Source organism: Xyrauchen texanus, chromosome 12, assembly GCF_025860055.1.
Source record: "Xyrauchen texanus isolate HMW12.3.18 chromosome 12, RBS_HiC_50CHRs, whole genome shotgun sequence".
Classification (NCBI taxonomy): domain Eukaryota; kingdom Metazoa; phylum Chordata; class Actinopteri; order Cypriniformes; family Catostomidae; genus Xyrauchen; species Xyrauchen texanus.
The window spans coordinates 32,845,555-32,989,733 of NC_068287.1; the positions used below are offsets into that span (position 1 = coordinate 32,845,555).

Here is a 144,179-nt window from a genome sequence, read left to right on the forward strand (position 1 = left end):
CATGCATGCAATTTTGAGGAATATTAACCCACCTATATGCAGAAACAATGAGGCAGAAACTTTAGTTTGTGTTCAGCTCGACTGCAGTATTTATTCTGCAGCGTTTGCCTCCTAAGGGTTTTAAGTTCCTCCAGAACGCTATGCGCCACCTAGTGACATATTTAAGTATTGCCCCACCATAGTACTGTGTTGTTCACACTACAATGAAATTGGCATTTTAGTAACCATTTAAGACGCAATATTATAAAAAAATTATATGGGTGTCTATTTTTAAACACAGTTTATTTTAGCAATAAAACTTAATGAACTGTACTATTTCAATGAATTTTTTAACATCTCTTATTGCCTAACTGTAAACGCATTTTTCTTTAACCCTTTACATTAACATTAGGATTTTTTTCCCCTCCGTATGTCTATCAAGTTGAATTTTTGCATGAATATCAACAAATTTGGGTATTTGGATAACCAATGTAAAAAACGGGATTCTAAAACATCAAGCAAAAAGTTATTTTCGAGTCTGGTGTTACACAGAAAAAACGTATAGGCCTACCTGTTACAAAGCGGACCAAATGCGTACATAAGTGGACGTTCGCAACGTCCGGGGGACGTCCACTGTTTGCTGGGAGAAGAAGGTGCGTTGAGCTGCTGCCTAGTTTTCTACCAGGAAGGACATACTTTGATAATTAACCCCCTTGTATAATATTCTTTTGGTCTTTTTTATTTATCTATTTAGTTATTTTTTATTCTAATTTATTTTTGTTATCCCTTGGTCATTTACCTCTGTTTATTATGTGTAGCCTATTAGCTTTGACGTTATAGGGCCTATTAAATTTTATGTTTAGCCTACTGTGGTTTGTACTTTCATTCAAGCAATAAAAAAAAAAGTTTTCTACCAGGAAGCATTTCACTTTACTGGACGACAATTGAGTGGATGTGTTCGTTCTTTTGTAAGTATGATGTTTTTGTCATTGCAATTAGTGAACTTTACGTTGGATCGTATGCAACGTAGTATGTGGATTAAGTTTCCTCGTCCCCATAATATTTGTTTTTATGGGTAGTTTACAAATACCATGCACGTTAACTATTTTTTGTCAACATCAAGATTTTAGGTTAACATTTCTACGAATATATAAATGTATCACAATTTATTTTAGGCTCTCTATTTTAAATCACATTTTAGGTCATAAAAACGGCATGTATAATATTATACAAGAATAAGAAAAATTAATAATTTTACACGAATTACACTGCTGGTCCTCGAAATGTCATGTCAGCTTGCCTTTCTGTTTCTTTTTGCGATACTTTCCGGACTTGGTTCATAAACTGTAATTTTTTAAAAAGGTAACATTACAAAAGTTCACGATTCAATGCATATTTTCGTTAAGAGACAAGCGGAACAAGCGCACTACACATCCGCTGTTGTGTAAAATCTATATTAACTATCCTAACTGTACTCAAAACAATGTCAATCCCGATTTCATAGAGATATTTGTATAGCTTTGTGTTGTTGTACATGTTTTTATAAACAAATGACAGATTGTGATTTACACTGAAAAAAGTGGGACCTATATATTTTTATGTTTTTACTTGATCTAACACACAATTATTTTTTACAGTGTAGTTTTACACAATAAACTTCAGTGGTGTATTTATGCATCACTTCAGAAAAGCAACTTAGAGAAACCAATGTCTGTCTTATTACAGACAATTATCTGATCATTGTGTTGTTCTTGAATATTTTGTTTTCACTCAGTCCTGTCACTCAGGCAACACAGTCACATGCTGTACACACCTCTTTAAACAAAGTCAATTCAAAGCAGACACAATCTAAGGTTTGTTTGATTTATTTTTATATGGTGTAAAATCTTGTTATTCATTCTTTTCTAAAACTTTTCAAATACAACCTTTCATTTGCTTTGTGCAAAAGTTATGGATTGAGTGACATATTATTAAAGATAACAATAGGATAATACAATGGTGTAAACCAATACGAAATAAAAACATTATGTAAAAGTTATGAAACAGGCCAAACATTTGTAATGTACATTATTTGTATATGTCATTTTTTAGCATCAATGCAATGTATATATATATATACACACACACTAAGAGAAAGCAGTTCAAAATACAGCTTCTAAATGTAATGATTTTTAAAGTTGTTTCTTATTTATGCAACATTGCTTTCACAGTTAGACAAGAGCAAAACTAAGTGGTTACCTGATTTAAATCATCAATTGTTTAAACTGTACATGATTTTAAGCGGTGTAAAAGGACACAAACAGATAAGATTAAAATAAATTGTTCATTTTTCTTCATTTCAGCAGTGATGCACAAAAACTTTGAAACACACTCCTATACTCCACATAATGGGTGAGTCTGTCCATCCATCCATCCATCCATCCAATTTGCTATTATGAAAAGTGAAAATTTGTGCATAAATAGCACATTATTGATGCTCTCTTCCAAAACACAGTGAGCTGCCAACAAAGGCAGTATTTTTATTTAACCTAGGCACACACCTGACTCAAATTATGTTCCAAAAGGAAGGCATCTTAATTTTGCTACCCCCTTAGCTAAATTATGGTCAGCATCATTGGTAGAGAAACAATCAAACAAATATCAAGCAATCCCATGTATTGTGACATGCTCAGTGAAAATTAAATCTTAGATGTGTGGTAACATGTATTTGTATGTATGAGGTTTCATGAGTGAGGCAGACCACTAGCTTTTGGAGCAGAGCTTATTTGTCAACTAACAATGTTTTTTTCTAAGCTCTTTTAGTATAAATTGCCTGTACTATTCTTTTCTAGACTACAATGCCGTGTCATGTTCAGAATGGAATGAGTGCCATGTCAGCTCATGGTTACATGCCATTGGGATTAAACCAGAGTACATACAAAAACTTGAGAAAGAAGAAGTAACAGGACCTGTTCTTCTAACTGTTACAAAATCTTACTTACATGAAATTGGTTTGGGAGGTGGCCAAATACAGCTTTTGCTATGTAAAAGAAATGAACTTCTACCACCAGACAAGTCAAAAAAAAGTAAAAAGAAAGCCTTTGATGCAGAAGATGGAGATGAAGCAAAACATAAAGATGTGTCTTTCAATGATGTCACTAATCTGGAACAATCTTTTTCTACGAGAGATAATCTTGAAACATCTGTGTCTTTGACACAAAGTAGATATCGGAAATTTGACTGTAAAGATGAACACTTCAGCTACAAAAAACATGCCATACTCCCACCAGAGACAGGAATAGACAATCTAATCACTCCATGCCATGAGTATAAATCTCTAGAAACTGCTTATAAATTGGAACCAAGAAAGCTGAAAGTAAAATTTGCCAGTGAAGTCATCCGATTTGCTTGTGCATGCATGAATATGCGTGCAAATGGAACAATCCACTTTGGGGTCATGGACAAGATAAAAACATCCTACAAACATGGAGAGATAATCGGAATTCCCATTAAAGACAAAGAGGACTTTGAGGATGCCTTAGATTACATTGAAAATTGCTTTCCAACACAACACTCTGATGCCAGAAAGTGTATCAAGTCTCCAAAATTCATTCCAGTAATTGACAAAGATGATCAGGATCAAAACTGGATTGTGGAAGTTGATGTAGTTCCCATTGTGAATGTTGTGAGGGACAAGCTGTATAGTGCTCAAATTCCAAAGTTCAATGAGAAAACCAACAAAGTTCAGTATGAGCCAAAAGCTTACTATCATAGAGTAGGACCCAATACACCACGTATTACTGAGGATGAACTTGTCAGTTTCATTCAAGCACTCAAAGACCTTGATCAGAAAAGAGAATTGGAAGAAAACAACCAGAATCAGACACAGGCTCATTTCAAGGAGGACTTGGGAAGAAAACTAATTGTACTTCTGACACGTGGGAAGAAATACATGGATAAAGCCATGCGTTACATTATTGTGACAAACAGATTTGATCAAGAAAGCCTACAAAACATCAAATTCCTTGCCCACATGAATATCTTCTGCGTTTTTGACTTTGACCCTGACTCCAAATCATCTGGACTGTGTCATAATTACCAAAAGCACCATGCAGTAAACCTCCACTTCCTGCACGATTATGATCATAGGGAGAACACTGCTGACTTTGTTAAGAAGTTACAGCTATATGACAGGACGAGCTGGATTTTCTGCAATGGTCGAAGTGATTATATTGGAGGTGAAAGTCCATGTGATGAAAAAACATGGATCAAAAACAAGAAAAAATTGTTGAAAAAAGCTATATCTGTTATCTGCAATGAAATCCTCCCTAAAGGATCATTTGTGGTGCTTTTCATTCTCATGTCTGATGTTGAACAACCCTTTGTTGACACTTTTCATGAATTCTATGCAGAAATGAGTGGTCATGAGGACATAGTCATGATCTCGGAGTCAAGGGAGAATTACAAGAAATGGTCCAGTCTTGCTCAAGTGTCTTGCTCGCTGGATGTGCTTAAAGAAATCAGCATTGTTGGAATGCCAATGAGTCATGCAGATGCCAAAATTCAAAGTAGTCAGCTCACCAGTCTTCCGCTCAAAAGGCGTTTACCCGCATCAAACAATGGAGTATGCTTTTTAAAACCGGTGGATGAAGAGGACTGTATGTTCTCCTTAGAAGTAGTCAGTGTTGACCAGTGTGAAGAAACAAATCTAAATGTCATGGAGCAAGAACAAATGCACAAAATTGAGCAATACTTCTATCAAGGGGGGAAAATTGCCTGGATGAATATGTGGCTGGCTGATAAAAATCTATGTGACGAAGTCATCAAACGACATGCCTATGAGGAAATTAACAAAATGTTAGAAGACCTCGTGCTGAGTAACACATCAAAACGGTCCATTGAAAATATCAACATATATCATCATCCTGGCAGTGGGGGAAGCACTGTGGCTCGACAGATTCTCTGGAATTGGAGGAAAAACGTGCGATGTGCTGTTGTTAAACAATCAAAGAAAGCCACAACTGTCTGTGAACATGCTGTAAAGCTTTGGAATTATCTGGAGGTTGACAAGAATGCCTGTTTACCAGTGCTTTTGCTGCTGGAGGATTGTAATGCAGACTATCAAGATGACCTGAGGCGAGAATTAAGCACAGCAGTTACAACAATAAAGATTGATCCATCAACACTATGTTTTATCATTCTCTGTTGTAAGAGGTCTCTTGATCCAGAAAAGATGTGTAAAGCTCTGCCTTTACGCACAGTTGCAGTTACACACAAATTATCCCCAGAAGAAAAGAAACTCTTCTCAAAGAAAGCAGAGAATCTCAAGCTGAAGTTTGAACCAGAGTTCATACTCACTTTTGTACTCATGAGTAAAGAGTTTGAACAGCCTTACATCACAGACTGTGTTGGGAACCTGCTGAAGGGAATTGATCTTTCATGTCTTCAGACAAAGTTGATCTTATTTGTGGCACTACTAAACAGCCATATTGAGAATTCTTATCTGTCTATATCCCACTGTGAGGCATTCTTACATTTAGGAATCCAGTTGGATAAATTGGATAAAACGTCCAAATACCCAAAGTCAAAATGGATGGATGAAGTTCGACACCATACATTTGAAAATTCTTTAAAAGAGCAAGCAAGATTTTTCTTCATACAGCTAAAATCTAGTGAGACACACATCTCCTCTGTCAGGATAATTCATCATTTGGTAGCTAAGGAGATTCTGAAGCAGCTCTCTGACCATCAGCCCCAGAGTGCCATAGCATTGAGTCTCCTTCAGGACAAAGCACTGTTCGACAACAGATTCGGAAAGGATGACTTTCAGGAATTTGTCAGAGATTTGTTTATTAAGAGGGCCAAAAAAAGCAAGGGAGCTCCAAATGACAGTTGGTTTTCTCCTTTAATAGAGCATGTTTGGGAAGAAGAAGATCTGGAGAAAGCTATTGATCTTTTGAAGGTAGCTTACACACGTTTTGAAGAGGATGCCTTTGTTGCTCAACAACTTGCACGACTGCTTTATGAAAACAAAATATTTGAGGAAGCACAGACTTGGGCTGAAATGGCAAAGTCGCATCTCCCACAAAACACTTACATACTTGACACATTGGGACAAGTGTACAAGAAGTGGTTCTATGACAAACATGATGCCATGGGCAAGAAAGAGCCAATTAAACCTGAGGACGTTGTTGAAATTATTGATACTGCTCTAAAAGGAATAGACGCTTTTAGAGCCTCTGAAAAATGTTCACAGTCACAGGCAGTCTGCTTGAATAATTCTTATTTTGGAGAAGTTGATATTGGATGTCGATTGCTTGAACTTCTGCCATACGTAGATGTTTTTGCTACCAAAAAGGGGAAGTCTGAGTTGATGGATTACCTGCTTACTGACTACATACCGGAGGTAGTACAAAAACCTTGGCAAAAGTTTCATGGCCTTTTGAAAGGAATGAAAGACAGCATTAGAATTGCCCTGGAATGCATTTGTGAGGATTTAGCTCGCTTTCAGACTTACAGTTCTGAGAAAGTGGAGGAGCTGGATGAAGGAGAGCCTGAAAAGGTAAATAATCCAAGAAAATGGCTCATTAGGAAAAGCGAAGTGTATGCCAAGTTTTTCTGTGGTTCCATTCAAGAGGATGAGGAAGTTGATCATGACATAGTTTCCCCTTTCAAGAGACAAATGAAAATTTTCCAACTTGGAGGTGGCAATGTTACAACAATTCTTTACCTGCTCTATGACAACAATAAACAAAGAGCTGGAAAAAACCTTGAGAGAATAATCAGCCTTTTCCCAAGTGACCTGAAAAACGACCTTGACCAGACAGAGCTCATAAACTTCATCTTCTGTCAGATAGCTCTCTCTTGCGCTTCACCTGGCTCTGGGAAACTTCTTTCTATTAAAGAACTTCAAGATCTCAGCAAAAAGTTGTGCTGTGAAAGGAGAACTGCTGTACCAGAAACTGCATACTTTCTCCTTTCACTGCTATTTTGGCCAGAAGATTCTATGGATACAGATCCATCAAATAAAAGAAGTGTCACTGTCACAAATGCAATAAAAGCACTTCACAGATACACACCTGGCTCAAGAAAAGGTCGAATTTTAACTCACTTTCTCCTTGGAAAAGCACGGGGTCTCAATAAAATTGTCCACAAGACCACAATTGAAAAATTAATCAAGGGTACTTTCAGTGAGAGACGCCTTAAGTGGCAAGGTGGTGAAGTATGGACAAACCCAGATGTTGTTCGACTGCTTAGACGAGTTACTGGATACACCGAAAATGGAAATCTGTTCATTTGTGTATCTAATCTCAGCAATATCAGAGTCATTCCACTTTTTTCTGCCTCTTTGCCAAGTTCAAATGAAAATGTTACCTTCTACCTAGGGTTTTCTTTTCATGGAGTGGTAGCCTTTGACATCAAAATTTCAGAATGAATTTGCAAGGATTGAAAACAGATATGAGTTTACCAAAATGCACCACCATTGGAAAATGAATATGGCAGAAGTTTCACTATCTACATTTCCATCCAAGGATTTTTTTGGTAAAAAAAAGTTTATGCACATCAAAATTAATCTGAAGGAAACACAACTTATGTGTTGACATAATATTTGTCTGTTTTTCTCTAGCGCATAAACTTATGTTGATACTTCAGATTTTGCAAAAAACTGGTTTGGAAACGTTTTTTTGTCGAGAAAATTGACATTAACGCAAAAATTTAGTCACATGACAGAGTTTACACCAATCGTTAGCCTGTGTTAATCATGACGACAATATACATCCTTGAAAGTGAATTTATTGTACGTGATTATGGATTGATCTTAATGGCATATAGATGCAAACATGACACTTCCAGGAGTGCTAACACAAATATCTTGTATCATGCACATCGACAAGTGCACGGAGAACAAATGAATGGACATTCTTTCCAATTAATTTAATTGTGGTAGCCATCAGTTTATTTATTGAAGTTGATTTTACACACCATTCAAAATAATAGACAGTAGTCACAGAATTAGCCCACAATACAAAAAAACATATAATTTCTGTGCACGAAGATGTTTTAAATAAATAAATAAAAAATAAATACACAATACTAGGAGAAAAAAATCAGTGTGCTTTTTTGGAACATATAACTGTAAAGGGGTTAATGGAAAGGAGGAGGCAAGAACCGGCTTGACAATATAAATAATATTTTAAATATAAACTGAACCAAAAAGACAAACACACACGGAGGTGTCAGACAGCTGTCCATAAATCTCTCTCTCTGTTCCACTGCAGTCTCCAGTCGGCCTTTATCCCTCTCTGAGGCTTGATTAGCCTGATTAGGGGCCGGGTGTGTGGAATCACGACCCGGTCCCACCCTCCGCCCTGCCACAATAACCAAATTATATTAAATTATTTATTTATTATCTATTAAATAAAAATGCCAGCAAAATTCCTCTATGAAATTAAATAAATTACCAAGTTAAATTATTTAATTTTATTTAGACCTATATAGGCCTTTTCTTTACACAAACTTAAATTAGCCTTACCCTGTTCTATAGACAGAAAAGTCGGCTGAATGACATTCTCAGAATGTTCTACACTTTTTTTTTTAAGATAATAAACTTTCAGAACTATTTGTCCAATGCTGAGTTAGCTTTCAGAAAACCAAATTTTTTACATTTTAAAACGTTTAAATATTTTAAATCTAACCCTCTTTACGTCTGATCGCATTTGCTGAGCTTCATCAGAAAATGTAAATTGCATTATGGAACAAAAATGTATTTGAGGTGACAATCAAGTTCAGTTGGACGTTAAAAGTTGCTGGACAAATATGCAGGACATAATGCAGTTGTGATGGCGATGCTTTAGATGATTGTTCAAAATAGCCTATTGAATATCAGGAATGTATCATATGTAAACCCTGATATTACACATAATGTTTTCTTTAATAGCTGTGCGCACAGCATATACGCATGGTCCTTATACTGAGACTAAGTTCCCCCGCTACTTGGTGCAGGTTGCCAGCTTGAACAGGGCCATAGCGATTCACTTTCAGGTTGGAACCTGTGATAGGTGCAACATCAGGACCAATATTACTGTTAGAAGGACAACTGTAATAAACCCAAACTTATGTGACAAAGTGTTTTTTTTTAGGCATGACATCACCACGCACACCATTTTATCGATAAAGGGCCAATTGAATGGAAACAGGCAGAAATTAGTTTTATGTATTTTCACTTTGTTGATAACAAAATAGCTTAAAAAATGGATGGAAACTAGGCTATTGTAAAGGAGAGTCATGAAATGAGTATCTGCACAGTTTTGGAGTTGTACATTAGTTCATATTTTTATCAATTTGAACATTGTGAAAGTCCACATAATACTTGGATGCACACATAGATTTTTAAATGGTGAAGTGGACCAATCCCAATCACATTTCAAGAGCAAGTTTAATGTCTTCTGAAACTGTTCTGAAGGAATTTTATTAAACATAAATGAAAGATTTAGTATAGTTTAAGTGAATTGATAGGTATCTTATTTGTGCAATGCATGATTGCAAGGAATGACAAACTTGTGACTGTATTTGTGTTATACTGGAAATAATAGTGTTTTAAATGAATCATGCCTAATCACATATTTAACATTACAAATATATGGTTATATGAACAACTGTCAATAAAATTAAAAAACAAATCGGCTTCATATAAATGTGTTTATACTGTATATAAAGAGGTCATTTGTGAACTTAAACTTGTGGATTTTGAACATTCTCTAAATTTCACAAGGAACAAAATACAGTGAGACTCAATCCAGAGTTTATTTTCACACTGCTTTAATTCTTTCAAGTTCCGACAAAATGAAATGTTGCTGGCACAAATTACAGTACAGTCACGTCAAATCAAGAGAGAAATTTCAGGAGCCGCACAATTCTAATATAACTAAAATTAACACGTTTTACAACATGATCAATATATACACATACCGTTTTTTTAACTATATACAGAATTATACTTCATTTTTTTGTGTTAATATCATTTACATGTAATTTCTGTAATAAGTTTAATTTTATATTAACAAGATTAAAGATTTTAAGGTCTTGTCTATCTTTGGTAAGAAAGATTGAGATATATAAAAGGAATTAATTATGAATTCTCAAGAAAGACCCAAGTTATAGACCTAAATACAAAAGGCAAAAAGTATTCAAATATTGGCAAATTTAGCACATTGACACCCCCAGACCATAAAGATAAATGTAATTTCCACTGGAATCAGTTGTTTTTGACAGAATTGTGGCTTGTGATGAGCTTCAGGATTAAATGATTAGCTCCCTAACACTTGGTTTACCGTCACACATCTTCAAATGATGCTATGATACAGCTGAGACTACATGCTAGAAACAGGTGTTACATATAAACATTATAGTGTTAATAAATAAATAAATATATATATATATATATATATATATATATATATATATATATATATATATATATATATATATATATATATATATATATATATATATATATATACCAAGAAAAATTATTTAAATAAAGCTGAAGCATGTAGTATCTTCATTTGGTCCATTGAATTGAATATGTTTGGCTGATAATTATTGACATCTATTATCAGTTAAAGCACCCAAATCGACATAAAGCAGCAAATCACAGAAAATGTTTTTTTGATCTTTGACGTTGAACCTCAACAACACAAACAAAGATGAACTATGCTGGTCCTGCAGTGCAACCATTAACGCAAAGTTTTGCTCCAACCCTAATCATCAAACACCTGAATAAGCTGATCAAAATCTTCAGCATTACTTGAAAATTACAGCAAGTGTGTATGAGCAGGGCTGGAACTGATCTCTGGAACTTGCCCTCAAGGAACGGAATTGAAAAGCACTGGCTTTGATGGTTCTTGGACAGGTGAGTGTATGAAACCTTGTGGCACCCTGTGGACAGAGAGGTGTCAGTACTGTGTGCCCTGTGCCTGCTCAATGAGGAACTCTTACAGAACGTTAATGATTCCTCAGGCCTCTGGAAGGCTGCTGTGCTCAGCACCAGTGTTGGGGAGTAACTAGTTACATGTAACTTTAATCTGTTACAGTTACTTGTGTAATTAAATGAGTTACTTATGAAAATGTTAACGATTACAAAGGGGGATACATCTGAATATTTTCTGTAAAAAGCTTGGATATGTTGAATAATATTAATTTGAAATTTGTTTTATTTTTTAAGATTAACAGTTTTTTCCAAGGCATTGTTAGATGCCAATGTTTCCTGTCAAAGCTATGCAAAGATTTGATTTCAAAAACAGTATCATAGCTATTAAACTATTTCTTGTTATGATTTAAATCTGTATTTAACTGTAGAACAATCTCAAAGTAAAAAGAGGTGCTAAAGTCTGATTTTGTGGTGGCTGTGCTTTAAAATAAAATTATTATAATCTTAATTCAAGTGATGAAGGCTTTTGAAAGTCTGACAGTAATCAGTGTTGAGTACTACTGTAAGGTTAACCCTGCCTGGTTTAAATGTTTGAAAATGATTAACAGTTGAAAACTTTTATAAATTTATAAAAGTAATCAAATGTAATCAGTTACATTACTTTAATAAAGTAATTGAAATATTTACACTACTTATTACATTTTAAATAGGGTAACTTGTATTCTGTAACCTATTACATTTCCAAAGTAACCTTCCCAACACTGCTCAGCACGCGCGTTCAGCAGCACAAAGTCTCCATTTCCGCAGATCTGCAGCAGCAGTGGAACAGAGCTTAGTGGCTCATCTCTGCCTGAGGAATGAAGCACTTCAGGTTAGACTATAGTCTAAAAATAAATGAATTTGTTTAGACTATTCAAATAAATTTGAATAGTCTAATACATCTAATATTAAGCATATGTTGTTTGATATATGTCTGTTTGGCAGAAATCCTGACTGTTTTTCATCAATAATAGAATTTAGGACACATTTTAGTCTTTTGGCCAGAACTAAAGCTATTATTTTACAGTCATTATTTAATAAAGTTATTGGGTGCCAATTGTCTATCACAAGGGTATCTTTGTTTGGCTTTGGAATTAGAGTAATTATCCCTTGACATGGGGGGGGCGCGCCACTTTCTGCGAGATCGGATGTAGCCTAAGCTCCTTCAGCTTTATATTTATATATTTTATCTAATTGATGTTGCTGTTCAGCAAGTTCAGCTTTTTCAGAATCGATAATATAACATTTTTAGCTAAAAGACAATTTTACAAAAAACATTACTCTCATTAGGCTTCTTTTTAGCCAAGTCACCACTGAATTTCCAAAAATATTTACTAATATTTTGTTAACTCCCAATTACTGCTGTAGTTATCTTGCTCCTTTGCTTTGTTCCACAAATTTGTAATAATGTCATAAATTTAGTTTTTTACTTCATCATAGGCGAGAATTGAGTTATTAAGCTTCCAATAAGAGGGAGTTCTATTCGGGTTAACAGTAGGCCTAGTTGAAAGAGAGATGCGAATAGTCAACGCGAGATTGGAACGAGAAAGAGTTATTATTCCATGTAAATACCTTTAAAGATGGATGAGTTTCCCTCTATAAACCAAAGAAAACCTTTGCATGAACATCTTTAAGTAGGAATTAGAATAATTAGATTTTGGGGGCCATCTATCAATATTATTGTCCATAACCACATTGAAATCTCCTCCAAAAACAAATAAGAGTTGGGGTAGTTATTTAACAATGAAAGTAAACATTCTTCCGTTCGATAAACAAAATCTTTATTTTCTTTTTGTTGATTAAATCCATAAAGATTGCAAACAAAAAACACAATATCTGAGATTTCAAGTATACTTGAAAATCATACCGGCAAACACACCGACCACTTGGATCACAGTCAGAAAACAGAATTTTACCCCTAAAGCGATGAAGTAAGATGCAAACCCCAGCTGAGCTTGATGTTCCATGAGACATTCACAGGTCCATGCCCTATTGTGATCTCTAAAAATTTTAATATTCTTTGACTGAATGACATTCTTGTAAAAACATTAAAGTCAGAAATAAATCGTTTAAGGTACAAAAAGATAGCTTTACGCTTAGTACCGTTTCTTAGCCCTCTAACATTAAATGAGAGAATTGAAAGAACCATAACAAAATACAACAACGGCAAACGAATGTGACCTTCTTTCACGGGAATTTGGAGGATGCATTGAGGTGTATCCTTCGTTGACACATATAACGCACAGTTCTTTGCTTCAATGGAAATGTAGTCAAAAAAAAAATTATGCCAATTTGCCCGTAAATATGATGTTCAAAGGAAAGTAATGTTAATTCCCAAGTTGAAGTACCTCAGTAGATGGGTGCAGAGTATATAATATGTATAATTATATTTATATAAAAGTGCACCTGTAAAAATACATTTTCATTTCTCTTTACATCTTTATAACTCTCCTAAAATTTACATCATATATATTCCCTTCAAAAGGGACTGTATTCCCTTCTCACTTAAAGCGCTCGCTTTTTTGTTTTTGTTCTCACATTTTTCTCCCAATTTGGAATGTCCAATTCCCAATTTGCTCTAAGTCCTCGTGGTGGCGTAGTGACTTGCCTCAATCCAGAGCCATATATAGAGAGAGAGTTGCGAAAAAAGTTTTTTTTTTTACAGCAATGACGGCTCGTGGAGCCGCTCGGCATTCACTAAAGTACAGGGGTTTCAGTACAGCGACGCACAAGGGGCGTGGCCATGACATAAAACAAATTTCAGGTCAGCGCACATGCGCATTATAGTGCCTTCTTTCCGCGGGCGTTTCATATTTTCATCGCGGGCTTCAGATTGTTTACATTGATACTATTGGTACATTAATATTTACATATTTTAGCGTGTGATTTTGGATTAATCTACTTTGCCAAACTGACATATTAAATTTCAACATCAGTTTCTATTAGCGGCAAAAAAGGAAAATAATTCAACCGTTTGCGATGTGGGTTGTCATCATCATTCACTTTTAGTGCGCATGATCGGTGACCTATGCAAATTTTGAATTAGGAGAACGCCTGCACTACCACGTCACATTTTTACGCTGTACTGAAACCCCTGGAAATAAGTGACTGCCCGCTCAATAGTTCCCGGAAGTAGCAGCAAACACATGCCGCGCCGTACAGATGCAGCAGAACACACCGTTTGCGACGTACTTTTAAAAGGTGAGACGTTTAAATAATAATATTATCTTATTCTGTATATTATCAGTACATCTAAATAAAAATTACTTGTAAATTAAAACCTTATAGTTGAGTATTACTCATTAAATTAGGAGATAAGGGATGTTATCGGATAACTAACAAATTAGGCAAGGATTGGAGCTGGATAAAGTATTGTATTTTAAAATGTAATTTACTCCTGTGATGCCAAGCTGAATTTTCAGCCTCATTACTTTTGAACGGCAGTTTATATACGAGTATGCTTAAGTTGTTTTAAATCTGAATATATTGTGTATATGAATAAGTATTGTAAGAATTATACATTAGATATATAATATTTATAATACATAAATAATTATATTACTATATATAGAATTGTAAGAATTGTAAACAATAAGCTTCATTTCACTAAATTTTACATTTACGTAACTGCTGCTAATAGTTAATAGTTCATTGACCCATTGTGCGGTGCGAGCTGGAAATCACCTGTCACAAGCCTGTCTCTGTACTATCTGAAAAGTCATAAATATGACGTTAGTTACCATGAGATTAGTGAAAACAATGAACATGAGGTAACATAAAAAGCCAACAGAAACCCTAGCCTGAAATCAGTTGAGGAAAATAACGGTAAGCGAACACTAATCCTCAAATGTTAGCTGATTTGATCTTTAAAAAAACAACATCGCTGTAACAACATACTCATGCTACATACATATGTCGGTGTGTTACATAAATATATAAAATAAATGCATTTATTGACCACTAATTACCAGAAATCGCAGTTCTGTCACTCTACTCTAACAGTTTGAAATGCCCGCCAAAGCACTTCCTGGAACTATCTGAAGTCTACGTGAATCACGTGACGATCAAGCATTTAGAACTTCCGTTGTCGCAACTCTCTCTCTATATGGCTCTGCCTCAATAGGCCTATTTCACAAAAATGGCCGCCGAGAATGGAAGTAGGGTAAACTATTTTCCGGTGAACGCGCTAGCAGCAGCAGTCGGAGAACAATGGCGGAATCTAAAAGCAGTCAGACATGTTGCGCACCTTTATGTTTCAACTCGAAAAAGAAACAACCCTATTTATCATTTCACAGCTTTCCTTGCGATGAAATGTTGAAAAGGCGTTGGATATGGGCTATACGAAGAGAGGAGGGGCCGACGTTCACAGTGAGGAAAGGCAGTACTTTTTTGTGTGCTAAGCACTTCACGGAGGACGAAGTCTGTGTTAGAGAGTCCGACAAACAAAAATGTTCATGCCTCAGTGTGTTAATTATCAGTGTGTCTTATCTAATGTGAATATGTATTGTATTAGTATTTGGAGATTACCTCCATATGCTCTATACAGAGTAGACTGCACACAGCTCCTACCAGAGGCTTTCGGCTTGCGCACTACAAGCTGATCCACTGGTTCAGGAGTGGTGCCCTGACAAAACATGTATATATTGCATTTGATTGTAATCTGATTTGCACATGCATTTTACATACTTTTTTTTATTTATTATTTACTGTTGGCTAAATTAAAACTGTTTGAGGAGTTTGTTTTTTATACCTGGGTGCGTGGCCTATGCCATGTCTGCTATTTGCTTGTGCAAGCAAGGGCAGCTGGAACATTTTTGGTTCCTAATGTACTGTAATGTGCTGTCTGGTAAAGTAGTGCAACCAGGTGGTTGCACAAACTTCTTCCAGCAGCACAAGTACAAGTATAAGCTGCCATTTGAGGTGGATGGTTAGATTCAAGCGTGATCTGGAGAAAGTGATAGAAAGACTCATATATTTCACATCTTTATTTAACTTTTGTGTGTTGTTCATTTAGGGTGTACACTGGGATATTTTGGGGACATACAAAAATGTTTTTGTAACTTTTTAAAATGTAATATCATTAGTGTAAAATTAGTTTTTTATTATTTATTTGCCTTAATTTCATTATTTTCATGTTTAGATAAAATAGCAAAGTTAAATTAAATTTACTGTAAAGATGTACAATTCTTAGATTCATTCATGGTGATGACATGAAAATGAGCCATAATCTAGTGTAAGATTGCTGCACTCTCCTGGACAACTAAATAACATGATTTTTTTTTTAAAGCCACTAGATATCACACATACAATCAGACATCATTTCTATTTATTTATTGATTTTGTGGGTGAAGATTGGTATAGTAAGTGTCATCAAGTGCAGTAACATTGTTTTGTTTTTTCTAACTATAGCTGCTGACGTTACTATTGATACTGAGACAAGTAGAATTTATCTTGGTTATCAAAAAATATACCATTCATCATTAGCTAAATCCAGTATGTATTTACCTCAAGTTGATGTGGTTCCTCACGCTTTCTTAATGACCTATAACATCTGGCCCTAATTACCACTGTCCCTGCAATAATATTTGAGACTGAAGTGTCCAAATACACACAAACATGGTTAAAACTCGTTTTTTTTTTATTACACCACTTTGAAATTCATCCATAAAACCAACAAAAGGTAAATCGCCTATCGTAAATAATACATACCTTGGTAATCAAAAATAAATTGCTCAAAAAAGAATTTGTAACCTTTGTCCAGTTTTGATCGTTTCACATCTCCCTGAAAAATGTCAACAAAACGGACAACATCGGATATATGTACTTTTGGCAAGTACATGAATGACTGAGAAAAAACACGCTGTTCACAGTCCATTTTGCGAAGAATGTCCAAGAATGAATGGGGATCGCAGAGAGCGGCGGCGCGACCGGAAGAGTCATTACCCTACTTCCGGTTGCAGTCGCCATTTTGTGAAATAGGCGTATCCAGGTGGCGGAGAACAGAATCCCAGTTGCCTCCAAGTCTGAGACCTTCAACACAAGCATCTTATCACGTGGGTAGTTGAGCGCATTACACGGAGACGTAGTGGCATCCACTGAGGCATCTACGCACAACTCACCACCTCTGCGAAAGCGAACCACATTAGTGATCACTGAGAGGTTACCCTGTGTCATTCTACACTCCCAAGCAACCGTGCCAATTTGCTTGCTTAGGAGACCTGGCTGGAGTCACTCAGCACGCCCTGGAATTTGAACTCAGAGGTGTGGTAGCCAGCGTCTTTAGAATTGAGCTACCCAGGCCCCCAGCGCTCGCGCTTGATAAAGACTTGCGTGCTGTCATACCAACATGTTACGTTACGTTTCCGATTGTCCTATGAAGGCCGTCTCGTTTGGAAGGCTGCAGTATACCGTGTGTCCTCCTTGTTTAAAGCCTTGTTTAAACAAGATGGCCTTTGTAGGACAAACGGAAACGTAACGTAACATGGTTGCTATGACAGCACGCCACTCTTTAACAAGCACGAGCGTTTTAAGTGAGAAGGGAACAAAGTCCCTTTAGAAGGAAATGTATAAGGTACATTTTAAGTGAGATATAATGACATAAAGAGTAAAGAAAGTAGATTTTATAAGTGTACTTTAGTCTAATAGTTTATTTTAATTATATATTAAAATAATTATACATATTATATACTCTGCACCCATCTACAATACTTCAACTTGGGAATTAACATTACTTGGACATCATATTGGGCAAATTTGCATCAATTTGTTTTAGACATTTCAGTTGAAGCAAAGAATTGTGGGTTATGAGTGCCCTCGAAGAATACACCCACTGATTTATATATATAGATCAGTGGATACACCTCATGCATCCTCCGAATTCACGTGAAAAATGTCGCTTCCGAAGACAAAATTCGAAGTGTCCTACTCGCTTTTCTGAAACGAAACAGCCTCGATGACATGCGGCCGACAAATGCGACCTCCGGAGGTTCAGCCTTCCAAACGAGATAGCCACAGTCCACTTCGCGATTTGAATTTACGAGACAAAGCCGTTGCTAGGTTACAAACGAGCAGTTATAACGTCTGTTTACAATGTTCCGCTGTTTGGAAGCATTTTGTAGATGATGTTTCTTTTTTCTTCAAATACTTCTACGATTAACGTTTTGTACGGGAACGAGATGTTGGGTTTCGTTTCATTTTGCTAAGAAAAAAAATTTCCTCACTTCCACGTACGAAAGAATGTCACTGAGAACCTCAACACTAAGTGATATGGATCAAGTTTGAAAATGAAAAACAAGATTGATTGCCAAAAAATAATTTGTACATTGAAATCATACATATTGGGCCCATAAATATTAGGCCTGTTGATGAGTGTTTTATGTTTCAAGACTCCAGAATCATCTCAGACTATGTAGGGCTATCCATATTTTCCTCTACGCGGAAGTCTTTCACGATTCGACTTTTTTCCATTTCCGGTCTCCAGTGTTTTCACTCCCATCGACGTATATTCTTAGCATTTAATGTATTGTTAGAGTATTACATATGAAAAAATATGACCGTTTTTTTATTGATAGTGCCTCACCGGAGTGTGTAGATGGTCCGAGATTAGTTACGGGAATATCATTAATTACTTTGTTATGACAACAACAGCACAACAACAAGTTGGTTTCGGTAGTTTTTACATTGCGTCTCGAGACCAGAAACAAAATACAGGCTATTAGAATCATCATGGCGCCCCTCAGTGGTTAACAAAGGTATTATTTCTCCCTAAAAATGTTCATAAGGCATCAGTTTTAACTATTTTCTAGTTCATAAAAAGAAGAAAGGCACTCAAAGAAAAAGTGCTTGTTATGTCAACCCCTGGAACCAGTGACGTAAAGGTAAAGCTGCATATTGTCTGGTCAAGATGATTAGAGTTGGCCAGTGCTTTAAGTGGAAGAAAAAAGCACAGGAACTTGTTCCTTGTAGTATTAAACTCGATTTCTGTTGGTAAATAAATGATACTCCGAGACTGCTTTTATCCACAGCATATGTTTAATTTAAAATTAATTAATGAATTCAGGGGTTTATACCACAATAGATACTGTAGTAGGACACTTCAACTACTTTCTTGCAGTGGCCAGATTAACATGAAAAACCAAAAACTTGTAATTATATGTGTTAATTTACATTAAAATTTACAAGAAATTTCAGCTCTGTATGTCCATACAATGAAAGATAATGGGTGCCATGACGCTGCTAGCTGTTTGACGGACCAAAAGGCATTTTCAGGCAGCGATTTAGGCCTTATGATTTGCTTCAGAAGACATTCATTGATTGACTGGAGTCATGTGGATTACTTTTATGCTGCCTAAATATGCCTTTTGGACCACCAAACAGCCAGCAGCATCATGGAATCCATTTACTTTCATTGTATGGACAAAAAGGGCTTAAATGTGCTTAAAAATATCTTAATTTCGGTTCTGCTGAAGAAGGAAAGACATACACATCTGAGATGGTTTTAAGGTGAGGAAATCATGAGAGAATTATCATTTTTTGGGTGAACTAATCCTTTAAGATCTGGGTGAAGAACAAACACGACCTCACACCCTCAACTAACAATTAGGTTTTGATGATCTTGCTCTGAAAATAAAAACATACAATGTAGGGTTTTTGTTTATAAAAACTGATAAGAAAAACATTTAGATTTGCTAAAATCTGTATCTTTGACAATATCAACCCACATATGAAAAAAATGGCAATCTATTTGTAAATCTTTATCTATGTCTTTTTACATAAAATAAATGTAAAACAAAAAAAAGAGCAATGTCCATTCTTCCTTCTCTATTATCCTCCCATTCAATGAGGGGGAGATTAGCTTTTCTTTGTTCTGCACATATGATGAATTTACTTGTGCAGATAATTATTTGTAAGAGAATATACAGATTTTAAGATGTTCGGGATTAAGAACTGTATATAAAACCAAACACAATCAGAACATACTGTCTGTATATATGCAGGTTCATTGACGATTCACGTTATCACTTTTAACGAGTAATATACAGATGATGAACAGATGAGACATGTCAGTTCAACACTTAAAAAATGGAGAATAAAAGCAAACTTATCTGTGTATTTTCTTTGAAGCTTCTGTTTTCATTGTCGATTTATCTTTTGTTGAAACAGGTTGTGCACATGAGCTGATATCATTTGTGTAACAGCTGTGACATATTTGGGGGGTATGCAATAAATAAATAAAATATTAGGATCAGGAAGTTACTTCTGAAATGGACCATGGTGCTATGCCAATATTCTGTTGGATACCAAAACAAGAGAGTCATCAAATCTGCACAGCTACGGTACACTGATGACGGTTAAGCAGATTCTTTGAGATTGAGGTCATAAAGTTTTGATCAAGTGAGATAAATTTTTACAATAGCTAGATTAACCCAGAAGGTAAGTTGAAAAAAATAGATTATTATTGATGTTGTATCTTCCACAATTCTGTCTACACTGGAAACAACAGATAAGGCATTATTATCTGGATCTCAGTACCAATACTTTGATTTAGAGCCTGACCCATGATGTCAAACATGTTTGTGATGAAATGGTCACAAATGTGTCTGAAAAAATTCTCCCCAGTTGTCTCTCACCAAAATATCATCACCCCTCAAATCAGATCTTGTTGATGTCCATTCTGCAGTAACTGCTGCAATAGCATGTCAGGCACTTAAGATGGAGCTTGATAATGTAGGTCCACAACACTCCACAACTGAGGGCTAACCCAGAGGCCAGGCAATTAATGACTTTCCTCACACAGACTTTTGAGGATATCATCTAGAATCATTCGGCCATTCTTGAGTCATCAGCAGATACTAAGTATCCTGAGTTGTCCTCATCAGTCATCTCCAGCTCTATGCATATTGAACCATCTCTAGCAAGTCAGCCTTCCTCTAAAAGATCATGGAGAGCTTTTAATTAAGCAGTTCTGGCTCTCATAAGTGTCTCAAATAGCATTTGGCCCTGAATCACGCAATGCATCAATTTGCTTAAAGATAACAGAGAATGATTGTGACAGCGGGGCGTGCGTCCGCCTGGAGAGAGAAAGAGCGGTAAGGACCTTACACCTGAGCTAAATTAACACCTGTTTCTGATTACAGTGAACACAGGGAGAGCAGCATAAAAGGGCAACATAGCCAGCAGATCGGGAGTCTGGATCAGAGAGAGAGTTCTGTGAACACTTATAATTATAAAGCTGAAACCATATGTGTAAAACTGAAGCTGTCATCTACCGTGAAAGCCCAAATTAAAGACTACTCACTTGAGTTAAAGAAACCTGTTGTTGTAGGAGTCCTTACAATGATATTTCGGAATCACCTCTGATATTCTTGATAGAGAACTAAAGGAAGTGAGAAGTTTAACAGAACTGAATGCCCAGTCAGAATCCAGAGTGTTGTGGGAAGAAGATAAATCTTTGGCCAATAAGCTCTCCTGTGATGCTGTTGAGAAACTAAAAAGATTACCATTGTTTCAAGAGATTGAAGAAGAGAAATATGTGGACGCCGACACCATAAGTGAACCAACTCTGGTTCTAATAGCTAGATCAGTAAATGACCATCCCAGTATTGGCATTTAACAGATCAATGCAACCTTCATTCCTACACTAAAGAAATAATACAGCAAGTTCTGTATTCACTTTCTTCTTCACACTCAAAGAACAGCAAATTTACCACAAAGACTCATCGGTCAGATATATCTCTTGACTACTGTAAAATGCTTGAGAGGTTTATCTCCTCCTATGTTGTCTCTTCAAATTCCATAACATCACCTAGTATACTGGGAGCAGGTGATGAAACCCAAGGATCTGACATCAGGTTATTAAGAAAGAGAGTTTCAGGGCCATCAACTGAGCAGATCCAAACTGAAGCAAGACAAATAGTAAGCGAGGTGCATCTTAAATCATCAATTGTTCTTCTCACACACTCTGTTGCTGATGCCTCATCACAGAGCACACCAGACACCTCAGAATATGTATCTTCTACTGCAAGAGATGTTCTGAACTTTATTATGAATGATCTAAAGCATGTTACGCACTCAGCTTCATCAGCGACATTGTCAACCATAGTCAACCAGCACGTGTGGAGTTCAATCTGAAACCTGCTTTTGACAAATTCCATGCTACTGGCCGTAAAATGTTTGACCGAGTTCACAATTGAATTAAGAAGTTTTTCTCGTCAGCTCCACTAACAGACACAGACGATGAAAGTCAAGATATTTTCGATCAGTCTGAAAGTAAAATACAACACCTTGGCACTATGTCCAACCAGTTTTCTGTGAACACACGCTCTAAAAAAATTATCCACCAGGTAGTATCGTCATTGCAGTCACAAGTATCTCTACATTCCCTGAAATGTAGACAATCAAATATTTCCCTTGCAGCCTGTGAATTGGTGGACTCTTGTCATCTCTGCACTAGATATTGCTTCCACTTGTGCTAGTCCAGATTCTTCTCAATTAGAATATCAATTGTTTTGGAAACGAGAGTGTACAACAAATGATTATTTGAAAGATGCTATCCTACATGCCACAGTCAGCCAGATGGCAAAAGAGGCCATCATCAAATACATTTATACGTTTAAATTTATGCATTTGGCAGAGGCTTTTATCCAAAGCGACTTACAGAGCCCTTATTACAGGGACAATCCCCCTGAAGCAACCTGGAGTTAAGTGCCTTGCTCAAGGACACAATGGTGGTGGCTGTGGGGCTCGAACCAGTGTCCTTCTGATTACCAGATTACAAGTTATGTGCTTAGACCACTACACCACCACCACTCCGTCAAAGCCATCGTTTTGTCACAACAGAATCTTTTAAAATTGAAGTGTGCACTCAGAGACTGATTTTCCTGCCACAGAAGATCCAGTTCTTTCATCCTCAACAACAACTCTGTCTCCTATTTCACTTGAGAGTATTGTTGCCCTAGACAAACAGAGTTTATAGAGATACCAAACCTGGAAATGCAGAAACACAACCAAAATTGGAGAGCCATTGAAATCTCAGAATGTTATCAATGATGCCAACATGTGGCTTAGTTTCTTAGAGGGATACATTCCATTAAAAGCCTTTGTCCAACATCACTAAATTCTTCTCCCTTGTTTCACCTTTCAGCAATAATGAACTGTGGACAAATCTGTTGAAATCGATGATGCAATAACTAATGCTGCTCAAGTATTCTGCAAGTCAACAAAGAGTAAACCGTCAGAATTCAAAGCAAAAGCAGCCCACTTCCTCCTAAAAAGTCACAGTCAAAGTGGCACAAGTGAAACCATAGCAATCACACAAGATGCAATCAGCCTTTGTGCAAAAGTAGTTGTTATCCAGGTCTTATCTGCAATTAAAAAAGCACTGGATACCAGAGAGTTTCCCACATCAGGGCTTATGGTGACCAAACTATCCTTTGCAGCCAGGGGCTGGACTGGAAAGATAAATCGGCCCGGGATTTTACGTTTTGAGGGTGACCCACCGGCCCGCTCGGTTCTCCCCATGACCAGTCCGCCCCTGATCGGCCACAAAGTCCGTCGGCCCACCAGAAAAATGCCCAGTATGCCAGATTAACAGTCCAGCCCTGTTTTCAGCCAGTCAGATAGTTGAATCCATACTAGAAGGTATACATGAGGTAAACTACTATGATGTTCATGAAATCAAAAGCACTGACAATTCTGATGAGCATTTTTCCATCATTGATGAGAACGATGTAGGCGTGTTCTTAAAACAGCAAAACATCCTTGCAGGAGATAAAGAAGAGCATACTGTAACAAAGTTTGTGATGGGGTGTAAGGAGGAAGTGGTAGATGGCGATTGAACGATTTAATTTATAACCCAAAATTTGCTTTTCAGCACTTCACTCAATAATCACACTTTTCAGCGCACACAGCTCAACACATTCTCTGGGTGCAGGTTAAGGTAAGTTCTCTTGAACTTGTCATTGATATATGGAGGTTTGGCTGCAATCCGAATCCACCAAGGTCTGCAGTACATCCCAGCCCAGTCAGGGGCGGCCTGCGGTGCATCGGGGACCCGACCCGGCATTGGTCCCGGGAATGCCCGGGCTACCTGCAGCTCCAACAGACCGGCCCAGGCTCTATACCCACGCCTGTGGGAACAAACGCTCCTTAAAAATTTTTTCAAGATTGAAAATCCTGCAGTGTGTGCCAAGGATGTATTTGTTGGTACCGTTAATAAACATTTAGTGACAGAATTGCCTGGGGGTATAACCCACATCTTCGGTTCAGATATCTCAAGAACAAAATCATAACTTACTGACAAGACCGAGGCTGCAGAATTTACTTACAAAACTTTGCAGCAATTCACTGAGATTTTGACCTACAGTGTTTTGGATACCTGTGGCACACAACTAGATTTTAAAGGTAAGATAAACATAATTATTCAGAAGGAATAATTGCTTACAATATAAAGCACATTAAACAAATATCTAGAGAATGCTACTGACTGGTTAATATACAGTATGTTTGGATTTATGTGTCTTGTCATCTCCAAATTCTAACAGTAGGCATGCCACTTGTGACACTTTATGTGTTAATTCTGGAGCATCATGCTGAAAACCCCATTTACAGAGAAGTGAATGCCAACAAGTCAGAGTCACCAAACACTGAGGTTAGAAGCAACACCATTGTTATCCTTTAGTTATATACTCCTATATTAACTGTTTAAGAGAAAACACACATCACACATGTTTTGAAGAACACTGAAGGCATTCAATGCTTTAATATTGTTCCTGGTTTTCAGACTGATAAACCTCATGACAAGACCAAAAACAAGAGCAGGATACTGAGATTCCTCCCTAAGATGCCCAAGACCACAAAGATCCAAAATTCAAGTTAAAGGTTTGCATTATGATTATTTTTCAACAGTAGTTTTAAATGTAGACCCTTTTATGTTTACTGCATTGACTGATTTACTATATTGATTGCTGTAGAGCCTCTGAAATGTGATAGCCAAGAGATACCCAGCACAGACATTTTATCTACATGCTCACATAAGTGTTGGATAGTAACATATCTGCAGTGTTTTTTATATAGGCCTTCTGTAAATAAGCTTCTGAACCACAATTGTCATATTATTTCCTTAGGATTTGAGGCTTGAGGTTCATCTGTTCCTTCAATAAGTAAAGAAAACACTGTAGTCAACCCCTCACAAGAAGAGGACACTTCTGTGATAACTACACCAGTATTAGAGCCTAGAGGACAACCTTTTTTGTCCAGGGCATTGACTGTGCTCATGTCTTGCCCAACACTTTTACAGTCAAAGACACGAGCACCTAATGCGAGTTTACACTAAAACATTTTAAGCCCGATTTTCACTGGCCGACAGTTTTTTGGAGATCGCCGACAAAAACCTGAAATCATAGGCATTGACCGACGTACGAATGCAATGTATGAATTATAAATGATGCTATTTCAGAGAAGCACCGACGCATCGCCGATGTCAGAGAGATATCTAGGATGTTAAATATCTGGACCTGTCTGCGATTCCAAATCGTGCAATGTGAAATTTTGACTGAATACAACTGCAGCTTTGACCTACAGCCAATGAGAGAGCAAGAAACGGGACACAGGAAGTTTCAGTGGGAGGAGTCCTGATGTACCTGCAACAGAACATCATCTAGCATGGCTGCGGTATCAAGAAAGTCTCATTGGAATGGAGGAAACATTTGTGGAACATTGGCAGGAGCACCAGCGCCTATTTTATGTTTCATCTGAACTGTAGCACAACTGGGTGGAGACAGAGAAGAGTTGGAGAGAAACTGCAAATTCTTTTGGACAGTCAGGTAAGCAAATAGGTAGATTTATCAGTAGGAGATACTTTTTCATATTGTAACCAATAAAATATATGATGTCTCTAGGCGATTAAAAACATACACATCATATTCTGAAATGCATAACATATGATGATGCATTTGTTTTCGTATCTCTTATCACTACTCCACTAATTTGGAGTCCAGTCGTCGGGGATTCGTCAATAGTAAAATGTTTGTAATGTGTTCACCCCTATCGCCGATTCGTTGTGTAATTTGAAAACACTATGACTTCCATGACAAGACAGACAGATGTGTAATATGAACGGTACCACGATCCGATGTCTTTTAAAGTCGTGTAGTGTGTAGGAGGCATAAGTCTTTCTGTTTTACAGTTAATTCTTAAGTAGTTTACAAAATATATGACTACCATGTTTCATATACCTTGCTCTAGTTGCTAATAGGAGTAGCTATATGATGAAAAGTGCTTCAATCACTTTTAAGTAATTGTCCCTAAAATATTGAATCATGGCATAACTGGCAAAAGGCAAAACAACACACAGAATAAGTGTTGAAAGTTTATTTTTCTTTGGTTATTACAGAGAAAATTATTATTCAGGTAGTAGTGTTTATTTCAGTTGAGTAACAGTAATAATTCCATATTATTAATAATAACTGTGTGAAAGTGTCCTTCATTTTCAGTTGTCATGCTTTTTATTAGATTTTAAGAAAGTTCACAAATAAATAAATTTAACAATTCTTTTTGGAATGCATGCTTTGGCAGTGTTGTGCCAAATGGGTTTCACTTCATATTAGGTTTCAATTCTTCACATTATGCTTCTGACAAATAAGATTTCCCTTCATTTATGACATGACCGAGGACAGAAAGGCAATTTTCCTGCTACCAGTGGGCGTTTCTTTCCTTGGCAACTGTCTCCAAGAAATGCAAGTGACTTGCATAAAGGGCCAGGGAGGAGTCAACATCAATCCAGCTCACTTGACCTGCATCATCGCCTGCTTGCAACGGAAGCTCACTAACACTATTGCCTAGATGAAAATTATTTAATTAAATATCTGGGGTAGAAGAGTCTGCTTTATTATTTGTTTTTCTGAAAATATACTGTTTTTGACAATTACCTGATTCATCATGGAAGTTCACTGCAACTGTCTCCATCCAAGCATTATCTGTGTTTCTTGGATCATCTACATAACCTTTATACACCTATGTAAAAAACATTGTGTTTTATAGCACTTAAACAAATTTCTCACTTAAACACTTATAACACACCACACAGTCTCACCTGAAGACCTGATGAGTTGAAAAGTTCATTGATCCGCTTTTGGATCTCTTCCCTGCCACTTAGAGATGATTGCAGAGAGTTCATTGCCTCTTCTGAGAACTCCCGCTGCAATGTTTGAGAAATGCGCTCTCCAGGGTCCACCATGCCCTGAACACAGAATAACAAAGATGATAACCAATACACTAGGCATATAAGCATTTTCATTTAAACAATTAATGGGATTTTTAACAAGACATTTAAAGAGTAAGAGTAATCTGATAAGAGTAATTTGTCTGTGACTTGGACAACACTAGTTTCACTTTGTTTGTTTTAGAGTGCAGCCAGCAAATAGAAAGTTGTCTTGGCATTATTTAGTCTTGTTTTGGCATTATTTAGTAGTACACTTCTTTTTTTTTTTTTATCTCTTCACATTCAATTCATACTGCAAATTTCTTTTTGCCATGGTGCTGTAGATTCAGTTGCGAACTAGAAGGGGAGCACTGCTGCTGAACAGAAAACACTGCCATAAATACATTTAACATGCCTGGCACTGGTGAATATTTACTGGACTCATGATTCAATTATGATTCAAAGGGTAACAATTTGATTATAAAATGATTCTTTTTTAAGTTTCTTCCAAATGTATTTTTTACTCTCTATTTTTTCCCTTTCAGCTTTTTATTTAACAGCTTTTTTTTGTGTGTGTAATGTAAACGAGTCACATTACATAAACTGGCCATTTACATTCAGTGTGAGCTGTGAACAAAACATGGAACATCCAAAAGATGTGAGGGTTAGAATTAAATGAAAACATCACCAACATCTCCTGAACTTTCTTCTGTGTATTCCCCCGTTGTGTGCAAATCAGTGCAATAATGAGTTTGAGCTTATCTTTCATGTTGTTTGTTAGCTTGTTATCACGAATAAACTCTCCCGTTCTATCGGCAAGGGTTTGTGATAGAATTTCAAAATCATAGATAGTGTATGCACTTAACTCGTGTCTGTTTCTTGACATCTGTCTTTGGCATGCACCACTGCTCTGCCGTGATTTAAACTGAACTCAGAAACGATTCTGATTCTTTTGAGAATCGATTCAGAATTGTTTGAGAATCGTGATGCTTCGCTGAAATTTTACCCCACCCCTAGTTTATACTGCCCTAAAACTGAAATGCTGTAACTACGGCAACACTGAAACAGAAAAGATATGTAATTTCAATGTGTAATTTAAAATGGTCACACTCCCAGAATCTGAGCATAACTGAGCCAAGCTTGTCTTTCACAGAACAGATAATTTCCTAAGAGGCCCAATTACAGTCTTAACTAAAAAATGTTTTAGTGTATTTACTCCAATTTTTTTTTTACATGGCAGTATATTCACCCCTGGGATGGCCCATTCTCCACAGTCAATCCTCTTGATGGACACAAACTGAAGCATGGGTAGTTGAGAGATAGTGTGGTGGACAGGCTGTCCAGCAGAGTCTCTCTTCCACCTGTAGGAGGCCACAGGAAAGATGTTAATGGAATAGTTCACCCAGAAATGTGACTTACTTTCTTCTGATGAACACAAACAAAAGATTTTTAAGAGAATATCTCAGCTCTGCAGTTCCATTCAATGCAAGTGAATAGTGGCCAGAATGTTGAAACTCCAAAAAGCACATAAAGGCAGCATAAAATTAATCCATACGACTCCAGTTATCCAATATTCCATGTCTTCAGAAATTATCTGATAGGTGTGGGTGAGAAACAGATCACCATTACGTTTTTTTCTTTACAATAAATTCTCCTCCCCACCCACTAGGTGGTGATCTGCATGAAGAATGCAAATCACCATAAACAAAAGAAGAAGAATTCTTAGAAGAGAAGAGAGTGAAAGTGGACATTTATAGTAAAAAAATTATGAAATATCGATCTGTTTTTCACCCACACCTAAGACTCCTATATCATATCCTGCCTTTATATGCTTTTTGGAGCTTTAAAGTTCTGGTCACCATTCACTTGCATTGAATGGACCATCAGAGCTGATATATTTTTCTAAAAATCTTTGTTTGTGTTCAGTAGAAGAAAGAAATCCATACACATCTGGGATGGCATGAGGGTGAATAAATGATGAGAATTTTCATTTTTGAGTGAACTTTCCCTTTAATGCAGAGGCTCTAAACCCTGTTCCTGGAGCCCCCCAACACTCCACACCTGATTCAACACATCAGTTTGTTAGCGGAGACTCAGTTTCAGAAAAGGGAGATATACAAAATGCTCCAGGAACAGGGTTGAGAACCACTGCAACGTAATGGGTTTTAGAAGAGAGCTGACAATGGTAGTGCTTGAAGCATCCAAATCTTGACACATTGCACAATGAATACCTGGCATGCATGACTGCATACGAGACCTTTAAAATGCAGAAAACAATACATGGATTTAAGTTCATTCACATGGGAGAGTTTGCAGATAAAGGGTTACAGAATGGCGGGTAGGTGAAATAAGTGTGAAAGTGGAGATACCAGCTTTACTAGTATGCTTTATAATAAACACTTAAGTACCTGGTAACTATTGGGTCAGCAGCGTGGTTAGGACCCCACCTGCCCAATAGTCCTCTGCCTTTCAGTCCAGTTCTTCCATGTGGATTTCTGAGAATGATTTATAATGAATAAACACACTAATATGAGGAAAAGATTCCTTATGTTCTAAATATTATAAATACTCCAATAACTGGGATAACATAAACTTTTAATGTTTCACTCACAGTGGACTGCCACTCTGTATAAGATATGGGCCCTCATGGCTCCTCCTGTCGACAGATCCATCCAAAGAATTGAACAGTGGGGAAAATGCCCTTAAGGAAGTGTAAATAGTTAATAATTAAACATTTTTATTTTAAAATATTATCATAAGATCAACTAATATTGTTTAATTCTGTTACTTGTGTACATCTAGTGCATTCAAAAATGAGTAAGAAAAAGTTCATCAATTACATCTAGAAGTGTCAATAAATCAATAGATTAAAATACTTATTACAATTAATTTTGTGATTCCAGATGTTTCAGGAACTGTCAGTTCCTTATATGTTTTTTCTATGTTTATATTAGGGCTGTCAATAAATGTATACATGGTATACCAATTAATTAATTGAATTAATCACATACATAAATATTTGCTGAAAAAGACCCTCAAATAGCAATAATTTAATATAGCCCTGTGGAGAAAACAGGTAGTACTCCATGCTTGAATTGCTTAAATGGAAGGAATATTCCTTATTATGGTCCGGGACATGATTCATTTTTAAATGCTTTATTTTTCGCATTGTTTATATGTTGTATTCCTACATCATGATTTTAACCTATGAAGTTATAATATTTCATTATATATATTATAATGAAATATGGGTCTCGGCCATCTGGATGAGAACCACTGTTTTATCCTATTTTATTTTTTACTCACCCAATATCTGGATCAGCCCAAACAGGCTTCTCCTGCACAATGTGGGCGGCGGTATAGTTAACAGGGCTATACTGGGGCCAGTCTGTGTCCCAGTCTACTTTGTCATCAGGGACTGGAAATCGGCTTGTGTCTGAGCCGGGATATACTGGGCAACGAGCCTTGATGTGCGCGGCTGACGGCATGTAGGCAGATCTGGATGCACAGAGACCGGAAAAGTGGCTAATGCTGTTTTTTCTGCTGAAACAGGTATTAAGAAACTATTAATTTAAGCATGAAGTGGTGATTGCACAAGTCGGTGATTCTTATAAGAAATCTACATCTGATGTGATGTCCCTGTCACTTTATCACTTTTAAATACTTGAAGCTGTCAGGGGAGGAGTGGGCTACTACACGAGAAAGCACAAAAAAGCATGTTCGCTAAGAACTGGACAAGCATATACCCGTCAATCTCAATGTCACTCTGTGTGATCTATCGCAACTACAGCTTCAGAATTTAATAGAATCATAATTAAAGGTATTTACATACCAGGTTCCACTTGTTCCAACGGCGTATGAAGCCCAATAATAGCCGATCGCTAGATGCCCTATGCAACGAAGCAAACCAGTTCCGGGAAAGTGATTTCATTCCAATTGAATACGGAATTCAAAGCAGCAGTAACCAGGAAGCAAGCCAGGGGTATCTGCCCATCATTTGTAGTGACGTAATTCATGCGACCTGACCGGCTGTAATGCTCATAAACACAAAAGCAATTAAAACGGTTTCTATATGTGAGTCCTTCAGTATATTTACATAATGTTTAGCCTTCCCCCCTGGCTGTATTTTTCTCTCTTTATATATGTATTATTGTAGTTTTGATTGTACATTGACTTTGTTTGTTTGTTTGTTTGAAGCTTAATAATATATATATATATATATATATATATATATATATATATATATATATATATATATATATATATATATATATATTAAATGCTAATAAACACATGAACTGTGAGAGGTGCTGCATGTTATGATTTGCAGATCTCACTACTACACAATTATATATCTTGACAATCAGTGTTGGGTAAGTTATTCTAAAAATATATATATATATATATATATATATATATATATATATATATATATATATATAATAATTGCTAACTAAATCGTCTACAGTGTAAAAAGATTACTGTACTAATTACTCTGTCTGAAAAGCAATTGCATAACTTATTACTTCACTGCATGCACAATTATTAGGCAAATTGTATTCCTAAGGATTCATTTTATTGTTGAACAAAACAATGCTCTCAGCCAATCCAAAATTTTATTGAACCTCAAACCTGAATGTTTAACAAAGAAAAAGAGAGTTTTGTCTTTATCAGGAGAATATATAAATGTGCACAATTATGAGGCAACTAAATTAGAAAAATAATTTCTCCTAACTCAACTGTTTATTCTAAATTGTTAGAGCCAGTATAACAAATAAGTAACTGAATATGACAATTAAATTACATTTTTGGCCTTTCAAAAATATTCAGACAACAATAAAGCCACCCTTCTTTTCAATAACTGCCATGAGCCTTCCATCCATGGAGTCTGTCAGTTTCTTGATCTGTTCATGATCAACTTTTCCAAATGCTGTTCAAAGAGGTGTATGGTCTTCCCTCACTGTAAATCTCACATTTGAGAAGGGCCAACAAGTTCTCAGTAGGGTTTAAGTCCGATGAGGAATTGGGCCAAGTCATTATTTGGGTGTATTTGAGGCCAGTTTATTGTCCTGCATAAAGATCATTGCCTTCTTGAATGCTGAGGACTTCTTTCTGTACCACTGCTTGAAGAAAGTACTTTCCAGAAACTGGCAGTAGGTTTGAGAGTGGAGTTTCAGTCCAACTTCAACTTGAAAGGTCCAACTACCTCATCCTTAATGATAGCAGCCCATAACAGTTCCCCTCTTCCACCTTGCCTGCACCTGACTCAAAGTGGTGCCCTGTGTCCATTAGCGATCCAGCTACGGGCCCATCCATGGTCCATCAAGAGTCACTCTCATTTCATCGGCCCATAAAATCTTCATGTATTTCTTTGCCCAATCTTGATGCTTTAGCTTGTGAATATATTCAGTAGTTGTCATGTTTCAGCCTTCTTGACCTTGGCAATGTCTCTAAGCACTTGGCACCTTGTATTCCGGACACTCCAGGTAGGTTGCAGTTCTGGAATATGGTGGCACTGGAGGATAATGGGTTCCTGGTAGCTTCACGTTTAATTCTTCTCAAGTCTTTTGCAGTTAATTTGCGCCTTTTCTTCTCCATGTGTTTTTTGTACCTCAGTTGACTATTTGCAACAAAACGTTTGATTGTCCAGGTGTCATGCCTCAATAGTTTAGCTATTTCAGGAGTGTTGCATCCATCTGAAATGCATTTTACAATTTTTAAATTTTCAGTGTCAGTTAAATCTCTTTTTTTTGGGCCATTTTACCTGATGAAATGAAGCTGCCTAATGATTATGTACACCTTGATATAAGGTGTTAGCCAGGTTCGCCACACCCTCCCTCAATACACAAATACATATCACCTGAAAATGATTGAATCCAATAAGCATTTAAGTTTATATGATTTGGAGTTGGAACATGTGCATGGAAATAATGATAAAATCAGAATACTCACATGCCTAATAATTGTGCACTCAGTGTAATTACTTTCTAAAACCCTTATCAACCTCGACCAGATGAAAACTACATGGGTAGACATGAAATTATTCTGTAATTCTTTTAAATAAATCATATAAAATCAAATACATTATTAATTAACTGGCCAAAGAATTTAAGGGGGCAGCATTAAATTAGAAAACATATATTTTAACAATAGACGTTAAATTTTGATTTTAAATACATGTTTTATATAGAATTGTTCTGTAGTCTATACAGTATTTAAAAATTAAGAGTAATCCCTTGCTTTACTTTTTTAATGAAAAGTAATTTAATTACATTAATTAATTACTTAGGAATGCATTACACCCAACACTGATGACAGTATACTGTAGTTAGCATTGGCGCAATATAATGGACATAATGCAGACCTAATGACATGCATCGGTGCCTAATGTAGTAGTTTCAATCTGACGGACACAAAAATCAATAGAAACAAGTAAAAAATTATATTTTGCATATAGAAAATTAAGCCTGTTTTTAGGGTCATATTTTACCCCCAAACTATTTTTTTCTATGCTAAAAAAGATTATGATATTCTCATTACCACAATGTGAAGAAAAAAAATAATAAATTGTGACATAATTATAAAATATATTAGTGCTCTGTTGGCATTGCCTTTAATTTTCTTGGAATTTATGTTTTTTTTTTTTTTAAATCATTACAACAGACATAATCTTTTTTCCCCTGTAATACAGTAAAAAAAAAAACATGTTATGATAATGAGAATGGATGAGTAAATGTAAGCGTCCTGAACATAATGTGGCAGGGCGGAGGGCGGGGCCGTGATCATACACATCCAGTCATTTATCAGGCTAATTAAGCCTCGGAGAGGGATAAAGGCCGATGGCAGACGGTGGTGCGACGAGAGAGAGAGAGATAGTTTACGGACATGTCCGTCTCTCGTCGCACCACCGTCTGCCATCGGCCTTTATCCCTCTCCGAGGCTTAATTAGACTGATAAGGGTCCGGGTGTGTATGATCACACCCGGCCCCGCCCTCCGCCCTGCCACATTCACATTATAGATACTTAAAGGGATAGTACACCCAAAAATTTCAATTATCTCATCATTTACTCAACCTCATGCCATTCCAAATGTGTATGACTTTCTTTCTTCTGCTGAACACAAACCAAGATTTTAGAAGAATATTTCAGCTCTGTAGGTTCATACAATGCAAGTGAATGGTGGCCAGAACTTTGAAGGTCCAAAAAGCACATTATAGCAGCATAAAATCCACAAGACTCCAGTGGTTTAATCCATATCTTCAGAAGTGGTAGGTGTTGGTGAGAAACAGATACATTTTTAAGTCCTTTTTTACTCGCGGAATCTCCATAAGAGGGCAGGGTTACTCCGGAAAGGGGTCATCACTTCCACTCATGGTTAAAGGAATGTTCCAGGTTCAATACAAGTTAAGCTCAATCAAAAGCATGGCATAATGTTGATTACTGCAAAAAAATTATTTACTCTAATACTGGGTTACTTTTATGCTGCTTTTATGTGATTTTTGGACCATCAAAATTCCTGATCACGTTCACTTTCATTGTATTGATATACAGAGCTGAAATATTTTTCTAAAAATCTTCATTTGTGTTCTGCAGAAGAAAAAAAGTCATAAACATCTGGGATGGCATGATGGTGAGTAAATGATGAGAGAATTTAAATTTTGGTGTAAAATAACCCCCCCCCCCCCGATTTCAAATCTCCCGTTTATGTCAAAAATACTAGAAAAGGTAGTATCCTCCCAAATATGTTCATTTCTACAGAGAAATAGTATATACGAAGAATTTCAATCAGGATTTAGGCCTCATCACAGTACAGAGACTGCACTTATCAGAGTTACAAATGACTTGATTTTATCAACTGATCGCGGCTGAATTTCTCTTCTAGTGCTTTTAGATCTTAGTGCTGCATTCCACACGATAGATCACGACATTCTCTTGAATAGGCTAGAGAATTATGTTGGCATTTGTGGACTTGCATTAGCATGGTTTAGGTCCTATTTAGCAGACTGCTACCACTTTGTCTATGTAAATGATGAATTGTCAAACCAAACATAAGTAAAATATGGAGTGCCACAGGGATCAGTTTTAGGGCCTCTGCTTTTCTCCATGTATATGCTTCCCCTGGGAGATATTATCAGGAATCGTGGAATAAGTTTCCACTGCTATGCCGATGACACACAACTTTATATTTCTTCAAAACCTGATGAGATTTCACGATTCTCGAAATTAGCATGTATCAATGAAATAAGATTGGATGGCCAGAAATTTCCTTCTACTCAATTCTGACAAAACAGAGGTTCTAATTATTGGACCAAAAAACTCAAAAAATAAGCCACTAAAATATAATTTGACTCTCGATGGATGTACTGTTACATCATCTTCAACAGCGTAAGAACTTAGGTGTTATATTTGAAACCAATCTGTCCTTTGAAAATCAAATTACCAGTGTTTGTAGATGAGAGAATTTTCATCTTCCACCATTCTTCCACCTAAGAAATATTGCTAAATTACGGCACATGCTCTCTGTTGCTGATGCCGAAAAATTAATTAATGCGTTCATGACCTCAAGACTAGATTATTGTAATGCATTACTGGGAGGATGTCCAGCTAAATAAATAAATAAACTTCAATTGGTTCAAAATGCAGCAGCCAGAGTGATAACGAGAACCAAGAAATATGATCATATTAGCCCCATTTTATCATCGTTACATTGGCTACCTGTAAAATTCCGTATTCATTTTAAAATTCTGTTAACTACGTACAAAGCTTTGAATGGTTTAGCTCCACAGTACTTAAGTGACCTTCTACCACGCTATATTCCATCACGTTCATTACGATCGCAAAATTCTGGCCTATTAATAGATCCTAGAATATCAAAATCCACTAAAGGAGGAAGATCCTTTTCAAATTTTGCTCCTAAACTATGGAATAGTCTCCCTAACACTGTTCGGGAATCAGACACACTCTCTCAGTTTAAGTCTAGACTAAAGACATCTATTTAGCCAGGCATACACCTAATTTATCCCCCAACCCACAATTAGGCTGCTTTAGTTTAGTCTGCCAGAACCAGAAACCAGAAACATTGATCATGATTTATATCTCTGCAATAAATTGAATGGCATCTATTCTCATATTATTTAATTTGTTTCCCTGTCTCAACCTCGGGACTCCTATCCTGAGGTCACCAGAACCGTCTGGATCCTGCACCATTCCTGCTTTGTGTTGGACTCCACTGCTAAGTGTCGCTGAATGATGATGACAATATGCAGCCGGTGCCAGCCAAACATCACTTCAGTCTATTATGATGGGCTTCAGAGGATTAACTGATGCCAACTCTAACCATAAGACATGGGATACTTCATATGCCATTGTCTGAACCTTTGATTTAGGATGGACCACACCGAACCCTAATCACATCCCTGATCTCTGCCTGCATCACCTCAGTCTATTGATGGACTACGATCTTGAAATGGCATGCATAGACTAACAATTGCCAACAAAAGCCTTCATCAGCCAAATAACAAGGACAATTGCACCTATGTGAAATTCTGCAATTAATCCAAGATGGACTTCAAAGACTTTGGTCATTAATCTTACAGTTCAAACAAAATTGATGTTTAAACACTGACTAATAAGTAATATTTACATTATATTCATGATGTTAGCCAGAGGGGAACTGGCCCCCACAGTCAGTCTGGTTTCTCCCAAGGTTATTTTTCTCCATTAATCAACATCTTATGGAGTTTTGTGTTCCTTGCCACAGTCGCTTTCAGCTTGCTCACTGGGGTTATTAATACAATTATTATTTAATTACTTATTTTTAAACACGATAAACAATCATATTTTATATAATTACACAATGATGATTCATCGACATTATAGACATTAGTTTTATTGTCTGTTAATGCTGATGTTCTGTAAAGCTGCTTTGAAAGGATGTGTGTTGTGAAAGGCGCTATACAAATAAAATTGACTTGACTAATGGTGCTAGAAGGCTTTATTTTCTTTATGCAAAATGTCATTTGGGGTTAAATATGACTAGGACATTTTCATGATAGGTTTCACGAGAATGTATGATATAAATATATGATGCATGTATTAGTCAAATGGCCCTATACAGAAATTATTAAATGTATCGGTATAATTAAACATTGAAAAAAAAATGTGATTGTCAACCACATTGTTCCTTGTGCCTGCTTTATTTTGTTAGTGCATGCCGAGTTGGTGTGTTTCTCTTGCATATTTAACAGATAACCTCTTCTTCCTATCGTTTGTTCCAACCACAAACTGTATATCACGCCGGAGGGCCTACTAACCGTAACCGTGGGAGGCAATCTGCACACCCACTCGTGCATTTCCAGCGTCCCTCGCTTAGCGCTGTGTAAATGCGTATGCTTTGGGCCTTCCACGCGCGCGCCCGAATGATGTACGGAAGAAATGCGCGTTCGCGCTCCCGATCCGTTTACATGCACGCTCGTTCCGCACTCGCATCCACAGGAGGTGCCTTGATTTGACCGAGTCGTCTTCTACTGTCAGGAAAGTGCAACGTACAACGGCAGCCTTTGCTATTCAATAAACCTGTCGTTGATCGGAAGGCACATACGAGCCCCCCTCCCCTCCCCCTCAAAGACTGTTTGAAAGCGACTGATTTGTGGATACGATGGCGGAATCGGGCAGCAGCGCGGCGGCGGCAGGAGCCGCGGGCTCGAATAGCAGCGCCACCGGGGCCGGAGGAGCTGTCGCGCCCGGGGGAGCGAATGGAGCAGCGGGATCCAAGCCTGGCCTGGAATCAGTGAAGGGACAGAATTTTGACGTTGGCCCCCGCTACACCGACCTCCAGTACATCGGGGAGGGGGCCTACGGGATGGTCTGGTAAGCGGAAACTGTTTATTTTTGCAGTCGTATACTGTTAGATCATGGCGAGATTTAGTAGGATGTTAGTGATAAACTCTACGTAGTGATAAAAAAGGGTGTTGATTCTCTCAAACCTGTGCCATTCCGCGTGCTCTTTTTAAAGATGGCATGGAAAATATAAACAATGCTTTTCAGCGCAACATTTAATAATTTGGTCGGCTCAACAAGTTCCCTCCCTGCATATCCTTCCCAGAATCTCAGGGTTGGCAACAGATTGCGAGTAATAGATTGGATTAAATCCCGTTTCTCCAGTATTGGCTGTGTCTCAAAGTCTAGTGTGCTAACTACCTAGGCAGTGTGTCTGGGCATCATAGACGCGTTAAATGGTCGATTAGTCAAAGAAAATGCTATTTAGATGGACAGCACACTAGTTTTGAGACTTCGCCACCGCCTTCACTACACGTGAATCCCTGTTACTGAGAACACTCGTTCAAATAAGATTGTTTGATGTTTAATGTCACTTGTCACTCGTGATTTTAGGAGTGTTTCTCAGTGTTTGAGTTTGTGGGCTGTTAGCTTCACAGCTAGCAATCTTGACATCTCAGTCCGAGCAGCTCTTAAAACAGGCGTGGTTACGATGCGGCCAAATGTGGATGAAGTGGGGTTGCAACATTTATGCGTAGAAACACACGCTAAAATGTGCTGCCAACTGATAATACGATCTGAAGATTGGCGGTTAAATCGATTGAAATTAAATAAGGTGAAAATTTCAGAGCTGAGGGCCTGGGTCTGTCCTACATCCTCATTATGACTGTCAAGTTTTGCTAGAGGATGTAAACAGCCCACAGTAATAAAATCCCGAGGCCTTTTATGGATATCTTTGGTTAGGGGTAATAGACATCTGTGTAACAAAATGTTGTTGGGCATTATGTAAAAAATTATACACTGCATTATCTACTGTATTCTTAAGCATGCTCTCTTCCTCTTCTTTCGACAGTATAAGAATAAAGCCGTTATATTATGAGAATAAAGTCGTAATATTTTGAGAATAAAGCCGTGGCGTTATGAGAATAAAATCGTAATATTTTGAGAATAAAGTTGTGCCGTTATGAGAATAAAATCGTAATATTTTGAGAATAAAGTCGTGCCGTTATGAGAATAAAATCGTAATATTTTGAGAATAAAGCCGTGGCGTTATGAGAATAAAATCGTAATATTTTGAGAATAAAGTCGCGTGCGTTATGAGAATAAAATCGTAATATTTTGAGAATAAAGTCGCGTGCCGTTATGAGAATAAAATCGTAATATTTTGAGAATAAAGCCGTGCCGTTATGAGAATAAAATCGTAATATTTTGAGAATAAAGCCGTGGCGTTATGAGAATAAAATCGTAATATTTTGAGAATAAAGCCGTGGCGTTATGAGAATAAAATCGTAATATTTTGAGAATAAAGTCGTGCCGTTATGAGAATAAAATCGTAATATTTTGAGAATAAAGTCGTGCCGTTATGAGAATAAAATCGTAATATTTTGAGAATAAAGTCGTGCCGTTATGAGAATAAAATCGTAATATTTTGAGAATAAAGTTGTGCCGTTATGAGAATAAAATCGTAATATTTTGAGAATAAAGCCGTGCCGTTATGAGAATAAAATCGTAATATTTTGAGAATAATGTCATAATATTTTGAGAATAAAATCCGTAGTATTATGAGAATAAAGTATTATATTTGGTAAATAAAGCAGAAATACATTATTTAGAGAAAAACAATTACGAGAAACAGTGTGTCATTATCACAACAATAGAACTCAGAGCCTGCAGCTTTATTAATGCAAGACAGAGGATAGGGCTGGGTATTGATTAGGGATGGGACCATATGGTTATCTCACGATTCAGTTCTATATACGATATGAGGTTCATGATTCAATATAATCTTGATTTGATATAATAACATTTAAATGGCAATGTATGAGAGAAAATGTTGTTTATTGTTCTAAAAAAACTCACAATTTCTTACCAAACGGTTTTTGATGCACAACATAAATGCTCAGATTCTCTATTAGAAAAGATCACAAATAAATGAGCCTTCAAAAATAGTGGGCTATATTCAGGCTGATCAGATGCAGAACAAGCAATAGAACTGAATAGTCATGAAAAAGTATGTAAAAGTGTATATTTTATTTTTATAATTTGTTCGTCATTATTATAATTACACTTTAACTTTTCAAAAATCTAAAAATTCTACATTCTGTCAATGAATATTACATTTTATATTTATGATATAAGCTTTCACTGATTGAAATAATGTGTATAATTTGTGATTTAATAATATTAAGTTTATATTTATTTGTATTACAAGCACTAAAATGGTACTGTTACTTTAAGAGTTCAACGAGCATCTTACAGTCTTCTGGTTATTAAGGAGAGAGAAATCTCAGTTTGTTTATCACAGCTGTGGTATATCAGATTCAAAATAATATATCTTTTTACTTCTTCATCTGACTGTAAAGAAAAGAAAGGGTATTAAAGACACATTATTCAATAAAAGTGGAATGCATGGATTGCATTTTAGATGGACACTCATTGCATAAAGAAATTCTTTCTTTAGTCTCAAGCACTTTTTCAGATTTTCCAGGTATTCGCATTCTTACATTTCTAAAAGCTAAAATCAAGCCCTTTAAGCACTTCAAGGACCTTGTGTGAACCCTGTAAACAGTGTAGAAAAATAATTGCATATGTTTTGAATTAATATAAAACAAAGTAAAGAATTTACTAAACTGGCCAACACTTTATCCCTCTGTGACATCCATACGGATGTCTCTGGTCTAAGCTAACAGCAGGTGGTGGTAATGAACCATTTTAGTTTGTGATTCGCTGTAAAAAAGGAAGAAGGCGACCTATCCACATACAATGGAGATCAGCCTGCTCATATTTGTCATTCAAGTCTGTGGAGAAAGATTCTCAAATCTACACAAAGCACATTCATGGGCATCTTTAAAGCAGAATACCAATGGAAAAAGTCTCAGCATTTATGTGTGCATTTGTGGACTGTACTGTGAGAAAAGATATCATTGTATAGCTTATAATTGTGCATACTGATACGCGTGTGTGCGCGTGTGTGTGGATCTGTTAAAGGGGTCATGACATGGTTTTTTTTATTGTATTATTATGTTCCCTTAGGTGCAATTATAGTATTAATATATTTTTTTTTAAGAAAAACTTTTAAAATCTAGTGATTTATGACCTTTTCCCACCCTGTTTCTCATCCTCTGATTCAAACAGTCTGTTTTGGGGGCGTTTTCCATTTAAGACTTCAGTGTTAACGCCCACTGTTATGATTGGCTAACGTCAGTGCCTATGTATCAATTATTGATGCCCCCAGCCAGAACAATATGCAAGTAAACTAAGTAAAAACACTGTGATTATTCATAATGAATGAAATTGCGCTTTAAAAAGTAGTTTAAAGTTTAAAATAGATTACTTACAGTTTGCGTCGTCGTTGTTCCCAGAATAGTCGGCACGGACTTATCTTTGAGCAACAGTTTTCTGGCAAAGCCAGCATCATATTGAGATTTGTTCTCAAAACAGTCATCCTTAAAATGTACAGAACAAACGCTTAAGTTAACACTGCCGTGACTGGAACGTCCGCAAAAAATAAACTGCATCCATTTTTCCCTGACGTCTGGATCTTTTGGCAGCTTATTCAGAGGTTTTGTTTGACCACAGCCAGGAACAGCACATCTGTGTGGCATCGTAATTTTCCTGTGCACAAGTAGTCTCTGTCAGAGCTCGCTGTCCATCGACTGAACACTTGTGAGGCGCACGGCGATACTGAAATGAGCGTAGTTGTCTTGCGCTGGAGGCGGTCATATGCAAACGCTGTTACGTCACTTCTAACCGACACGTCACTTCTAACCATGAATCCAGAACGAGCTGTATTTTGAGCTTGATTAAATAAATGATTCGTTTAGAATGGGGAGGACGTCTTAAAATATTAAACTTGCAGGACGTTTTAATGATACAAAGACCTCTTATATACCAAAAGATCAAGGCAAATTTGGTTTCTCATGTCATGACCCCTTTAAGTGCATTTGTAGATTGCCTGTGTGGATCTGCTGCGTCCATTTGTAGATTTCCATATGCGTGTGTGGATCTGTTGCAGTTGTGGGTATTTGTGAGATGTTTTGATTAGGGTTGCTCCGTTACCAACATTTTGGCTTTTTTGCCCTTGAACCTCGGTATCGATAGGCAACAAATTACACAGAAAATGACGATTAAAAGAACTGCATAAAGTCTTACAGGTTCTGTTTTCTGATTACATTTTTCTGGATTCCATGTTAAATCGTATGATTAATACATGTTGCTATAATCAAATGAAAGTAAAAAAAATAAATTTTTATTTTTGGTAAAATAAAATGCTGCACAACAGAGCTTTAGAGTATTGATGATAACATTAATGAAAAAAATCTTCTCAGGCACAAGGCTGCTATGGCTGAATCACAACATGCTGATATTCAGTACACTTTTGTGATATTACTTACAGATGATTAATGAATAATCATAATACAACCATTTAATATTATACTACTGTTATTATGAGACTTTTATTTTGACAGATGTTTGAGTTCTTTTTTTTTTCTTTTTTTTGAGTGGTTAGTTATATCAAGCTTGCCATTAATGCTGTAATACTCCTGTTGCGACCGAAGGAGATTTGAGTGTTCACAACACTTTATTTACTAAACGCACTGCATGAAAATCAAGCACCTGTAGTGTGTGTTGTGTGCGTGTGTGTGTGTGTGTAGTGTAGATAGGGCAGAATGTCACCTTGTCTCGTTCATTCTGTAGCACGCATTGAATGGGACTGTATATTATTCATTTAAATGACACCCTTCTGCTGTTTAATGATCATACTTGGCCATATCGAGATTTTTTTCTTTTATTTTCAGTCAATGATTTCATCTCAAAACTTTCACATCTCATAAGATTTTGCTAATGCAGCACACTGTAAAATGGTACTGAAATTAACAACAAGATGATATAGTACCATTGAAATTTTTTGGTATCATGGTATTTCATTAGTACCGGTATACCACGCAACCCTAATTTTGATACTGTTTTATCTCCATAGACGGGTAATTTAATTTATGATCATGTGGACGGAAAACAAAGTTACAAATTTCAAAATATCAAGTTTTGCCTCTTATGGTTTGTAATGTTTTTTTGGTTCGCGATATTTTGAAATTCTATATATTGTCCCATCTCTAGTATTGATGCAGATTTAATGATACGATTCCAAATCACAAGCTCTCGATTTTATTCTGATTTTGATTCAATATCGGTTCATATGGGTACATTTTTGTTACAATGACCATTTTGCTTTCATATAAAATTAATTATTTCTCATCTTATTCTGTTAAATATAAAGGAACCTTCTAGGTGCAATTTGAAAATATAAATTTTACAAATCATATTTTATCATTAGTTTTTCATTATATTTGTCAAATTTTAGCTTATGAAAAATGTTCAAATACATTCTATTCCATCAATTAATGTCTTGAAATTGCATATTATGTTGCATAAATATTTGTTACATTTTTATAGTTTATTTGCTTAATTTGTATTAAATATTGTAAGTATTTGCATTGATATATATATATTAAGGATGTGGAGAGTGACTAGTTTCACTGACGTCTAAATAAAACTTTGAGTCGACTAGTCTAAAACGAAACCAACCTTCAGAAAACTAGAGAAAAAAGTGTTTATGAGACCCATTTCAAAAACTTAATCTATTCCAAATCCTATACTAAATTCTACTGAAAATGGGCATTTATCTGTTACATGCTCGCCTGCATTATCATCATTGTACATTAAATATAGAATATGACACGCGTTCACTTTTAGCGAATACAGGTTTATTTACTGAAAACAATTGAATGAATAGTGCAAGACCAACAGTGCAACCCAAATAGCCTATTCTAAACGAAATTCACCAAGTAAAATGTACTTAACATATTAAAACAGTTACAAAATATATTAACAGGTAAACTAAGCCTAACCTGTGAGAGAAAAATGTGCCGAAAAGTTTTTATTTCACGACGTGCAGTCGTGCATTAGCCATTGATCTAATATGATATTTGTTCTGTAACCAATAACAGTTAAGATGTGTAAAAATAAAATAAAAAAAGGAGCCATAGGATAGAGAAAAAATTGTCTCGTTATGTAGCCTGCAAATAAACTTAATGTATTCTAAACATAACGTGCACACAGAATAAAGGATAGTTTAACCCAATGAGCACCTCATTGAAAATAAACAGTCATTTTCTAGGCTGCTTACTCAAGCATACTGTAAAGGTGTTAAAGGGAATGGAGGAGGCGAGAACCGGCATGACAATATAAGTAATAGTTGTAACGGTATTCAATGGAAAGTAGGAGGCGAGAACCGGCTTTTCAATATAAATAATAGTTTTAATGATAAACTTAAAAGAAGACACAAACACACACATGACAGACATGTCCGTAAACGATCTCTCTCTCCTGCACGATCCTCTGCAGTCAGCCTTTAAACCTCACGGAGGCATAATTAGCCTAATACGGGACCGGGTGTGTAGGATCACGACCCGGCCCCGCCCTCCGCCCTGCCACATTCCTCTCTCGTTCTCTCAGGCTGGGGAGCCCCCCGCCTGACGTACACACACACACAGGTGTCGGACAGCTGCCCGTAAAACTCTCTTGTGCATTGCCGTCTTCGGTCGGTCTTTATCCCTCTCGAGGGCTAATTAGACTGATTAACTTTCCAGCCAGTCGCTTCCCGCACCACCACTTAAGTGATTTCATAGCTTCTTAACTTTGATGAGTTTGCTTTTCTAGTGAGAGGACATTTTCCTGTGCGCACCGCAAGTGAGAGAGGGAAGAAGCATGTGCAGCCTGAGATGAAATGAAACTTTGTATCTGCTCCAGATATCCTCTTTTTTTCAATAATATTTGTTTTATTCATTACCAAACTGCCAAACGTAAATGTGTAAAAATGTTGAACAGTTTAATGGGGAAAAATAGTAACCGACTTGTAATTTCTTATGCGAAAAGCAGCATAAGAACCGTTTAGTCAACTAGTCTCGCACATCCCTAATTTATAGAACACATGCTTAATCGGTGCTGTCTTTTAAGACTAGCGTCATCAGCCAGTGAGCGCATATAACAAGAGAATACATGTAATTTCTTTAGCGCATCCATGTGTGATTAGAATTAAATGTTTCTATAATGAAGAGAAAGGATTTAAAAGAGACATTATTTAATGGTATATGGATCTGTGGATCTCTTCTTTGGACAAACAGAACGAGTTAAACCAAACTTTTACTCTCAACACGCAGTGAAAAGACCTCTGTGCTAATAACTTCTTCTCCACTACACTACTCAATCACTGGTGGGTGAAATGTGAACATTTACTAGCCAGTGGCTTATCTTAGACATTCATAGTGAGGTTAAGCTGCATATACGAGTGATTTACTTGCATTGTAGAGGGATACCACATGGAGTGAAAGATCGATCTTGGGATTTAAGAATCCAGATCGTTCAAATGAAGATTGTGACACATCGGAAAAATTAACATTTTTACCCAGCCCTAGTTAAGGAGTAAGTTAAATAATAATTGAGGATATTATTTAGTAATAAATAAAGCCTTTGTCTTTTGACACATCAGAGCAGAGTTATTATTAGTATCCGAACACTGCAGCGGAAAATGAAATTATTCAGGAGAAAGAACCAGACAGACCTTCTTTCAGTCCTGCTCAGCATGGATGATGCTTGTACTGCTTTTTGCTCTCAAAACAATACTATAACTAAGGGGATGTTACCACATACAATGTCTTAAAATGGACCTATATAATTCACAGCCGTTTCAGTTATGTTTCTCTTCAGTCTTGTGCCTCCCTTAAAAGGTAAAAAAACAAAAAACTCCTGTACTAATGCACACCTCTTTCATGAACAGAGAGCTTGCAAAATCTTCCCACAAAAAATCAGCTTGGCTAAATTGACAGCAAAGTTGCATAACCAATGTTATCTCCCTGGTGAGTGGTGTTTACTGTCTCCAAAGACCCGGATGCTCCATTTTACTGTTGTTCACCACATTGATGTTACAATCCTAACAACTTAATCTCAAAATATTAAGTCATTTTGTAATTATACGACTTTATTCTCGCAATTTTGACTTTATTCTCAAAATAGTACAACTCAAATCTCATAATTCTGTGACTTTATTCTTGTAATTTTGACTTCTCAAAATATTAAGACTTTATTTTCAATCTTAGATTTTATTAAAACGTGGCACTAAAACGATGTCGTACTTTTATTTTATTTATCCTTTTTTATTTTTGTGTGTCACACTTTTTTAATATTATTGTTCACCATGCTACAATATGAACTGGCTGGTTTTCTCTGTTGATTTTTTTTTTATACTCCATTCTTTCCACTGTTTCTCTTTGCTGCCTGCAGCTCAGCTTTTGATCATGTGAATAAGATCCGAGTGGCCATTAAGAAGATCAGTCCGTTTGAACACCAGACGTACTGCCAGCGCACCCTGAGGGAGATCAAAATCCTTCTGCGGTTCCGCCATGAGAACATCATTGGCATCAATGACATCTTGAGAGCACGCCGCATCGACTATATGAGAGATGTGTATCCTTTAATATGCACACCAGCAGGCCCGTAATGTACTAAGATGAATGATTGTACATGCTATTGTATTTCGGAGTCAGAACAAGTGATCGACTAAAATGCATTTCTTTTAATGAAGGATATCTAGAATGCAGGGTTGCTGCTATATGCATACAGTATGTTATAATTAAACCACATTGTATGAACTTAAAATTGTTAAAAATTAATTGAAAACTTATTTTACACAATATTTACTCAAAATTCACCAAAAATAACTGAAAATTAAAATGTTTTTAAAGATTTGGGAACTGACATAAGGAATAGTTCCATCAATCGACCAAGCAGGCAAATTTATCAGTCAATGCCTATAACCAGAAAATGGACAATGGCACAGATGTATCAGGATAAATGAGAAGTATTTGAAATGGATGGCCAGCTATGACTCTACTTCTCTCTGCTTGTGCTGGATGATCTAAATAATTAGGATTGAAAGACAGTTTTGCACAAAATATTGCATTAAACTAGTGTTTAAATTGTTGTCTCTGAATGTCTTTGAAACTAACATGGGTCTTTACAAACGAATATTCCTATTTCAACCTCTTTTCATTTAAGATTTATTCTGTGAGGTTTTGTAGTTCTTTAACTGCACTTTAGCTATATCGTACAGGACCTGATGGAGACCGACCTTTACAAATTGCTGAAGACACAGCAACTCAGCAATGACCATATCTGCTACTTTCTGTACCAGATCCTGCGAGGGCTGAAATACATTCACTCTGCCAATGTGCTACACAGAGACCTAAAGCCCTCGAACCTTCTCATCAACACCACCTGTGACCTCAAGGTCAGGATCATGCCCTGAATCCACACAGATATACTTTTGGAATTTATCCTACATAAAACTCATGCTGAATGTTAATACAAAAACTTTAATAGGAAGTGATAGTTGGAAAAGCCTTTGAAATATTGCAACAGCACATAAAAGATAACCTGCCATGGACCGCATCTAAAATAATCAAATGTGATGATAGCAAGTGAAAAGACTGAAATTGTGGAAATTTTGGAGGCTTAAGACTAAGTAGTATAGTTCTTCTGCATTGCAAGATAAGCTCAGTCGACTGCCATTGTGGCATAATATTGATTACCACAAAAATAACTTTGTGGTTATTATGTGGTCATCCCTCCTTTTTCTTTTAAAAAAAGCAAAACTTTGGGTTACAGTAAGGCACTTACAATGGAGTGAATGGGGCCAATCTGTAAATGGTTAAAATCCTCACTGTTTCAAATGTATTGCCTCAAGACATAAACAATATTTGTTAACATGATTTTAGCATGATAAAATTGCTTACTAACCTTTTCTGTGTAAAGCCAATTTTACAACTTCATTGCCATGACGATGTAATGTCAACAAATGCTAAAACGCCTGTAAAAGAAAAAAATGTCCAGCACAAAAAATACATGAGTTTTAACAAAATAATTAATTTAAGTGCTTTTATAAGCTTCCCATTTCTGCCTTTTGAAACCGTCCAAAAATGGTCCCCTTTCACTTCCATTGTAAGTGCATCACTAACATCGAATTTTACTTTTTTTAAAGAAAAGTTGGGACGAGTCAATCATTTTTTGTTGTAGTCAACAACAAAAATGCAGTCGTTTGAGCTTAACTTGTATTGAACCCGGAATATTCCTTCAAGACAGATGTTTGTCTTGATATACGTAGTAATTTTACATTTTACCATTAGATTCAAATTCACTGTTCTTTGTATGCTTTATATGCAATTAACGTAGTCAGGCTAAATATAGAGGTTACATAGTGATAAGAGAAATTGTATATTGTTTAATTTTGTATGTAATTCTCTCATTACCCATAGATCTGTGACTTTGGGCTGGCTCGGATAGCCGACCCAGAGCATGACCATACCGGATTCCTTACAGAGTATGTGGCTACTCGTTGGTACCGTGCCCCTGAGATCATGCTCAATTCCAAGGTACGTCCACATGTCTGATTGTGTGTCTTTAGCATTTAAAATCTTTACTGAATGTGTCTCTCTCTTTATCTTTCAGGGCTACACTAAGTCCATTGATATTTGGTCAGTGGGTTGCATCCTGGCTGAGATGTTGTCAAACAGACCCATCTTCCCAGGGAAGCACTATCTGGACCAACTCAACCACATATTGGGTAAGAACAATGGGACATCAGAAATGTCCCATTTTGTAGACATCATTATGAAATCTGCACTACTTGAAGCATAGATTAATTGTACGAGCTTATTTTTAAACAACGGTCCAAGTTCAATCAGACCTAAATTAGTTCCTAGTGTGTAGACAAGCATGAGATGGAAGTATCTTTAGCCTTGTATTATGACATGGTGGCACACTGTATATCAGTGATGGTGGGAAACACTCTGACGGAAGAATAGACTTATCAGCTTCTAAACGGTGTGCAATGTCATTATCAGCCAACAGCCTTGAATATATTCAACCTTGGTTCAGAAATAATGCCACATAGTACTTGTATATCATTTCACATACTCAAGAATGCACATGTAAAAATACTTAAGTCACATTTTGTTTATACTTTTCTACAGCATATGTTAATTGTAGCACTGTGTGTGCATGTTAGTTTGGGCAGTCTGTGTTAATTTTCTTGCACGATTGGACAGGTATTTTGGGCTCCCCTTCTCAAGATGATCTCAGTTGCATTATCAACATGAAGGCCAGGAACTACCTCCAGTCTTTACCCCAGAAACCGAAAATCCCATGGAACAAACTGTTCCCCAAAGCAGACAACAAAGGTAAATTCACACATTGAGGAATTAGGATGTATAGGGTAATGAGAAGTGAAATTATATGTAGAGTGTGCTCAAGAGGTCTGATGGTAGCTGTCTCAAGTGTGTGTGTGTTTGTGTGGGCGCGTGCACGTGAATGTGTGGGAGTGTGGAACAAATGGTCTTTGGTGGTCTGGCTACATTATGCAAGTATGTTCAAACAAAGCATTGGCAGGGAAATCTGAAAAATTGCTATCGAACTGCTTTTTTTCCTGTCGTATCTTCATATCCTCTTCTGTGCCTAATGGATTTTTGTTTTGTAAGGTTTGTTGTGCATGATTTGTGGGCTGTACTGGCGAGTGTAATGTGTAATTGTAAATTCAACATAGGAGTGTTAAAATTCTCTCCTTTACAGCTCTGGATTTGTTGGACCGTATGTTAACCTTTAACCCCATCAAACGTATAACCGTTGAGGAAGCACTGGCCCACCCCTACCTGGAGCAGTACTATGACCCCTCTGATGAGGTATTGCTCTCTCTCCCTCTGTCGATCTCCTTTCATCTCTGTCTTGATCTGTCACACACCCCCTTCCAATCTATATAACCTGTACAATTCCATAACTATAGTCAAGCCTCACAGTGTACTGCATTGTATTGCACATATAGCCAGTGGCTGAAGAACCCTTCACCTTCAATATGGAGCTGGACGACCTACCTAAAGAGAAGCTGAAAGAGCTCATCTTTGAGGAGACGGCACGCTTCCAGGCAACCTACCAGGGCTCCTGAGAGGGAAAGGTACAAAAAGCATACATGTCAAACACATCTGAATTGACATTTGCATATAGTGGGGTCCAAAATTCTGAACTCACTAGTTAAAATAAGAGCCATGTGTTGATTCCAATGTGAATCGATTGTTCGATTCTGAATAGTTTTGGAGTCAAATCTTTTTTCTTTTTTTTTTTTTTCATTCATTCTATCAAAATATAAATATGATGTATGCTTTATATTTAACTGTTTTTTTTGTAACAGTTGACTAATTTTCTATTAAAATTATTCCAGAAATTATTCTGTTAATTGAATTGGAGTCAACATCTTAAGTTTGCTTAGAAAATAGAAATGCTTCTATTTTGCATTTTTCTGAATCAAAAAAATTACAAACCATATGGAGGCAAAACTCGATATTTAAAAATGTGCAATCTTGTTTTCTGTCCATGTGATCTAAAATGAAAATGACTCCTCAAACATCATAATCTTTCACTTGATTTGACCCCTCCCATGCTTAATGTTTCTACACCGTTTACAGGGTTCATATAAGGTCCTTAAAGTGCTTGAATTTAGCTTTTAGAAATTTCAGTGCAGGAATACCTGGAAGTCGCCTTGTTTTGGTGAAAAATGCTTGAGATTAAAACAGACATTTCTTCCATGAAATGTGTGTCAATCAATGATGAAATCCAAACACTTTACTTTTATTGAATAATGTATCTTTAATATCTTTAGTTCTTAACAGTCAGATAAAAAGTATAAAGACATATACATTTTAATGACAAATAGCACAGGTGTACTAAAAATAAATAACTGGAACACAGATGCACATTGAACTCTTAAAGTGACAGTAACCTTTTTAGCACTTGTAATACAAATTAATGTCAACTCAATGTTTTTACTTGTAAATTGTACACATTATTTCAAACATTGATAGCTCAATTATTATACCTTTATAATATTATAGCTCAATTATTTATATCATTTCATGATATAAAATGAAATGAGTGTAGAATGTTTATATAAAAAAAAAAGTAATTTGACAACAATAATGACAAACATATTATTAAAAATAAATATACACTTTCACATACTTTTACAGGAAAGGTTCTGTTCAGTTCTATTTTTTTTGTTCTGCTCCTGATCAGCCTGAATGTAGCCCACTAATTGCCCACTAATTTTGATAGCATATTTGTTTGTGATCTTTTCTTATAGAGAAAGGCATATGAGGAACTCTTATTATTTAAAATGTGAGCATTTACACTCACCTAAAGGATTATTAGGAACACCATACTAATACTGTGTTTGACCCCCTTTCGCCTTCAGAACTGCCTTAATTCTACGTGGCATTGATTCAACAAGGTGCTGAAAGCATTCTTTAGAAATGTTGGCCCATATTGATAGGATAGCATCTTGCAGTTGATGGAGATTTGTGGGATGCACATCCAGGGCACGAAGCTCCCTTTCCACCACATCCCAAAGATGCTCTATTGGGTTGAGATCTGGTGACTTTGGGGGCCATTTTAGTACAGTGAACTCATTGTCATGTTCAAGAAACCAATTTGAAATGATTCGAGCTTTGTGACATGGTGCATTATCCTGCTGGAAGTAGCCATCAGAGGATGGGTACATGGTGGCCATAAAGGGATGGACATGGTCAGAAACAATGCTCAGGTAGGCCGTGGCATTTAAACGATGCCCAATTGGCACTAAGGGGCCTAAAGTGTGCCAAGAAAACATCCCCCACACCATTACACCACCACCACCACCAGCCTGCACAGTGGTAACAGGGCATGATGGATCCATGTTCTCATTCTGTTTACGCCAAATTCTGACTCTACCATCTGAATGTCTCAACAGAAATCGAGACTCATCAGACCAGGCAACATTTTTCCAGTCTTCAACTGTCCAATTTTGGTGAGCTCTTGCAAATTGTAGCCTCTTTTTCCTATTTGTAGTGGAGATGAGTTGTATCCGGTGGGGTCTTCTGCTGTTGTAGCCCATCCACCTCAAGGTTGTGCGTGTTGTGGCTTCACAAATGCTTTGCTGCATACCTTGGTTGTAACAAGTGGTTATTTCAGGCAAAGTTGCTCTTCTATCAGCTTGAATCAGTCGGCCCGTTCTCCTCTGACCTCTAGCATCAACAAGGCATTTTCGCCCACAGGACTGCCGCATACTGGATGTTTTTCCCTTTTCACACCATTCTTTGTAAACCCTAGAAATGGTTGTGCGTGAAAATCCCAGTAACTGAGCAGATTGTGAAATACTCAGACCGGCCCGTCTGGCACCAACAACCATGCCACGCTCAAAATGACTTAAATCACCTTTCTTTCCCATTATGACATTCAGTTTGGAGTTCAGGAGATTGTCTTGACCAGGACCACACCCCTAAATGCATTGAAGCAACTGCCATGTGATTGGTTGATTAGATAATTGCATTAATGAGAAATTTAACAGGTGTTCCTAATAATCCTTTAGGTGAGTGTATATTGTGTATTAAAAACTTTATTTTGATGGAATATTGGGTATTTTTGTGAACATTTACAAAAAATAAAAACTTTTGTCATACTTTGTCATTTAAGAGTTATATCGATTTGAGATTATATCAAATCATGAACCTTATATTGTGTATCGAACCTAATCGTTAGATAACCATATTGTTCTATCCCTAATTATCAACATAACAATTTGAGTAAAAATTATTCTTTTTGCTTTAATGACAACACTGTAAAAAAAAATCTAGTTGAGAAAACTTAAAATTAGGCAACCGGCTTCAGGGCTTTTTTTAAGTTTTCTCAATTTATGGTTAAATTAAGTCCAACAAACTCAGTTTAACAGTGATGTCTACACATATATCCAAGTTCAACAAGCTTGCATTTTTAAGTTTAGATGAGCATAAATATTTTCTGGTCTAGAAAATTGAGTGTTTGAAACAAGATATTCTTTGTTAAGCTGACTTCTATTTCCCTAAAGATTATGTGTCAGACCCACCAGAATATCACTTATTCTCCTAAAAATCCCCTTACTGATCAAATCAATGCACAAAATAAGATGAAAAGAGTGTATGGAAAGCTAACAAAGTTGGCAAATCTATTAACATACTGAGATCAGCTGCAGAGGACACCAAACACTGGAGTGCATCATTTCTTGCTGTATCTACTCAGACTTTTTTTCCTTCGATCTTGCTGCATCTCCTCAATGCTTTTGATGTCTGACATCAGTTCCTACATAGAGACCAGCAAGCTTTTGGCCCTGGAATGGGATTTTCTGTGGTGGAAAAGCACGGGACAGTTTGAGAATTCTCACCGGCCCAGGAACCTGCCCCCGGACCATGTCGGTGGAAAATGGCTACCGTTGGCAAGCTCAGTAGTAGATGCAAAAATATTAAGTTTATATTGCTTAGCCTAACAGGGATCCCATATTTCTGACCCATGAATTTGAAGGACCTTTCAGTGACTTTAACAGATTTTTATGACTATTGGAGTATAGTTATTCTGCCACAAATGGCTTGCCTTCCTCCGGGATCAAACTGAGCATGCTCAAAAGCCTTCAAGAGCAATCTTAACCTTGTACATTCTCATTGATCACACTGAATCACATAAAAGTTGATCTTTTTTTCCCCTCTCTCTCACAGTTAACAAGCACTAGAACTGACATGGTCTCCACAAATTTGTGCAAAACCTGATAGATCCATGTTTTTCCAGCATGGTTTCTGAATATTCCAAAGAGTATCTTGTGTGCTTCAATGAAAGCAAATAAATTGACACTTTTTCAAAAGAAGTTATCATAATCATAAATTTGCTCATTTATTTTGTCCTAGAGAATATTTACCATTAATTTTAAGTCGTCATATTACAATGTTGTAAATTTCAAAACCCTATATGTTCAATCCCAGATTTGTTAGGGGGTTTCAGATTTTTACAACCCACCACTGTAATATTGAAAGTTTTGAGGTTTTCTGATTTGAGAAATTAGTGGTGTATGTAAACTAGCTGTGGAAAAGTCATGTCCATTTATGTTCAGTAATCCCCAAACCTTTTTTTTTTTCCAGCCATCACGGAAAATGACCTAGCAGTGTGAAGTCTCCGATTACGATAACTCCAGGCAACCTGCGAAAACATATACATGCATACATATATTACAAAACAAGTTAAAAAAATAAATAAATAAAAAAATTAAAAAAAGAGGAAAAATGTACATTTAAAATTTCAGCTTTCTTTGATCTGTCCATCTCTCTTGCTGGGAAGCTGTGTGCAAGTTTGGGCTTATAACCTGTTATCATAACGCCATTAACGGGGGCTGTCTGACTCACTATTCTCAGATTTCTCTTGTCTATCCATCTCTTGCTGGGAATCTGTGTGCAAATTTGGGCTTATAACCTCGTATCGTAACGCCATTAATGGGGGCTGTCAGACTCACTATTCTCATTGCATATCTCATACAGCTCCTACTCTGAAACAATTGCATCTTTCACCCTTTCTGTCCATCTCTCTCTGTTTCTATTCAGATCTTTCTCTTTGTGTCTCTCTATCTCTCTCTCTCAAGGGTGTCTCTTTACTGGTCTGTGTTGTTCAAGGTGTTTTTTTTTTTTCATTTCAGCAGAGATGTAGAGAGAAGGCGAATCTTTACGATGGGCACTGACTAGTGTGTGTATATAAGTGGTTTTAAGTTTAACTGGAGTATTGTAAGTTGGAGATCTGTTTGTACACTGTAATTTGAACATTACGATCAGTTGCAAATCGTGTTTTGTAATGTTGGGAATTTGGGAATTTATATATTTGAATATCTTTTGAAAATATAAAATAATTGCTTGTTTCTTTTTTTTTTTTATTAATTCAAAGACAAATTGTGTTACATAATGAGCTTTGACTTTTTTCTTTTATCTTATATGTTTTTTTTCTATTGTGAAAAAGAGGTCTTGTTTTGATTCCTGATGATAAATATTTAAAGTTAAAGAGAAATGGTAGGATACAAAGAGGAAAGAGAGCCAGATATGGAATAGTATCCCGGTTGTCATCTGCTGTGAAATATCATGTTCTTCAACATCTGTGCAGAATCTGTGACAATTTTCTTGCCAATGGTCTTGGAAAACGAAGCCATCAGTATCGTCTTTTATATGCTGGCTTTCTTTCCCTCGTTCACATTTTCTACAACCTGTTCATTTTCTCCTCCATATTGGTTTATTTCATTGAGGTTCTTTGGTGTGCTGACCTTCATCATTCATTCTTTTCCCTTTTTGGGGGGTTGATATGGATTTCTTTGTGGATAACAATAGTTGTCATTGGTTACCATGGCTACTGTTGCCATGATTCCTTTCTGATAAGCCACACATAGTTCCCCACATTCTGGCTTTGTTCTTAGTGCAAACATTGGTCCTTCACTCTACGTTAAGACTTCTTTCTTTTGCATCAACCTTTTTTTCTTCACTTGTCCTGGATCGTTTGAGGAATCATAGCCAAGCTTAACTCTTTTAGAGCCATAGCACATTTTTTCTCACCTCCTTCCTGTGATGTCAGAACTTTTCAAAGGGCTTTTCCACATTGCTTGCTGACCTCATGCCTCTCTTTCCTGTTATTGGCTAACATTGTGTTTATCTAGTCCCCGAGTGGCTGTCTCTGCATGCATTGCATTACAGGTAAAATCGTGATTTGCCCCCGCTTGCAAAATGACTTTTTGTTATTCTAAGTGAATAAACCCCACCCCTACACAGTTTTTAGCAAAATCATCATTGCTTTTGGCCAGTCATGCATGAGGAAAGCATGTTCAAGTGGAAAGAGTTAAAATGGCACAGTGTGTATCTGTTTTACATAAATACAGGGTGTTATTTGCAAAAATTAATACACAACCCTCTGTGTAAAACCCCATTGAGACAAGCCCAGACAGCAGAGCAATTTCACCTGGTGAAAGCACATTCGCACGTCAATCACTTGAGATTACTCAATCAGTGCACCTGCACTTTGTGTCTCATGACCAAACTTTTTGTTCAGTTTTGTTCTGTTTCCGTTATATCTATTCCTGTGTTGGGGTGGAAACTTTATTATGCTCCTTTTCCGTCTTATTTCTGTCTGTATCCTTTCTATGCTTTTGTCCTTATATTTTCTTCAGTCCCCCACCCCACTCATTTGGGTGAAGCGTAACAGACAATGACTGTCGGTTGCGTCCTATGTCTGTACATCTGTCTGTTTCAACCTGAAGCTGCTCTTCTCTGCTTCCTCATGAGGAGGGGATATCATCCCACTCTGTGACCTGAGGGAAACAATTCATTACCAAGGCAAAGGTTATTTATATTACTGTATTGTCAGCAATTGCTAATGAATGGGACCATGGGGACTGTCAACAGTCTTATTACAAAGATACACACTTACACACACATACAGTACATGCACACATGTAAACCTGCACGCATAAAGTATATGATTTGAAAAGCCTACAAAGGAGGCATATATCATAATGTCCTTTTAATGGCTGTTATTATGATTATTGCTGGTGTTATATTGGTGAGGTTTGTTTTATTATTATTATTATTATTATTATTATTATTATTATGAAACTGAAAAGGGATTTCAAACTTTTGTCCTTTTAAAAGTATGTTTTGCGTTTGTTTCATTTTTTCGCTTTAGGTGTGAAAATAATTGTCTGTTCACTCTTTCTGAAGTCTATTTTTCCCTGAATCTTATAAGGAATTATTTTAAAAGATTACTAAAACATATGGGTAGATTTTCAAGAGACATGAGCTATGGATGGTTATAATAGAAGGTTGTATATGCTTATGATTATAATAAATTGAACAATTAACAAAAACTGAATTCTATACATAAATAAAATTCCTGATACTGTTAAGTCTTTGTGTGTGAAGATCATTTTAATACTGCCTGAATGCTTTTTACCAAAAAAGACTGACATTCAACTTGATGCATATTTAAAAGGGAGATAGTTTAGTAGAAATGTGGAAACTGCACATTTGGCTTAATATAATTTTCCACATGCCAAACTGAAATCTGTATGACACTTTACCAGAGCAGTCTTCCATCTCTTCACTTTGTGTACACATACAACAGGAAATTTGTTAGATTTATTCAAATTGTATTGGCACTAAATTATATACAGATTGTCTTTAGCTTCCGCCTTTCTCTCATAGATTATGTTAATGATGTGTTTGATAGAAACAGTATGACCTCAACTTGCTTCAGTCTTGAAAATGGCTTTAGGGCTCATTCCAAACATTACCTGTTTATTGAGAATAAGCTGCAGTAACACTTACCTGTAGTCATATTCTCATTAGTCTTTGAATCATAAAGGGAGTGGGAATGGCACTCAAAACAAATTCACATTAATTGTAAGTAGAGGCTTGGCAAATTATTAGTTATGAATGGTCTTTCCTGACACTGCAGATATAAGTATTTCACTGCTTACTTATTGCCCAATTCCCTGTGTTCCCATTTAATGGGAATTCTATTACCTTTTCTTTAGTCTTAAATCAGCTAAGTTACCTGTCCAGTTGGACCACTCCCTCTTCAAAAACATGTACCAGCATGGGCTGAGAATTCTGCTGCAAGGCATTCTCCTCTTAAAGCCATACTGAGCTGTTTGGGTTGTGGGTGTGCTTGCATACTTGTCTCATATGACTGATTTATATACAAAACCAAACTTTGTAAACCATGAAAAGCTGTGTTATTTAACAGAAGTCCATTGTAAATAATATTAAATTGAGGTGAACTGGTATGCTGTGTTAGGGAAGATACTTTGAATCTGTAGCTTCCCAAGCTACAAGCTTCTCATGATTTACAGAAGCTAAGCTACAGTCAAACTACACTTCTAAAAAAGTAGTTAGCTACACTACAAGCTACTAACAAAAAGTAGTTAACTGCTTTGAAGCTATATAAATAATTAAATAATATCAGCTTATATAGTTTAGTCAAAACTACAGTATCATCTTAAAAGAATATTATGTGTTCAAGGCAAGTCAAGCTCAATCGACTGCATTGGTGGTATAATATTGTTAACCACAAAAATGTATTTTGTCTTCAGGTCATGTTTGTATCCATAAAATGTTAAAATACTGTTTTAAAGGGGACCTATTATGCAAAATTCACTTTTACATGGTGTTTGAACATAAATGTGTGTTGGCAGTGTGTGTAAACAACCACCCTATAATGATAAAAATCCACCCAGTCCTTTTTTTTAATCCCCATTAATCATAAGCTGTTCGCAGATTCTGTACAAAGTGATGTCACTTTGTACAGGCCCTGCCCACGACTGTTGATGGACACTGTCGACAGACATGTTTGTTTGTGTGTTGTTTCGTTGTAGCGCATAGCAAACATTGTAACAGTATTTGTGTGTTCGTGTGTTGCTCATCCATCATTGCAAAACTGCTAAAAACTCCACAACAAATAAATAAATGTATCAAATAACTATTTGGAAACTTCTTGGTTCATTCTCAAAGTTGTTACTTCTGACGGAGTTTCTCCCTCATCAGTGTCTGACTCTGGTTCAAACATATAGTGCTAAACATCACTATTTTCACTGTCGGTCTTTGCTTCAGATGTCTAGTCATCCAAAGCGGAGCTGTCAAAACTCCACCCTATTCTGGATGCTGCACCAGCTCATTTGCATTTAAAGACACACACACATAAACGGCTCGTTTTTATTCCCACCTAAAAATTGGCATTTTCAACATGGAATAATAAATTATATGTAGGGTATTTTGAGCTGAAACTTCACAGACACATTTTGGGGACACCAAAGATTTAAATGACATCTTGTGAAAAGAGGCATAATAGGTGCCTCAAGACACAAGTCACAAGTAAACAATATAGCAGTTACCATGATTTTAGTGTGATAAACTTTAAGTGATTCTGAAGTGCGGATCGACTTGACACGTTACTATCCCTTAATGCCTTGGGAGCTGTCAGACTGTTCTTTTCAACTGCAATATATACACTCACCTAAAGGATTATTAGGGACTCCTGTTCAATTTCTCATTAATGCAATTATCTAATCAACCAATCACATGGCAGTTGCTTCAATGCATTTAGGGGTGTGGTCCTGGTCAAGACAATCTCCTGAACTCCAAACTGAATGTCAGAATGGGAAAGAAAGGTGATTTAAGCAATTTTGAGCGTGGCATGGTTGTTGGTGCCAGACGGGCCGGTCTGAGTATTTCACAATCTGCTCAGTTACTGGGATTTTCACGCACAACCATTTCTAGGGTTTACAAAGAATGGTGTGAAAAGGAAAAACATTCAGTATGCAGCAGTCCTGTGGGCTGAAAATGCCTTGTTGATGCTAGAGGTCAGAGGAGAATGGGCCGACTGATTCAAGCTGATAGAAGAGCAGCTTTGCCTGAAATAACCACTAGTTACAACTGAGGTATGCAGCAAAGCATTTGTGAAGCCACAACACGCACAACCTTGAGGCGGATGGGCTACAACAGCAGAAGACCCCACCGGGTACAACTCATCTCCACTACAAATAGGAAAAAGAGGCTACAATTTGCAAGAGCTCACCAAAATTGGACAGTTGAAGACTGTAAAAATGTTGCCTGGTCTGATGAGTCTCGATTTCTGTTGAGACATTCAGATGGTAGAGTCAGGATTTGGCATAAACAGAATGAGAACATGGATCCATCATGCCTTGTTACCACTGTGCAGGCTGGTGGTGGTGGTGGTGTAATGGTGTGGGGGATGATTTCTTGGCACACTTTAGGCCCCTTAGTGCCAATTGGGCATCGTTTAAATGCCACGGCCTACCTGAGCATTGTTTCTGACCATGTCCATCCCTTTATGGCCACCATGTACCCATCCTCTGATGGCTACTTCCAGCAGGATAATGCACCATGTCACAAAGCTCGAATCATTTCAAATTTCTTGAACATGACAATGAGTTCACTGTACTAAAATGGCCCCCACAGTCACCAGATCTCAACCCAATAAAGCATCTTTGGGATGTGGTGGAAAGGGGGCTTTGTGCCCTGGATGTGCATCCCACAAGTCTCCATCAACTGCAAGATGCTATCCTATCAATATGGGCCAACATTTCTAAAGAATGCTTTCAGCACCTTGTTGAATCAATGCCACGTAGAATTAAGGCAGTTCTGAAGGCTGAAAGGGGTCAAACACAGTATTAGTATGGTGTTCCTAATAATCCTTTAGGTGAGTGTGTGTGTATATATATATATATATATATATATATATATATATATATATATATATATATATTTACACAAATCAAGTAATTCCTTGTGCTTAAATGGTGCTGGTTGAAAAAAACCAGAGTAGATTATTTTCGTGATTATTGTTTTTACTTCATAAATTCAGGTCACGGGTCAATTCCCATGACCCATTCCGGATGAAGTATGTCCGGAATCCATTCATACTACTTGCATGCATACCTAAATAACATACCGTTTTACTGGCCGAGAAGTGCATCCTTTATCAAATACAGTACATACTCTGAAAGTATGCAATTTCAGATGCAGGGATTGAACAATGGTGTGAGTTGGGGGCTGGAATATCTGTTTATTTGATCAACAGTCATGGGATGTATTCAGAAAGCTGTTTGAATAAAAAATAGAATAGAAATGTATATAATCAAATAGATACAATTATGATAAACCGCACCAACTGACAAAACTATATTTCACTTCAAGTGCATCTGTGAATCATTTATCATTTACATTAACTGTCAGTTCAAACTGATTCACTAAAATGAACCAGACTTGCCAATATTAGTGAGCTGGTCAATTGTTTATTTCTAACTGATTTATTTAAATGATTTTGGACGTTCGCTATAGGTGAGTGCTTTCGATTTCTTCATCGGCTGAATTCATACATTCGCAATAGAATGTGACAAATATAGCATTTTGCAAAGCTACACCGCTGCTCGTTAGAAAAAGTAGCTTGTTGCTGGAAAAGCTAAACTTTTGTGAAAATAGCTGAGCTAACCCTACTGTCACACAACTGAAAAATGTAGTTAAGTTAGTAGCAGCATCTCTATTTTATTTAGCTACTCCTCTACACTGATGCTAAATCAATATGATGTGTGATAAAACAAATTTACCAAGACTGCACTTAAAAAAATTACAACTTAAGAAATGTGCTTCATGTGATTTTATAGTTTTATTCACATCAAAAATATTATTTATACATTAAATTACACCAACACACCTAAATCTTAAGGGTTACATCAAGTAGAAGTGACAATTGCAGGTTACCACTTTTTACAGTTGGCAGAAATTAGGTATGGAATATTAGTTTCTGCATCCCTCTATCTTTCTCATTTCCCATCTGTCTCTGCCTCCCTTTGTTTGTTAGATAACAGTCTCTCAGCAATTCCATTTAAAAGCAGAACAATGGAAAACAAAAAATGTTCTGCTGACAGGCAAGACCAACACAGAGTGCCAGTTCACATCCATCCCACCACAAGCTTTTGTGAAACATTGAAATGTGTGAGCATGAATACCTGCCAAACATCAACTCATGTACCAACTGTTGCACTCGCAATAATACAGAAAAAAATTAAAGCACCTTGCCATTTTCAAACATGGAGCCTCATGTCATGCATGATACATGAAGTGTTGCAATGTTATGTCTGTTGTGAAATATTTATTGTATATCTTCTCATGAACAAGGAAATTCAGTCAATCGTAAAGGACATGCAGGGTGAAACATCCAGCGCTGTGAGGGCACAGAAAATTGACACACAGTGCCAAAAAAAAAAAAAAAAAACTGCACTCAGAAGGTCTGGCAAACTGCATTCAAAAACACATGCTTCATTGACGGTCAAAAAAAAAAGGCACCTTTTGAGGCAATTTGGAGTCACAGTTGGGGCAACGAGTGAACGAAGAAAGGGTGAGGAACATTTAGGCCTACTGTTGTTGTGTGTTCATCTCTAGTTCCAGTCTATCTAGCTTTCTTTGCTTTGGAGCTCATCAGAATCATTGCAACAAAGGATGCACCGATACTGTATTGGAATTGGGTCCGATAACGCGCTCATATACTTGTACTCATATTCGTAAAAATGCTCCGAAACCATCTGATGTACGAATGAAATTATGTAAACATTCAGCTCTCAGATTAAAATCACGTTGTGTCCTAGTGAGGTTATTTAACAGCAAAAGCTGTGATTTAATTAAATAATAGTTAAGAGTGCTTGTGAGTTCGTGGAGCAGTTGTTGTGCAGGCAGAGACACAGACGGCTCATACACATAAAACACTATTATGAGCATCGCATACTCTGTTTGTGAGTATACAGACTACATATTTATTAATTTAAATAGCAGCCTTTTCTGGTTTAATAATCACTTGGGAATCTGCCGTCATTATGTCGGAGCTCTTTGGTCTAACGACAAAGAAACACTTCAAAATAAAAGCTCCGCCAAAATAAAAGCTCAGTTTAAATGAAAAATAAAATAAAAAATATGACAGAAATAAATCACTCTTGTGTAGTTATGTAATATTCACTGTTATACTAATAATAATAATAATAAATCAATAGTAAGTGTTTTATATTTATGCAATATCTCACATCTGTGATGCTCTGTGTATTATGAAGTGTATGCAGCACTTTATTTGACAAAATATAACTCCTATATTGTATTTAGGATTGTGCTGTGAGGTTATGTATAAAATCAGTTCATTTTATAAAAGTAATACAATTTAATGTTGATCGTTACACTTTCATTTGATTAAAGTTTTAATGTATTTATTTAAACACAATTTCTATGATAAAATTTAAATGGACTGCTGATATTGAGTTCAGAAAAAAACACGTATCTGCGAGTACTAAAAAAAAAGTATTGGTACTCGTACTCGTTATAAAAAAAAAAGTGGCATTGGGACATACCTAATCGCAACATGAAAGGTGATATGTAAGTTTAAGGCAGACAAGGGAGTGTCTAAGAGTTCAGTGGAGAGAGACACAATAGGAATATATAAGGTAAAATCATATTGCTAGATAAGCACTTTTAAGCTGGAAGACAGGTGCTTGGGGAGGTGTGTCTGCTTTTACTCGGAACCAAATCTGGATTACATTTCTCAAGACAATAAAAGGGGTAAAAGGACTAACATCATCCATAAAATCCTGGTAAGTCTATTTTTTGTTTTTATTTAGGTAGCAAAATTAATTTGTATATGGGATATTTCCAATATATATCTATATATATGTACATTTTCATCTGATGTTCTATTACTGTGTTCAGTATCTTTCTTGATTGAAGGTCAGAGTTTTGTTCTTGAGTCCTTATCTTTCTCTAATTGTGGGAATCATGGCAAGCAACCTGTTCTACCTGCTCCCAGCAGTAGGGGGCTGTGCTCTCACATCACTTTACTTTCTGTAGATCCCCCATATTCACAAGAATCAGCAGACAGCCTTCCACTGCACCCATATTTCTCATAGGGGAGTTACAGTATCTGATGCTCATTGACTTCCTTTTTGGGGATCTGTGCTTCTGATATTATTGTCTTTGGTTTTAAGAATATAAGCCACATTAAAATATTTAATTAACTGTAATAAATCTGTAATTAACTGTTGAGTCACAAGTCTTTTAAAAACCGATGACCTCTCATACCACACTGAAAATTATATCAAGTAAAAGGCTGTTAGTAACACTGGTTTTACCATGGTATGAGACGTTCTAAGGGAGTTCCAAAAACCATACCCATGGTTAAACACTGTAAAGCACAGACACAATTGGCATAATGCTTTTATAAAATGACGGGAACAGCAATATGATCAAAAACATAATTATCAGAATAAACAACTATTCTGCCCATTAATAGAGCTTTTTACTGTGGGCCATTCATGGCTGACAAGCAACGTTGGAATATGGAATGTGCAGTTACAGGCTATCTGTTTTATAACATGCAATTTGATTCACATCTTGACATACGCAAAAAAAATAAATAAATATATATATATATATATTTTAATAAATTGCGCAACAGGCTCTAATTTGTTTAGAATTGTTCTGGAATCTTACGACCATTGCATAAAACTCAGTGAACAACCATTCACTCTGTAGTGAGAGCATATGTGAATGCTTTCCTCATTGGGTTTGTATATAAAGTGTTAGTTAATATGTGACTGAGTAACTCTGGGGAAATATTATATTTGTGTGTGTGTGTGTGTGTGTGTGTGTGTGTGTGTGTGTGTGTGTGTGTGTGTGTGCGCGAGTGCCACTCCATGTTTTCTGACCTCCTGCTCTTTGTCCTCAGGCTGTGGTGAAAGGATTGAGAACACCATGGAGGCCTTTACGCAGTGAGTGGGAGGCTGGTCTCACATCAGTTATGCTGAGCTTGTGAACCCAAAATGTATTTGGAAACTTAAGTCACACTTAAAGGAATTGCTCACTCAAAAATGAAAAATATTCTCATTGTTTACTCACCCTCATGGCATCACAGATGAGTATGACTTTCTTTTTTCTGAAGAACACAATTGAAGATTTTTAGAAGAATATCTCAGCTCTGTAGGTCCATACAATGCAATGAAGGTGACCAAAACTTAGAAGCTCCAAAATGCACATTAAGGCCACAAAAAGGTAATCCATATGACTCCAGTGGTTTAATCAATGTCTTCTGAAGCGATCCAGTTGTTTTTTTGTGAGAACAGACCAAAATGTAACTCCTTTTTCACTGTATATCTTGTCATTGCTCTCGCTAGGCACAATCATGATTTCAAGCTTGATTACTCTTCCTAGTGCCTGACGCATACACAGAGCGCTAGATGGTGCTAAAGGAAGTGCATTCGAGCTTGAAATCATGCTGCCAAGGAAGGAGACTGCTGATGTCAATATTTATAGTGAGAAAGCAGTTATATTTGGTCTGTCCTCACCCAAAACTGAATAAATTACTTCAGATGACATGGACTTTTATGTGGCCTTAATGTGCTTTTTGGAGCTTCTAAGTTCTGGCCAACATACACTTGCATTGTATGGACCTACGGATCTGAGATAAAAAAATCTTTGTTTGTGTTCAGCAGAAGAAAGTCATACATATCCGGGAAGGCATGAGTAAATTATGACAGAATTTTAATTGTTGGGTGAAATCTCTCTTTAATGAATTTTACTGCACAGATAACATAATAGCAAACCATGCTGTATCTGCTAACAAATTATGCTAGACCTTTTCTAGAACTAAGTAAAATTTTCATTCACAAGACATTTGTAAAATTACTTTTAATTGTCTGGTCCCCAAGTGATGAAGTCAGTTTCCCTCAAGCTCACACAGGTGTTATAGGACAGTTCAGCACATTAACTAATGGCATGTTCCACTAACGTTTGATAACCAGAAAATGTCAGGAGTGAAAACAGAACCCAGTCGCAGACAGCTGTGAAGATTCTTTATTGATAAAGAAATAATCAAAATACAACACAAAACTGGGTACAGAAAATAAAAATGTAGCCAAGACTACAGCTAACAGGGCTGTAAACAAAACTACCCATGTGAAGGCAATAAAACAAAAGAAGAAAAAAATAAAAATTAGGAAACGACGTTACAAGAGATCAAACGGTTATGTGGCTTAGGTTTTGAAGTATAAGATAAAAAAAATATGATCCCTCCCTTGCCTATTTAATCAGTGCACTGTTATCCTCTTTAACTTCAATGTTCATAGCCGTTTGAGGAAATTTGCGGTACACATCCTCTAATAATGCAAAGTTTCTGTTTGTCCAAGTGCTGTAGTGGCCTGTGCAAGGAGAATTAAAATGTTCTAATTATACATTATTATTATGCATAAATAAATATGTATACTTCCATCAGTTAAAACACACACCTTTTTAAGTTAAGACACTTTAAAGTTGACCTCAAGTGCCTATTTATAAGATGGCAACTCCTGAAAAGTATAATAAGTACAGTACAGTTTAAAAAATAGAAACCAATACTTGTTCCATTGGGAGAACGTTTCCTGCAGTTCTATCCACAACAGATCTTCAACAGGTCTGTATATTTAACTAATTGCCATACTCTGTTATTGTTATTGATCAATTGAATCTAACTAAATGCAACCCTGCAGAGCATACATACCAGATTCATTGGATTCTAAGGGACAGTTTGTTCATCTATTTAATTGAAAGGTAATGTAGGGGAAAAGACAGATCTCAGAAGTAATATCAAGCTAAAACTTTTCTGCATATATGTTTGAAATGGTTTTGTGAGCTTTATTCTGTTGCAGACTGACTTTGAGAAAAGGGATGTTCAAACACCTTAAAGACAGAGGAATTCAGGTTTGTGGCCATGCTATGTCATGTAATGTCCTGGATACTGCATTGAGCAACTTTCCCACTGGTTATGCAGAGTGCACTTAGGGTGTGTTCACACTTGGCAGGTTTGGTTCGATTAAAATGAACCCTGGTGCGATTGCTCTGTTAGTGCGGTTAATTTGAACAAGTGTGAACACTGCCATCCAAACATTGGTGCGCGCCAAACAAGTGTACATCATAAAAGCTTTCCAATCAGGTTGTGACCTTATCCTTATGCCTTTTGTTTTGTATCTTTGGGTTCAGTGTTAAAAATTCCAGTGTGAACGCTAAGTGAACCAGGACTAAATGTATCATTTTCTTTTTTGGTCTGGACCAAGAGGACCAAGAGAACAGAACTACAAGTGTAAACACACCCTTATATGCCTCAGAATTTCTCTCTTTCTCTCCATGTCTTTATTTAGATTCACCTCTTTATGTGTAATAAGGAAGAGGATACAGAGTCTGCATTTGCTGCAGGAGCAACAGGAGTCATGTCTGACTATCCTACCCTTTTGTCAAACTACATTCAAAGGCACAAGCACAAGCCATGTGATTAAACACAAATGCACAGTGTGTACCTTAAACACTGTATGTCGTTTATTGTCAACAATGCCACTATTTGCTTGTCAGCAATGAATCGAGCATAGTTGGGAAATTCGTTTACTGCATGCCTCGTGACATTACGAATGAGTGAGAACATGTAAAGAAATAAATGGAACTCACGGTTAAGGGTGTTTTATTTTCTCCCTACCTGGCCCACCCATTCATGAGTTTGGCCCACCATGGCAACCACACCCCCACTCACCCTTCCAACTCTCTGGCCTACCCGGAGGGTCCTATATGTCCCACCTTACATCTTAGAGCTGGAGCCGGGCCTACTTTATCTAACTATTTTATATATTTTATAACAACCACATATAATGATGGGAAATGCAGTTTTGTTTCAAACAATTGTTGCTGCATAAACATGTTAAATGAGTCTTATTTTCTAGCAAATGTTATCGTTTTTTATATTAAGTGTACAAAAAATGCATACAAACTTAACAGTACAGTCGAAATCCTAAAGGTAAAAATAAATTGAGCTCCTTGACTTGAATGCACCAATAAACCTTATTCACAGTCTGTGCTGGGTAGTTTACTTCTGAACTGTATTCTCGTCCTTATTACAAATTACATGTCAAATATTGTAGTCAGTAATTTAATATCTTGGATTAAATTTTTAAGGCAATCTAATTGGATTGCTTTTGGATTATTTCTGACCTAATTCTTGTTTATTTGATGTCACATGTATTTAAGTAGGATTTGACATCAATTTGCTTAAATACATTAAAACTTAATGGATCAAAATATCAGAATTGATATGATTTTTTTTATGAGTGTGTTTTACTCGCTACTTTCTGTTTCTGAGTGAAATAAAAAAAGGAATTAATTATGTTCTTATTCAAGCAATTTTGGCACTGAAAACACCATTCATGTATGGTAACACAACAGACCAGTTATTTTTGTGAATCCGCCACACAAAATTTTTATAAAACAGTCTGCATTCATGTACATTTTTGAAGCAGAATACCAAAGTAATTTACAGAACTAAAACTAACTTTACCGCGCTAATGCATTTGGTTCTCCGTTTATGTGTGGATTACCGCTTCATCTTCAATGAGTGTAACTGACCCTTCGCTAAGGCCCACCTTAAAAGCGGTTCTGGACAATCCTGTTTTAGCAACTGTTACCGAGGCCGCCATTATTCTGACACGCATTTGCTATTTTCCAATGAGAACCTATTGAAGTAATGTGTGTTTGAGATGTTTTAACCTGGATTTTATCTAAAGTATCTAAAAAATTTAAAACACGATGTTTCCAGGTCATTTGTAATAGTGACATGAGTTATCCAGAAAGGATACAAGCAGTGTTTTTCTTTATTTATAAAATAAATTAAAATAGATGTCAAGAAGAGTATATTATGGATTAAACTGTGTCAGTCCTCATCCCCAAATGAGCATGAATAACATCACTGAGGACACATACATTTCCTCCAAGGTAAATTAAAGCTAAATAACTGAAATGTATACGCTGAATAGCTGTAGGCTGATTTACAATGGAAACATTAAAATAATTAAAAAGAAGAATTAGAAGTATCAATAATTAATTAACTATTTACTGCCTTTGCCTGACTGTAATCATGTAATCCATAAAAAAGTAAGTGTAATCTGATTTCAAGTATTTTAAAGTGTAATTTAAAATGTTAATTTAATCTAATCTAATTACAAGTACTTGTTTTTTCCCCCAATCTGATTAAATGATTCAGATTACATGTAATCTATTACTACCCAGTTTTGTTCAAAGTAGCTCCATCTTTGAATTTGACGCCCCTGGAATGAAAAAGAAGACTGTGATTCCTGTCAAAAATCAAAGGTGGCGCTGCTGTGAATAAGGTCTATTGTGGTTTCAGTTGAGTAATTGTCGGTTTAGCGCCTCCCTGCCCATGCTTGCAAACAAACATTCACAACTGTGCCCATCAGATGTACCCAACGGGATCAACAGACATCTAAGGCTGCACTCTACAATGCTCTTTATTATGTGACAGTATCATTGGATCAAACAGCCCTGTCTTCTGAAAAACATACATTGTCATGTCAAACTTGAACAAAATGTGAACTTTTGAAGTCTCTTATGACAGCTACATTATAATGTCATGATATCCACTAAACTATGATTTAATTGTTCATACAATTAAAGAAACAGCCCCCTTTAAAGCAATGATAATATGAAGACAACCAAAGACACAAGGACATCTTCTTCTCTCAGTTTAATAGCGGATCGCAAACCACTTTAATTGCATACCGCCACCTACTGTACAAGAGTGTGTAACATCATGTCAATTTACCCTATTTCTTAAATTCTACCCACCAGTCTTGTATCATTTAAGAAAATAAACAGTGCCTTCCTGGTGAGTCTCACCCCCTCTCCCTCTGTTCCCAGTATCCCCATCAGATCCCACTCCTGTACCGCCTCTCTGACATTATTACGCAGCCTCTCTCTTTCCACTCCATACATGGTACAATGCAACATGATATGTTTAACATTTTCTCCACAGTTCACACACTTATCACTGTTCCATTTCCCCTGTATAAACAGAGTGCCATTTGTGTGATCCAATCTAAGTCTTGTTATGATGATTTCCTCCCTTTTTTCCTTTCTTTATAGTTTGTTTCTTCCTTTGTTATGAGCGACTTTTGTATTTTATGATATCTCCTTACTTTCTGGTCTTCCTCCCACTTTTTCTGCCATATCGCCATTCCTTTCTTCTTAATCCAAGCTTTTTCCTTCACCTTTTCCAAGTGAAACTAACAATGTTGTTTCCTTTTGCAATGCCCTTTTTGCTAGTTTATCAGCACACTCATTTCTTTTCAATTCCTCATGAGCTGGTACCCAACAAAACTGTACATCAAGACCACCTCTATGAAGTCTCAATAAACTGTGGTACAGTTCAATGAGTAAATCTTCTCTGACATTTGTTGTTGAATGTATGTTTTCCTAGATGGCTTTTGAATCAGTACATATCACCACCCTATCTGGTCTGACCTCTTCAACCCATTGTAATCCAATAATGGCTGCCATTATTTCTGCTGTATATATGGATAACTGGTCAGAAAACCTTTTGGAGATAGATATTTTAAACTCACGAATATACACACCAATTCTCAGACAATCCTGTTTGTTCTTAGAACCATCTGTGTATATTTTTAGATAATTGTGATAACTATTCCTCAGGTACTTACTTGTTGTAACTCCCACTTCATTCGCCATTCTCTTTTCTTTTCCAGAATACTCAAATCTATCTTTATTCTGGAAAAAGCCATGGGGAAACGCTACTAACTCTGGTGGACCTGGTAAATTCTAAGTCCTCCATACCATACATCCTTGCCCTTTCTTCCCTTATCCACCCAAACCCATTCCCCTGGAACTTGGAATATTCCCAACAATCCTGTATTGTCTTCTTTGTAGGCTTTTCTTCCCCTCTTCCTTTTAACTTGACCCAATATTCTTGAATGAGATTCTCCCTTCTTAACTCCAACGGTGTTTCTCCTGCTTCTATTTGTAGGGGGGTTGAATTAATAGCTCCTATACATAACCATAGTGCTCTATACTGTATAGTCTGTCCACTTTTTGCAATGATGTCTTTGCTGCTGCTCTTCCATATACTATACAACCATAATCTATTGTTGACCTCATAATCACTCTGTAAATGTCAATTAATGACAGTTTGCCTGCCTCTCAGTCACATCCGGCAACAGCTGATAACAGATGTATTACTTTTTTTGCATTTTGTTTCTAGGTTTTCGAAATGCATTTTCCATGTATATTTGTTGTAGCCCCAGGTACTTAAATTCAGATACCCTCTCCTTCAGCTGACCATAGCTTTAGCTTCTCAGCACCTACCTTGCGCTGATTTGTAAACATCATGTAACAAGACTTGCTTGCTGAAAGCTTGAACCCCCACTCATATGACCACTTCTCAACGTTCTCGATTGCCTTCCTTAAATTTACTAACACATGTCACATTTCGTCCCCTCATCCATATGGCTCCATTATCTGCCTATAGTGCTGATTTGATTCACTCATCTAAATTTGCAAAGATGTCATTTATCATTATGTTTAAACAATACAGGGCTGATTGTACTTCCCTGGGGGTACACGAGGACATTGTTGTTCCCGCTCTTTTAATGCAACTGTTAAATTCAGCAGACTTCAAACGCACGGAAGACGTAATCTGATTGGCTGACCTATATTCCGTAAGACTCTTTCTGCGTTCTGATTGGTCGACAGAGGTTTGTTTGCGCCACATGACGTGTATAATATTACTTCCTCGAAAAATACTGTAAACAAAGCAACGAATAATTTTCGGTTGCGACACATCCTGACCAGTGGCCTAGCTGCTCAATGTTTGGAAAATACTTTGACAGTCCACATTTTTGGCGTAAGCGCAAAGCGTCAGAGGAGACCAGGAGGAGGAAAGCGTAAGAAAAAAGCGCAGCGTGCCACGCGTTTGCTTAGTTGAATGCTCGCAAATAGTGAATGCTCAGGCGCGTGTGAAAGCGGGATATCGACTCAGAAACAGGCTCTTTCTCATGCCTTTGCGTTGACCACGCTTCTCTTCTGGTGACAATACCACAACTGCTTTTATCTTGAAGAAATTATCCATATTTAGGTGAGTCCATTCTCATAGTTACGCGTTTCAAATGGCGCGAGCGCTTTTCAAAGCCTTTTTACTCTGCTGAAATTGCGGTGATGTTATTTGCATTGATAACATGGCGTAGTTATCTATTACCTCTAACCCATGTTTACCTTCGTGCCATATTTGGGGTAACTACAGTGGGCAGCCAAGCAAAGTAGGTCATTTGGATGTTTTCTTTTTTTCCTGGTCGATCACTGAAGCAGGAAACGGCATGTCAAATTGGGGCGATATTAAAAAAGATTCAAACGCATGAACGAGGAGATTGACACAAATGTCAACTCCAACATGCATGCGTCAAAGCATTTTACATGCTATAAATTACTGGTTGTTGTTGTTGTTGGTGGTATCAACGCCATGCTTTTCTGAAAATCATTAAAATGCATGCCTATTTGGCAATCCTGATATGGGCTGCTGTTGTTGTGAAAGCTGCTCCTAAGTTATAGCCTTTGCTGTTTTGTTGTCATGGTCAAATTAACACAATAAAAAGGGAAGCAGGATGTGTTATCCTTGCTCATATAGTCTTTTTATAATATAATATTCTAATATTTTTGTTTGTGTGTTTCAAAGATATGGTGAAACAGACCAAGGCCAAAACCTTCCAGGCCTATCTGGACTCCTGTCATCGGCGTTATAGCTGCGTCCACTGCCGTGCACACCTGGCCAATCATGATGACCTCATTTCTAAGGTGAGCGCTCCTTTGAGTTAGTTTGATACACATTTACAGCTAGATTTGTAGACTGCATGCTATTTGCAATAAAAACTCACCTGTGTCTTTTTTTCAGTCCTTTCAAGGCAGTCAAGGACGTGCATACCTGTTCAATTCTGTGTGAGTATTATCAGTGCTGACAAATCTCAGATATCCATGGAGCCCCTTAGAGGACAGGGAGGGAATTTATTTTCTGAAATAGTTTTGCATTCCCTCACAAAAAGCTTTATTGCATTAAAAGTTTTGGTCATGTAGGCTACATGGGATTTACCATATAAATACCATAGTGTTGCCATCTTATTCCATACTGCCACAGCAGGTGTTTTTTGAAAGGCAAACTTCAACTAGTGCTGTCTTGTTAGTCTTTAAGAGATGCTTAACCCAATACATTAATGGTACTCAAGAATATGTAAAATTGCTTCTTCCAAAGTCACCAGAATGGAATGCTTTAATTTAGTTTTCCTAAAAAATGTAAAAATTCCCTCAGGGTGAACATTACCCCCCTTAGAGGTAAATCATTTTCTTTATGTGGGACCTCTTCTTTTGGAAATCATGCATTTACTGTTATACTGGTTGACAGACTGGTATAAGTTGCATAGTGATTTCTAGTTTGCGCTAGTGAACAGATATTGAAAACAAGTGTCTATGCCTAGTTTAATTTGGGTGAATTTAGTGATTATTTTGGTCAATGAGCTGGCACCCCAATAGCACCGACAACCAAATTTCTCTGGCACTGCCCCGGCTACGAAATTTCCATGGCTTTACCACAGTAAACATTTGAACCATTATATTTGTGGTTAAACAATAATAATCGAGGAAAACCAAAAACTATGGCAATAAAAATCATAATCTAATAATTATCAAATTATTATCAGGGTTAATTTGACTATAGTAACACCATAGTTCATTTATGTAAAAATTTTGCAAAGGCCTGAAGAACCATAGTTATAAAAAACATGTTACAGGTATAACATGTTTTTTATAACTATGGTTCTTCAGGCCTTTGCTAAATTTTTGCATCGATTAACATTTTGATTAGAAACGTGGATTCCTAATGAAGCCATTCACACCTGAAGCGAACATTCGCACGCGGACAAACCAAGGTGTTTTTTTATTTTTTCACCCGGCAAATGAGATGCCCCGATTTAAAAAAAAAAAAAAAAAACATTTTAGGAGCCGCTGCCGTTATCAAAACCAGTGGTGGTGCTAAAGCACAAGCACAAGTACATGTTTTGGCCACTGACATTAAACGCAAAGGTAACTAGGAAGAAAACCTGAACCAGCAGTGAGGATGTGTATTTAATTAGTATCAAATGCCTTCCAAAACTGGAATGTTTTTTCTTAAATGGGTTCTCGTATCATGTAAATGATATTGCTGCATCAGTGCCTGTCATCCTTCAAAAAACACATACTATTTTATTGTGTGGACTGTCTTCATAATGTATTCCATATTGCTGCATTTGTTCCTATTGCTTTTAATCTTATATCAGCTCTCTTATATCTCTAATATAATATATATTGCATCATCACCATCATCTTTATCTCTTTTATAATAAACAACATTATGAATATTGTGTTTTTATTCAACTAATATTAATACCATTGCTGTGAAACTTGCAGTGTACTCTGTGTGCCTTTTGTAAGCCAAACATTTGGTGGTTTCTCCACAAAATTATGTAATTCTTATTTCTGTGCTGTCATTAACAGTAAAATATCTAATAACGGGTCAGACTGAAGATGGGTTTTGTGTTTTGTCATCACATTTAGTTCATAACATGTAGGGTTTTTAGCAAATGTATAACATAGACATATTGTACATGTTCATAAGATAATATCTGTATATTTCCAATTGACAACATTTGTTTTAACAGTAATTTTGTGTGTGAAATATGCAATTATTTTAAACCCTCAGTCTGTATACATGATAATACCTTCAGTCCAGCAGTTGAATTGAAATAGTGTGGGAAAGTGTTTCATTGAGCAAATGAACAATACATTTATTTATGTAACTGTATTAATAATCGCAGTTTAAATGCGATTATTAAACCGCAAGAGTTGAGATTTAATTAAATGAATAAATAACCTGCACATGCTGCTCACCGCACTTACCGTATATGTGCAGATCTGTTCTCTGTAGTGTATTACACATGCTCCAAGTATGCATGAGGCTCTTAATAGTATTTTAAAAGCAGTTCTGTGTTTTAAAAACACCAATTCCTTCTCGTGCTCCGAGTTAACAAATATGCTTGGCCCCTGAAAATATGCATGGCTGCTAAAAGTAACTATCGAAATAAAAAATAACACCACTGCATTAAACAGCCATGGTCAACTCTGCTACAAACAGAAACTCAAATAGTTCCTTCAGTTTTCAGAAAAAGACTTGAGGGTTTAAGCAGACTGCATAGCAATACCACATCCAAGTTATTGTGTAACATTATTATTATCAATTTATTAGGTGTTTTTGTTAGAAAATGTGATTGCTAAATGCACACATACCGTTCGTGGTGACTAGATTACTATTTGCATGGTTTTCCTTTTTATGTTTTAACAAATTTCTTAATTTCTATGGAATGACTAAACAGAAGGGAACTTTCAATTTTTAGAAAATAACCCCCTCCTTAGAAATCAGACCACACATGGTTTCTAAACTGCAATTTGGTGCTTTCAGGGTGAATGTAGGTTGTGGTCCTGCAGAAGAAAGGCTGCTACTGACCGGTCTTCATGCGGTGGCTGATATTTACTGTGAGAATTGCCGCACCACGCTGGGCTGGAAATATGTATGTATGCTGAAACATTATTTTTCTCACATATAGCCAAAAATACATCAGGACACATACCTGAATTGATCATAATTTCTCTACATCTACAGGAACAGGCATTTGAGTTGAGCCAGAAGTACAAGGAGGGGAAGTTTATCATTGAATTATCTCATATGATTAAGGATAATGGCTGGGACTAAAGGCTTGAGTCTTTGCTATAACTTGCTTTCACCGCTTGCAGCTTCTCCAAGAACAGCATGAGATACACTTCCTTTTATATATATATATATCAATTTATGATCTTCACTGCTGTTGTGAGCACCTTTTTTCCACACTGATATCCCAATGCACCTGTTTTTCAGAGGAGGTGGGTTGTCTTACCTCTGCGTTTGTGTGTGGGTGTATGTGTTTGGGGGGTGTGCCTATGCTTGTATGTAAGGGATGCTGTGGTGTGCTTGAGAAACTGTGCCTGTATTCTTGTCAACCACTTCAGCCCTTTTTCAAAGAATTCTTTAATTTTGTTGGGATTTTGACTTAAGCCCTCAAATTCTCCTGATTAAGTGCAATTTAATATTTTTTGACAATTTGATTACAACGTTAAGCTCCAATGCCTTTTTATTCAGATAATTTTTACTTCAAATAATGAGGTCTTTGTGAAAGAGGTTGTGCGAGTACAAAAATTAGAGTGAAATTTTACCGATTGTAAATGTTTCTTTTATTGTGTGTGAGAACTTTGCGTAAAGAGGGTTATGTGCAATATGTGTGTGTGAGAGCGAGAGAGCGAGAGAGAGAGAGAGAGAGAGAGAGAGCTTGCATAGAAAAGATAATTATTCATGCCTCCAAATTCAGTAATATTTGGTTAAATAAACCTTTTTAATTTAACGGGTCACTGAGGGGTGTGTGTGTGTGTGTGTGTGTGTGTGTGTGTGTGTGTGTGTGTGTGTGTGTGTGTGTGTGTGTGTGTGTGTGTGTGTGTGTGTGTGTGTGTGTGTGTGTGTGTGTGTGTGTGTGTGTGTGTGTGTGTGTGTGTGTGTGTGTGTGTGTGTGTGTGTGTGTGAGCTAAAAGCAAAACTACTGGCTTATTGGATTTAGAGGGAGATTGTCCACAGTTGAGTGACTTTAAGACTCTTCAATTACCGCTTATAAACTCAGTTGAGACATGAGTTGGGATACTTGTTTTTATGTTTGTCTTGCTTCTTGTCTATGAGAAATGTAAATTATCTAACATTGAGCAGCATGTATAGAGACATTTATCTGATCGTGTAGAGCAGTCATGCCATGTAAAATGTGTTTTATTATGTAGCAGTTTTTCTTTGAATGCTAAACTATTAAAGTGTATTACATTAGCCTGAATTCTTTACATTAAAGTATGGGGTAAATGAAAATAATTGTTGTGCTTTCTCTTATTGCTTAATGCAGTTTTTCATTATCAGAGTTTAGCATGCATGTAAAAAAATTTGTAGCATTTTTAACATTGAAATTGGGCTTTGAAATTTTAGGTTAAAATTAAGTTAACTGAGGCAAATACTCAATATAAGCTATTAATTCTGTCTGTGGTGTAGATTAGAGGAATAGTTCACCCAAAAATGAAAACATTTCTCATAATTTACTCACCCTCATGCCATCCCAGATGTTTATGACTTTCTTCTGCAGAACACAAAGATTTTTAGATGAATATTTCAGCTCTGTATGTCCATACAATACATGTGAATGGTGGCCAGAACTTTGACGGTCTAAAAAGGATATAAAGGCAGCTTAAAAGTAATCCATGCGACTCCAGTGTCTGCAGAAGTGATATGATAGGTGAGGGTGAGAAATAGATCAACATTTATATCCCTTATTCCTATAAATCTTCACTTTCACGTCCACATTGTTCTTTTGTTTTTGGCCATTCGCATTCTTCATGCATATCACCACCTACTTGGCGGGGAGGAGAATTTATATTAAAAAAGGACTTAAAAGGAATCTTCCGGGTTCAATACAAGCATTTGTGACCATGGTTATTACCACAACGTCAATTCATCCCTACTTCTCTTTAAAAATGCAAAGATCGAGGTTACAGTGAGGCGCTTACAATGGAAGTGAATGGGGCCAATTTTAAAGGCAAGAATGTGAAGCTTTACATGTTATAAAAGCAATTACATTAAGTCTTCTGTTAAAATGTGTGTTATTTATATATAAGTTTAAATCATTATTTTTACAGTCACGTTAAGGTTTGTTGACTACACTGTCATGGCAATGAAGTTGTAAAATTGTCTCTAACTTTACACAGAAAAGGTTAGTAAGCAGTTTTATCACGTTAAATCATGTTATTACTCAATGTTTACGTCTGGTGGCTGTTCTTTTTAAATGGTGAGTATTTTAATGTTTACAGATTGGCCCCATTCACTTCCATTGTAAGTGCCTCACTGGAACACAGATTTTTGCTTTTGAAAAGAAAAGGAGGGGCGAGACTAAATTGATTTATTTGGGAATCAACATTATGCCACAAATGCTTTCGATTTAGCTTTACTTGTTCTGAACTTGGAATATTCCTTTAAATATTGGTCTGTTTCTCACCCACACCTATCATAACCACTGGAGTCCTATGGATTACTTTTATGCTGCCTTTATATGCTTTTTGTTCCTTAAAATTGCATTGTATGAACCTACAGAGCTGAGATATTATTTAGAAAATCTTTGTGTTCTGCAGAAGAAAGTCATTCACATCTGGGATGGCATGAGGGTGAGAACATTTTCATTTTGGGGGAAACTATCCCTTTAAAGATCAACAAGGCAGAAACAAGTTACTGCCGTGCAGAATTGCAACGCATTTATAAAGACTACAACTCCCACAGAGCTTTGCAAATACCGGTGACGTGGCCGGTGTTACCCAGCAGACCGGGGTGATTTGAACTTCATTTTGATGTGAGCAATATTCCGTTTCAATTCACGCCTCCTGTTCCATTCTGCTTGTTGGTTGTTACTTTGTACACGATAAGACACGCTACTTTATAGCCCGTAAAGTTCCATCACGATGTCCGGGAAAATCAAGAGCAGGAGTGCTGCAAATGCCGAATCAATAGCGGGCAGTGTGTCCTGCGACGAGCGCATCTTACGGGACTGCCATCAGATGTACACCGAACCGGATAGCGGTGAGTGACCGGCTACTATCCTCTCAATAAGTTACTAAAATGTTATTCATTTACAGGATCATAAAGGATATTAGATCAGATCAGGCTCTGGGCGTGGGTGAGAGATGCTAACGGAAGCCTGAGAGTTAAATGCCGGTTGGTATTTCAACTATGCGCTTTCTTCAAGGCCAGAGGCAGTTCATCTGTTTTCACTCCAGTACTTTACAGTCATCTTTACATCCCAGTTACATTCATTACTTTTTCCATGCATTGTTACATTTAAATAAAACTTTAAGTCAGTTACCCTCACGTCGTTCCAAACCCATCTGACTTCCGATGAATCCCGAAGATGTAAGGCAGAACGTCAGACTCAGTCCCCATTCACTTAGTTTCATTGCATCTTTTTTTTCTCTCCAAGTAATAAGTGAATGATGACTGAGACTGACATTCTGCTTACGATTTTCTTTGTGTTGACATGAGGGTTGACTTTGAGGGTGTGAATGATGACGCATTGTCTTTTTATTTATTTATGTTTAATGTAAGTCTATGGGTAAAGATTAAATAAGTTTTCTGGGTTCAATACGAGTTAAGTGCAATCAACAGAATTTGTGGCATAATTAGAGTAGGCTACCACAAAAAAATATTTTGACTCCTCCCTCCTTTTCTTTAAAAATAAAATCAAAAATTGAAGTAATATTGAGACACTTTCAATGGAAGTGAATGTGGCCCATTTTTGTTGGGTTTAAAGACAGAAATGTATATAATAATAATGATATCATTTTCTGTGGTTATCAATATTATGCCACATATTTGAGCTTAACTTGTATTGAATGCTGAAAATCCTTTTAAAGGCAGCTACAATATGATGCCTCGCATCCAGAACATATTCTATAACTACCCATCGCGTTCTCTTATAGGACTGATGGCAATAGCCCAGTGTGTTGGGGTGACCCTGCTGCCTCCCCGTAAAAAGATAACTGTGATGTTGATGGGGAATCACTCAGCTGGAAAAAGCACCTTTATTAACTGGTAATATGAAAACATTTTGCATGAGTGAGTGAGATTGAAGCTCAAACTCTAACCTTATGTCATTTGCATGTCTGTTTGTGTGTATTCTATGTAGTCACTGTGGTTTAATTATGTGGTCAGGCAAATTAAGCATGTTCAAATAGTTATAGTCAGGTGTACTAAGTTGATTGAACACTAATTATTCTTATACAATTATTGCAGGTATGTGGAGGAGCATATCCAAAGGACAGGGGTTGCTATAGAGACACAGGGTTTCAGCTTTGTTACAAGCGGGCGAAAAAGAGAATCGCTCACGGTGAATATGAGCTCATATGTGGCATTGTTTGGGCATGAAATTTGGAGCGTTGATTTAAATATGTAGTATTGTAATGTGTGCTTTTTTTCTTTTTTTTTTTGCTTTCTGTGCTCAGGGAAATGCAACGCTACATCTATATCCCCACTTCAAACCACTACAGGACTTTAAAGGTTTGCTGACAGATTTAGCAAAATGCATGATAAGCAAAGCTGTAGAGCTGCATGCAAATTGGAATGAATCTATGTCTGAAATATCTTTCAATTTCAGGAGTGTCAGAATACCTTAGCACTGAAGTTTGTACTTCACGACAGAAACGTTTCAGCTTGGTGACTTTTGTTGACAGTCCTGGACTGGTGGATGGAGATATGAAGTACCCCTTCGATGTGGATCAAGCCATCCTCTGGCTCGGTGTGTATTTTTCTGTGGTTATTTGTGTTTGTTTTCTGTTTTGCTAAATCTGTGTTTTATGTATGTGCACTTTACAGTATTATGAGTGACTGTAATCTAACCGTGTGTACTATTATGTCTCCCTGCTGCAGGAGAACTGTGTGACCTGATCCTGGTCTTTTTTGACCCGATGGGACAGGCTTTATGTAAGCGCACACTCAACATTGTGGAGAAACTGAATGATAAGCAAGGAGATCGCCTTCGTTTCTATCTCAGTAAAGCTGACGAGGCTGGGGGGGAGTCTGACCGACAGGTAAAATGCAGGAATGTTTAATTTCGTAGCTATATATTTCAATTTTATACCTTTTTTTTCTGGGTCTGTCTCAGATAAATATTCTACACAATGTGCTTTTTGGTCAAAATAATTTCTTTATGATTGGGTGTTTCAGAGAGTTATGATGCAGATTGTGCAGGAGCTTTGCAAGCGTCCTGGACTTAACAAGTGTGGCTTTGACATGCCCACCATCTACGTTCCCAACCCAAGTAAGGTGGGTTGCAATGTTCTTATTTTTATATGCAAAGAAAACAAATTGTATATAGACACTAATATTCTTCACTCTATCTGATTGACCTCTGCCTCACTGTCTCCATCAGCCCAGCCGATGTGTCAATCAAATTGAAGAGGTGTGTCAGACCATAGAGAAGACCATTAACCAGACTGTACAGAACACGCTAAACTCACTGGAGAAGGACTGTAACCTCATCACTGAGGCCATCACCGACACACTTGATAATGACCGGTAACACTAACTATTTACAAACCATTTTCACATCTCTTGTTAGGTTTTTATTTGTATAAAGGTATTTGATGTGTAACTATAGACTTTTTATCAGCATCAATATTTTAGGGTATAATTTGTATGTGTGTGTGTCTATATATATATATATATATATATATATACAGACACTGATCAGTCACAACATTAAAACCACCTTCCTAATATTGTGTAGGTCCCCCTTCTGCGCCAAAACAGCGCCAACCCAAATTTCCGAATAGCATTCTGAGATGCTATTCTTCTCACCACAATTGTACAGAGCTGAGTTACTGTAGACTTTGTCAGTTCGAACCAGTCTGGCCATTATCCGTTGACCTCTCTCATCAACAAGGCGTATTTTTAGTTTTTGGCACCATTCAGAGTAATTTCTAGAGACTGTTGTGCGTGAAAATCCCAGGAGATCAGCAGTTACAGAAATACTCAAAACAGTCCATCTGGAATCAATATGAGGTTATAAAATCGTTATGCATAATAAAAAGAATTTTTTTTTAAAAGTAAATGGTATAATGCTGTTTAAAATCGTTTTGGGAGTATAGCATGTCACACCACTGGACATAATGCATGTCACCTTGCCATAGACAATCACTGTTTAGATGCCAGTATTTGTGTGTGTGTGTGTGTGTGTGTGTGTGTGTGTATGTGTATATATGTGTGTGTGTGTGTGTGTGTATGTGTGTGAAATAAATAAATATATATATATATATTATTATTATTTCTATTCATTGTAGTTGCTATTGTGCTTTTTAACTTTATAGGCAGTGCAGCATTGAGAACTGTCGTGCACGTTTTAAGGGCTGTTTGTTAGGGATGCTGGGTTTTACTGTACCCCTGCTGCTGCTTGCTGTCCTGGTGCTTGGCAGCCTCTCCAGAGAAGTACTGGTGCTCATGCTGGGTGATACCGGCATTGAAGCACTCTCCCTATATGTGGTTAGTATTTATCTGAAGGAATGTAGGTGTATATACATATACTATGCAGCGTTCTCTGTAGATACTGATGTAAGTGTGGGTGTATATGTGTGTTCAGGCTCCTGCAGTGAAGATGTTTGATTCTCTGACCGTGGAAGTGCAGCTGTACAGTTGTGCTGGATTGGTGCTGTTGTCCTTCATCTTCCTCCTCCTTGCTCGCTTCTCTTTCAGGTGTCGAGCAGATTATTATACATGCGCATACACATTACACTGCACAGCAATGTATGTTTCGCCAATATTCTTTTGTTTTCAGCTGTACCAGCTTTTTGTAACTTTTATTTATTTATTTATTTTTTACACTTTTTAGGACTAAACCCTCACTGTCTGGAAAGCAAAAGAGACAACTTCAAGAAAAACTGGAGTATGTTCAGGAGGTGGTCAAGACCAGAAAGGTACAGTATGTGTACTGCCTTATTGACCCGTCTCCACATGGTATTAAGATACATTTCAGGTGAGCTGATCACAAGTGTTCAGGGTTAAATCCAGGTGAAAACCACATACTGAGTTAGTCAAAAATGCATGTGACCACATCACATTTGAGTTGTAGGTGCTAATCCGTCCTGAAAGCATCCCGGACCGCAGTAAAAGCCACCCCTCACCTGTCAATCAACTGCTGCTCTAAAACAAGAGTTTAAACTTTGCCAGTTACAGCTTTAAAAGCAAATAACCATCCGACTGATAATTTTGACGAAGCAAATACATACACAATCAAGAGAGCTTCACAGATCTTCTTCAGTGTGTCTGATATCAACATGCACACACATCTGATGCTCAGCTTAAAGGCCTGTTCACACCAAGCCTGTTTTTTTTTTTTTTTGTGCAAATGTATGTTCCGAACAAGTTTTTGTATGGTAACAATGGATTCAGATGAATCTGTATTTAGGGCTGACCACATGTGATCGGATCACCCGAAACGCATCTTAATACTAAATGTTGTGTAAATGCTTGATTAAAATAACAGTGGGCATTCCGCTCGAATGTTACTTTGAGTACATTGGTCGACTTTTCAGTGATTGCTTCAGTTAAGGCTCATCTATTGGTTCTTTTGTGTGTTTTTGCAGAAAATTCTCTATGAAGAGTACCTGCGTCAGAGTGTTGGTGACCAGGACATGAACTGAGAGAAAACCAAAGATTTTAAATCTTGGATTGAACAATAAAGAACTCAACTAAACCACTAAACAGCCACTAGACTGTAGGGGACACCCCAGGATATTTCATGGGCACTTTAGTTACACGCTCCTGCAAGTTCTTAGAAGTCTTTCCACGTTTAGCACCTATTAATGATGGAACTGTGGACCAATTCTGTGTTTTGAATGTGTAGTCATTACAATATAACACATGTACTGTACAGAAATTAAAGGACTACATTAAGTGACTTGGACCTAATACGATGATACACAACTGAGGAATGAGGAGCCTTTCATATGTGGCATGAGATATTCCAATAAATCCTAGAGCTCAGTTTAATTGCATCATGGTCAATTTTAATAGAAATATCATAGCTGTCTTTTGTATACCACTGTTTCCTACATTTTTACATCAATTGTTACTGCTGTTATGATAATAAAATATAATAAATATACATTGTTGGTGACTGTCATGGGAACTGACTTGTATCAAATCAAGGTCTCCAGACATTCATAACTATGTCATAGTTAGCATCCAAATCCTCTTTGGTATTTCAGCTGACAGCAACGAATTACACTAGAGCAGTGATTCCCAACCCTGTTCCCGGAGCGCGCGTTCCCGGATGAGCAACATCCCTGTCTCCCTTTTCTGACACACCCAATTCAAGTCTTTGAGTCTCCACTCACGAACACGAGTTGATTCAGGTGTGTTTGATTAGGAAGATATCCAAAATGTGTAGTGTTGGAGGGCCTCAAGGAACAGGGTTGGGAACCAATGAGCTAGAGAATATGCTTCTCGCTATAACACTATGACTTTCCTAAATTTTAATAATCATAGTATTTTAGATGATCTATTTTGCTCCAATTTATTAACGTTGTATACAACCACTTTATTAGTTACACTTGTACATCTTATTCATGTTATTATTCAGCCTGTAAGATTCAGGCAGTAGTGCAATGTATTAAATCATTCTGATATGGGTCAGAAGCTTCTGTTAATGTTCACATCAACCATCAGAATGGGGGATCTCTATGATTTTGACTTTGATTGTTGGTGCGAGATGGGCTGATTTGAGTATTTCTTTAACTGCTGATCCCCTGTGATTTTCATGCACAACATTCTCTAGAATTTACTCCGAATGGTGCTAAAAACAAAAAACATCCAATGAGCGGCAGTTCTGTGGACGAAAAGACCTTGTTGATGAGAGAGGTCAACAGAGGACAAACTGGTTCGTGCTGACAGAAAGGTTACAGTAACTCTGATAACCACCGTGATCTGTACAATGTACAATTGTAGCGAGCAGAAAGGTACCTCAGAATGCACAACATGTCAAACCTTAAGACAAATGGGCTACAATAGCAGAAGACCATGTCGGGTTCCACTTCTGTCAGCCAAGAACTGAAAGCTGAGACTGCAGTAATTATTTTAGTGAACCGGTTTGTTCAGATGATTGGGAGTTTTTGCATTTGTGAACACAATTAAAATTTCATAACAAAAAAATATCAAATTGAATTGTGCACTTTTTTTTTTTTACTTTTTGTTTACTATTTCTCAATTACATTTAATGGAAATGTATGAAATTCAAGTAAATCTTGAAATGCATACTGTTAATCTTTAAAATATTTTTTAGTGAAAGTTTATGTAAAAGTTTTTTATTTCCTTTGGTTTAAATGTATGAATTTTTTTAAACCAAAAACCAATGTGAACTATAAACTCAATAAACTGCTTAGGGCCAGAATAAGTAAATAATATGTTAAACCTGTGTACACAAACACACACACAAAATTACACTTATTTTTATTTTGTTCAAATTTCAATTTCACAGCAAAATTCCATCAAATTAGAGTAGTCTTTAACAAAATAAAATTTACATTTACAACATTTTAGTTTCATTGTTTTAATTTTGTTAAAAATTACACAATTAGTTTTGATGGACAATCATAAATAATATGTTTATTACTAGTATGATGGCCAGAAAGGTTTTTGATCGCTGATCAGGTGTCCAGGGATTTTCCAGGGCCAAGGTGGCAACTGTAGTCATGATCCCTTTACATTACACATTACATTTTCAATTCTTGTAATCAGATTATAGTTACTGACTTTCAATGAAAGTAAATACTTTAAAGTACATTATTTGGGTTACAAACATTTCTAAAACGTAGGTGTAATACAATTAAAATCTGAACTCATATGTTCATATGTACGTCTGTTTGGATTTCTGTGACAGCTGAACAAGGAGAAAATAGACATTATTTAGTGTTGTAGAAAGTAACAAAAGTAATGTATTACTTTTTAATGAAATAATACGTTTTTTTTAGGGATGTAGTTAGTAATTTATAGTGGATTACATTTTTTGTAAATTACTCAACACTGCCTCTTTTGGAGATCACATTTATTTTGAGCTTTTATTGTAGTAACAATACCTGTGGTAACCGCTACCATGGTAATTATGTTGTTGTGGAATCATATTAAATAATCTATAATCATTTGTTGATAATCTGCTGTGTACTTTACATTCGATTGTTTGTTATTGAATTCCATGATCAAAATTGAGCTGGAAAATATTCAAAACAATCTCTTTGCATTTATTCTGCAACGACGGTTGCATGAGCTCGAATGGCTGTCCACGTCCCCCCTCTAACCGTGTCTCAAACCCTAGTGAGCTGCCTATCTAGGCGGCATATTTGTGCCTCATATTAGCGTTCAGAGTCAGTTTTTGCCCAGGCCCAAAAATACTGTCTCTGTGGGTAGCTCGCTGGGTTTTGAGTCAGCCTGTGTGTGAGAGAGACTCTTGGGAGGATGGTTAGGTAATATCCGCAGGATTAAGCAGGGGTAAAGTTGTTTCCTGAACTCTTGGTGCGGTTTAAAGGATTGTTCAAGCCCGGCCCTGCTGCAAATTAGACCGGAAAAGGAAGACGGATGCGGGCGAAGGGAGAAACGCCGAAAGGAAAATATCAAGATAAATGACATTCGACCATGGAAGTGTCGGAGACGCCAGCATCGCGTAACGATGGTATGAACAACCAATATACATTAAATTGAAGCTTACAGAGTATATAAATTATGTTTGTGTCTTAAAAAAAAAACAAACACACACACACACACATTTTGACCAGTTATTCCGGCATTGTTTTGATTAAGTTAGTAAGCAATGACCAGTTGAGCTCCATTTGCAAACATATGCGATTATCTAGCTGTCGAAGCAAGTAAATAAATCTAACAGAGTGCATTGAATATGGCTGACCAGGATTGAACACGTATAGTGAAGATACTTGATTCTGACTAGCTTGTTTTCTGTTGGTATGAGACACAACAGGAAATCAGCGTAGCGGTAGAAATCAACAGGTGTTTTTTAAATATTTGTGGAATTTTTTATATATATATATATATATATATATATGTTATTATTAGGTTTAAACTCGGTGACTGTTTTGCAGTCGGATTGGACATTGATTAAATACTATAATCTACATTTGGCTAGTTCTGAATCCATTGTCCTGATTCCTTAGCTTTAGCTTGATACAGATAGTAGAGCCTTGTTCAAATATGCGTCGTTGTTCTGTCATGCATCTGTTTTCATATTGTGCACCTGTTCACTTGAAATCTTGTATAATTTTTTAAAGACAGGAAGGGAAATGTTTTTAAGAGTTTCAAAATTTCTTTTGTGTTTCCTTTCAGAAGAAGTTTATGGAAATCTGCAGACCCAGCTAATCCAGTGCCGAGCCCAGCTGGAACACTGGCAGGGTGTGGCAAGGATCTGTGAAGTTGGCAAACAGGAGGAGCTGCAGGCTCTGCAAAATCAATGTGACCAGGAGATTCTGTCACTGCAAGAGGCTCTGAGAGGTATTTCTCTCTTAAGAGAGGACCCACATTTGCATTACTGTTGACTTTAATCGAAGTTGAAGTGGTAGAGAATGAGTTCCATTATTACTATTTGGTGGATCTAAATTCTCTCACATCCTGTTCTTTTGTGTTTTGCTGTTATAGAAACTGCTGCTCAGTATGAAGCCAGAATATCAGCCCTTCAGTCAGAGCAAGCGCAGTGGAGGAGAGCCGCTCTGCACCATGATAGCAAGGTTTGTGTTCTGTGTCTCGCTTTCTTTCTTTCTTTTCACCAGTCCCACGTGGAATTTATGCCCACAGAACATCTGCAATTAGTTTGGTTTCCATCCATGTTTTTTTATTTGCATTTTGGGATATCACATAAAAACTGCTGAATGGAAACTCCAAGATGCAAATAAAATGTGCATATACTTATATGCTCACTTGTTGCATTGTTAATATGAAGAAATGTGCATAAACTACAGGGTGAGATATTAACTTTTCCATTGAGGGGCAATATTTGCCCAATGTGATTGATTTCCAGGGGCATTTTTTTCCTATGTAAGGGCATTTTTTCCCCTGAACCTTATAAAATGACCCTGTGTCATCATTTTACATCAAATACTTCAGTTAAATCAATTAGTCCAATATGAATAATGATATACTGTTGGCTGTTATCAAATAAAATCATCACTTTTTTTTTTCTTGTCATTCACGTATTTCCAGATATTTTTTGTTAATAAAAAGTTTAAAGTTATTATTTAAGTTAACATGGCCTACAAAACTAATTTAATGCATTTAATAAAGCTTTATTTACCATTATGTTAGAATATCCAGACAAAGAACCATATTTATATTATTAATAAGTGAATTGTAGGATTTGGTTACATTGTATTTTGTTATTCCCCATACCTGATTAAATTACTAAATAAATAACATCAATCCATCCTGCACTTTTCAACTTTAGCAGATGTGGAGGCTTTTCAGACAGACAGACATACACTCACGACCACTTAAATAGGAACACCTGTACATCTAAGTATTCATGCAATTTATCTAATCAGCCAATCATGTCGCAGCAGTGTAAAGTATAAAATCATGTAGATACGGGTCAGGAGCTTCAGTTAATGTTCACATCAACCTTCAGAATGGGGAAAAATATGATCTCAGTGATTTAGACCTTTTGAGTTTGAGTATTTCTGTAAATGCTGATCTCCTGGGATTTTCACGCACAACAGTCTCTATTGTGTACAACCAGTGAGTGGCAGTTCTGTGGTCAGAAACGCCTTGTCGATGAGAGAGGTCAACTGAGAATGGCCAGACTAGTTGGAGCTGACAGAAAGGCTTCAGTAACTCAAATAAACACACTGTACAATTGCAGTGAGCAGAACAGCATCACAGAATGCACAACATGTCGAACGTTGAGGTGGATGTGCTACAACAGCAAAAGACTACGTTGGGTTCCACTTCTGTCAGCCAAGAACTTAAAGCTGAGGTTGCAGTGGGCCTACCATTTGTGTAACTACAAATCCAGAGACCAGGCAACATGTTTCCAATCGTCTACTGTCCAGTTTTGGTGAGCCTGTGCCCACTGCCCAGGTATGTTTTTTGGGTTACTGTCACCCTCCTGTCAGCTTGTCCAGTCTGGCCATTCTCCACTGTCATTAACAAGCCATTTTTGCCCACAGAACTGCCGCTTGCTGGATGTTTTTTGTTTTCAACACCATTCACTTTACATTAGAGACTTTTGCGTGAAAATCCCAGAAGATCAGCAGTTACAGAAATATTTAAACCAGCCCGTCTGGCACCAACAATCATGCCACGGTCTAAATCACTTGGGTCACATTTTTTTCCCCATTCAAATTACCAGAAGCTGCTGACCTGTATCTGTATGATTTTATCTATTTATGTGTTTTTTACGATTTGCTGATTAGATAATCACATGAATAATTAGATGTACAGTTGTACCTAATAAAATGGCCGGTGAATGTCATTGAGTGGGCTGAGGAGCAGGGAAGTATAGCACAGGGAGTTATAGCATAAATCACTAAAACAATTTATTTTGAATTAGAGGAGCAATCGGTCATGGAATGTAATGCGGGGGCATGAAATCGAAATTGATGTGGAGCAAAAGCAGCAAAGTTCTCCATTTTTGTCTGTTTGGGTGGCGTTTTTGCCATATTATTACATCTGAAATGTTGCTCTGGTAATCCTAAAATAACGGTGTCTAAAAAAAATCCAAAGCTTGCATAGAGTTTTCATAGCAAATAAGTGGAATACAAACTTGAACTGTGCCGAAGAGCAGGTTTATTGACACTTTGAAAAATATATTATAGGTCTGCACAGCAAAGACATAAGGAGAAACGCACACACATTGTGGTCCTAGAACTGTGTGACATGCTGTCGCTCTCAGACAAGAGACAATGTTCTTTACAGTGGTTTGTCCGTGTGCTTTCAGCTGGAAGTATTTCAATAATAAAAGAGTCACAGTGACTACAGTTTCTCTGTTGAGAAGAAACACATGGAATGGAAACGTGTCTGTATTCACCCATTGTTTTTGCAATATTATGGTTTTTCATTTGAATAAAATTTTTAACTTGGATGGAATCGTGGCTAATCACAAAGATCTACTTCATATATTAACATTCTCTTATCTCATTCAGTTCCTCAATTCTCACTTCTCATTGTGCATGTAGGGCAATGTTAAAAAGGGCAAGGTGGAGGGTACCTCTCCCCCTACTTATGGACCACAGGGCAACTATTCTCCCCCACGGGGGGCTGAATCTGAGGGCTCAGGGTCAGACTCTGATCAACTGGAATTGTTGGCAGAGGTGTCGGATGCAGAGACCACAAGCCTTATGATGGACTACTTCCCCCAGCACTGTGACTCTGCCTCCCTCTCATCCTTTTCTATGGACACGCCCTCTTTTCCCAGACATCCGCCCCCTCAGGATGACACCGCCTCCCTGATTTCTACAGGAACACTGGTGCCTGAAGCAATCTACCTGCCACCACCTGGGCACAGACTTGTCACTCATTCCGACTGGGACAATCTGCAAGCACAGGTTTGTAAATTCAACTTCAGCTGAAATCTTCTAGCCTATATATTTTTGTAATCAGTGAGGTCATTCCCATTATTGATGTCAATTGTCATGATGTCGTCATCTCTTAACTAAACTGCTGCATTGTTGAATCTGTAAACATGGTGATGTGGAATTTTCAGCTTGTAGAGCTTCAGGAGGAGGTGACAGACCTTAGAAAGCAGAAAGCTGAGCTGGAGAAAGAATTGGATGTGCAAAGCACAGAAACCCAAAAGCAGGTACAGAAACTCTTTTAAAAAAAAAACTGAAAACAAAGAGCACACTCATGATCAGATCAGGCTTCTAAAGTTCTTGTATTTCACCCCAGGCTTTTTAAAGTTCCTGTATTTCACCCCAAAGTCCTTGTAACAAGGCACATAAACAGCTGATTTGCCACCTTTAAATACATTTGAATTTATTTTGACTCTCTTCAGTACTGAAAATGTTCCAAGTAGGACTGGGTAACAATATAGATTTTTCAATGCATCTCGGTATAGATTCTTAAATCCCAAGATAGATCTTTTCCTACATGCGTAACTCTCTACAATGCAAGTGAATCACTCATTTGAATCCAAATTTTGCTCTATGGGACAAAAAAATGTCCACTTGCTAGTTCGAATCCCATGGCGTGCTGAGTGACTCCATCCGTGTCTCCTAAGCAACCAAATTGGCCCGGTTGCTAGGGAGGGTTGAGTCACACGGGGTAACCTCCTCGTGATCGCTATAATGTGGTTCGCTTTCGGTGGGGCGCGTGGTGAGTTGTGCATGAATACCGCAGTGGATGCCATGAACCTATTTTTAGCGAGTGTTCTACAAATTGATGTAAATACTTTTAAATAGTATAAATTATGCCTTAAACAGAAACAGTAACATGTAACAAAATAAACATGCAAAAAAATATCATATTTGTTGATGGAATACCGAAATTTTTACATTTTGTAAAAGCTAAAATGTAACCAAAATGATAAAAAACTAATCAAATGTTATTTGTAATATAACATTTTTATAATGTACCTAGTTAGAACAGTAATAGCTAGGAGAGAATTTCTCTCATTTGGAAGCAAAATTAACAATATGAGCAATATGAGCTAATGAGGTTTTCAGACCAATACATCAAATGTGGATTTCTTGTTATCCTCGTAAACATGGACCCCAAGCGAGCGCATCTTCAAATGGTTCCTTGCTAAGAACTGTTTTTATTTTATTTTCTTATTTTGTGCGTGTGTTCTGCAGTTGTCAGTGCTTCAGTCTCAGGTGCAAACATCTGAGGCCGTTCTTCAAGACCTACAGAAATCTTTTAGCCAATCCCAAAGTGCTGTTCAGTGCAGATTGGTGAGTTGCAGAGAAATGGTCTTGCCAACTAGCATTAGTCTTCTAACCTTCTAATATCTTCAAAGAGTCTTTGCATATCTGTGTGTATCTTTCTTACACAGGCAGAACTGTCTTACTCTCAAAAGAGGGTTTGCAATGAACTCTCTAAGTTGAAAGGCGAAGACACTGAGGTAGATGAAGGAACAGAAGATACCCTTCCACCTCTCAATCCAACATTACAGGTACAGCCCACTCTTTGTGTGTATGCTTACAGGTGGATTTGACTAAGCGAGGCCTGAGATGTGGAGTCATTTTATATTGTGTGTGTGTGTGTATTTATTTTAATGAGTCATTTCCACAGGCAGCTCACTGTGAGGAGAGACTTCGTATTGAAATAGTGAACTTACAGGAGCAGCTGGAAACGCGCACAGAAGAGAGCGGTATGAACATCTTTGCTTCATCCATCCTTTTAATTTTTAGATCTCCATGTATTCCATCCTTCAATTTGTCCATATACCTTTTTTACTCTTATGTTGTCTTATAAATTATCTGATTGTGTTTTCATTGCAATGATCATGTTCTCTCATCTTGCCTACCCTTATCTTTCTCGCATCACACCTGCTTCTCCAGAGATTTTAGAAGGTAAGTCTTAAACATGTACAACACAAGTTTAAAGTTTGGACACCCCTTCTCATTCTTTATTATTACATTTATTACATTTTAGGATCACGGTAAAGTCATGAAACCACACAAGGAGTTATTCAGTGACAAAAATGTAAAAATGTAAATTTTATAATCAAATGTAATAGAATTAATAGAGAAAAAATTCAGTCAGGTTTGTCAACGTTTGACTGGTAGTGTATACCCTTTTTTTTTCAGTAATGTAGAACCTGGCTGTTGAAAGTTTTTTATTGAGACAAGGTGCTTAGACTGTACTATATTATCATGAGATTGAATTGCACACAATCAGTGCTGGGTAGATTACTTCTGAATTATAATCCGGAGCTGATTACATATTATTCGATGTCACATGTATTTGAGTAGGATAATATATACTATTTTGACAATGTTGCCTAAATGCATTCAAAAACATTTACTTAATGAATGAAAAAACGAGAATGGATATGATTTTCTGTTATCCTCTCTATTTGTCTGGTACTGAGTGAAATAACAAAAGGAAATTAAAGGGTTATGAAACACAAAAATAAAACTGATATTAGGGATGTTCCAGGATGGTAGCGACTAATTGACTAGTCATCCAACAGCTGACTAGTCAACTGCTAACATTAATATTTTTAGTCATGGTGGTTTTAATTAGAGACACATTTCTCAAATAAATTAAGAGTGGTGGTGGCGGCGGTGGCGGCGTAGTGGGCTAAAGCACTAAACTGTTAAGCAGATGGTTGTTTGTTCGATCCCCACAGTCACCACCAATGTGTTCTTGAGCAAGGCACTTAACTCCAGGTTGCTCCGGGGGATTGTCCCTGTAATAAGTGCACTGTAAGTCACTTTGGATAAAAGCGTCTGCCAAATGCATAAATGTAAGAGACGTAAGTTAACTTCTTAAAGAGCGTTTTTGCGTGATGATAGCCTGCAGTGCTTAAAAGTGCTTAAACAGTCAGCACATTTAAACCCTCTGGAAGAGGTTTAGTCTCTTAAATACTTTTAAGTTTAGTTTTTATGCGCTGTTGTTACATCAAAGCACTGCATCAGCAATACATTTCAAGACGATCACTGTTGGATGTTAAATCCTCTCCTGCAAATAGGTTTCCTGTATTTGTGATGTGAGTTATTAAAGTCTTTTGCTGATAGTCTGAAACTGCTTGAATAAATAGTTGCAGTTAGAAAAGTTTAAACTGCTTTGATGTCATGAACTAGATGTGTACCCGCCGCATATTATCTTATATATATGATATATATTTTATTTATATTTTTATTTTTTCCCTTCACATTTTAGAATAATAGTAAAGTCATCAAAACTATGGAATAAAATAAATGGAACTAAGGGAATTATGTTGTGACTAAACATAATCCAAAATAAATAAAAACTAGAAATTTAATCTAATTAAAGGTACTTTATTTTTGTAATCTGATTACATGTAATCTGTTACTACCCAGCACTGCACATAATAAAGTGGTAATTTTTTTTAGAGCAGTGTGTGATTTAAAATCTCTCGCTCTTAGTCAAGCTTGCCAGCCTGAAAGTGGAGATGGACCGCATGCAGAACCATAAAGAAAAGGTATGTGTGCCTGCCTTTTTAAATATCAGTAGTTCAGGTTCTATTGAACTGCCTACAAAGTTTGCTTTACAAATGTTGCTTTTTTTCCTTAAAGATTTGTCTGAATGTCAAATCTCATCTGCATGTTTGTACTTTAAATATAATTTGTAACCTGTAGAAAGTCCAATGTACTAAAAACAAAAAAAAGAAGTCACAGTTAATGAAGGCCACTTGGTGTTGTGTTCTGCATTAGGGTTGTGCTGATGGACGATATCATCGTCCATCGTGATGGCTGACCAACATCACGATGTCGAGCCACCATCGTGATGCCACGCCCCCTTTTGCGAGTCTTGCTAGTGTGACTCACTAATCCTAGTCTCTTCTATAGTTAACCTAAAAACTTTGCAGGGATTGCTCTGTAAATTAAATTGAGAATATAACTAATGCATATATGCTATTTTAAATACTGTATATGCCAGAGACGTGACGTGTTAGTCTGTGAAAATACCGTGTCAGGCAGGCTACACAAATATTGATCTGGACATTGTTAGCTTCTTGTCTTTTTTTTACATGTCTTACACTGTACATTTAGATTAAAATATTTTATGTTGTAGGCTACAAGAAAATAGCCTTTATTAATTAATTATTAGTAGTTGTAGCGTCTCAGAAAATCTTGCTCATTGTCACATAGCTCTTGTATACACTGAAGCGGCAGTTTAAGATAAACCCAGACCAGCGAACGTCAAATAACTTTTGTCTGGTTAATACTTTTAAAGAAAAATTTCCTTGGCCATAAATCCATAATGTCAAATCAAATGAAAGAAACAAGGTGAATATGAATAACACACATTTATTAAAACATAGAAGAACAACAAATAAAGAACAAGAAAACGGAACAACACTCAGACCGAAATTTGGCATTAACATTTCACTTATAATTAGCAGCACAATTAACTTCAGCACAGGCTACAAAATAAATTATGTTATTGAAATATTGTAAAGTGGTCATATGAACTACACAAATGAACGTTTAAAAAATAATATGCAAAATCAAATAGCTCCGCAACGGATGGCGAAAAATGCGTAAAGAAGTCTAATATCTTTCACCATAGACCATGTTTAAATTTCGATGTTTCTGGCCAGAAATACCAACATATTCACTTTATCTGGTTTTAATAAGCTGCGGATTGGAGTAACTACACTACCCGCTGTGCTGAAGACCCGCTCTGATGGAGTACTGGTAGAACATATGCGCAGATATTTCCGTGCTAATCTTGCCATGAACGGAAACCTTTTGTTGTTCGTTTTCCACCAAGTCAGCGGGTCCTCTTCCCCATCAATGGCCAATTCCTGCAGGTACATGGTCATTTCTGCCTCGACCTTTTGCTCATCAGTGAGCGTGGCTGTGGCTGCTCTCTTCGCAAGAAGGCTGCCCAAAGACGACTTTTTTTTTCTTAGGTGCAATATATTAAAAAGCCCGGATGAGTACTAATTAGTTGAGCTAGTAAAATAACGAAATTATAGTTTTTCAGTAAAAAAAAATATCAATGTAAAGAGATATATTAAAATAAAAAGTGCTTAAAAGTGCACAACTCTTCTTAAGTGGAAGAAATATTTTCCCCCCTTACGTGCAACCTATTGGAAAGCGCGGATGAGTCAGTTGGGATAGTAAAATAACGAAATTATAGTTTTTAAGTGGAAAATAGTATTTATGTAAAGAGATATATTAAAATAAAAAGTGCACAACTCTTCTTAAGTGAAAGCTAAAGAAAAAAAATAAATGCTTCACGTGTCGTGCAACCTATAAAGCGCCGACGATGGGTTGGGTTAGTAAAATAACGAAATTATAGTTTTTCATATAATTTTTGAAAATTATATGAAATTATACCCCCCCCCCCCCCGACGATATCATCGTCCATCGCGATGTTTTACTGTCAACATCGTCAACTGCCAATTTAGGGGACATCGCCCAACCCTATTCTGCATTTATAAACGGTTTGTGAAATTTTACAGATTTTCCTGTAGCCCTAAATGACTTGTTACTATCTGTGTGTGTAGTTGGAGGCTAGGCTGCATGAGTGTCGTACAGAGCTGCAGGGCCTTCGGGTGGCACTCGCTCACCTTCAGAAAGAGAACAAAACACTCATTCAGGAGAAGGTACACTTTGACCAATTTATGTATGCATATTATAGATGGATATTTTATGATTGTGTAGTTGTTTTCATGTTGTTTCTTTTTCTCCCAGATGGTGTTACAGCAGCAGAGCTTAGAGTTGCGCAGTCAAGTGATCAGTCTGCGCTCTCAACTAGACACTAGTCAGACTGTACAGAAGGATTTTGTGCAGCTCTCACAGGCATTGCAGGTACATAGCACACTGATTGAGGATAAGCATAGAATACTTACTTTTCTTTATGTGACCTACTTTATATAGACACTACAGTCTCTGTTCTAGGTTCACATCAACTATTGATGATAGAGATACACTTCAAGGTATAATTATGTGGAGACCCGAACACCACACCCATGTGTGCTTTAAAACCATTTTATATTGGGCATTAATAGTATGCTGACTCAGCACAGAGGCACTGTCTTGCTGGAACAGAAAATGGTCTTCTAAGAATATTTGTCTGAGGAGATTGCATGGCTGTGTGCTTGATTTTGTGCAGTTGTTAGTCAAACTTGTTAATTAGAAGGGGGTGTTCATATACTTTTAGCCATGTAGTGTAAAGGCCCAGATATACTTCATACGAAATCGAAGAACGAATGGGTTTGATGTCATTTAGAGTCAAATCTGGCCAAAAAGCCATTAGTTTACATTTGTTTCTGTAATTTATAACAGCACGCCTGGTTCAACTTTTAGGAAAAATTCTTACCTGGCTGCTAAACTCCTTCTTGATTGGTCCACGTCATTGGTAGGTGTGACCTGGAGCTCCACCTAACTTGAGGCAAACAACTAATCTTGTTTACCTTGTTCAGTCAGTCAAAATCAGTCAACATGAACACACTTGCATGTAGAGTTATTAGTGAGCTGGTGCAAATGTACCTACATCTATCTGTATGATTGTAAAAACATATTCCAAGACCATGTCATGTGATGTTTTTTATTTAGTTATTTTTATGGTGGCGTATAGTGTTTTAGTGGATTAGCATCATGAATTCACATGTAAACAAGGCAAATTAAAAATGTTCTACTGCATATATATTACTTTAAATCATCATTGATCTGTTAAAACAACTTCTTTTTCTAGTCTAATGTGAAATCTATTCATAGAGTGAGGCATAAGGTCATTGATAACACATTTTAATGTCACTTTAGTTAAGGTTTTACTGAGCGTCCACATATTTGAATGTACCTCAAAATGCCTCCCACAGTGGCGTGGCGGGTGTCTGAATGTTTGCAAACAGTATAAAATTACTTGGCTATTTACAACTCCTTTTACCCCTGAACAAAGAATAAATTCTCCAGAAGTATTTCAGGGCCTTAAGTCTTAACTAGGCTTCATGGTGGTCATCAAATAATTTCCTCAATGTATTCCCAGGTGAAATTGGAGCAGATTCGCCAAGCAGAAACATTGAACCAAGTCAAGCAAATTCTAGGGGAGGAGATTGAAGAATACTCTGATTCACCTGCAGATGCAACATGAAACAATAGAAGAACAGGTGACATTTTGCAGACCAAAGTGAAGAGACTCTCTGATGGGGTGGACTGCCCACATTAAAAACATAAACAAAAAAAAAACTACATTGAACAATACAGGCAGTTCTGCTTTAATGGGTCAAAAATGGTTCTAATGAACTCAAACCATTTAGGCTAAAGTTGATTCCTTTTGAATCTGGACCAAGCTTGCTAATACTTGAATTTTGTGAAATGCTAATACACTGACTACCGTCTATACTAGACTTAATGCTACTGCAGTGTAATTTTTATCTCCCTGGTATACTGTTGGCCAAATCCTTGTTTCCTAATGTACATTGACATATATATTACTCATTGCAACTGTCACCAGCCAATTGGAAAGCTATACTGTAAAGTCATACTATAATGATTTGTGCATTGAAATAATGGGCAAAATGAAAGGGCCATGATTTTATTATGAAGTAATTATTACGTTAATGAGATTATAAAGCACTAAATGTGTTTTAATAGGACTAATACATGTTTTAAATTCATGTAAATGTATCATAATGATGTTAACAAATCTCTGTACATTATGTATATGTATGAAAGAGTTCGATTAAACCAAAGGAACAGACCATGCTTTGTTTTTTGTTTTAAACATCTTTATTTTAAGAATAGCATTATCATTAGAATATACTGTTCATAACAATATATATTAAATTAAGTCTTAATACATATACATAACACTTTTAAATAGTTTTTTCTCCCCTCAAAGTTGTAAATTTTATGGGTGATTTTCACTGATTCACAGTGGCTTTCTACATCACTTCCGGTGTTTATCATTTCCTTTTGGAGGAATATTTTTCAGTTCTTCCTCATCTCGTCGTCTTCTCTCCCTCAGTCCCATTTTTTGGACACTAGATTCTCATCTTTCACTGTTCAAGAAAATAGATTAAGTGAGACAAGATGGCTTGAAAATATTATGAATTCAAAGTTAAGTCCACAAGTCTAGTAACGTTTAAAAAAATCCTAGTACACATTGTTATGCAAAATATCATTTATTTAATTGAACAGAATCTGTTTTCCAATAATTATAGCTTAGCCTTAAGCTGCAGAGCTACTCAATATCTACAAATGTCTTTAGTGAATGAATTTGGCATTCAGATCATACACTTTCCACATGGTGATAGCATCTACTGCAACACAGAAGATTACTGTACGGTTAGTTGATTCAGAAATCACCAGATAACTGGAGTTCCATGGATGACAGTAAAATTGACTAAGTTCAATTGACAGACCAAAAAACAAAGCACTCACATAGCATGGTTTTTTTCATAATCAAACAGACACAGGGACGCAGGCAAGCACAGACAGAGCGGAATGTGGGATACCTGGTTTTGTTACAGGAATATGGAGGGGGGAGCAGGATTAAGCTAGAATGAGATAAAGAGTAGTTGAGTAAGGAGAGAGAGAGAAAGTAAAGGATAATGAGGAGGAATGTTGAAAACCTCAGGGGAAATGGGGTGAAGAGAGGAGGGTACCCAAAAAAGGTAATTGAAAGAGTGAAGCAAAGGAGAACAAACTTTTTAAAGGGAAATTAGAATTGGTAACCCATTATAGGAGTAGAGTCAAGGTTAGCGAGTCACAGTTTATTATAAGCTGTTGTTGAAATTGTTGACCATGTTTTAAGGTTATTTAAATATGCTTGGTGTGTTTTAAAGTTGATATAAAATAACAATATCCAGGAATTTTTATATATCGAATGATAAAATGTATTAATCATTTGTAAGTCTTAAAAGAAGAAAATGGTGTAAAAATATTTAATATATTTAAGAGGTTTCTTACGCTCCAGGTAGTTGCGAGCAACAAACTTGAGTAGCTCGTCTATAAAGATAACAGGAATTGAGAGCTTGAGCACCACAACCCACTGTTCCACGGAGAGATGGGTTAGCTTGAAGATCATCTGTTGGAGAGAAAACAGATGTCAGCAAATAGAGAAATGTGACAGATGATTAAAGGCAATAAAATGACACAGAATTAAGCTTGGTAAATTATTCCCCATTATATATTAGGTGAATGCATTATTATTATAAAGAAAATGCAATTGAATGAAGAAGGGCTTGGGAAATGTCAGTGATAATTGCATGTGTGTCTTTGTAAGGACTATACGTTGTTGCTGAGCACACAACAAACACATCTGTCAATCCGAACTGGGTACTTACGGGCAGAGGGTCCACATAAATGATCATGAAGTGAAGAGACATGGAGAGAGTCATGGCTCCCACCAACCACAAGTTGCTCCATGGAGGCATACGCACCAGAGACTGATTTTCAGACAAGCTGCATACAAATGTATGTTAAAATCAGCTCTTGTGATATGAGAATGTCTGGCAGCTTGCTACAAATATTTGGATATGGAGTGCTGTTGCTCTCTAACCTGTTGAGGGCATTGCACATCTCAATGGTGACCAGCACAGACAGAGCCATGGTCATGGGTGGAGCAGCCTCAAACACTTCACATTCAATGCCGGCAAAGTCCTCATTGTCAGCAGTGCACTGCATGAAGTGGGACTGAGGAACAGATAAATGTTATCGCATTATTAAATTAAACAGAATTGTTAAAGTTTCATAAGATGGGTTTCCATTCAAATGATTTGCATTTGAATGGAAGCATCCATAACATTGGATGTTTTCATCAGCTATTATGTCAGTAACCTCTTTGGGCTAGGCATGTGCCCAAATGGTAAAAACATGTAATTGCATGAAAATAAAAATGTGACTAAATGGAAACTTCCACTGACAGCACATACATTGTGTCTGCAAATTTTGACTCATTCAAAACTACAGTAATCCAGTTTATGTGTATAACAGTCATTTCCATTCAAGTTTTCTTAAGCGCAATTTCAAAATTTGCATAAAAACAATTGAATGAAAAGCCAGCAATAGATAGCAATTACATTCCAATCTCAGCATTTATACAAATCAGCCAGCTAGATAGTCAAAGGGGACGAAGCATCGGCTGTATATAGTCAAACTAGGTCTTATATGCTATGTTTTCATTGATTTCTTCCTTTAAATAATCACCCTCCTCTCTACTTCATACTTTAGTATTATATTCTAGAACTTGACTGATATATCGGTTTTACCACATAATCGTGCCGATAATTGCTTTTTGGAACTACCGATTATTGGCAAAAATCTATGCCAATAGTTGCAGATAGTTTATATTTTATTACTTTAGTGTTCATAGAACAACTTGGTTAAATAAAAACAATGAAACAATCATTGACATTGCCAATTTGGTAACAATAAATCAAGAGTTCTGAATTGAAGCGAGGGCATGAAAAGAAACATGCAACTCTTTGGAAACGTGACCTGTCAGCACATGCATCGTGTCTACAACTTCATATCTTTTGAATAAAAATAAAAGCCTCTCTGGGAGAAATGTGGCTTAATCATTGTCACGTATTATGCTCTACATCTTTTTTTGTTTTGGTTGCACAATAAACTGCAGCTGGTATTTTATTAATTTTGGACTCTTGTAACTTCATGTCTGTGCCCTTCATACTAAGGAAAAGCTAAGAAAGTTTTTTTTTTTACATTCAATAAAACTATTACAGGTGAAACTCGAAAAATTAGAATATCGTGCAAAAGTTCATTAATTTCAGTAATTCAACTTAAAAGGTGAAACTAATATATTATATAGACTCATTACAAGCAAAGTAAGATATTTCAAGCCTTTATTTGATATAATTTTGATGATTATGGCTTACAGCTTATGAAAACCCCAAATTCAGAATCTCAGAAAATTAGAATATTGTGAAAAGGTTCAGTATTGTAGGCTCAAAGTGTCACACTCTAATCAGCTAAACACCTGCAAAGGGTTCCTGAGCCTTTAAATGGTCTCTCAGTCTGGTTCAGTTGAATTCACAATCATGGGGAAGACTGCTGACCTGACAGTTGTGCAGAAAACCATCATTGACACCCTCCACAAGGAGGAAAAGCCTCAAAAGGTAATTGCAAAAGAAGTTGGATGTTCTCAAAGTGCTGTATCAAAGCACATTAATAGAAAGTTAAGTGGAAGGGAAAAGTGTGGAAGAAAAAGGTGCACAAGCAGCAGGGATGACCGTAGCCTGGAGAGGATTGTCAGGAAAAGGCCATTCAAATGTGTGGGGAGCTTCACAAGGAGTGGACTGAGGCTGGAGTTAATGCATCAAGAGCCACCACACACAGACGGGTCCTGGACATGGGCTTCAAATGTCAAACGTCTTACCTGGGCTAAAGAAAAAAAGAACTGGTCTGTTGCTCAGTGGTCCAAAGTCCTCTTTTCTGATGAGAGCAAATTTTGCATCTCATTTGGAAACCAAGGTCCCAGAGTCTGGAGGAAGAATGGAGAGGCACACAATCCAAGATGCTTGATGTCCAGTGTGAAGTTTCCACAGTCTGTGTTGGTTTGGGGAGCCATGTCATCGGCTGGTGTTGGTCCACTGTGCTTTATTAAGTCCAGAGTCAACGCAGCCATCTACCGGGACATTTTAGAGCACTTCATGCTTCCTTCAGCAGACAAGCTTTATGGAGATGCTGACTTCATTTTCCAGCAGGACTTGGCACCTGCCCACACTGCCAAAAGTACCAAAACCTGGTTCAATGACCATGGTATTACTGTGCTTGATTGGCCAGCAAACTCGCCTGACCTGAACCCCATAGAGAATCTATGGGGCATTGCTAAGAGAAAGATGAGAGACATGAGACCAAACAATGCAGAAGAGCTGAAGGCCGCTATTGAAGCATCTTGGTCTTCCATAACACCTCAGCAGTGCCACAGGCTGATAGCATCCATGCCATGCCGCATTGAGGCAGTAATTAATGCAAAAGGGCCCAAACAAAGTACTGAGTACATATGCATGATTATACTTTTCAGAGGGCCGACATTTCTGTATTTAAAATCCTTTTTTTTTTATTGATTTCATGTAATATTCTAATTTTCTGAGATTCTGAATTTGGGGTTTTCATAAGCTGTAAGCCATAATCATCAAAATTATATCAAATAAAGGCTTGAAATATCTTACTTTGCTTGTAATGAGTCTATATAATATATTAGTTTCACCTTTTAAGTTGAATTACTGAAATTAATGAACTTCTGCATGATATTCTAATTTTTCGATGTTTCACCTGTATTTAAAGAACTATCTGCCGATTAATCTGTTATCAGCCTTTTCTACCAATAGTTTTCCTTTCCATCTTAGTTATAGGTATCTGCAAAATCCACTATCGGTCGACCTCTATTAGATTAAGCACTCTGCACTCTTACGCCAGCTTAGCTGGGAAATGTGAAAACAAATACATTTCACGGTATATATGCAAAAATTTATGTATAATGTGTGACCGAAATAAAGGCTTTTATTCTAAAGCTTCTATTAAAAACTTTTGAGACCTTGGTTGAAAAAATAGTGGATCTCAAAATCTCACCAGCTGGTAGAAGGAGACCATGGGGCCATCGTCAGAGTAAATGAACCACCAGGCAGCAGCACCCACCGTTGCAGCACCAACATAACCTGAGAGGGACAAAGGGTTTAGAAATGGATGGATATACTGACTGATTTTAAGTAAAGATGCAGTATCACTGAAAGCATTGTGGACATTGAATGGATCAGAAATAAAGAAACTCTCTATGAAAAATTATATAAGTATGTCGTTCTAAAGAGGGGATATTAAGATGGAAAATATGTCACGTAAGCTGGAAAATGTATGATGTGTGCTTAAGTTATTGTCATGTTTGTAGGCCATTGTCAAAGGTAAGTGTACCTCCAATGGCCAGATATCTGAAGAATAGCCAGCCAGAGATCAGGGGCTCTTTGGGGGAGCGGGGAGCCTTGCCCATGATGTCCAGATCAGGGGGGTTGAATCCCAGAGCGGTGGCAGGAAGACCATCAGTCACCAAGTTCACCCACAATAGCTGAACTGGGATCAGAGCCTCAGGCAAACCAAGAGCAGCAGTCAGAAAAATGCTGAAGATGGAGAATATTAATTAGGTTTGGAGGCAAAATTGAGTCTCTAAAAGTGAAGGAACTTTGCGTAAATGGATATATGTGAGAGATAAATTGTTACACACCACACGACCTCTCCGACATTGGAAGAGATGAGGTAGCGGATGAACTGCTTCATGTTGTTGTAAATGGCTCTGCCCTCCTCAACAGCAGCCACAATGCTGGAGAAGTTGTCGTCGGCCAGGACCATCTCAGAGGCTGACTTGGCAACAGCTGTGCCAGAGCCCATGGCAATGCCAATCTCTGCCTTCTTCAGGGCAGGAGCATCATTCACACCATCACCAGTCTGGAGGTGGTGTAGAGGAGGTTAGAATAGTTAAAACACAAAGAATATGTTTTGAAAAACAACAATGCGTGTTAGGGGATTTTCTTCACAATATTGAATGAATAATTCACATTTGTATTTTTCCCTCTAAAGATTCTGGTAGTAGCCAAATACACATTTTTACTTTGGTTCTATTCCATCTGTTCTGTTCAGTTCTCTTACCATGGCAGTGATCTCATCAAAGCCCTGAAGAAACTCAACGATCTTGCTTTTGTGGGAGGGCTCGACACGGGCATAACAGCAGGCCTTGCGCACTGCCTCTCTCTGCTGGGCCAGAGGCAGGTCATCAAACTCACGGCCGGTGAAAGCACGGCCGGTCACATCCTCATCTTCGCCAAAGATGCCAATACGACGGCAGATAGCCACAGCAGTACCCTTGTTATCACCTGAGAAAGAGGAGGAACAGTTGGGAATTTAAGTATTGATAATGCTGTATTTCCTGTGTTATTGCATTAAGCAATTATGCATTATTTTCAGATGTTCTTTGCTAGTCATGTAACAGTGCTGAGGAGTAAATTATAATTTACATTAACCTGTGAATGTAACGTCACAATCACTTAGGAATTAATGAATATACTGTGTGATTGTGTATGGTGCATACATATGGCGACATTAGAAGTGATTGCATGTATAATTGGAAGTATCAGCAATGAAACTTTATAAAGAAAAATGCACCAAGTAAGCAAATGAGAGTTTACCACTAGATATGAACATGTCTTACCTGTAATCATGATAACACGGATGCCAGCAGCTTTACAGAGTTCAATGGAGCCCATGACCTCTTTACGTGGGGGGTCCAGCATACCGACACATCCCACAAAGGTGAGATCAGTCTTTGAGGAAAGGAAGAGGGATTAATTATGTTTTATCTTAATGGAACATACTTTCCGCTTTCTTGCTACACTGCCATAGATGTTGTTCAGCTCTATCAAAATTCAATTAAGAGTAGTTCACCCTAGAATGATAATTCTCTCATCATTTACTTACCCTTACGCCATCTCAAACTCCTTTTACTTTTTTCTTCTGCAGAACACAAATGAAGATATTTTGATGGAGATATGATGTGAATATATCCATACACTACAAAATCAATGGGTCCGTCACTTTCAAGCTCCAAAAAGGACATAAATATTAAAAATAATCCTTAAGACTCCAGTGGTTTAATCCATGAAGTGATAAAATCATTTTTGGGTGACCAAATTGGCCTCCTTTTTTACTATAAATATTGCCATCTGCAGTCTCCTAGGCAGGATCATGATCAAGTGCAAGGAAGTATAATCAAACTTTAAATCACAATTGCTTAAAAAGACATATAGTAAACCACTAGAGTCTTATATATTTCCTTTATGCTACATTTCTCTCCATTTGGAGCTTGGAAATGTTGGACCCCATTGACTTGTAGTGTATGGACATATTCACATCATATGTCAATTTAAATATATTTGTGTTCTGAAGAAGAATAAAGTCAAACAAGATTGAGATGAAAAAAAGGTGAGTAAATGAGAGAATTATAATTTCTTTGGGTGAATTATTTCTTAAAAAAAACTTGAAATAATATTGTTGATGTCCAGTTCCTTTTTATAGAAGATTCCTCTCAAACTTTCTCTTTCATAAAGATACCTCATATTCAACAAACTTAGTGGCGTCCTCCAGGTTCATTTCGTCCTGTCTCAGAGGGCTGTCACGTGTTGCCAGGGCCAAGCAGCGGAGGGTATCACGGCCAGTGCCCCATTCCTTGATCACAGACATGATCTTATCCTTAACTGGGCCAGTCAGGGGAACACGGGTGGCGCCAACACGCACATAGGTACATCTGTCAATCACACCCTCAGGAGCGCCCTATAAGACAATGTGCTTAGTCAAAAGGAAGGATTTTTTGCTTGAGATTCTCTTTTAAGAAAAAAATTTTTGTTGGTAATTTTTAGGATGGCTCTCACCTTGATAAACATCTTGTTGCCAACAGAGGACTTGGGGGACTTGGTAGGGGAGCAGTAGACGGACATGGACTTCCTGTCACGGGAGAACTCAAGAGTGAAGTCCTTCCTCATCAGTTGCTTGATTACCTAAGAAACCAAAAGGAGATAACAGTCAATTAACATGTTTAGTAGAATTATCTCATATACAGGTGTTGTTATGCATTAGTTTGTTAAATTTTATTTTATTTTTTATTTTATTCATTTATTTGTCAGGGACCATGCACAAAAACATTAATCTCACAAGAGAAGAGATGCTTTGCACCAGATTGGACTGGATTGGCAATGAACTCAAATAAATACAATGGAACTGATCCATGTGAACTGCTAATGAAGCCCTGAAGAAATAAGGATTTAAGAAAAACTGTGAAGATGTTGTGATACTTACAGCGCAGCATGCATTGGCTCTCTCCACCTTGGACAGGCCACGGACCTCAGTGTTGAATACATTCATCTTTTCAACCAGGCAGCACAGGGCAGTCTCTGTGGCCTCACCCACTTTCTCATAGATACCTTTAGACTAAGGAACAACAAGAGAAAAAAACTCAGTCATCACTCAACAAAGTTAAATGGAGAGCAAAGAGCATTTTAGATGGAAATAGAGATCAGGAATGGTAACATTTTACCTCATTGTAGTCCAGAGAGGAGTCATTGCACAAGGAGCAAATGGTTGCCAGCTCAACAAGGCCATCGTACTTGCCACACTTGACAGGAAGTCCATTCTTAGTACTGCAAGGTAGAGTAAGGAGAATGGTGAGTCTTTGTGTGTGTGTGAACTGGCCACCCACCCCCTCGTTTACTGTTCCGGCCTTCATAGGTGCTCGCTAACAGCACTTGGCCCTACAGTCTGTTAAGGCTAAATGGGGGATCTTTGTCTTTATCTTTGTGTATGAACTCATAAATATGAAATTACTTACACATCTCCCTCTGGTGTGTACTTGGAGCCAGAAATGTCATACTGGTCAAGACTCACAGATTCACCATCCACTCTCTCAATGATGAACATCTAGAAAACATAGAGAATAAAACTGTGATTAGTGTACCATTTTTTTTATATCCTTGTGAGGGCCAATGTGTTGAAAATTTTCTCATTAATATACTGATACAAACTGGAAACTGGCTTGTTAGGACATTTGAATTGGTCCTCACTGTTTGCAATGCTCATAAATTAGTGTTGGGTTCTAGTCCACCTTAGTCGAATCCGAGTCACGTCCGAGTCCAAAAGGGGCCGAGTCGGACTCAAGACCGAGTCCATAACAGGCTGAGTCGAGTCCGAGTCTGAATGAATCTGTTCAAGAATCTGAATTAAAATTGTAACCGTACTCAACATCAATATTTTAAGCATATTTTGACCTTCACAACTAAGAAAAACTATTTGTCAATATAAATGCAAAAAACAAATGATTAGTATCCTGCTGAACAAATTTCAAAGTGGTTTCAGAATGAAAACATATACTTTAGGTGTATGAAGACAAAACTGTCCTTCAACACACTTCTTATTGTGTTCTGTTGACATTTCAATTAATTGTTGCTTTTAACCTCCACACCGAAGAAAGAGAAAGCGTTGTTATAATTATTATTATAATTTCATATAATCTACTTAAATTATATGTTATAATTTATAATTTTAATAGATATATATAATAATTTATTCATTTTCAATATGTCCATTCAATTTAGTTTAGTTTGATCTAAAAGTATGGGTGAAATACTTGACATTTAATGTAATGTAATTAAATACATTTAATATGTTTAATACATTTAATAAATGTTTATATATAAAAAAGAATGCCCATAAAAATTAAATACAACAACATAAAATAAAAACAGAAAAGATTAGATACCATTAAAAAATATTTATATACTACACTTCACATTTTTCAGTCCTCCTGCTGTGTCCAGGTGTAGCCTACTTAAAGTCAAGATCAAACTCACCTTGGGCTGATGTTTCATTCTTTTCACATTATATTTAGTATGGATAATAGATGAATAGAGACTTCTCTCCTCACTTGTGTTCTTCATTGATTTTTCTGACTTTTTTTCCATTGAAACTGAAGTACAAGCTTTACAGGTAACAAACACACAGTTGTGCTAAAAATATGTGACGGACTGAGTTGTACAATTTCCATCATGATCTATTTCATTCGTCATATTAGTTTAAATGTCCCTGATATGTAGAAAATTGGATTTTGTCTTGATATTGTCAACATTTTTAATTAGAAATGACTTTGCATAGTAAATGCGAGTCTGATAAAACATGTGTTCTATTTAATAATTTGCAGAGTTGGGAACATACTTTTTAAAGTGTACTTATTTTCTTGATATTTCTGGATGAGAGCGACAAAGCACGTCTGGCGAATGGCAATCTCTTTCCCGCACACACATATAGCACAGGTGCACAGGCGAGAGACTTAAAAAAAATACTTTGATAGAGTGCTCGTTGCTTGCTCTCAGCCAGAATAATCACACATAAGGGCATATACACGTGAAAACTGCAGTATCAAATAAACAGAATGTATGATAGTACTAACTGTAGAGAGCACATCATTATGAAGACAAAGACAAATCTGGACATTTAGAGGCAGTTTTGAAATCCCAGCCGGACGCTTTCAGGTCTGAAAAAGAGGACATGTCTGGGGAAAAGAGGACGAATGGTCACCCTTTGTTACATAATTTTTTTGTTTGTTTGTTGTTCATTGCATCACAAATAACATGGACTCTGAAAAAATCCCAAGTCTGAAAGGCTCAAGTCCAAGTCAATTCCGAGTAAAAGTGCAACCGAGTCTGTGATAAGTCCAAGTCCATTAAAATTGGACTCGTGACTCAGACTCGAGTCCGAGTCTGAACTCAAGTACCCCAACTTGAGTACCCCAACTTTCATAAATGTGACAAATCATGTGCCAAACCATGTGACATTAGTCGGTGTTGTTCTAAGTAATCCAGCATTGGTATCGGTACAATAATTTATTATGGATGCATCCCAATTTCACTGATAGTTTTCAATTTGTGTTCTTACGATTGTATGTAATTGTGTGGTTCTGTTTCTCACAAACCTTGGTAACACACATCTGGTTGGTGGTGAGGGTGCCAGTCTTGTCTGAGCAAATGACAGAGGTGCAGCCAAGAGTCTCTACAGAGGGAAGAGAACGGACAATAGCGTTCTTCTTAGCCATGCGGCGGGTTCCCAGAGCTAGGCAGGTGGTGATGACAGCTGGCAGACCTGCTCAGAGAGAAACAGAATCATTTTAGTGACAAATACATTGAAAAAAAATTACACTAACAACCACCTATATTAATAAAACATTCATAAGTTAATGTGCTAGATCTGCTCAACTAGGTGACTGACAACATTTACATTACATACTTCAGTAAGTTTCCTGTACCTTTCAAAGTGTTCCTGCAGCTCAACTGGAACTAGCTAAGGTCAAGAGTTTAATTCCCAGGGAAATAACGTACATCAAAATATGTATACGTAGCTTGAAAGCATTCTAAATCACTTTGAATAAAAGCATCTGCTAAATGCATTTATGTCAGGCTACAAGTCTACATTTGTGTGTCAAAAGCTGATTCTGAATCCTGTCCATATTTTTACTCTGGATTTTATCGTTTTACTTAGATTTGTGCCATGACTACTGTATTCTCACCCTCTGGGATGGCAGCCACGGCAAGGGCCACAGCAATCTTGAAGTAGTAGATGGCACCACGGATCCAGGAGCCACCATGGACAGGGTCGTTAAAGTGGCCAATGTTGATGAGCCAGACAGCCACGCAGATGAGGGAGATGACTTTGGAGAGTTGCTCACCGAACTCATCCAGCTTCTGCTGCAGAGGTGTTTTCTCCTGCTCAGTGGCAGCCATCTGGTCACGGATCTTACCGATCTCAGTGGAGACACCAGTGGCAACCACAAGTCCAATAGCCCTGCCAGCAGCAATGTTGGTGCCCTGAAAAAGGAGAGAGAGAAGGGTTCATTGCCAGGACTGAAGAGGGAGAAATCCCTGCTGAGAAAACAGCTTAAACAGAATGCCATTCCCATGCTGGTCTAGCACTTGTAAGTGCTGGTTTGGGACTGGTCTGGCTGGTGGACCAGCATAGACATGATGTTCACCAGAAAATATATGTTGTTGAAGCTGGTCGACCTTTATGGTTTTTGTGGTTAACCAAGTGTTGCTCGTTATGTTTAAGTTTTAAGGAGGCGCTTAGGCCAAAACCGAGCATTTCAGCCAGAGGGCCAGAGACAGGGTGGAAATGTATCAAATATTACTAAATTATGATGGTTTAGTCATAATTTAAGGGGGAAAAAAAAGAGTACATAATGACCGCTTTAAGATAGACAAAAAGACTTGTTGGAACACCAGCACATCAGCATCCCTTGATTTGGACCAGCATTGATATTTTCAACCAGGTTGTTTGGAATTAATGAAATGGAAATGATCATGACTGAAAATACAAAGAGTTGAAGTAAAAGAAACTCACAGAGAAAAGCATGTTCTTTTTGTCCTGGTTGACAGCCCTGGGGTCAGGAACAGAATCTGTGTGTTTAATCACACTGACGGACTCACCTGAGAAAGAGAGGTGTGGGTTATCAAGAGAGAAGTTCATAAATATACTCTATCCTTTGAAGTTTGAAAGGTAGCTATTTAATGTTAGTTTAGAGACTAACCAGTAAGGATAGACTGGTCCACACGCAGGGTTGTGGAGCGGATGCCAGTGATTCTGATATCAGCAGGGACTTTATCACCAACTACAAAAGAGGAAAAAACTGAGTTGAGAACATACAACAAAGAGACTGTAAGAATCTGGAGCAACACAATCACTTGGATCTGAGAAGACTTGATAGATTTAATTTATCATTTTTCACAAAATGATAAATTAGAAATTAGCTAAATATCTTTATTGCGCCAGTACATTAAAAAGAATCTGTGTTTAGAACTGCATTCCTACCTTACCGAGTCACTATGGTAAGCCTACAATAATGATTTTACATTCAGAGCTGTTGGGTTTGATTTGGGCAGAACATTTCAGGTAACAAATATTCGTCCTTACGTGTATACGTCATGTCCATAAAAGGAAACCAGGTCTGCCTACTATGGCGAGGATTATGCTACTTACTTTCTTAGATGACATATTTTTCGGATATACATCTTTCAGGACTTTCTATTACTATAAGTAACTCATGGTTTGACGTATAGGTCTCTACGGAACAATAATGGGCATTTTCCAGTCTGTTGGCGTTTTCCAACTGGGATGGGCGTTTTCCAACTATCCACTGAAAGTAGTGCATCTCAATGTAGTAAGCAAATCATGTAAAGTTGTTGAAAAACGCCCATCGATTGGGAAATGCCCATTTTTGTTCAGCAGAGACACAAGTCTCTTGGTGTAGCTAGTCAGATCCGCTCTAGTAGTGCCAAAGCACAACTGACATACAATACAATGTTCCTCTGCAAGTAACATGCAATTGTATGTTTCAACCAACCCAGAATTCCATGGTGTAGGGCCTATCTTAACATTGTTTGACAGTCAAAAATCTAAAATTACGTATATTTAAAGCTTTTTCAAGATATTGATCTGATTGTTCTTTTTAAAAAAATGTATTGATCTATTCTAAAGAACAAAGATTATTGCACACTGTCAATAATGTTTCCTAATCTTGCTGAAAGAATAAAGAACAAGATGGAGTGTCTGACCAAAGGACAAATGCTTTAAAAGTGGAACTGGAAACCAAGGACAAGTTGACCTTCAACAAGCTGTAAACAACTAGCTTGGAGAGAAAAATGAGTGATGAGGAAGGAACAGGTGGAAGAGGGAAAGAGAAGGGGAGAGTGATCGAGAGAGGGTAAGTTGAAGACAGGTGCTGGGTTGTATTTATATACAAGCTTTTCTTTGCCTGCGTTCTTGTGAGTTCTTTCAATATTTTCTGATCTCATTACTCTTTATTCTTCCTCGCTGTCACACACACCCTGTAATTGCCTTAAAAGGACACTCGCACTTTCTCAAGGTCATAAGTCTCTTATAGTCCTGTCCCTCCTACATACAAATGAATAGACACAGGCATGCGCCTCATTACTTGCTTCATTTAGACCTTGTGGCAGCACAGTGTAACAGTTGGCTTCAAGGTTTCGCTTACTCTGCATTTCCATTCTCTGACCATTGTACTATTCTGGTGTGTTAGATCATTATGGGGTTGTTCTGTGCTTCGAATGTTCTACAGACACCACACATTTCCTCACATGTTCAGGTATTGTGGAGACTGGGGACCATTTTAACAACTTAGTAAATTGTATTTATGGCTTATTTTTTTAAGGATTAGTTCTCCCAAAAACTAAAAATTCTCTTTTACTGTAAATTTTCATTTACTGCGACATGGAACCTCGTGTTGTACCAAACCAATATAACTATCTTCCATGAAACATGAGAAGTTTTGAAGAAAGTTGACTTAGACTGTCAGTTCCTAACGTTCTGCCTTATTTCCTTTTGTCTTACATGGAATAAATATAGTTATATGGGTTTGGAACAAATTAATAATAGCTTCTTCGGCTTCAAACCTTTATTTGTTTTAAAGGCGTAAGAGGATGGTATACCTGAGATCTCCACAATATCTCCAGGGACAATCTCTCTGGCCTTGATCCTCTGTACGCTCTTTCTGTCAGTGCGGTAAACTTTACCCATCTCTGGCTCATACTCCTTTAGAGCCTCGATGGCGCTCTCTGCATTGCGCTCCTGTGGAAACAAATGTATCAATCAGTTCCTGTGCCCCTCGGGACTTTACACCTTCCAAGGGTGTGCATTCTTCCCAAATGACTGCAGTCCCATTCCCATGGACCCTTGATGAAACTTGATCAGCCCTTATTATTTTTTCCATCTGGCCTTTGTTGTCACATGCCAACCTGTTGTGGAGGCACATCGAGTGTATAAAGCACTTCTGTACTTAACCTTCAATCTCTGATGTAATTTCCAATACATGGTAATTTAGAAGAGTGCATTCAAGCCATACATACAGTGTGTTCCCTGGGAATCGAACCTTGGCAACCTTGGTGTTAATAGCACATTGCTCAAACAGTAGTCGTTATACATTTATATACAGGGATGCAAAACTGTGTGGATGTGCGTATTTACCTGCCACACCCCGACCACAGCATTGGCAATAAGGATGAGAAGGATGACAAAAGGCTCAACAAAGGCAGTGATGGTTTCCTCGCCTTCCTCAAACAAGGCCAGTACCTGATGGACAGAGAGAACCAGAGTGTGTGTGAGAGAAAAAAAAGTTCCAGTTAAGATTAAAGAGTCAGATTATTAGATGGGTCACCGGTATACTTATGAATAGGAAAAATCGCAACGCTGAATATTGCGGATGTAGCAATGGATGTCCCATCTTACAGTTAAAAGATCAAATTATCTTCTGGAGAGAGACATTTTATGTTTATGATTCGAACTAGAGAAGCACAATTTCTGATACCATCACTGTCAGATTTTATTGCTGATTTGAAATATGTTGTTTGATCATAATCTTCAAGTCAGATTTCGATTAAGTCAGCCGATTGACCTGACTTGCCATCACCTTTTCTTTACTATCCTATCTTTTCCTTTCCTATGTGCATTTGTGAATGTGTTTGTCTGTGCATACATTGTCCTCTGAGTACGTTTTGGAAATTCCCCCACCCCATTCTTCATCTGTACATGGAGTTATTGTGCAGTTGCTCTGCTGATCCTCTTCCAGTAATTCTCACATGTGTGGACACATTACTCAATTTATGGCACGTTAACACCCGGCCATTCTCTCTCACTCTCTCTCTCTACCTCTCCTTCACCTTTTCTGTCTCTCCACCGAGCTGTCTTTCATTCCTACCATCTCTGACCTTTGTGAATGGATTCAGTTTCTTGGACTGGCTTAAGACCACCTTAAAATAACACTCTTTTACGCTCTCTTTCTCTTTTTTTCTTTTCCTTTCTTTGTCTGTCATCTTCAAAGCTTCTTTCCTGGCCTTCTAAAGCCATTGTGACAGTAACAAGGCTGAGAAAAAAACAGCAAAACCAATGCTGTCTGCTTAATTTATTCCTAAACAGATTTAAATAGCAAAGAAAGAAAGAGAGAGAACTAGAGTTTGATGTGCATACACTTGTTCATTATCAGATTGATGTCTGCTCAAATTTCAAGAGCCAGGGCAAGAGCCACATGCTAGCAGTATTGTTTCCCGAAACTACTATTTAGAAGGGCTCCATACCACCAAGCAAAGATATACAGCTGGATTACAGTGTACCTATTATATACTCAGGGGTGAAGGGATAGCGTTTAACTTGATTGACAGGGACGGATGGGAATGTGCCAAATGTGTCCCTGTCCTTCACATTCATGTTATTAATCATTGTCTGCACCCTGACCACTCATTAGATTATTACACCTTTATGACCTTAGACCTGTGTCTTTGTGCCTACCTAACACAGGTTTACATTTCAGAAAGAATGAAAGCAGTGCATTATTTAATCAACAACATGTAAAAAGATGTCTTTTTGCTTACAAAAGATATGCAAGCAGCCAACAGCAGAATCCTGACCAAGAGATCTTCAAACTGCTCAACCACTAGCTCCCAAATGGTCTTACCTGAGAAAGAAGGGATTTCAAGAATTCAGGTTTGCATTATAATTATTATTTATTATTATTATTATTATTATTATTATTTTGACCATTCAGTAAACATATTGAGCATGGTCCTTTTTTGAGTGACCTTGTGCTCAACAATGAAAGAAATAGTTCACCCAAAAATGTTAATTCTGTCATTATTTATTGACACTCATGGTGTTTCAAAACCATATGACTTTCTTCCGTGGAACACAAAAGGAGATGTTTGACAGGATGACAGAATGACTCCTGGATGGAATGAATGTGAATGGTGACTGATGCTTTCAGTCCATAACATTCTGCCTTTTGTGCTCCACGGATAAGTGAAAGTTGTATGGGTCTGGAACAACATGAGGTTGAGTAAATGGCAGCATTTTCATTTTTGAATGAACTATCATTTTAATAATATCACTAAGAAAAGAATAAATGCTTACAATTTAGACATGTTGTCAGTTCTAGGTGTATTGTCATACTAAGCTTAACAGTAATTAAAAACTCACCCTCCTCGGCTGGCAGCTCTGTGATTGGTCAGTTTGGTCAAGTTGGCAAGATGGAGGTGGTGAATGGAAATAAAACAAACATGAGATTTAGCCATTAATAATGATATCCTTTCCATTAACACTCACCATAGCACCAATTTCATCAATTAAAAAAACATATAGAATTATATTGTTACCAAATTTGCCTGTGCTCACTCAAGTGATACTTAAGTATTCCATTTGACAGTTACTCAATCTAGCTATTTGTCTTTGTCTAACCTTCATCTTAAGACCCTGTAGGTTCAAAATGGCCACTGTCTTTAAGCTGTTAATTTTTTTGTATTTTCTCTTCTTTCCAATACCTCTAATTTTATCTCCTACTCTCGCTCCTTCTTTTTTTCCCTATATCTTCTAATTTTGCTTTCAGAACCTTATGTTGTTAACCTGCATGGATCAGTGCATCTGTGCTGTCTCATTTTGCCCTTCACCGAGTAAATAATCTTGGTTTGCACACAAGTATTTGACTGAAATTTCTTGGGCTGTTGCATTTGAAGATTTTAAAAACATGCTGTCCTCTTTTTTACAGGACGTAAATACTCAATAAGTCATACAAACACTGTTACACTCTCATTGTATTATCTTATCTTGATCTAAAGTCTGTTCTCCACCAATCACATTTTCTATCACCTCTGCTCTTCATGTAATTGAATCAAAAACATTTTCTTTCTCAGCAGTAGGAATCTCTCTCCTTGTTTCAGATTTATGTATTTTTCTTCATTCTTCCTATTCATTCACCCATTATTTGATTGTAATCATACATATAGTCATCCATTTATCCTTCCCTAAGTTCAAATCATGCCTCTCTTCATTTTCCATGCTTTCCTCACCATTGAATCCATACTTGGCCTGGTTTTTCTTGACCTGGTCTGGAGAGAGGCCTGTGCTCTCGTTCACACCGAAGTAGGCCAGGCATTCAGGTGTTTCCTTCATGTGTGCATTCTCCATCTTGTATATTCAAAGGGGAGACTTCACAAAAACAACAGAAAAGATGGCGATAAGTAGAATTCCAACTCCAAAAGTCCACTATTAAGGCTTTTTTTTTTTTTTTTTTTTCTTTACAGGAAACTGAGCAAGTTACAACCCCATTAATTATAAAAAGAGAAGTTTGTGAGAATAGAGAGTACCCACCAACACTTTTAAAAGTGTAGGATAAGGGACAAAACAGTTGACCCCCTGATTCTCTCTCCCCTCTTTCTTTCTCTCCGGTCTCTCTCTCCTCTCCTTCCTGCAGGGCTGACAGAAAGTGCAAACTTCCGACCATCTCCGTAGAGTTTTATAAAGAGACTGGACAGACCATTGCCCAGGTGACACCCACAGGAGGACCCCTATTGGCTGAGAAGAGACCAATATGGAGAGGAAGGGGCATGGCCTAGAGAGGAGGGATGAAGTGGTGGATTGAAGCAATTGGGCAACAACTGCAGTGGGGGTGAGCAGCCTTGAAAGCGGGGTTGAAAATGGGGTCTGTTTTTGGAACATGCAAGATCAGGAGGATGGAGACTGAGTGAATGGGGAATTGAGGTGTTGGAACTTGGAGGGGGTTGGATAAGTGATAGCTCAAATGGTTTTGGGATGTTGATGGGCAGGTAAGAGATGGTTCGGGTTTTGGGGGGATTAAAACTTGCAGGCCTCTGTCATGATTACATGGTATGGGTTTAAAATATCATCTATCCATTTGAGAAAGGGACAGACAAAGTGAAGGTGCAGCATTTGAGAATAAATAAAGACTCCAAGTCCTGAGAGGGGATTAGCACCAGGACGAGCCGCTATGAAAAAAGTGTGTGAGGGTAAAACAGTACAGACATGGTAGACATGTTGTAAAATAGTCTGAAGAGGGATTAATTATCAAGAGTGCGTAAAGAGGGAGAGAAAGGCAAGGAAAGGAAAGGAGGAAGGAAGGGGGCTAGTGAAGTTGGGGTAAAGATAGGGGAGACAGAGACACATATATCACACCTAGAGAACCATTAATCTGAAGAGTCTGAAGAGCTCTAAGTTTATGATAATTTTATCTTCTTGACAGATAGTTTGGATGAATAGACAAGATAGATGAACATTTTTATATTTATTGCCAGAAATCAGGGACAGAAAGAAACCATGGTGTGTATGTAGTCTGATGCTAATACTTGTAGTGAATAAGAAGTGAAAATATATGAAAATCAAACTAATGTGCAGTCCCATATGCATTAAACACAAGTCTAAATGGTGACATACCATAGGGCTCAAAAGCCACGTTTCCACCATGCTAGTGCGTACCAGAGCCAGTTGCGTTCCCACTGTCACTTCCGGGGATTCATGGTGCCTCCATGGGGCTTCACGGGGCCAACGGCCAAGCACCTTCGGGGGACCAAATTACCAATAACCCTTGGGCCAAGAAGAGCAAATGGGGATTGAGTTTTTCAATGTCAATTTCAAAGACAGAGTAGTTTCTTTGTCAGGTCTCACCACCAAGCAAAGACCAAAATAAGCAAACAAATGGCAGCTTCATTCTCCAATTATAATTAGCTACTATCGGCAAGCTAAAACTATAGGCCAAGGTGACGTTCAGACCAACCAGGTTCTTGCACTAAAAAAAGCTAGACACGGTGCAACGAATGGACTAGAACACAGGTTTTTAAAAGGTGGTGTTCATTTTAACTTGATACAGCATCTAAAAAAGGACCTGTTCATGCACAAGACACTGAAAAAACAGCCAGATGTGGCACAACGGTCAAAGATGTCGAACTAGCACATCTTTAAGTTGAAAAAATCCTTTTAACATACAAATAAAAATAAATAAATAACAGTATTTGCTTTGTTTATGAATTGATGATATCTCTGAATGTCACCAAAGGGAGGTTTTGTCAGGTTTATTTAACTTATAGCTAAGTACGCACAAACACTGAGCACTTTCAAACAAAGGGTGAGTAAAATGCACTAAGAGACATTATTTTACTTCAGCTCCTCCTCTCATTCACACCTCATGTTCTTGCCTAGATGATCTGCTTACAGTTTGTTACCCCACATCACTGCTTTTTGCTTTGTCCTCCCCTTCAGCTGCTGCTCTGTACTTTGGCCTTTGAACTTTGGAATATGTGATCCGGCCTGTCAGTGTTGCTCCCAGCAACAGCTCCTATGCACTCTATAGCTTTCATATAGTTTGTAGCTTACTGTACCACCTCTATCACTCCACCCCTTATATTCAAGAAATTACTGTATTCTACACACTTTATTGAACATTCCACAGCAAATAAAGTCAGTTTTTCAATATTTCAATTTAAGTTTATTAATTGTACACATAATTGCACACTTTTCAAGTATTTTAATCCTTGTCTACTCAGAATGGTAACAGTATTTTTTTTTGCATCTCTCCATAGAAATATGTGTGTTTAGCTACATTATATCCCCCTTCATGAACTATTGTTATTTAAATATTACAATTAATCTGTGTTGTCTGTTTGGTTCTTGTGTAACTGTAGATTGAGCAGCAGTTGTGTGTGCACTGTATAAATAGATCTGAGTGACACAGACCAGCAGCAGCACAACCCAATTGTTTGATATTTGTTTATTTCAGGGATGGTGGAAGGGAGGTGACCCTCATAGCTCTTGAAACTGTAGTGTGGAGGAAAGAGAAATAGAAAGTATGAGGGCTACAGCAGATATTTAGTCATTCCAGCACTTTGTAAGCTGTGAGGTAACAATTCACACATAGGCTTCATACATCTGTTTTGTTTGCTCTTTCCAACAACTTTTTCATTAGTCTTCGTTTACTTCTTTCTTTCTTTTCATGTTTCTCACAGTACTTTTTCTTTTTGTATGTGACTTTTCAGCTGTGACCCCTTGGCCACTTTCTGACCTCAGCCTCTTCAGGTGCTATTATGTGCAATAGCTCTGACGCCCCTGTCATTGTACCGAACATTTTGTGGTGCTGCTGGCATGTCTGCACACATGTTGCTACTGAGGTCACATTGTTGCAGATCATTTGGGCCTAAAAATGAGGTGGATGATTTGTTAACATTCATAGACATTGGTTATGTGCTTCTTTGCTTCTTACAATTTATAATTATAAAATAATTGCTATATAAAGATTTCTACTTTTTTTATATGAATAATTTTAATAAATTAATTATCTTTATTATTATTAAATGAATAATTCATTAATTTTATAATTTGATCAATCACAGTGCATCAGATTGCTCAGGGTTGTCACATAAAAAATATAATGTGTGATTTATTACAAGGCACACTGAAACTAAGTAATAATACAATAATGTATTTTTTTATTATTATAAGTACATGATTTACAAACATGTGTTAGGGTTGAAATAACAAATAAGCAATGATAAATAAATATTGGCACTTTAGGAGGCTGTGAGCACATGTTTAGGATTGAGGGTAATAATTCAAGAATCGATCTTTGAAAAACCCATATTTGTTCACCACTAATCTCAATATTTGGGGGTACCTGGAACTTTTCCTGAGAAATGAACGATCCAAAACAGGTCTTTGATTGCAATTTATTCTGCCCATACAATGTTTATGAGATTAAACAGCTTAAGAAAATTCTCAGATACATCAGATATTTCATTAAATGTTATTAGTAAAGCCAGCTGAAGCAGCAATTCAACATCTGAGGCGCAAAAGGTTGCTGTTTTCACCACACACAAAGACAAGAAGTTAACCTGGAAGAAATATAATTGTTGTTACTCTTTTAATGAGCTCTGTAGTAATTTAGACAATTAATGTAGTTTCAGTTCATTTGACAAGAACACAAATGATCAAATTCAGAAAATATTCTGGAAGTTATGGGAAAGAAGTTAATCTGGAAATTAACAGGAAATTAGTCTGGAAGTTAACAGGAAGTTAATTAGAAATTAAATTAGAATTTCAGTTTTATTTAGTTCTATAACCATTTATACAATTTGTGTGGTTTCAGTTCATTTAACAACATCACAAATTATTTTATTCAGAAATTAGTCTGGAAATTAAGGACTGGAAATTAATCTGGAAATTAACAGGACATTAATTAGAAATTCAATTCGAATTTCTGTTTTATTTCATTTCCATAGTAATTTATAAAATGCATGTGATTTCAGTTAATTTGACGAGAACACAAATTATGTAATCCAGTAATAAATCTGGAAGTTAAGGGCAGAAAATTAATCTGGAAATTAGTCTGGAAGTTAACAGGAAGTTAATTAGAATTTCAATTAGAATGGTTTAGGTCATTTTTATAGTAATTTATACAATTTATGTGGCTTTAGTTCATTTGACAACATAAAAAAAGAATTTCATACAGAAATTAGTCCGGAAGTTAAAGGCAGGAAGTTAACCTAGGAGTTAACAGGAAGTAAATTCAAAATTCAATTAGAATTTCTGTTTTATTCAGTTCTGTAGTAATTATACAATGCATGGCTTTAGTTCATTTGACAGCATCACAAATTATTTATTTCAGAAATTACTCTGGATGATAAGGGTGTGAAATGAAACTTGAAGTTAACAAGAAGTTCATTAGAATTTGTATTCAAATTTTTTTTCTGTTTTATTCAGCTCTATAGTGGCTTGAACAATTTCTGTTTATTTAAGAAATATGTCAACTATAAACTTACCATCCAGAGTAAATGTTTGTGGCTTAAACTAATTTGACAATATACATTTTTTAATTCAGAAGTTATCAGGAAGTTAAATGTGGTCCAGCAATGTTTATGATCTACTGGTGAGGTGCCTGACAGGGCAGAATGATATCTGTTGTTGTACTGGAAAGACTTAGGTCACTTGCAAAGGACAGGTTGGTACAGGGAGATCTAAAAAATAACATTCTTCCTTTTCAAGTATATTTATCCTTCTGTAGCTCCATCTTTATGTACGTGTACTGTATGTGTCTTCCTTTTAGGGTGTGCACTTGCCGCAGGGATCACACAGTGCCCTGCTGATGACAGGAAGACGATCAAGGGAAAGGGAATAGGGAATGAAGAAAGTCAAGATGCAGGGATGAATCTAATGGTTAAATCTATACAGTGGAGAAGAGGGTAGAGTAGAGGTGGTAAAATAATAACAAAATAAAGGCCAGGAGTTAGACAATGAATGAGAATGAGAGAAAGTTTTCATGTACTTATGAACATGATTCAAACAGATGTATGATGCTATCATAAGCACATTTCATATGTACTGGCAAACACAGAGGCCAATGTGACACATCATACACACGTGTACAGTATGTTGTGTGCATGTGTGGATGCCAAACAAGTGTGTGACAGGTGTTGGACCGGAATGGTGTTAAACTCTCAACACTGTCCCTATTCTTGGGCATTTGAATCTGTGGATGCATACTTTGATTCAAGTGGTTCCATAATCCAGTCTTTAATGAGTAACACCTCAGTATACACACACACACACAGAGCACAAGAATACATTCACAAGAAGACTTGCACACTTTACTTTAAACTTTGAAATACTATTTGATGTTCTATGCAACAAAATGTGCAATATCATGTACAATTACATTGGTAATTGATGTAGTGCATGCATTAAAAACTTTCATGCGGTTATCACTGTTAAAAAGGCAGTATTTTAATTAATTACACATTTTCTATATTTTATATTTAATTTTGTTTTAATATTTATTTTTATGACAATGCGATTAGATTAGGTGATGCCAATTAGAGTAATGTTTTAATTAAATTTTACAGTGTTCCCCTCCACAAAGAGACTGGACACATTTGTAAAAGATATACATTTATAATTCAGTTTTATTTATTTAATTTGGTTAAAGATTACTCATTTACATTTACATTTATTCATTTGGCAGACGCTTTTATCCAATATATATTTGTGACTGGTTAAGTGCTCTTGGAAAAGATGTGTTTTTAGCCGTTTTTTTGAAGATAGAGAGTGAGTCGGGAAGGTCATTCCACCAACGTGGCATGATGAAACTGAAGGTCTGGGAAAGTGTTTTGGCGCCTCTTTGTTTTGGTACGACAAGGCGACGTTCCTTAGCCGACCGCAGGCTTCTGGTGGGAATGTAGCTCTGCATAAATGTTTTTAGGTATGCTGGAGCAGACCCAGTGACTGTTTTGTATGCCAGCATCAGGGCCTTGAATATGTACGTGCACGAACCGGCAGCCAGTGGAGAGAGACAAAGAGTGGTGTAACGTGCTCTCTTTGGTTGATTAAAGACCAAACGTGCTGCTGCAATCTGGATCATTTGCAGAGGTCTAATTGCATTTGCAGGGAGGCCTGCAATGAGAATGTTACAGTAATCCAGTCTAGTTATGACAAGTGACTGAACAAGCAGTTGTGTGGCATGTACAGAGAGGAAAGGTCTTATCTTCCTGATATTGTAGAGTGTAAATCTACATGATCTTGCAGTCTTTGAGATGTGGTCTGTGAAATTCAGATCTTTATCGATGGTTACCCCTAGATTTCTTACTCAATACTCAATTAAGTTTGATGCAGTTTTGTTATACAATTAAAAATCTGCACACCAAAAATAGACTGAAATATGAGTGTTTCCTTAATAGTTTTTTACATTTACATTTATGCATTTGGCAGACGCTTTTATCCAAAGCAACTTACAGTGCACTTATTACAGGGACAATCCCCCCGGAGCAACCTGGAGTTAAGGGCCTTGCTCAAGGGCCCAACAGTGGCATCTTGGTGGTGCTGGGGCTTGAACCCCCAACCTTCTGGTCAGTAACCCTGAGCCTCAACCACTGAGCCACCACTGCCCCGAGCAGTGGTGGCTTTTTACAAATATTTTTACAATATTTATAACGGTTTTTATTGTTATTATTTTATAATATTTATTTGATTATTTTGTTTTATTTTGTCTTGTTTTCAAACTTAAATTACACTTTGGATCCTGATTTTTGATGTGGACAGTATGGACTTTTGAACTTTGCTGTATGAACTTATTTTTATAAACATTATCTAAGCAGCAAATGTTTTTAAACTTCTCTCTTCGTTAATGAAGTGAATGGAAATCTTAATAGCTAATGTTATATCATTTATGATTTTAATGTGGTTTGACAGGTCTGTAAAACAGATGTTCCAATTATTGAAAAGGCAGGGACAAACATTATTTATGTGGATGATTGGAAGCACACAGCTTTCAGATAATGTTCTGAAAGAGTAAATCAGATGTCACAGCTGTGGAAAAAAAATACTTATGAGCTTTTACAGTGAATGAACATTTCTTCTAACAGCCACTAATTATAGTGAGGGTTGTCCTTGGGTATTCTTGACAAAGGGAGAGGCCAGAGGAGATCCCACAGAATGCCCCCACCACCAACAACCTTAGTCTCTCTCTCTCTCTCTCTCTCTCCTCAAGTTATTTTTAGCCAGGCTTTAGGGGTGCCCACCTCTTGCTCTGCTGCAGGCTCTAGCCATACAAGGCCCAACCACAAGTACTCGTTGCTTAGCAACCCCTCATGTTTACACCTCCGTGATGGGGTCCACCAATCAACCCCAATTTAGCAGCTAATCATCAATATAATCCCATATTCATCAACATCATCAGCATGAGTATCACCTTCAGTGTTATCAGATGTTCTATGATATAATTTAAACAACAATGGTTTTGTCAGTGTGTGTTTTTTATCTTAAGTTTCAATACCAACATCCCTGTCTTTATTTAAAATTTTTATTGGTATATTTTAACAAAAACTGTGAAATTAAAAATGACCAAATGTATCTTTATACCTGTACACCTGCTTTTTCATGCGGTTATCTAATCAGCCAATCATGGGGCAGCATTGCAGTGCATAAAAATCATGCAGATACAGGTCAGGCTTCAGTTAATGTTCACAATAATCATCACGATGGGGAATATTTTTTATCTCATTGATTTGGACCGTGGCATGTTTGTTGGTGCCAGACGGGCTGGTTTGAGTATCATCAGGTCATCCCCATCTACCTGGACGAGGGAGGGGACAAGGGGAGGGAAACAGAAATAATTAAAATGGGGGGTACTTCCTGTAACAGTGTAGTACCCCCCAAACAACTGTAAAATTTAAAAGAGGATAAAGGCAAAAGCAGAGCGACAGTGAGAGAGAGAGAGGAGAGAGAGATGAAAAAAAAACTCTTACTCGCCAGTTCTCCGATACGCCGCAGCTTGTTCCTCGGCCACTCCTCCACCCTTTATCGGATGACAGCCGCACCTCTCCAGGCGGATCTGAGGCAGTCCTCCAGCCCCTGGCGGACGGAACACCCCGCCGCGTTCTCTGGGAACAGAAGGGGTCTCCCCGCCCCTGGCAGCGGTCCTCTCGCTCCAGGCGGTCGCCAATGAGCCCCTCCCCGCTCGCGGTCGGCGGTCTTCAACCCCGACGCATTTCAGCGGCCGGTAGGCGACTCCTGCGCCCCTGGCAGCGGCCCTGACCGCTCCAGGCAGTCGGCTAGGAGCCCCTTCTCCCCACGCGGTCGGCGGCCATCGTCCTCCTTCAGGCGGCTGGGCTCCTCGTCCCCCGGCAGATGGTCGCGGCTGCTCCGTTGGGGTGGACGGTAGTGGCGAGAACTCTACTACGGCGCATCCCTCCTCCTTCCCGGGTATCGGCACCATTGTAAAGGGATCAATGGAAAGGAGGAGGCGAGAACCGGCTTTTCAATATAAATAATAGTTTAATGATAAACTTAAAAGACAACATAAACACACATGATGGACATGTCCGCTAATGATCTCTCTCTCCCTCACGGCCCTCTGCAGTCAGCCTTTAAACCTCACGGAGGCATAATTAGCCTAATACGGGACCGGTGTGTAGTATCAGGACCTGGCCCCGCCCTCCGCCCTGCCACAGTGCCAAAAACAAAAACATCCAGTGAGTGGCAGTTCTGTGGACTGAAATGTCTTGTTGATGAGAGAGGTCAATGGAGAATGGCCAGACTGGTTCGAGCTGACAGTAAGGCTACGGTAACTCGGATAACCACTCTGCACAATTGTAGTGAGTAGAATAGCATCTCAGAATACACAACACGTCGAACCTTCAGGCTGATGGGCTACAACAGCAGAAGATCACGTCGGGTTCCACTTCTGTCAGCCAAGAACTGAAAGCTGAGGTGGCAGTGGGCACAGGCTCACCACAACTGGAATGATGAATCTCAATTTCTGCTGTGGTACACAGATGGTAGGGTCAGAATTTAGTGCCAACAGTATGAATCAATGGACCCAACCTGCCTTGTGCCAACAGTCCAGGCTGGTGTTGGTGGTGTAATGGTGTGGGGAATGTTTTCTTGGCACACTTTGGGCATGTTAATACCAATCAATCATCACTTTAATGCCACAGCCTTTTTGAGTATTGTTGCTGACCATGTGCATCCCTTCATGGCCACAATTTACCCATCTTCTAATGACGACTTCCAGCATGATAATGCATCATGTCACAAAGCAAAAGTCATCTCAAATTAGTTCTTCAGTGGCCTTACCAGTCCCCGGATCTGAATTATATAGAACACCTTTTGGAAAGGGTAGAACGGGAGATTCACAGCATGAATGTGCAGCTGACAAATCTGCAGAAATTGCATGATGCAATCATGTCAGCATGGACTAGAATCTAAAAGGAATGTTTTCATCATCTTGTGGAATCCATGCAGCAAAGAATTGAGGCTGTCCTGAGAGCAAAGGGAGGCCATGCCCAGTATTAGTATAGTGTTCCTTATAAAGTGCACAGTGAGTGTACATCTCATCCACACTGGAACAGCATTTTCCTCCACTGAAAACTGAGAATTTCCAAAGTGCTCTCTAGTACCACATACTTTGGAAAAAGATGATGTCAGAGAACTGAAAACAGATTTCAAACCTGAAAGGATTAGTGTGGATGTGACCTAATATAACTATTATTCCATTTCACGTTGTGTTTAAGAACATCCCTTATTCATTGTAAAATCACTGAAAAGCAAGGACTATTGTAGTTTATTGCTTTATTATCTCTTACTGTAGTTATAAATAATTTACATGTACTTTTGCAAAAACAATAAATAATAAAAATTCGTCCTTGACTTTAAAAATAGCAAGTGTTGGATATTAATGTGTGTGAGAAACAGAAGAAGAAATGTGAGAGGACTGAACATAGAAAAAAAGACAGAGGTCTCTGTGGCAGCTGTCACGCTTGTTTACAGTAACATTGTTGATTGGTTGCATGAACTCACATACTCGCACATGCACACACCTGTGCCACTCATTGACGTAATGCAGTCCTGCTAGAATCCAAATAGATTTTATCTTTTGAATATTGTCTCTTTTCAAATTTGTGCACTGTCTCTTTCAACAATAGTTGGGGACTCAATAGACACATTTTTTGCTTCAAGATGTGTTGTCATTTTAATTACAGATTTTGTGTGAGTTGGTTTGTTGTCATAGCAATAATGGAAATTTGTTGCAGTTTTTTACAGAACTTTGAAAAAGAGCAAACTTATTTGAAATGAAATACTCATCTGGTATGTACAATGTAATGCCAGCCCCAAGCTGTATTCAGACACTTAAGTCACACTTAAAAATGTGTGAATTTTATTGAAAAAACTAATAAATTGGCATCTGCAAACAAATTATGCTAAACCTTTTTCAGAATGCACTTTACATTTTTAAACCATTTTTGTAATTATTCAACTGGTCCCAAGGTGATTTTAAGTGGATGTCTGATGTCAATTACCCTCAAGTTCACACAAATGACCAAGCAGAGTAACCACAGGTGTAGTTCATAATTTACTATGGTCATGTTCCACTAATGCCTGACAACCAGAAAGTGTCAAAATGCTTTTTGTCTTGACAGTGTACCTATAGTTTATAACATAGCAAACTTGTTTTTTCCTTAAATGTTTTGTTTGAAAAGTGCATGTGCTGTCTTTCTTCTAATTAATTGTTGATTTGTTTGATATTGTGTTATTTAATGCAATGACATTCATACACTTTTAAGTAAATACTTTTAGAGCCACTTTATGTGTGGTCAGAATTTATGTAAAAAACACCACAATGTGACCAATATTTAGGAGAAGAATATGCATTCTGTATAGGTTTGGGTGTGAGTGTAAGAATAGAGTTTGGAAATAGGCATGCTAACTATTAGTCTAATAATAATTAAAAGCTACAGTTGTCCACTATTAAGTTACAGAATTGATGTGTGTTTGTTTGTTCCCATACAATTAGTCTGTAGAGAGGGCAGACTGGTTTGAACAAATGAGGGATTTGCTTTAGATGGTTACTATGGAACAAACAAACAACAAAATGCATATTCACATGTGTTTACTCTGTGTTCAGACTAGGGATCATGGGGATGTACTGAAATGTTTTTAAGGAGCATGTCATTCTATATGGGTACATGGATCCTCTTTACTGTCCCTCTCAACTTTTAATGAGGGGCTTTTATTGTCCTTTCATTCTTGAGGTTGTTCATTCATTTCAAGAGATTGTTTTGACTGGCATGCTTGGCCCCAAAAGGGCAGCCCCCATCTTGCCAGGGACACAATTTTAAACCTACTGTAAGAGGGAGAGACGTAATGTGAGTTAGAGGGACAGAGTTGCTATATTTCACACGTGGTAGTCTCACATGCTTCCTAACACTCACACGCATGCACATGTGGTTTATTGGCTGCAGTCACAGCAGAGAAGCCTCCAGCCAATGCCAACATAATAACCCTAATCAGCATCTTAAATCAGTGCTCATTATAACTCATCTGCAGCTGTTACAATGACAGTAGTTTGATTGTAGAATGTGTTATTGATGACTTCAGTCAATCTATTATTAGTAATAAATGACCAATAATGCAAAACTAAGTTATTTTGACTTATAAAGTTTAAAGCCTTATAAGTTTTGCATTAGTTAAATTAAAGAAATATTCCAGGTTCAATGCATGTTTAGATCTATGGACAGCATATGTTGCATAGTTATGAATTTTGTTCTTTTTTTACTCATTCCTCCATTTCTTAAAAAAGGGGCAAAAATCGAGGTTACAGTGGGGCACTTACAATGAAAGTGAATTTGGCCAATTTTTGAAGGGTTAAAGGCAGAAATGTGAATTTTATCATTTTATAAAAGCACTCATATTAATTCTTCTGTTAAAACTCTAAATCTGTATTATTTGAGCTGTAAAGTTGATCAAATCGTCATATTTGACGGATAACAGGGTTAATGGCATTACAACATCATGGCAGAAAAAACACAGGTTTTATCACACAAAAATCATGTTAACATGCATATTACTTACATCTTGTGGCTATACTTTTGAAAAGGTGAGTATTTTAATGTTTACGGACTGGCCCCATTAACTTCTATTGTATGTGCCTCATTTTAACCCAGATTTTTTCTTTCTTTTCTTTTTTTATAAAGAAAATAGACAAGTCAAAATTACTTTTTATGGTTATCAAAATGTTGCCACAAATGCTGTCAATAGACCAATTTGTATTTAACCTGGAATATTCCTTTAACTGTATCTTTCATTGATCAAAAACATTGTTTAATCCTAGCGATATTGAACTTTTGTTTTTGTTATTCAAAGAAATGGTCTGCCAAATACAAAAAAGTGTTGTGTACTTAACAAAATAATTGTAAACAAAGATAATTTTAGAAGTTCTTGTTTACAGTGATAGGCAGTGTCACCTGTGGCAGTGTCACCTCCCTCTCTTGTTTTAGTCTTGGGGATGTGTTCAAGGTCATTAATTCACATTGAACCATGCAGTAAAAATACTTCCTTGCCGTTATGTGACACTTGATCAGTGAAATACGATATGAGCATCAAAGTAAGGGTCACCTCATGTACTTTTGTGCATCTTTGCAACATGTTCCGCAATCTCTCATGACATTCAATATCTCTTGAGCAACTGCAGATGGTACTGTGTGTTTAACTCTAGATGAATTGCATAATTCCACTGTTAGTAATTCATTCTTCTTCTTATGTACATGTGTGTGGATGGTATTAAGGGTTTGTGTGAGCGGTGGTAGTGTGTGGTCCAAATGACGAAGTGTTGGGATGTTTTTGTTAAGCTGAAGATTATGTCATAGTCTCTTTTGTGGCTGTACTCATGTCAGGGTTCAATTAAGAAGCCCTTCCAAGAGACCAGAGATCCTATTATTTGTAACAGCCTTTTTAACACCATACTTTCAATACTACTCTCACTACTTCTGACAGATCTATGCACAGTATAACAGAAACAGTAGGAGTAGTATGGTAGTATGCCAGTCTGAATACTGGTCATAGTGGCACTGCACCTTGTGCTAGGACGTCATATTCAAATTCAAAATTCAAAAACTTTATTACAGACTCAAGGTCCAAATCTTACCCACAACAATACATGAATATACCATAACACACATGCATACATACCTACACTTAAAAACAAACAAAACAAAACAAAATAATAATAGAGAGTCATTGTTCTACCAAAAGACAGTTATACCAGTGCTTCCACATACTGAGATTGGTAGCGTGTAGTACTTAGCCAGTATGTTAGTTAAGCCCATTATTATTTCATTTTGTGACCCATTAAGCCGGCACATGAATTTAAATATTAGGTTTCTTAAAACAGCATGAAAGGTCCTCACTCTTGCAGCCACAAACATCTCACTTGCACTACACCATCTTGGTCTTGTGAGTAACATTCTCATTAGCGTTGTTATATGCTACCTTCAATTTTAAAAGACTTGTCTTTCTATAATTTGACCACAAGTGAGCAGTATAGAACGGTGTGCAATATGCTTTAAAAAGAAATATCTTTACACCAACCGTACATGCCCTAAATTTACGTAAGATAATATTGGCTTGTGCATACATCATGCGACACTGCCTGTAGATATCTTCATCATCTGTCATTCTATCAGTGATAAAATGACCAAGGTATTTCACCTTATCACAGACACTAAGCTGATTGTTAGCCAATTTAAAATCAAGGTAGTTCAAACATTTATCCTCTTTAGTTCTACAGATCATGACGACACTCTTATTGGCGTTATATTTGATATCATGTTCCACACCATATGCCGAACAAATTTTAAGTAGCTGCTGTAATCCAGCACTACTTGGACTAAAAATCACAAGGTCATCTACATACATCATATGGTTCACTATTGAATTACCAATCATGCACCCAGTATTACAGGCCCTCAACTGCCTAGACAGATCATCCATATAGAGATTAAAGAGAGTAGGTGACAAAATACCCCTTGTCTGACTCCATTGCCAACCCCAAATAAAGCTGAGACACTATTGCCCCATTTCACTTGCATAGTCTGGTGGGCATACCAGTAAGCCAAAATTCTCACAATATACTTGGGCACCCCTCTTTGCCTTAATTTGTTAAACAATTTGCCATGATTTATCACGATCAAATTCTTTAGAAGCATCAATAAAACACATAAGAACTGATGAGTTTTTATCTCTATATTTGTTCACAATTTCCTTCAGAGCATATATACACAAGTCAGTGCATACATATCAGCACCATCTTTTTTAAGTGAATAACAACGAGGCTGTCTGGAATAGACGTATAATCTCTTCAATGGGTTGTACAATTGTTTAAAGTGTTTTTGGTTCATTCCGATGACAAAATATAGAAAAATATATTTCCAATACATTTCAGTGGATAAAAAAAACCAGTCAACATTAGTTGTGGAAAATGATATGTGACTAGGAACTTTTTGAAAGATTTACGAATGTCATTGAAGATATGGAAAGTCTATTCCTCACAGGCTCATTTTAATTCCTGTCAAAAATGTACAATAAAAAAAAAAAAATCGCTCTACTTTGAATAAGGTCTGCTATATAAAATGCTAAATGTCTTGTTATTTTTGTGTGTTTTCAAAAAAACCTGCATGTGTAGCATCTACTCTTATTACCATTATTTGGAAAATAAATCTCATGTACTGTAATGAACACATTTTTCATTGTGATATTACTGCTTATAATATTTACTTATTATAAAGTGCTAAAGGACACATTTTTTACAACTTTTAACCACAACAATTAGCAACATTAAACTGTAACATAAAGGAAAAATATATAATCATTTAGAAAATTTCAGGGTAACTTTGTCACCTTAAAGAGAATCTTGTTTTAAGATTTTAATCCTTTAATATAAAGTTTAACAATTTAATTAAATAGCAAGAGGGAGTGAACTAATATAAAGTGCAATGATGTAACAAGTTTCTTATAAACTTTCTTTTTGAAAAAGGCCAAGGTGTAAACATAAGAATGTAAAGGTGAAATGAGTACAAAATACAAATACTTATAACAAAATGAGGCTTGAAGGAAATTTAAGAATCAAAGAGAAATACATTTGTATCAGTCCTAACACCATTCAGTTCAGGAGGCATTTCAATCAACCTCCTCAATGGTTGGCCCCTGGGAACCGGCCCCTGCACTGGCACGGGCCTGAGCTCCACAGCCTCCAGCTGGCATCCCTCCCTGGTAGAGCTTTGTAATGATTGGGTTGCAGACTTTCTCCAGTTCTTTTAGCTGATGTTCGTACTCCTCCTTATCAGCCAACTGGTTGTTCTCTAGCCAGTTAATGGCCTGATTACATTGTTCAATACATTTCTTCTTGTCATCTTCGCTGATCTTGCCTTTCAGGTTCTCGTCTTCCACGCTGTTCTTCATGTTGAAGGCGTAAGACTCCAGGGAGTTCTTGGCAGCAATCTTCTCTCTCTGCAGATCATCTTCTCCTTTGTACTTGTCTGCTTCCTGCACCATTCTCTCAATCTCCTCCTTGCTCAGTCTGCCCTTGTCATTGGTGATGGTGATCTTGTTCTCTTTGCCGGTGCTTTTGTCCACCGCTGACACATTCAGGATTCCATTGGCATCAATGTCAAAGGTCACTTCAATCTGGGGGACTCCACGAGGTGCCGGTGGAATTCCCGTGAGCTCGAATTTTCCAAGCAGGTTGTTGTCTTTTGTCATGGCTCTCTCTCCCTCATACACCTGGATCAGGACACCGGGCTGGTTGTCGGAGTAGGTGGTGAATGTCTGTGTCTGTTTGGTGGGGATGGTTGTGTTGCGTTTAATCAGGGCAGTCATGACTCCACCAGCTGTCTCGATGCCCAGGGATAGTGGAGCCACATCCAGCAGCAACAGATCCTGGACATTTCCGGAAGTGTCACCCATGAGGATGGCGGCTTGGACTGCAGCACCATAAGCCACTGCCTCATCTGGGTTGATGCTCTTGTTCAATTCTCTCCCATTGAAGAAATCCTGCAGAAGTTTCTGGATCTTAGGGATTCTTGTTGATCCACCGACCAGAACAATGTCATGAATCTGAGACTTGTCCATCTTGGCATCTCTCAGGGCTTTCTCCACAGGCTCAAGTGTTCCCCTGAAGAGGTCCGAGCACATTTCTTCGGCGTGCTCTGGTGATGGATGTGTAGAAGTCAATGCCCTCATACAGGGAGTCGATCTCAATGCTTGCCTGAGAGCTGGAGGAGAGTGTTCTCTTGGCTCTCTCACAAGCGGTACGCAGCCTCCTCAGGGCCCTCTTGTTCTGACTGATGTCCTTCTTGTGTTTCCTCTTGAACTCATCAACAAAGTGATTCACCATGCGGTTGTCAAAGTCTTCCCCACCCAGGTGAGTATCTCCAGCTGTGGCCTTCACCTCAAAGATGCCATCTTCAATGGTCAAGATGGAGACATCAAAGGTTCCTCCACCCAAGTCGAAGATCAGGACGTTGCGCTCTGAAGCTTTGCCTTTATCAAGTCCATAGGCAATGGCTGCGGCTGTGGGCTCATTGATAATTCTGAGGACATTCAGACCAGCAATCACTCCAGCATCTTTAGTTGCTTGCCTCTGGGAGTCATTGAAATACGCAGGAACTGTGATAACTGCATTTGTCACTTTCTGTCCCAGGTAAGCCTCTGCAATCTCCTTCATCTTCACAAGTACCATAGAGGAGATTTCCTCAGGATAGAAAGACTTGGTCTCTCCTTTGTACTCAACTTTGGCCTTTGGCTTTCCACCATCACTGATGACTTGGAAGGACCAGTGCTTCATGTCAGACTGGACGACTGGATCATCAAACTTCCTGCCGATCAGCCTCTTCAGCATCAAATCACGGTGTTGTTAGGGTTCATGGCCACCTGGTTTTTGCTGCATCTCCAATGAGCCTTTCTGTGTCTGTGAATGCAACATAGCTGGGTGTTGTTCTGTTTCCCTGGTCATTGGCGATGATCTCCACTTTTCCATGCTGAAACACCCCCACGCAGGAGTAGGTGGTGCCCAGATCAATTCCAATAGCAACTCCTTTTGCAGATGACATGTTTGATTTCTTTTTATTGTCTACCTATATTCAACAACAACAAAAAGGAAAATCAATACAATGTATAAAACGCAAATTCCACAATATTGTCACTTTATAACTGTCTGCTACCTCAATAACTGCTATGTGCATAGAACACTATCTCATAGTATGTTATGTTTACGTTTTTAGAAACTGTCATCTTTTTGCACTACTGAGTACTGGTCGGCGCTGCACTGTGTCTATTGTCCTGTTCATTGTCAGTAATTTGTTGTACTGTCCTGTACTTTGCACATGTTTGCACGTGCACTTTATATAGGTATTTTATTTCGTTGTGTTGTCTCATGTGGTCCTGTGTTGGTCCTTTGTTGGTGGAGGAACGTTGTCTCGTTTTGCTGTGCTGTACTAACTGTATATGGTTGAAACGACAATAAAAACCACTTGACACATTAATATGAATAATGAGATTAACTTTATAAGGCCTGTATGTTTCAGATCACTTACATCAATGTCCAGGCATATAATAGTACTATTAGTAGTACATTTCACTCTATATTTTTGTTTTATACATGCAAACAACAAATTTCCTGCTCGTTATTGATTTATTGTACGACCCTTTGTCATAATCATCCAAACTCAGCGGGTAAAAATAATAGAGGGAGATAAAATATTTTTCTTCTTACCTTGTCTGAATTTGATCCCTTCTTTCAGTGTTCGTTGTGGCTCGTTGCCTAAAACTCTTCGCTAACTTGATCTGTTCCGATTCATACCGACATAGCAGCATCTCACTCGTGTTTTATATTCTCAGGCTTCTGCTCGTGAAGTTTCTCGAAAGCTCCCGCGAGTTGGACCAATCAAACGCGGCACAGTCGAGCGGTTACTCCCTCAAGGCGGAACAACTCATCTCTTATCTCGCTTCTAGCTTTTTCTGGCGTTTTCTGCATGTGGTACAAGTGACGAGATCAGAAGATGTCCGTGAAATAGAGAGCAATCCTTAAACATTCAGAATATTTCTCGTGAACGCTGAATAGTTGCGACGATGGCATTTATCATGTGTGTTCTCTGTAATACCTCTAATGCTTCCTGTGTTTTTATGCTACACAGAAATGCATTTTGAAATAAAAGGAGCACTACCCAGTTAATTATCCTCATGCTTATGCCTTCTCTTGTTTCTAAGTTGTGTGGTTTAATTATGTTCTATATTTAGGTTAAGTTTAACATAGTTAATTAATAACATTTAGTTTTTGTATGCCAAGTAAAATCTACGTTGAATAATACAGTGTTCTTAATAATCAAGAAATAATCTAAGAACGACACAAAAAGTGAAAACAAACAAACATGTTCCTAGTTAATGGCAAACGCATTTATTCCATGTCATTGATAGTGCTGAATAAAAATGTGTTTTGCTGGAATATGATAGTTCATTTGAGTAAACCTCTTGATTTCTTTATTATTATTATTATTATTATTATTATTATTATTATTATTTAGTTGTTTATTTATGTTGTACATGTCTGTCAGAATGAGCAGGTCGTTGAATTACAATTAAAGTTAAAGATGCTTCTGGAACATTTGAGACGTTTTCGTCACATGTTTTCATTCTGCGCCATTTTCAACAGAGGGCGCTGTTACGTGCATTATATTAAGTGCGCTTTTTACAGGTGAAACTCGAAAAATTAGAATATCGTGCAAAAGTTCATTAATTTCAGTAATTCAACTTAAAAGGTGAAACTAATATATTATAAAGACTCATTACAAGCAAAGTAAGATATTTCAAGCCTTTATTTGATATAATTTTGATGATTATGGCTTACAGCTTATGAAAACCCCAAATTCAGAATCTCAGAAAATTTGAATATTGTGAAAAGGTTCAGTATTGTAGGCTCAAAGTGTCACACTCTAATCAGCTAAACACCTGCAAAGGGTTCCTGAGCCTTTAAATGGTCTCTCAGTCTGGTTCAGTTGAATTCACAATCATGGGGAAGACTGCTGACCTGACAGTTGTGCAGAAAACCATCATTGACACCCTCCACAAGGAGGGAAAGCCTCAAAAGGTAATTGCAAAAGAAGTGCTGTATCAAAGCACATTAATAGAAAGTTAAGTAGAAGGGAAAAGTGTGGAAGAAAAAGGTGCACAAGCAGCAGGGATGACCGTAGCCTGGAGAGGATTGTCAGGAAAAGGCCATTCAAATGTGTGGGGGAGCTTCACAAGGAGTGGACTGAGGCTGGAGTTAATGCATCAAGAGCCACCACACACAGACGGGTCCTGGACATGGGCTTCAAATGTCAAACGTCTTACCTGGGCTAAAGAAAAAAAAGAACTGGTCTGTTGCTCAGTGGTCTAAAGTCCTCTTTTCTGATGAGAGCAAATTTTCCATCTCATTTGAAAACCAAGGTCCCAGAGTCTGGAGGAAGAATGGAGAGGCACACAATCCAAGATGCTTGAAGTCCAGTGTGAAGTTTCCACAGTCTGTGTTGGTTTGGGGAGCCATGTCATCGGCTGGTGTTGGTCCACTGTGCTTTATTAAGTCCAGAGTCAACGCAGCCGTCTACCGGGACATTTTAGAGCACTTCATGCTTCCTTCAGCAGACAAGCTTTATGGAGATGCTGACTTCATTTTCCAGCAGGACTTGGCACCTGCCCACACTGCCAAAAGTACCAAAACCTGGTTCAATGACCATGGTATTACTGTGCTTGATTGGCCAGCAAACTCGCCTGACCTGAATCCCGTAGAGAATCTATGGGGCATTGCCAAGAGAAAGACGAGAGACATGAGACCAAACAATGTAGAAGAGCTGAAGGCCGCTATTGAAGCATCTTGGTCTTCCATAACACCTCAGCAGTGCCACAGGCTGATAGCATCCATGCCACGCCGCATTGAGGCAGTAAATAATGCAAAAGGGGCCCAAACCAAGAACTGAGTACATATGCATGATTATACTTTTAGAGGGCTGACAATTCTGTATTTAAAATCCTTTTTTTTATTGATTTCATGTAATATTCTAATTTTCTGAGATTCTGAATTTGGGGTTTTCATAAGCTGTAAGCCATAATCATCAAAATTATATCAAATAAAGGCTTGAAATATCTTACTTTGCTTGTAATGAGTCTATATAATATATTAGTTTCACCTTTTAAGTTGAATTACTGAAATTAATGAACTTTTGCACTATATTCTAATTTTTCGAGTTTCACCTGTATTTCTCTCGAGCCGAGATCACTGGAAAAAAACTGCACACATTGACACCGTCTTATGTCTTATGCTAAAGATTTTACTAATGCATAATTTAAATAAACTTATCTGTAGATATAGTATATTTTTCAATATTCTAGTATGTTTCTTATATATCAAAATACTTATATGAGTTTCCTGGCCTTTGTGTGACCCAGGAGAGAGCATATGAGGTTACTAAAAGTGTTGATGCTGCAGAGGCCACAAAGAGCACCCAGCTGTAACAAAATAATGAGACTAAGGACCTTGAAGATAGACTAAAGCCAAGTTTCTACCAGTAAAAAGATATCAAAAGGCTCTGTGAGATAATGGTGGCAAATAGTATCCATTGGTTACAAAAATAACAAAGGGGCACAGAAATGAGGTAATGCCAGATAACAAACTGTATAGAAGAGGAGGTTTTGGACTAAGACAGTCAGAACGGACAGCTGGCCGGTCTCATGTTTGTTGGTGTTCAATAAACTACAATTTTGGCATCTGGAACTCAAGACTCTGAGAGTTTTCTTACAACTTAGAGAGATTCATCGTGATATTCCACGACATAGAATGCACTAAGGGTCTTAATTATTAATTTAGCATGTACACAAAGTTTATGACATTCACTGACTGGGTTCATTAAAACCGATTTGAATAATATCTGTGAGTTTAAAAGGTGTAGTAAGCTTAGATGTAACTATATTTACAATTTCAGAAAACAATTCCAGAAATCGAATTTTCATTCAAATATATGAATGATCGGAATCAGAATCAGAATCACAATCAGCTTTATTGCCAGGTATGCTTGCACATACAAGGAATTTGTCTTGATGACAGGAGCTTCCAGTGCACAGCAATACAAAAACGGCAGCAAGACATAGATAATAAATAAAAATTTTTAAAAAGAATAATAAAAATAAATAATTATACATATACGTACATACACTCAGACACACCTAAATAAATACCCACATACACACACGTATAGTGCAAAACGAACACAAATCTATTATATAAAGAACAAAAATACAGAATATTATGTACAGTGCAATGTATGTAATGCAGAAGTGGATATGTTAGATAATATAAATAGACTTAAACTGTGTATTGCACATACTAATTGCTCAATGGGGCGGCTTTAACTGAACGATGAAGGTAATCAAACATATTACGCCGCCATAACCGACCTTTGTTCAATTAAATATAAACACTTTTAGTTGGGTTTTTTCTGGGCCAGGCAGGTCTTCATTTTTGCAAAGTCACAAAAGTACTACACCAATATATCAAGAAAATATTCAAAGTTTTCTTTTTTACAAATGTTCAAGTAATGTGCATTAAATGTACACAAGTTGTCTCATCTTTCTTAATATATAACTTTCAAGACACTGTGTGAGATCAACATACTGTTCTCAACATTAAAGTGATAGTTCTCTCAAAATAATCCAAATTCTGTTGTCATTTATTACACTTGTGCCATTTCACATCCATGTGTCTTTCTTTCAAGGAATACAAAATAGGATGCTTGGCAGAATGTTAGCCTCAGTCACCATTTCCTTTCCTTGCAGCTTTTATCCATACATTGAATGTGAATTGTGACTGAGTTTACCATTCTGTGAAACACTTTTTCCCCCACAGAAGAAAGTTATACTGGGTTTGGGACTAGATCATGGTAAATAAATGACCAAATGTTAATTTTTGGGTGAACGATTCCTTTAAGACTTTGATTTGTTGTCAGTTTTTCCACATTTTTATAAAACAACTTTTTAAATGTTCCACCTACAGGAAATTGAAACTAATGCAAAATTGTATGAAGTGTCAATGTAAATATTGTTAACTTGGTATTGACAGAAAATTTTAAGAAAATAAATAAAAAAAACAAAAAATTAAATAAATGAATACTTATGTTATACTATTAAATATTGAGTTCTGTAAACTATTTTTTTTAAATGTCAGTAACTGTGACAAAAAAAAAGACAATAAATTCTAAATTTTATTAAAAAGAAAAAACTTTATTAACAGCATTCATTATCCATAAAAAGATTATCATTAGAATACACTTTTATACAGATCACATTAAAGTTTTCTAAATTAAATAAATAATGGAACAGTAAAATATAAGAGCAGCAATTTCATATAACAAGTTCCTTGCTTGTAATTTGTACAGTAATGATAAAAAGGGTCTTTCACTCACAGTCATGTTCCTGCATAACCAGGTACTTATGATAAATCATTCCAATTTCATCTGTAAAAAAGTGAGTTCTGACAGACAAGTACCACTTTTTATAGTCCATAAATTCAGTTAATCCACCTCTTCAATAGTGGGCCCCTGGGAACCGGCCCCTGCACTGGCACGGGCCTGAGCTCCACAGCCTCCAGCTGGCATCCCTCCCTGGTAGAGCTTTGTAATGATTGGGTTGCAGACTTTCTCCAGTTCTTTTAGCTGATGTTCGTACTCCTCCTTATCAGCCAACTGGTTGTTCTCTAGCCAGTTAATGGCCTGATTACATTGTTCAATACATTTCTTCTTGTCATCTTCGCTGATCTTGCCTTTCAGGTTCTCGTCTTCCACGCTGTTCTTCATGTTGAAGGCGTAAGACTCCAGGGAGTTCTTGGCAGCAATCTTCTCTCTCTGCAGATCATCTTCTCCTTTGTACTTGTCTGCTTCCTGCACCATTCTCTCAATCTCCTCCTTGCTCAGTCTGCCCTTGTCATTGGTGATGGTGATCTTGTTCTCTTTGCCGGTGCTTTTGTCCACCGCTGACACATTCAGGATTCCATTGGCATCAATGTCAAAGGTCACTTCAATCTGGGGGACTCCACGAGGTGCCGGTGGAATTCCCGTGAGCTCGAATTTTCCAAGCAGGTTGTTGTCTTTTGTCATGGCTCTCTCTCCCTCATACACCTGGATCAGGACACCAGGCTGGTTGTCGGAGTAGGTGGTGAATGTCTGTGTCTGTTTGGTGGGGATGGTTGTGTTGCGTTTAATCAGGGCAGTCATGACTCCACCAGCTGTCTCGATGCCCAGGGATAGTGGAGCCACATCCAGCAGCAACAGATCCTGGACATTTCCGGAAGTCACACAAAAATCATGTTAACATGCATATTACTTACATCTTGTGGCTATACTTTTGAAAAGGTGAGTATTTTAATGTTTACGGACTGGCCCCATTAACTTCTATTGTATGTGCCTCATTTTAACCCAGATTTTTTCTTTCTTTTCTTTTTTTTATAAAGAAAATAGACAAGTCAAAATTACTTTTTATGGTTATCAAAATGTTGCCACAAATGCTGTCAATAGACCAATTTGTATTTAACCTGGAATATTCCTTTAACTGTATCTTTCATTGATCAAAAAACATTGTTTAATCCTAGCGATATTGAACTTTTGTTTTTGTTATTCAAAGAAATGGTCTGCCAAATACAAAAAAGTGTTGTGTACTTAACAAAATAATTGTAAACAAAGATAATTTTAGAAGTTCTTGTTTACAGTGATAGGCAGTGTCACCTGTGGCAGTGTCACCTCCCTCTCTTGTTTTAGTCTTGGGGATGTGTTCAAGGTCATTAATTCACATTGAACCATGCAGTAAAAATACTTCCTTGCCGTTATGTGACACTTGATCAGTGAAATACGATATGAGCATCAAAGTAAGGGTCACCTCATGTACTTTTGTGCATCTTTGCAACATGTTCCGCAATCTCTCATGACATTCAATATCTCTTGAGCAACTGCAGATGGTACTGTGTGTTTAACTCTAGATGAATTGCATAATTCCACTGTTAGTAATTCATTCTTCTTCTTATGTACATGTGTGTGGATGGTATTAAGGGTTTGTGTGAGCGGTGGTAGTGTGTGGTCCAAATGACGAAGTGTTGGGATGTTTTTGTTAAGCTGAAGATTATGTCATAGTCTCTTTTGTGGCTGTACTCATGTCAGGGTTCAATTAAGAAGCCCTTCCAAGAGACCAGAGATCCTATTATTTGTAACAGCCTTTTTTAACACCATACTTTCAATACTACTCTCACTACTTCTGACAGATCTATGCACAGTATAACAGAAACAGTAGGAGTAGTATGGTAGTATGCCAGTCTGAATACGGTCATAGTGGCACTGCACCTTGTGCTAGGACGTCATATTCAAATTCAAAATTCAAAAACTTTATTACAGACTCAAGGTCCAAATCTTACCCACAACAATACATGAATATACCATAACACACATGCATACATACCTACACTTAAAAACAAACAAAACAAAACAAAATAATAATAGAGAGTCATTGTTCTACCAAAAGACAGTTATACCAGTGCTTCCACATACGAGATTGGTAGCGTGTAGTACTTAGCCGTATGTTAGTTAAGCCCATTATTATTTCATTTTGTGACCCATTAAGCCGGCACATGAATTTAAATATTAGGTTTCTTAAAACAGCATGAAAGGTCCTCACTCTTGCAGCCACAAACATCTCACTTGCACTACACCATCTTGGTCTTGTGAGTAACATTCTCATTGCGTTGTTATATGCTACCTTCAATTTTAAAAGACTTGTCTTTCTATAATTTGACCACAAGTGAGCAGTATAGAACGGTGTGCAATATGCTTTAAAAAGAAATATCTTTACACCAACCGTACATGCCCTAAATTTACGTAAGATAATATTGGCTTGTGCATACATCATGCGACACTGCCTGTAGATATCTTCATCATCTGTCATTCTATCAGTGATAAAATGACCAAGGTATTTCACATTATCACAGACACTAAGCTGATTGTTAGCCAATTTAAAATCAAGGTAGTTCAAACATTTATCCTCTTTAGTTCTACAGATCATGACGACACTCTTATTGGCGTTATATTTGATATCATGTTCCACACCATATGCCGAACAAATTTTAAGTAGCTGCTGTAATCCAGCACTACTTGGACTAAAAATCACAAGGTCATCTACATACATCATATGGTTCACTATTGAATTACCAATCATGCACCCAGTATTACAGGCCCTCAACTGCCTAGACAGATCATCCATATAGAGATTAAAGAGAGTAGGTGACAAAATACCCCTTGTCTGACTCCATTGCCAACCCCAAATAAAGCTGAGACACTATTGCCCCATTTCACTTGCATAGTCTGGTGGGCATACCAGTAAGCCAAAATTCTCACAATATACTTGGGCACCCCTCTTTGCCTTAATTTGTTAAACAATTTGCCATGATTTATACTGATCAAATTCTTTAGAAGCATCAATAAAACACATAAGAACTGATGAGTTTTTATCTCTATATTTGTTCACAATTTCCTTCAGAGCATATATACACAAGTCAGTGCATACATATCAGCACCATCTTTTTTAAGTGAATAACAACGAGGCTGTCTGGAATAGACGTATAATCTCTTCAATGGGTTGTACAATTGTTTAAAGTGTTTTTGGTTCATTCCGATGACAAAATATAGAAAAATATATTTCCAATACATTTCAGTGGATAAAAAAAACCAGTCAACATTAGTTGTGGAAAATGATATGTGACTAGGAACTTTTTGAAAGATTTACGAATGTCATTGAAGATATGGAAAGTCTATTCCTCACAGGCTCATTTTAATTCCTGTCAAAAATGTACAAAAAAAAAAAAAAAAAAATCGCTCTACTTTGAATAAGGTCTGCTATATAAAATGCTAAATGTCTTGTTATTTTTGTGTGTTTTCAAAAAAACCTGCATGTGTAGCATCTACTCTTATTACCATTATTTGGAAAATAAATCTCATGTACTGTAATGAACACATTTTTCATTGTGATATTACTGCTTATAATATTTACTTATTATAAAGTGCTAAAGGACACATTTTTACAACTTTTAACCACAACAATTAGCAACATTAAACTGTAACATAAAGGAAAAATATATAATCATTTAGAAAATTTCAGGGTAACTTTGTCACCTTAAAGAGAATCTTGTTTTAAGATTTTAATCCTTTAATATAAAGTTTAACAATTTAATTAAATAGCAAGAGGGAGTGAACTAATATAAAGTGCAATGATGTAACAAGTTTCTTATAAACTTTCTTTTTGAAAAAGGCCAAGGTGTAAACATAAGAATGTAAAGGTGAAATGAGTACAAAATACAAATACTTATAACAAAATGAGGCTTGAAGGAAATTTAAGAATCAAAGAGAAATACATTTGTATCAGTCCTAACACCATTCAGTTCAGGAGGCATTTCAATCAACCTCCTCAATGGTTGGCCCCTGGGAACCGGCCCCTGCACTGGCACGGGCCTGAGCTCCACAGCCTCCAGCTGGCATCCCTCCCTGGTAGAGCTTTGTAATGATTGGGTTGCAGACTTTCTCCAGTTCTTTTAGCTGATGTTCGTACTCCTCCTTATCAGCCAACTGGTTGTTCTCTAGCCAGTTAATGGCCTGATTACATTGTTCAATACATTTCTTCTTGTCATCTTCGCTGATCTTGCCTTTCAGGTTCTCGTCTTCCACGCTGTTCTTCATGTTGAAGGCGTAAGACTCCAGGGAGTTCTTGGCAGCAATCTTCTCTCTCTGCAGATCATCTTCTCCTTTGTACTTGTCTGCTTCCTGCACCATTCTCTCAATCTCCTCCTTGCTCAGTCTGCCCTTGTCATTGGTGATGGTGATCTTGTTCTCTTTGCCGGTGCTTTTGTCCACCGCTGACACATTCAGGATTCCATTGGCATCAATGTCAAAGGTCACTTCAATCTGGGGGACTCCACGAGGTGCCGGTGGAATTCCCGTGAGCTCGAATTTTCCAAGCAGGTTGTTGTCTTTTGTCATGGCTCTCTCTCCCTCATACACCTGGATCAGGACACCGGGCTGGTTGTCGGAGTAGGTGGTGAATGTCTGTGTCTGTTTGGTGGGGATGGTTGTGTTGCGTTTAATCAGGGCAGTCATGACTCCACCAGCTGTCTCGATGCCCAGGGATAGTGGAGCCACATCCAGCAGCAACAGATCCTGGACATTTCCGGAAGTGTCACCCATGAGGATGGCGGCTTGGACTGCAGCACCATAAGCCACTGCCTCATCTGGGTTGATGCTCTTGTTCAATTCTCTCCCATTGAAGAAATCCTGCAGAAGTTTCTGGATCTTAGGGATTCTTGTTGATCCACCGACCAGAACAATGTCATGAATCTGAGACTTGTCCATCTTGGCATCTCTCAGGGCTTTCTCCACAGGCTCAAGTGTTCCCCTGAAGAGGTCCGAGCACATTTCTTCGGCGTGCTCTGGTGATGGATGTGTAGAAGTCAATGCCCTCATACAGGAGTCGATCTCAATGCTTGCCTGAGAGCTGGAGGAGAGTGTTCTCTTGGCTCTCTCACAAGCTGCACGCAGCCTCCTCAGGGCCCTCTTGTTCTGACTGATGTCCTTCTTGTGTTTCCTCTTGAACTCATCAACAAAGTGATTCACCATGCGGTTGTCAAAGTCTTCCCCACCCAGGTGAGTATCTCCAGCTGTGGCCTTCACCTCAAAGATGCCATCTTCAATGGTCAAGATGGAGACATCAAAGGTTCCTCCACCCAAGTCAAAGATCAGGACGTTACGCTCTGAAGCTTTGCCTTTATCAAGTCCATAGGCAATGGCTGCAGCTGTGGGCTCATTGATAATTCTGAGGACATTCAGACCAGCAATCACTCCAGCATCTTTAGTTGCTTGCCTCTGGGAGTCATTGAAATACGCAGGAACTGTGATAACTGCATTTGTCACTTTCTGTCCCAGGTAAGCCTCTGCAATCTCCTTCATCTTCACAAGTACCATAGAGGAGATTTCCTCAGGATAGAAAGACTTGGTCTCTCCTTTGTACTCAACTTTGGCCTTTGGCTTTCCACCATCACTGATGACTTGGAAGGACCAGTGCTTCATGTCAGACTGGACGACTGGATCATCAAACTTCCTGCCGATCAGCCTCTTAGCATCAAATACGGTGTTGTTAGGGTTCATGGCCACCTGGTTTTTGCTGCATCTCCAATGAGCCTTTCTGTGTCTGTGAATGCAACATAGCTGGGTGTTGTTCTGTTTCCCTGGTCATTGGCGATGATCTCCACTTTTCCATGCTGAAACACCCCCACGCAGGAGTAGGTGGTGCCCAGATCAATTCCAATAGCAACTCCTTTTGCAGATGACATGTTTGATTTCTTTTTATTGTCTACCTATATTCAACAACAACAAAAAAGGAAAATCAATACAATGTATAAAACGCAAATTCCACAATATTGTCACTTTATAACTGTCTGCTACCTCAATAACTGCTATGTGCATAGAACACTATCTCATAGTATGTTATGTTTACGTTTTAGAAACTGTCATCTTTTTGCACTACTGAGTACTGGTCGGCGCTGCACTGTGTCTATTGTCCTGTTCATTGTCAGTAATTTGTTGTACTGTCC

At 37.4% G+C, this 144,179-nt stretch overlaps 7 protein-coding genes and 4 pseudogenes across 10 annotated transcripts; 5 read left to right on the forward strand and 6 right to left on the reverse strand.

Moving 5' to 3' along the window:
• Positions 1–2,366: 2,366 nt before the first annotated feature.
• Positions 2,367–7,856, forward strand: LOC127652345 (sterile alpha motif domain-containing protein 9-like). The gene is made up of 2 exons (XM_052138458.1): positions 2,367–2,370; positions 2,811–7,856. Exons 1-2 carry the CDS (start codon positions 2,367–2,369, stop codon positions 7,391–7,393), a joined length of 4,587 nt encoding a protein of 1,528 aa, XP_051994418.1. The 3' UTR covers positions 7,394–7,856.
• Positions 7,857–26,292: 18,436 nt separating this feature from the next.
• Positions 26,293–31,071, reverse strand: LOC127653118 (ADP-ribose pyrophosphatase, mitochondrial-like; annotated as a pseudogene).
• Positions 31,072–37,567: 6,496 nt separating this feature from the next.
• LOC127652668 (mitogen-activated protein kinase 1-like) lies at positions 37,568–58,538 on the forward strand. Its single transcript, XM_052138956.1, has 9 exons — positions 37,568–37,994; positions 46,461–46,643; positions 47,277–47,466; positions 48,491–48,607; positions 48,684–48,798; positions 49,283–49,414; positions 49,803–49,912; positions 50,053–50,181; positions 54,200–58,538. Exons 1-8 carry the CDS (start codon positions 37,783–37,785, stop codon positions 50,170–50,172), a joined length of 1,179 nt encoding a protein of 392 aa, XP_051994916.1. The 5' UTR covers positions 37,568–37,782; the 3' UTR covers positions 50,173–50,181; positions 54,200–58,538.
• A 6,525-nt stretch (positions 58,539–65,063) lies between these two features.
• Positions 65,064–76,014, forward strand: LOC127653256 (protein yippee-like 3). 2 transcript variants are annotated; one of them, XM_052139881.1, is made up of 6 exons: positions 65,064–66,370; positions 70,210–70,275; positions 72,189–72,307; positions 72,405–72,448; positions 74,997–75,105; positions 75,198–76,014. In XM_052139881.1, the coding sequence occupies exons 3-6, from the start codon at positions 72,191–72,193 to the stop codon at positions 75,285–75,287; spliced, it is 360 nt and encodes a 119-aa protein (XP_051995841.1). In that variant the 5' UTR covers positions 65,064–66,370; positions 70,210–70,275; positions 72,189–72,190; the 3' UTR covers positions 75,288–76,014. The 2 variants fall into 2 exon arrangements, with proteins under 2 accessions (XP_051995841.1, XP_051995840.1); XM_052139880.1 differs by lacking the exons at positions 65,064–66,370; positions 70,210–70,275 and adding an exon at positions 71,007–71,594.
• A 1,758-nt stretch (positions 76,015–77,772) lies between these two features.
• Positions 77,773–83,286, forward strand: LOC127653305 (uncharacterized). The gene is made up of 12 exons (XM_052139950.1): positions 77,773–78,221; positions 79,118–79,229; positions 79,431–79,524; positions 79,640–79,694; positions 79,792–79,932; positions 80,064–80,224; positions 80,361–80,459; positions 80,566–80,711; positions 81,503–81,674; positions 81,772–81,884; positions 82,021–82,105; positions 82,775–83,286. Exons 1-12 carry the CDS (start codon positions 78,104–78,106, stop codon positions 82,829–82,831), a joined length of 1,353 nt encoding a protein of 450 aa, XP_051995910.1. The 5' UTR covers positions 77,773–78,103; the 3' UTR covers positions 82,832–83,286.
• Positions 83,287–85,457: 2,171 nt separating this feature from the next.
• On the forward strand, positions 85,458–97,469 carry LOC127653476 (rab GTPase-binding effector protein 2-like). 2 transcript variants are annotated; one of them, XM_052140176.1, is made up of 13 exons: positions 85,531–85,854; positions 86,520–86,684; positions 86,829–86,917; positions 89,360–89,728; positions 89,887–89,982; positions 90,977–91,075; positions 91,177–91,296; positions 91,416–91,494; positions 91,685–91,696; positions 93,239–93,294; positions 95,332–95,430; positions 95,519–95,635; positions 96,813–97,469. In XM_052140176.1, the coding sequence occupies exons 1-13, from the start codon at positions 85,818–85,820 to the stop codon at positions 96,915–96,917; spliced, it is 1,443 nt and encodes a 480-aa protein (XP_051996136.1). In that variant the 5' UTR covers positions 85,531–85,817; the 3' UTR covers positions 96,918–97,469. The 2 variants fall into 2 exon arrangements, with proteins under 2 accessions (XP_051996135.1, XP_051996136.1); XM_052140175.1 differs by lacking the exons at positions 91,685–91,696; positions 93,239–93,294; positions 95,332–95,430; positions 95,519–95,635; positions 96,813–97,469 and having other exon boundaries at positions 85,458–85,854; positions 86,523–86,684; positions 91,416–91,665.
• Positions 97,470–97,629: 160 nt separating this feature from the next.
• Positions 97,630–115,642, reverse strand: LOC127653468 (sarcoplasmic/endoplasmic reticulum calcium ATPase 1-like). 2 transcript variants are annotated; one of them, XM_052140173.1, is made up of 25 exons: positions 115,520–115,642; positions 115,219–115,357; positions 114,353–114,370; positions 113,752–113,834; positions 112,352–112,456; positions 111,817–111,955; positions 109,899–109,979; positions 109,712–109,797; positions 108,882–109,179; positions 108,291–108,457; positions 106,155–106,243; positions 105,864–105,966; positions 105,626–105,757; positions 105,202–105,327; positions 104,885–105,103; positions 103,986–104,097; positions 103,427–103,650; positions 103,005–103,225; positions 102,698–102,900; positions 102,362–102,447; positions 99,330–99,463; positions 99,115–99,232; positions 98,738–98,855; positions 98,284–98,325; positions 97,630–97,827 (listed from the first exon to the last, which is right to left on the reverse strand). In XM_052140173.1, the coding sequence occupies exons 2-24, from the start codon at positions 115,334–115,336 to the stop codon at positions 98,321–98,323; spliced, it is 2,985 nt and encodes a 994-aa protein (XP_051996133.1). In that variant the 5' UTR covers positions 115,337–115,357; positions 115,520–115,642; the 3' UTR covers positions 97,630–97,827; positions 98,284–98,320. The 2 variants fall into 2 exon arrangements, with proteins under 2 accessions (XP_051996133.1, XP_051996132.1); XM_052140172.1 differs by lacking the exon at positions 98,284–98,325 and having other exon boundaries at positions 97,636–97,827.
• A 13,364-nt stretch (positions 115,643–129,006) lies between these two features.
• Positions 129,007–133,386, reverse strand: LOC127653472 (heat shock 70 kDa protein-like; annotated as a pseudogene).
• Positions 133,387–137,953: 4,567 nt separating this feature from the next.
• Positions 137,954–138,845, reverse strand: LOC127653477 (heat shock 70 kDa protein-like). The gene has a single exon (XM_052140177.1). It carries the CDS (start codon positions 138,772–138,774, stop codon positions 138,076–138,078), a length of 699 nt encoding a protein of 232 aa, XP_051996137.1. The 5' UTR covers positions 138,775–138,845; the 3' UTR covers positions 137,954–138,075.
• LOC127653475 (heat shock 70 kDa protein-like) overlaps positions 137,962–144,179 on the reverse strand; it is a 14,173-nt pseudogene continuing 7,955 nt past the window's right edge.
• LOC127653470 (heat shock 70 kDa protein-like) overlaps positions 141,718–144,179 on the reverse strand; it is an 81,681-nt pseudogene continuing 79,219 nt past the window's right edge.

What these genes read in the sequence shown, in the direction of transcription:
- LOC127652668 (XM_052138956.1), top strand. Translation starts at nt 37,783, where the DNA reads ATGGCGGAATCGGGCAGCAGCGCGGCGGCGGCAGGAGCCGCGGGCTCG. An exon ending in AGATCATGCTCAATTCCAAG is followed by an intron (nt 48,608 to 48,683) that starts GTACGTCCACAT and finishes TTTATCTTTCAG; the next exon opens with GGCTACACTAAGTCCATTGA. An exon ending in CCAACTCAACCACATATTGG is followed by an intron (nt 48,799 to 49,282) that starts GTAAGAACAATG and finishes ACGATTGGACAG; the next exon opens with GTATTTTGGGCTCCCCTTCT.
- LOC127653256 (XM_052139881.1), top strand. Translation starts at nt 72,191, where the DNA reads ATGGTGAAACAGACCAAGGCCAAAACCTTCCAGGCCTATCTGGACTCC. An exon ending in ATGATGACCTCATTTCTAAG is followed by an intron (nt 72,308 to 72,404) that starts GTGAGCGCTCCT and finishes TCTTTTTTTCAG; the next exon opens with TCCTTTCAAGGCAGTCAAGG. An exon ending in CCACGCTGGGCTGGAAATAT is followed by an intron (nt 75,106 to 75,197) that starts GTATGTATGCTG and finishes CTACATCTACAG; the next exon opens with GAACAGGCATTTGAGTTGAG.
- LOC127653305 (XM_052139950.1), top strand. Translation starts at nt 78,104, where the DNA reads ATGTCCGGGAAAATCAAGAGCAGGAGTGCTGCAAATGCCGAATCAATA. An exon ending in AAGCACTCTCCCTATATGTG is followed by an intron (nt 81,675 to 81,771) that starts GTTAGTATTTAT and finishes ATGTGTGTTCAG; the next exon opens with GCTCCTGCAGTGAAGATGTT. An exon ending in AGGTGGTCAAGACCAGAAAG is followed by an intron (nt 82,106 to 82,774) that starts GTACAGTATGTG and finishes GTGTTTTTGCAG; the next exon opens with AAAATTCTCTATGAAGAGTA.
- LOC127653476 (XM_052140176.1), top strand. Translation starts at nt 85,818, where the DNA reads ATGGAAGTGTCGGAGACGCCAGCATCGCGTAACGATG. An exon ending in GTGCTGTTCAGTGCAGATTG is followed by an intron (nt 91,076 to 91,176) that starts GTGAGTTGCAGA and finishes TTTCTTACACAG; the next exon opens with GCAGAACTGTCTTACTCTCA. An exon ending in AGCTCTCACAGGCATTGCAG is followed by an intron (nt 95,636 to 96,812) that starts GTACATAGCACA and finishes ATGTATTCCCAG; the next exon opens with GTGAAATTGGAGCAGATTCG.
- LOC127653468 (XM_052140172.1), bottom strand. Translation starts at nt 115,336, where the DNA reads ATGGAGAATGCACACATGAAGGAAACACCTGAATGCCTGGCCTACTTC. An exon ending in GCAACAAGATGTTTATCAAG is followed by an intron (nt 105,104 to 105,201) that starts GTGAGAGCCATC and finishes ATTGTCTTATAG; the next exon opens with GGCGCTCCTGAGGGTGTGAT. An exon ending in AATGTCGGAGAGGTCGTGTG is followed by an intron (nt 102,901 to 103,004) that starts GTGTGTAACAAT and finishes CTCCATCTTCAG; the next exon opens with CATTTTTCTGACTGCTGCTC.
- LOC127653477 (XM_052140177.1), bottom strand. Translation starts at nt 138,774, where the DNA reads ATGACTGCCCTGATTAAACGCAACACAACCATCCCCACCAAACAGACA.